This window comes from Brachycentrus maculatus, unplaced genomic scaffold (assembly GCF_059751285.1).
Source record: "Brachycentrus maculatus isolate JH-2025_06_01 unplaced genomic scaffold, ASM5975128v1 h1tg000055l, whole genome shotgun sequence".
Classification (NCBI taxonomy): domain Eukaryota; kingdom Metazoa; phylum Arthropoda; class Insecta; order Trichoptera; family Brachycentridae; genus Brachycentrus; species Brachycentrus maculatus.
This window is the reverse complement of record NW_028280809.1, coordinates 447,590-591,768: the sequence shown is the minus strand read 5'-3', so window position 1 is coordinate 591,768 and position 144,179 is coordinate 447,590. Positions and strand designations below refer to the sequence as shown.

General features: G+C 31.3%; 3 protein-coding genes across 5 annotated transcripts; 2 read left to right on the top strand and 1 right to left on the bottom strand.

The window, feature by feature from the left end:
- Positions 1–33,992: 33,992 nt before the first annotated feature.
- shd (cytochrome P450 family 24 subfamily A member shade) lies at positions 33,993–112,534 on the top strand. 2 transcript variants are annotated; one of them, XM_088278046.1, is made up of 9 exons: positions 33,993–34,195; positions 92,744–93,029; positions 102,667–102,865; positions 104,802–104,992; positions 105,901–106,090; positions 107,415–107,571; positions 108,365–108,610; positions 109,670–109,885; positions 112,164–112,534. In XM_088278046.1, exons 2-9 carry the CDS (start codon positions 92,801–92,803, stop codon positions 112,269–112,271), a joined length of 1,536 nt encoding a protein of 511 aa, XP_088134172.1. In that variant the 5' UTR covers positions 33,993–34,195; positions 92,744–92,800; the 3' UTR covers positions 112,272–112,534. The 2 variants fall into 2 exon arrangements, with proteins under 2 accessions (XP_088134172.1, XP_088134170.1); XM_088278044.1 differs by lacking the exon at positions 33,993–34,195 and adding an exon at positions 83,454–83,680 and having other exon boundaries at positions 112,164–112,529.
- Positions 112,535–113,705: 1,171 nt separating this feature from the next.
- Gip (hydroxypyruvate isomerase-like protein Gip) lies at positions 113,706–123,402 on the top strand. The gene is made up of 4 exons (XM_088278043.1): positions 113,706–114,272; positions 115,437–115,724; positions 116,164–116,294; positions 122,959–123,402. The coding sequence occupies exons 1-4, from the start codon at positions 114,017–114,019 to the stop codon at positions 123,136–123,138; spliced, it is 855 nt and encodes a 284-aa protein (XP_088134169.1). The 5' UTR covers positions 113,706–114,016; the 3' UTR covers positions 123,139–123,402.
- A 1,112-nt stretch (positions 123,403–124,514) lies between these two features.
- Positions 124,515–133,137, bottom strand: aurB (aurora kinase B). Of its 2 annotated transcripts, XM_088278041.1 has the most exons (7): positions 133,001–133,137; positions 132,787–132,927; positions 132,520–132,711; positions 129,909–130,065; positions 128,029–128,165; positions 127,687–127,918; positions 124,515–124,856 (listed from the first exon to the last, which is right to left on the bottom strand). In XM_088278041.1, the coding sequence occupies exons 2-7, from the start codon at positions 132,912–132,914 to the stop codon at positions 124,764–124,766; spliced, it is 939 nt and encodes a 312-aa protein (XP_088134167.1). In that variant the 5' UTR covers positions 132,915–132,927; positions 133,001–133,137; the 3' UTR covers positions 124,515–124,763. The 2 variants fall into 2 exon arrangements, with proteins under 2 accessions (XP_088134167.1, XP_088134168.1); XM_088278042.1 differs by having other exon boundaries at positions 132,787–133,133.
- Between the last annotated feature and the right edge of the window lie 11,042 nt (positions 133,138–144,179).

The window sequence follows — 144,179 nt, the reverse complement described above, 5'->3', positions numbered from 1 at the left end:
CATTCTACCAACCTATGAGATCACAAATACAATGCTTCAAACAATGTTTAAAACTACTCACAGCAATAACAAACCGATTTTTAACAAAGAAATTCATTATCATAATACACGAGGACATAATAAAATACATGTGATGCTGATAAACACAACCATGTTTGGAGTAAAGTCCTTGCAATATATTGTTTATACCCAAATTAAACAGCTGTCTGACCCGAAATAGAACCCAGTCAGAGATCCAAAATGAATGAACTGAAAAAATACTTTATGGGAAGATATTGGTGTTAGCGATTAGTTATTTTTTCTCATCTGTTTCATTTAAACATGCTTCTTACCTTCTTTTTTTATATGCCTACTAATTATACCCGTTTATTGTTATATATTTTTCATTTTCCCCTGTGTTAGTTTCGTTTAATTTTTACCTTTTTTTACATTCTGATTTGTGTTTCAGTCTTGTTAACCTTAATCCCAAAATGAGTAATGGAAATTGCTTATCAGGAATATTATATATATGACGTTTGTATGTAATGTGTTTTTAAAGTAAATAATTATTTATGGCTATTACTAAGTGAAGAGTCTGTTATAGATGTTATGAGGTCTGACCAATGTATGGGAGATGTTCTTCGTCCTCTTCTTCCCTCCATGTTACCAAGCACACCAACCTTCTCTAGGCAATATTATTCTATCCTTGCGAGATGACCAAAATATCAAACAATCGGCCTTAGGCACAAACTTGAGAGATTGTCCTTGAACTTAAGTTCTTTGATACTGAAGGCGTGGGTGTTATACAGGGCATTCTCAGCGTGTGCCTTCAATACCATTATTTAAAAAATATATTAAACAAATTTATTTACTTACATCTCCTTGAATATTGTAAATAATCTGGTCAAATTATAAGCTAAAATAATAAAACGGAAAGGATATTTTTTGGCCTTTCTCATGCATGTGCTTATAATCCAGGATTCGGACCTCACATGTTTATAAAAGTGTTTCTGCTCAATCAAAAAAAGCTTATTCATCTCTCCAATGGATGTGTCTAGTGAAAATTGTAGTAATTCAAGTACAATGATTCTAAATTGGATGATATAAATAGAATTTCCAAGAATTTGAGTAGTGTGGTTGTCAGTCATGGGTAGAATTGGTTAATATTTCACGTATGAAAGTGATCACTAAAACCAGCCTATGACGGTCGTAAGATGGCTGAGTCGTGAAAAATTTTAAAGGCTTTTTTTAAGTTACGGGGGAAAAAATCTGACCGAGGAGAATATGCCAATTCTCGAATTAAGAAATGAAGACTGGTTGCAAGACTTATGTTTCTTGACAGACATTACAGAAAAGTTGAATCAGTTAAATATTCAATTCAATTTAATTTAATTTAAATTCAATTTAAATTTCACATTACAAATTATAATAAAACTAATTCGAATACATTAAAAATACTTTAAAATAAAATATATGCAAGAACTATTGTTAAAGGTGTAGAAGAATCCCGCTTCGGAAAACTCCTTCAAACACATGGAACAGATCAATATCCAATGAGATATTGTTCAACATAGCGGTAGCTCTTCTGACAGACATAACCATTGGCAGGTTGGTCCTGTATAAAGGAATGTAAAACAATATATGCCGACTGTGTCTTCGGTAACTATCGGGAATATACAGACCAATGCTCCGGATAATTTCGGGATTATCTATCATACCGCGCAACAATCGATAAAAATGCATGATCAAATACTCTTTGTGTATAGGAATGTGAAACAATCTATGTCGACTCTGTCTTAGGTAACTATCGGTAAATTAGGTAAATATGCAGTTGCTATAAAAAATACTAATATCTGTATGCAGCCCTTGGGAAAATTTTAGGTCATCGATGTAGCCCGGAGTGCAATTTCGGTTGGCCCGGCCTGATGTAGAGGGTGAAACCATTGGCTGTAAATTATTGTTTTATAAGTAATCATAGTTTGCAATCTCACTGTCCATAATTTCTCTACACCAAACTTAAGCGCACAAGCGGAGAATAAACATATTTGAGATATTTACGTCACTCAATATTTTTATCTATCGTCGTCAATGAGAAGGCGCAAATTGTAATCGCATCAATTGACCCTGAAAACCATATCAATCAATGAGTATCAGATAAGTCAATTTAAGTAAAATCGTTAATTTCATTAATTGATTCGTCTAGATAAGACCACATTTTAAATTTAATTATGTAAACAACACGACTAGTTTTGGAGGACTATGGATGTTCTAATGAACATGTCATAATAATAAAATAGAAATTATGTTTGCATTTTCACCTGTTGATCAGAACATTTTTAGTTTTTGAAACTAGTCTTGTTTTCATTAAGAAGCTCCAAAATTTGTCTTAAATGAGTATTTTATTTTTTATATTCTAATCATCACGTTATTCTACAAAGCCAATGCCAAATCAATTAAAAATATAATTAATAAATTTATATTATCCACTGACACTTCGTGATGGAATTGCATTTTTAATATATTATTAGATTAAAACCAATATTTTTAGCTTTTCCACTTTATTTTTATTTGACCAGCGACCGGGTTTCATCGTTACCGACATCATCAGACTAGTAGGAGGCTATACAAATTGTTATGTTATATATAAAAGAAGGCATATTAAAAACATTTTTTTTTTTAAATCATACAATACTTAAATTCACTCAAATTAAATTAATTTCTCAATAAAATTATATCAAATCATGGTTATCAACTCCTGCCTTCTTTTATATATAACATAACAATTTGTATAGCCTCCTACCAGTCTGATGATGTCGGTAACGACAAAACCCGGTCGCTGGTCAAATAAAAATAAAGTGGAAAAGCTAAAAATATTGGTTTTAATCTAATAATATATTAAAAATATAATGAATTCATCGGTCACTTTTAAGTTATTAATATCTATCAATATTTTGATTAAATTTTACTTGGTATCAGTATTTCTTAAAAACTATTGTGATCGGAATACGCGTGGTAAAATAGTTTTTAAGTAAATGTAGTATTTACCAAGTAAAATTTGATATAAAAATCATTCCTTTTACTGACCATCTCCGAGTTACTTATCACTATGCCTAGTCTTAAATACTCCGTGATATAAATAGCCGAGGTAATTTGAAAAAAATATTTCTTAATTAAAGCATAACAATTTCAAAATACTGACGATTCTCATCTGGGTTGGAATAATAAAGAATATATCAATCTAAACTTTTTAAGCTGATGCTTTTATTCAGGAGAAATCGAATACCCGTTCTACCTTATGGGTAACGTTGACTTCCTGTAACAGCTAAATACTTTTCGTTTCATTTGGTCTGAAATTGAAATGAAGTTAACATAACTAGCCATGGATGTTCAAACACGAGAGGAATGGCTAATGTCACTCGGTTGTATTACACAGTTCACTCACTCCTTTCAAGAACGTCATAAATCAAAATACTTGATTTTTCAGGAGAACGATTTAAATGTTTAAAAATATAACACAATGTATTAAAAATAAATATCAAACCACTTATTGAACTTTTTACTGTGCAGCAGATCTTTTTAGGTAAAACCTGAAGGTTTTTTCTACATTTGAAAAATATTTAATTTATTTATAAAAATAATTAAACTATACATTTTCTTCAAAATGCAAAAACAACATTTTCTGCCCTGTAGCGGGTAAATATTGAGTTAAAAATATGCCTCTTTTGCTGGGATGTAGTACATTTTTTGGGCATTCCGAAAACATGCACAACTGAAAATTAACGATTTTTGATTTATGACGTTCTTGAAAGGAGTGAGCGAGTTGTGTTACGCAAGGTTCACAACATTGAATGAAATTCTAGTTAAATATAGGAGACGCTGGATAAACAACGTATAATTTTGCATTTATATACATATTTTATTGGAAATATAATGAGCAATTACACGTGCAAATGAAAATATATTATAAACATACTTCATGGCAAGATAACTTATCTACATACGTCAAATATTTCAAATACTTAATTAAATTATTTACATTGCGCTGTATACAATTTTCCTCCTCCATAATATATGTAGTATTAATTTCTGGCTCCTTGGTGTAGTGGTTAACGCGTTAATCTACCGTATTACAGGTCCCAGGTTCGATTCCCAGGAGGTTTTAATTATATATTTGTAATTTTTCCACTCTAACATTTATTCATATTGCCTTGGGCTTATACCTGAACCGCAGGACTGATCGCCTTACTTGCATGTCATTAACGATCAAGATAACACTTTATCGAGAAGATTCTGTGGCTTATGTATCATCGGGTGCGGATAAGAGTAAGAAGAAGAAGAAGAAGAAGTAATTTTTTTTTCTATGATCCTTTGATCTGTAGAATTTGATTTAAATGATACAAAGTATGCACGAGTTAGAAACCACATATTAATTTGAAACGAAACCGGTCCGCATATCTGTATCTTTTAAAATACATATGGCATAAATAACTTAAGAAGATTTAATATTTTGAATAAACTTTACATTTCAGTTTATATGAATTATATTAATTATTATAAAATCATAATCATTATTAATAAAGTAGCCTCCGTAGTGCAATAGTTAGCGTATTTGGGTGTCGTTCTGGAGGTCCCGGGTTGGATTCTTATAGGAGGCAGGATCAAAATAAACATAACTGATTTTCATTGTAAAACTTACTAATATTACTACTACGGTAACTGTTCGAAACAGTGTCCTTATGCACCATTGGGTGCGGACACAGGTATTAGAAGAAGAAGAAGATGACGAATATTCTCACAAATTTCTATAATATGTGTTCATATAAAGAGATAGAGAGAAGTAGTTATGTATGTGTGTAAAAGTACCATAGTATGAACGCAGACAAACGCTCGAATTATACTCATATGAAATGTTTTTTAGCACTGGCTTTTGTATTTGAATAAACAGAATTTTGAATGCATCTCGGAGACATGAATAGGGTGAATCCGCAGACAGGAGCAGGAGACAGTCACCCGAGAGGCAACTTTTAGGGTCCGAATATATTTTTTATTCCCTTGAGGTCGCGATTAGAAGGTCGTAGCGGCACGTAGGATACAAAGGTCTACATATGACCGATTTAAAAATGTAAAGGTATGATATAAAGGTATTTTATACCATATAAGTAGAAAAAGGAATTGATTAATTTAATCATGCTATATTTTAAATACTAACTACGTGGATTTTCCATTTTAATGACGTACCTTTTTTCATACAATAATGATTAATTTTTTTTGGAAAAAAAATTCGTAGGTCGTTATTTTTTAAATATTTTTTGACATCTCATCAAGGATGAAGAATAATATGTAGGTCTGGGCATTTACGAAGCTGACGACCGTCAAAGGCTGGTTTTAGTGATCAATTTACACACGTGTAACATTCACCAATTCTACCCATGATTGACAATTACACTACTCAAACTCTTGGAAGTTCTATATATATATATATATATATATATATATATATATATATATATATATATATATATATATATATATATATATATATATATTAAATATATATATATATATATATATATATATATATATATATATATATATATATATATATATATATATATATATATATATATATATATATATATATATATATATATATATATATATATATATATATATAAATATATAAATATATATATACATATATATATATATATATATATATATATATATATATATATATATATATATATATATATATATATATATATATATATATATATATATATATATATATATATATGATCCAAGTACTTAAATCACTAGAATTTTCACTAGAGACATCATGGATTAAGCTTTATTTGAAGTATTAACAGGGTGGATTTATCTTTTAATGATGTAACTTATTTCATAAAATTAAAATAAAAATCATTTTCTGAAAAAAAAACGTTGGTATTTTTTTATAATTTTTATTTGATTTATTGAATACAGTTACAATATTTTTAAAAATGATTTTATTAATTTGCTAGACATTTTTGCTTTTGGTAATCTTATAATAAGTTACGCTGTTCTATCCAATAAAAAGACCAAGCTCTTCTGGTATGCTTTATAAATTTATAAATATTCTTTATTGTAAATTTGCTCAAAATCTAGAATCTCCAGTTCTAGTCCAGTCTAGGTCACAATATTTTGAGTGTGTCCAAATCTGTGTTTACAAATGTGGGGTTTGTTCACTAAGGTATTGTTGTTGTATTGATATCTCAACAAAGATGAATAAGAATATGGATATCTGAGTATTTACAGGGCTTACGACCTATCACAGACTGGTTAAAGCGATCACTTTAAACACGTGTATTTTTCACTATTCTACCCGTGATTGACAAGTACACTACTCAAATGTTGTATTTACATATGTTTCAATTAACGCCAAGTTATTTCGAATACTGCACAAAAGGCGCAAAGTAAGCTTGTTTATTAAACTGGTTAAATATGCATGTTGTGTATTAAAATCATTGTTAACATTGTTGTATGGTCATATAACTCGCTCCTTATCATTTGTCGTTTACTTTGTGTAATAACACTTAAAAGTGGTATTACACAAAGTGAACGATGAATGATAAGCAGTGCGTTATATATCGCTCACTCCTTTCAAGAACGTCATAAATCAAAAATGGTCAATTTTCAGTTGTGCATGTTTTCGGAAGGCCCAGAAAATGTACTGTATCCCAGCAAAAGCGGCATATTTTTAACTTAATATTTACCCGCCACAGGGTAGAAAGTGTTGTTTTTGCATTTTGAAGAAAAGGTATTGTTTAATTGTTTTTACAAAAATACTAAATATTTTTCAAATGGAGAAAAAACCTTCAGGTTTTACCAAAAAGATCTGTTGCACAGTAAAAAGTTCAATAAGTTGCTTGATATTTATTTTTAATACATTGTGTTATAATATTAAACATTAAAAACGCTCTCCTGAAAAATCAAGTTTTTTGATTTATGTCGTTCTTGAAAGGAGTGAGCGATATGTTGTAATTAACCCATTTCCACCTGAGTACTTTTTGTGTGCCCAATGCTATTCTTTATACTTAAAAATATAGGTTTATTTAAGTATTTATAAAATGTCTGTACTGTTTCTAACCTAAAAACCGATTGACAATAACAATCAAAATGGCATAAAATACCAAACAGTTTACATAACAATAAGCATTGTAGCTAACAAATAATAAGTTCAACAAACTCGTAAAATATTATCATGTTTAAAAAACATCATATAACTGAATCAAAATATTAAAATTGGAAGTAAATGAAATACTGTAGAATATTGTGTAATTCGAGACATTAATTTAATGTTTTACCCTTTTTTAATTTAAACGGATTTTTCTGAAAAGAAAAATATGTTCATTGTTATATTAATATTGATAACTAGTTTTTGTTTATATTTTTTTTGTACAAGATAAACTATTCTAGTATAATGTAAGAAATAGTATATATTTTCGTGATTTCAATGAAACAGTATCAATATTTTATGTCTTTCTATTAAATTTAAAGTCTTTCTATGAGAGACCATTTCCAACATTTTTTTTCTTTTTTCAAAAATTATTATTGACATAAATTGTATACATTTATTTAAATCATAATTTATACCGCATTAAAAAAAATAGTTTGCCAAAACCCACCAAGCCACTTTGTGTGTCTTGTCGGTGGAGTTCTTTTTTAATAAATTTTTATTGTTTTTTATCATTTTAACCATATACACACAAACAGAGAAAAATTAAGAATATAAACATTTTACAATTTTCATAAAATTAACTTTTGATCATTTACCCATTCCTTTATTACACAATAGACAACAATAATACAAAGGTAGAAATTTATTGTAAAATGATCTCTAAACTTTTTGACTGCGTTCCCACATATAACATGTTATATGTTTGAATATTTTTAATATATTTGTTTTCACTACTTTTTTTGCATTTTTACGTTAGACTGATTTTATAAATTCACTCAAACGAAAACAAATATGCCACTATCTAAAATTAAAACTGGTGCATAGTGCTCAACGTGAGATAATTAGTAGGCATAAGAGGCTCATGGTAGCAATTTAAATTACATTAAATTGAAATAAGGATATAATTATTTTGTGCCAATTCCTATTAGCTATAAATAAATGTAAATTTATCAGAATGTACCCAGTGCATTATCTATCAGGTTTCTAAACTCGTTATTTTGTCTTGTACAAGTACTATGCATCCGAAGAAAATACAAAGTTTACGTACATATATTTAAATGAAATAATATGGATTATCAGGTTAGATATAAAATAAAATAGTGTATGTTACGAAAAATGTTTATAATTAAAATAAAAGCTTTGTTTAAAAATCACTTTTAATATTTTATTATAACTTTATTATAATGTCTACCGGTTTCGAAGCTAACTGCTTCTTTATTTAGACTGATTAATACTAATCATTAAGTAATAATCAGTTTTGATAAAGAAGCGGTTAGCTTCGAAACCGGTAGATATTATAATTAAGTTTTAATTAAATATTAATAGTGAATTTAAAACTAAGTTACATTTTAATTATAAAATGGAAAATCACAAAGTTAGTATTATAAATTTTTTTTTTATAAAACAGTCTAAATTTTGTTTATATCTACTAATATGTGCCAAATATTGAAAATACTTCTACAATAGTTGGTAAAAAATTACATACTCCTGAAAGTTCGCACGCTAATAATAATTAAACTTATGGGAAATTTAATTCTCTATAACATCGGCTCTCAAAATGTGCTCCGCAAAGTCTCACGATGAATCTAAATAATGCTACGGTAAAAACTGGAAATAGAACAATATAACTCTCTTTCTTTACGTCTGAAATTAAACATTTGGCCCAAAATATAAAAAAAAAAATAAAACAAATTCATACATTTCATCTAAAAGAGTGATAATTTATATCAATAAAGTCTGAATATTTAAATTTTGGATAATTTACGTAGCGCCATTTTCGCAAAATACATACTACCTCCACGGCGCTTTTTTGTGTATTGTGTTATTGTGGATTGTTTTATTTTCTGTTATAGAATTTAGTATTAAAAAAAGTACTTATTTTCTACACTTTTCATTAAAGGAATATAATGCACATAAAACCATGTTTTGTGTTCATTATATTAATTGGATGGATGTAAGGACTCTGTTAAATATTTAGTATTTCAATAGGTTTCGGTTGCCAAAAAACAAGGTTTGAAAATCCTTGCTCTACAAATTAAGTCGTCATGTTTTTTCTATTGGAACGATATGTTCTTACAATATTTTGAGTGTGTTCACATACAAATGAAAGAGCTTCTGCTCAATAAAAGCGTTCCTCATCCCAACATATGTCTTTAGTGACTCTCGCAGTGTTTCAAATTTGATCAATATATCTAGAAGTTTCAAGATTTGAGTAGTGTGGTTGTCAATCATGCGTAGAATTCGTGAATTCGACACGTGTGTAAAGTGATCACTTAAATCAGACTTTGACTGTAGTAATCCCTATAAATATCCAGACTTCCATATTCTTCTTCTTCTATGTTGAGATGTCGAAAAAAAAGTAAGACATGCTCCTAATTTAGCTTGATGTAGGTATAATTTTCGATAATGCTCAGGCTTGGAGTCCCGATAATCCAGATTTAGACTCGTGTTAAATTAATGCAATTTCAAATGCACATAGCGATTTTCGTGATTGTGAACTTTTAAACAAGTGATAACACAATTGGTTATTAATTATCGATTCTTTATTAAAATTAGCTGAAAAAGTAATTGACGAATGATTATTCCACAATAAATCTCACCGAAATTGCGACATTAATACTGATAAATTTCACAGATAATATTCCTGGTAAAGACGAGTATTGTACAATACTATTTTGATATAAGAGTTAATTACGTTCTAAAAGTGAAACTTTACTGTTGACGTAAATCTTTCAATATCACGATGACTCAATATTATCTAAAAAGCTGTATTATGTGGATGAATGCAAAAATTTTCCACTGTCAACAAGTTTCGTAAATAATTATTAATAATATTAAAAATGTGCTTGCCATCAATATTTTTTCTAAACAAAAATATCAATATCCATGCACTTATGTGCATATCAAAAAGGTTAATAGTTTTCAGATAGTAAATAACAACACACGTTATACATTATGCATGCGTCTTTTGTTTTATCAATGTTGCATTAGTCGTTTTATTGTAATGATTAATTTTTAATGCGCGTGCATAATGTCATCTTCATATTTTTAAATCGAACAACCATTTTCACATTATATGTATATATATATATATATATATATATATATATATATATATATATATATATATATATACACATATATATATATATATATATATATATATATATATATATATATATATATATATATATATATATATATATATATATATGTGTGTGTTTATATATATACATACGATTTTTACATAATGTTTCATTAATTAGAGCAAATTTTTAGTGAGATCGATGGTTTTTGTGTACGTGGGTGTATATTGCTTTTTGGATTTGGTTTGAAGTGTGGAAATTACTAATTCAGATTATTTTTACATATTTCATAAGACTTTCTCATAAAATGTTTTTTTAATTTTATTTTTAAATTATAAAACATAATTTATTATTTATTTTCTCGAAATAAACATGCCTTTTTGACCTCGAAACGGCATCATATCCCTGAAAAAAATTATGACTGTACAGAGCCTATCTACATATACGGATTAGTTAGAGAGTCGAAAAATATATATTTAGTAAATTTTATAAATCTTTATAACTTCGATTGAAATAAGCATAAATGTACGTATTAAAATATTTATTCATTTGTTGTATATGAATGATGTGACAAAGCAGTGATATTTGATTTTGATGGTATCTCATATATCGGTGAAATATGAATACGTTCTTCGCAGAATTTATTGCTTAACTGATAAAAAGTAGGTAAGTATGTGTTTTCATAACGGTTCATTTTAAATTTGCGTAATAAGCATTTACCACTGAAAAGTTTTTTGAAATCTGATTATTTTACTGATTGATGTTTCAAAACACTATTAAATGTTCTTTAAAAAAATTCAGTGTTATCAAAAACATACCGCTCACTCCTTTCAAGAACGTCATAAATCAAAAAACTTGATTTTTCAGGAGAACGTTTTTCAAGTTTAAAAATATAGTATAATGTATCAAAAATAAATATCAAGCCATTTACTGAACTTTTTACTGTGCAACAGATCTTTTTAGGTAAAACCTGAAGGTTTTTTCTCCATTTGAAAAATATTTTCTATATTTAAAAAAATATTATACAATACCTTTTCTTCAAAATGCAAAAACCACACTTTCTGCCCTGTAGCGGGTAAATGTTAAGTTAAAAATTTGCCTCTTTTGCTGGGATATAGAACATTCTCTGGGCATTCCGAAAACATGCACAACTGAAAATTGTAAATTTTTGATTTATGACGTTCTTGAAAGGAGTGAGCGATATGTGAGATATGCAAAATTCATTTTACTTTAAATAGATTAAAATAAAAGATTTTTTTTAGCTAGAAGAAACAATAATCCACTTAATGATCTATAAACCTTGTGCATAATAAGCAAAGTAAATAATAAATGCAAATCACATCTATTTTTTGTTAATCCACGTATAAAAATTTAATTGCATGTTGCGTATTTCAAGCTTAAAATATTTATGATAATTTGACTTTAAAAACACAAACTGCAAAGTAACAAATACCATCACAATCGCGTAACCAAGAAGGTAACAAATACCTACCAATTAGTAAGAACTCTACTCTTAAATACTTGTATTTAACACTCACCTTATCATTCATCGTTCACATTGCGTAATATGTACTACTTAAAAGTGGTATTACACAAAGTGAACGATGAATGATAAGCAGACTGTTACATTACCATACCACAAAGTTAACAAAGCTTTTAATGTACAATAGTTAATATCAAAAATCGTCAATTTTCAGTTGCGCATGTTTTCGGAATGTCGAGAAAATAAACTATATCCCAGAAAAAGCGGAAAATTTTTAACTGAATATTTACCCGCTACAGGGCAAAAGTATTGTTTTTGCATTTTGAAAAAAAGGTATTGTTTAATTTTTTTTTTTAAATAACCTAAATATTTTTCAAATGGAGAATAAACCTTCAGGTTTTTCCTAAAAAGATGTGTTGTACAGTAAAAAGTTCAATAAGTGTCTTGATATTTATTTTAATACATTTTATTATATTTTTAAACTTTAAAAACGATCTCCTGAAAAATCAAGTTTTTTGATATATGACGTTGTTGAAAGGAGTGAGCGATATATAGCTTATATCTGAAGACCATAATTTTAATAAATTAACGGGTATAGAAACTTTACAAGTAAATAAAACTGGTCTTTGTTTAGATAATCTAGAAAAATTAGAAATAAGTAAAGCAATCAATAAAGACTTACCCATAGTAAATAACCAACTAAATTTAACTTCGTGTCCACTTTTGAAAATATTCCCATTGTGATTCATTTGTCGTCTTTCTCTCTTTCAAAAATTTCATTTTTGTACAAATGTCAAATCGTAATAATTTTAGTTTAATTTTAATAATTTTAATGTAATAACTTTATTTAAATTTTAATGACCTGATGGTGGAATGATTTTCCGAAACCGGTAGTCACAAATAAGTGTTTAAAAAAGTGGTATTATATAAAGTAAATAATGGATGGTAAGGAGAGTGTTTTACATACATAGTATTTAAGTTCCCTTATTATTTTTTAACCGTTTAGTGATCACTTTTTACATACGTGTAACATTCACCAATTCTACCCATTATGACAACCACACTTTTCAAATTCTTGGAAGTTCTATAAATATGAACCAATTTTGAAACATTGTTCTTGAATCACTAGAACTTCACTAGAAACATCTATTGGTGAGATGAAAAGAAGCTTTTTACTGAGCAGAAATTCTTTTATTAGTATGTGACGTCCGAATCCTAGATTATAATCACACACATGAGAAACTCCAGAAAATATCATTTTCATTTTTATTATTTAAGCTTATAATTTGACCAGATAATGTTAATAATAATATAATAATAAAACCCTTATCCGCACCCCAATGGTGCATAGGGCACTGCGTCATATAAACGCAGTGATATCTTGATCGTATACACATGAAGGAAAGGTGATCAGCCCTCCGCTTCTGGTACCAGTCCAGGGTAATATTGAATAAATATTACAGTGAAAAAATCACTTATATTTATTTTACCCCCCTTGGGAATCGAACCCGGGACCTCCAGAACGGTAGCCGTGCGTTCTAACCATTACACTACGGAGGCGGACAAGATAATATTGAGATAATATTAGATATACTTATATAATTTCTAGGTTAGGTGATCGGATGATGACGGAATTGTACGATTGGGAACCGAGTACCTACCAAATTCCTTTTTTAAAATCCTATTTAATGCGTATGCAAATCAAGACGTTTAACAGGTTTACTTTTGATCTGGCAACATCCTGGTGCCAAGAACATAACTTGATTTCCTGGTTTCCTTTTGCTGTCTATCCTATCGCATCCCTAAATCTTTTGGACTTCGCGCCTAGCAACCAGGGCTGCGACGAAATCGTGTGATCATATCGGGATCACAAAAATGTGAAAAAGTTTAATATTTTCATCAATTGATTCGGCAGTCACTTTGTGGTACTTATATATTACTTATATAATTTCTAGGTTAGGTGATCGGATGATGACGGAATTGTACGATTGGGAACCGAGTACCTACCAAATTCCTTTTTTAAAATCCTATTTAATGCGTATGCAAATCAAGACGTTTAACAGGTTTACTTTTGATCTGGCAACATCCTGGTGCCAAGAACATAACTTGATTTCCTGGTTTCCTTTTGCTGTCTATCCTATCGCATCCCTAAATCTTTTGGACTTCGCGCCTAGCAACCAGGGCTGCGACGAAATCGTGTGATCATATCGGGATCACAAAAATGTGAAAAAGTTTAATATTTTCATCAATTGATTCGGCAGTCACTTTGTGGTAAAATCTATCCAATTTTAATTTAAGGTTGACTTAGTAATACCATTATTTCTTAAAATCTACTGTGACACGCCGGCTGTCCAAACTTAAAACTCAGTAAGGGACATTTTTTTGTAGTGCGTTTTTTTTTAAATTTTTGGACTAAGTAGAATGTTTAAAAAGTCCAAAAATGCAAAGAAAAGTACAACAAAAAAGTCCCTTACTGTGTTTTGAGTTTGGACAGCCGACGTGTTTCGATACATTTCGCATCATTTTCATTCCGCATCATCGATACGGTGTTTGAAAATGATGCGGAATGCATCGAAACACGTGTCACAATAGATTTGAAGAAAAAGTGGTATTTACCAAGGATGTTCTTTTTACCCATATCCTCACCTTTGAATTTCTTGATAAGTTTAACTTTCTTGAATTTTCAACGTTATTCTTGTAGATAGAATAAAAAAACAAGTAATTATTTTTTTCCAAATGAATTTTGTATTTTTAATGTCACATCAGTCTGATGATGTCGGTTACGACGAATCCCGGTTTCTGGTCAAATAAAATTCATGTGGTAAATAAAACATAGTTGTTAATTTATTTTATATAGTGCAGTTCCACCAAGAAATGTCAGTGCAAAACTTCAATCTTATAATCAATCTTGCAGCTTAGTTTAATTTCGCTTTAATTTAGTTTAATTTCGCTTTACCTCTTATTTTTATAATTTTACTCCGTTTTTTAGACTACATTTCTATTATTTCTTTATACATGTATTTAACCTATACTTTTACTTGTTTCCGTAAGTTTGCAGTGTTCTCATCTAATTGATGAAAAAAAAATCCGCGATTTGTATTGCACTGTATTTCATTTCGCTTTATGGATTTTTCATTGTTTGCGAACCACAAATAAATAAATAAGTAACATTTTTGACATTTCAACATAGACGAAGAAGAGTATGAAAGTCTAGGTTTACAGGGCTTATGATTTATCACAGGCTGGTGGAGTGACCACTTTTACCATTTTGACCATTCATCATTCTACTCAAGATTGACAACTACATTCAATTTTTTGGAAGTCCTACATTTATAATTAATATCATAACACTGCGCATGTGAGTTCACTAGAGCCATCTATGGTTCGATTGTGAAAGCTTGTATTTATCAGAAACTCTTTATTATTATCCAGTAATCCAAGTGATCAATTTACCAGCCTATGAGAGATCATAAGCCCTGTGAATACTCAGACTTTTATATTTTTCGAAATACATATAAAAAAAATAATATATATATATATATTTATATATATATATATTTATATATATATATATATATTTATATATATATATATATATATATATATATATATATATATATATATATATATATATATATATATATATATATATATATATATATAAATATATATATATATATATAAATATATATATAAATATATATATATATATATATATATATATATATATATATATATATATATATATATATATATATGTATATATATATATACATATATATATATATATATATATATATATATATATATATATATATATATATATATATATATATATATATATATATATATATATATATATATATATATATATATATATATATATATATATATATATATATATATATATATATATATATATTGAGATGTCAAAAACGTAAAAAGTATCTCTATTCTATCTAAATGAAGAAAGCCGAGAATTGTGTACGAGTATTTGAACATACTCAAAATGTTGTGAAAGTTCATAAGGTTAAGTATAGTTTAAACCTTTGATAAGGTCAGTCAGTAATTATAATTTTGATTTGATAACGATCATAAAAAATCATGTTTATGTTATTTTACATAAATGCATAATTAATTGAATAAATTAACCCGGACAATCGTTACCATCACATCTTTAACATCCATTGCATTTATTAATTTTCCTCTTCACCACCGAACATTTTAATAAATAAGGAAGGAATGCAAAGCTGAGATAAGCATTATCGATAAAATTAAGAAAGGTGTGTTGAGATGGTTTGGACATGTGGAACGAATGAGTGACGAAAAAACGGTAAAACAAATTTATGAGGCGAATGTTAGTGGGAAAAGAAGCAGAGGAAGACCGAGAAAAACATGGCACGATCAGGTATGCCAAATACTTGAAAGTGGTCAGGTTAGGAGTCGTAACAATCGGCGGGTACGTATGAGGAGATGCATGAACGTGGAAGAGGCGAAGAATGTTTGCAAGGACAAGTGCAAGGAGTGGTGTGGCGCTCTATTCTCTCTGCCTACCCCTGCGGGGAAGCAGCGTGATGGTTAGTTAGTTAGTTTTTTTTATATTTTCTATTGCGATGTTACCTAATTTTTATTGTTTCATACGTTATTAAATTTTATATATCAATATGTATTTAAATATATACTTAGTATGTAACATATGTACGATACATTATCATTATTATTTTATTTTGTACACTGTGAATAATAAATTTTAAGTTATGTCGTTTTAAATGTTAAAATTACTGTAAATTATAAAGGTGATTTCTCACGAAAAGGGCGCTACATAAATTGACCAATAAATAAAACATATATTGGCCGTATTCTGTATCTTCAAGTCAGAAAATATGTTTAAAACGTTAAAAATATCGAATTTTACTGTCCAATATTTGAAATGGAGGCAAAGGATCAACAGGTGAAAAACATCTTGAGATGTCTCATCATCGCACGTACAGCTGTCGATCTCGGAGATCTTGAATCGATACAGATAGCTCATTGAATGGTAGGGCTGATCACCAGCCTTTAAGTAATTAACTATCCATTTAATACTGTGTCCATGTGACGCAGTGTTCTATGCACCATTTGGTGAGGATAAAAAGAAAATCAGAAGAATGTAAAAAGAAAAACATAAGAAAATACCACTTTTTCTTAAAACCTATTGTGACACGTGTTTCGATGCATTCCGCATCCTTTTTAAACTCCGTACGTTGTTTGAAAATGATGTCACAATAGATTTTAAGACATAGTGGTATTTACTAATTAAAACTTAAATTAAAAATAGAAAGATTCTACCACAAAGTGACTGCCGAATCAATTAATGAAATAGAAGAACATTACTTTGACCCTGTGAAAATCGAACCCGGGACCTTAAAAAAAGGCGAAATAAAACATTTACCGTTGTGTTTTAGTTTTGTATAATTTATCTATACTATAAAAACATTTATATTAGAGCCTTTGTTTACTTTTGATCGAATATAAACGCCCTTAATACATTAAGTAGGTACTACGTTTATTCAAATATAAACGAAAATACTATTTTATTTTCGCGCATTTCAATATAATTATAGTATTTCGGAAGGTAGGTACATTTCGAAGGAATTTATCCTCTTCAACTCTTTGTTTTCATAAAACAACACTGGGTCACTGAATCCAGTAGGTACGTAATAAAATGAGACCTTTTTGAGGGATACCACACTAATGGATTGCAATTAGCATTTTTATTTCACTCTGATAGGAAGCAATCATAATAAAATTGTTTCTCGCGTGGAATTGTGAAAAAATAAAACGAAACTTTGAATACAAATTTCGCGACAGGTCACTTTTAAAACCTGTCTTGTAGTTTTTTTTTGTATATCACGAGGATTATTTGGTATTTTTGGTCCTTTTATATGTCTGAAAATGTTACATATGTGCCATAGGGCAGCGGTCCCCTTGGAGGATTTGCTAAGAACGTCATTTATATACATATGTTAATATAGAGCTGAACTCACGTACATAGATTTCTTTAAAAGTAAATGTGATCTTACCATTGGCGTCCCTTTCAACTCATTCATTCAATGAACTCCCAAAATGATAACATTTAAAGAAAGTAAAAACGTGTTCCTCGGTAATTTTTACTTTCCCTTAGTATTTACGCATAAATGATAAAGCAATATTTTTTGTTTTGTTTCTAGCATCCCTTTTTACAGTTATTAAAGTATTCGGCTGTCATAAATTGCCTATTTTCTTTTTGTTACGGTTAAACGATCGTTTTAACATCCTAGAATCGACGAAGAAGATTATGGAAATCAGGGTATTACCACCTGCCATAGGCTGCTTTAAATGATCACGTTATGCACGTCTAATATTCACTATTCCACCGATGAATTTTTGGAACTCGTAAATTTATCGTAAAATTCTCTGCAATGAGCAGCAATTAGGCTGCATAAAAATAGAAAATCATGTTTTCAGGCGTACCCAGTTTATAAAATAATTGGGTGAGGATCTTGTATACATTTAATAAAAGGGTCTCTTCTGAATAAAAACTAAGTCAAATAAACCATAGATACTGCCGCAAACTCACACGTGAGAATTATATGTATGAGATCCAAATGTTTTTGTAGTGTATTCGTAATCATTAGTAGAATACATTAGTAGAAAATAGTAACGGGTTATAAGCCCTGTGAATACCCAGACAACCATATTCTTCTTCATCTATGTTGAGATATAAAAAAAGTTAAAATAACTCATAAATGGAGAAACCCCAGATTTGGACACACTCAACATGTTGTAAAATTTAATGAGATAGGTTTTGTATAGCTAGAGCCTTTATTAAAATCAGACATCAATCAGTTATTATAATTTTAGTTTAATATCCATGCATGGAATCTCTGTATGAATGTTATTTTAAGTGCGTAGATAATTGAATAATTTAACCAAACCAATAACTGTCATTTTTGAAAATGACAATTATTCACACTCAAAATGTTTTTAATAATAATAAAAGTGATTAAATGGCATATTAAAGTGTTTTTTTTTGTCTTAAAAATAACCTCTCCTTTTTTGGCCAGCAATGCCGTCACTGGATCGAACTGGGATTTCCAGGGGCCAAGGTTAAATTTGTCGGAGTTCATTTTCAATACATAACTAGGAGCTTTTATGTACTACACGATATACGTGTAGTAAATATAAGTATATATACAACAATATGATTAGCAACAAAAAGTATCGATTCTATTGACCTCCATTTTCAAAGACAAACCACTTACAGGCGTCACAGAAAATACCATTGAATTGATAGTATATATCATAAGAAACTGGGAATAATATAACTAATTTCACTTTTTGGACATCCGTAATATTACGGTTCCACAAATCGCTCACTCCTTTCAAGAACGTAATAAATAAAAAATTGTAAATTTTCCGTTGTGTATGTTTTCATAATGCCTAGAAAATGTACTATATCCCAGCAAAAAAGGCATTTTTTTAACTTAATATTTACCCGCTACAGAGCAGAAAGTGTTGTTTTTGCATTTCGAAGAAAAGGTATTGTTCAATATTTTTTTTCAAATGAACTAAATATTTTTCAAATGGCGAAAAACCTTCAGGTTTTACCTAAAAAGATCTCTTGCAGTAAGAAGTTCGATTAGTGGCTTGATATTTATTTTTAATACATTGTATTTTATTTTGTAAACTTTAAAAACGTTCTCCTGAAAATCAAGTTTTTTTTATTTATGACGTTCTTGAAAGGAGTGAGAGAAATATCGTTTCATATGGCAGTACAAGTGCCATTTAAGATAAACAGTAACCTCCCTATAACGTTGAGATAGGAACCACGTTATCGGAGGGGACGTTATAGGGAAGTAATGTTTTAAAATTGTATTTAAATTTTAAATGTCGTGACTCATTACAGTCATTTCCACTAGATAAAATGTAAAAATACAATTTAAAACATTAACTCCTTATAAAATTTCCTCAGATAAAGAAGTACCCATATCAACCTGCTGATGGTTATGCCTGTAGGAAGGGCTACCGTTATGTTAAACAATATCTCATTGGATATTGATCTGTTCCATGTGTCTGAAGGAGTATTCCGAAGCGGGATTCATCTACACCTTTAGCAAAAGTTCTTGCATATTTTAGATTTTTGTATGTATTTAATGTATACGCTTAATTTTTTTTAGTTCGTAATGTATATGTTGATTGAAAATAAATAAGTTGAAACTGAAATCAACGTTATGAAGTAACTCAACTAAGTTAACCCCCCTAGGTTAACTGTAAATGCTATACTCCTTTGAGGACAGTTTGATATGGGCGTACATGTACGTCCATATTCCTGGACAGGTTATTCCGGATAACTGAGGTTCTCCTGTCTGTAAGATTGTATTACAATGCTTGTGTGGTACAAAGAGTATTATAAACTTTTATGACTTCTGAGAAAATCGTCTTAATTTACGCCTAACCAACTGTGGAGTCAATTCATTATTTCCTAGAATTGGGTCAGAAGGCTCGAGGAATATATATGCAAGAAAAAAATATCAAAACGTGTTTAATTGATTGCGATGTTAAAAGCTCTCATTCGCATCGGGCATAATTAATTAGTTATTTTCTTAGAATATCAAACCAGTTCTTAGATCAATTTAATCTATATTTGCGTGTTGATTTTTTTTTAAACGCAGAGGCGATTTTTTGTATGTTTGACGGAGGTAGATTTATTAGCCTAGATACCAGATGGTTAAAAATCAGGGTCTAGAAGCGTAGAGTTACTTTTATTTGTTGGGATGGCATTTGCAACTTTTTAAGTGAAATTTCTTTCGATAATCGATAATTGGACAAGTATTGAGAATGAAATATTTTAATGAAAATTTCAAGGACGTAACATGTTTATCAGGCACATTTCGATTATTATATATAAAAAAAAAACATTTGTATAATACCACTCATTGAGTTTTATTTTATTTATTACACACGACTAGTTTCGAAAACTACATTTGTTTTTATCAACGGATGATAAGGGCAAAAAAACTGCAGTTGTTTTTTTAGTTGTTATTATTTTAATAAATTGTTGATGAAAACAGCTTAAGTTTTCGAAACTAGTCGTGTGTAATGAAATAAAACTCAGTAAGTGGTATTTTACAAGTGTTTAATATTTTAAATATATTACATGCCATTTAACACACAAATTATTGCCGAATCAATAAATAATACATTTCGTTACATGAGAGAGAAGAAATATATAACGTAGAGAGAAGGAGGAAGATTACATTCCAAAATCACGGGAGTAGAACAAAAGAGAGCGACGTACACTAAAAAGTAGAAAGCGGTAGAAAAGATGGTGACATTCATACACGTCAGAAGCTATATTTAAATATGAGGTTCCACGCGTTGCGTAAGTAATATTTATCATTGTTGTTTTATGATTTATCATCGTGTTTTCTCAGTATCTCGAAAATATCGAATCACGGACAAATATCTCATATTTTATTTATCAGTAACAATTAATATCAATCTGTATTACCAATTATAGCTCCAATCAATAAAAGCGTAAATGTTGAATAAACACAATATTTTTTATGCAAATTTTGTATTTTTGTGTGTCTATCTTTTGAGATTCTCTCTCTCTCTCTGTGTCTCTCACATTAAATCTCTATTATTCTTTTATTTTCCAATTTATTTCCAGCTTAAGTATTTTTTATGTCAACTTTTCATGTATATTAGGAGCTGGAAACAGGCGTAAAATTGTGCACCGATAAGCTTTATTAGCTTTAAGTGATCGAATCGAAAAACCGAATAATGACTTCTTTCAAATAAGTCATTATTCAATTCGATCAACTATATCGTTGTCGACGAGAAATTTAAAAATACATCTATCTTGAAATGAAATAAAAAAATAGAAAATGAAATAATCAACCTAGCCTGGGTTTTTGCGATTTAGGGAAGACCAAAACGCAAGGGATGTGATTTTAATGTTTTAACCCTACAAATATTAAAGTCTTTTCATGTTTTCATGTTTTTTCATGTTTTTTCCAAATCTGTCAAAAATCATATTTTTGTTTCTTATCTTGTAGCAAAGTTAAGCTAATTTAATGCACCATACACTTCCACCGACACATCGTACTAATGACATGCGTTAAAAGTCTATCGCGCATGATTTGTATAATATGTAAGTGTTAGTGTGTGTATAGTGGTGTTATGGCAGTGGCGTAAAGTACTATTTTCTTGATGTAGATTTAACCTGACGAAGGGACGGGTACGTCTCGAAACCGGTAGACTACTTTGCGAGTGGGTTATAAATTTTGTTAAAATGTCCGACCATAGTAATAATGCTTTAAATATTTATGTAAACAATTTATTATATGTTGTTTAGTAATGGCATTGACTTTAATTTTTAGGTTTTTATACGGTAAAATTTAATGTTTTTTATTTAATTTCGGTTCTCTATTAGCTAGTATCAATATCCACAGTATTAAATTAAATATAAAGTTTTTGAATGAAGGTTATTAGATATTCGAATATCTTAATTGGTGGAAATACCTATTAATACAATCTCATTTTTTTAAAGCACGGCATTTAATAGTTCATAATATTAATATCATTATTTATCAATTATTAAATTAAAACAATACTTAATTAGTGACCTTGGATCGATCGTCTCAAAGTGCACGGGTTTTTTCCAGATTACGCTTTAGCAGATTCACTAATACGAAACTACAGTGATGCCTCGCATAACGACTCCCACAACGAACGCTGCGCACAACGAACTTTCTATTCGTCCATTATGGGAATCACACAACGAACCTCGCTTCATACAACATACTGTACCGTATTTCATCTTTCCGCTCAAACGCTCTAAAGTCGCACGCAGCCAATGCAATATACGAAATCGTATGAAGAATCGATCATCAGGGAGAATATTTTGTAAAATACTTTATAAAAAAACCGCAATTTTTCAAATACTAAAGGGTAACAATTATTTGAATTGAAAAAAGTTTTTCTTCGAGATTCTTAAATGATTTTTCAACTCCTAAATGCAATACTAAGCAATTTTAACAAAACTTTAAATATTTGGGAAGTAAATATATCAATAAACTCCCTAAAGAAATTAAAAAAATAGAGAATTAAAAAAAGATAAAAATTAATACTCATTACATATAAATCTTGAAAAAATATATTAAAAAAATACTTTTATACCATTAATTATATAAAACATTAAACCATGAGTGTAAGTCTCTCTCTCCAAGTACAAGAGCGCAGTCTCTTTTTCGGAGAGGCACAATGAATCTAAAACTAAAAGTTTGCCATATGTATAAATGTTTAGAAAATGTATTATGTTGTACTTAAAAATGTAACTATATTAAATAGATAACAAAAAATATAATAACTTCTTAAACTAAACATTTGTTCTAGTTCTTCTGTTCGTGTCATGTCAGGTCCCCCTGACGTCGACTATTACTTGAGAGTAATTATCCTTGTCATGGGCAGCTCTAAACAGCGCCTTGACGGTCCAGATCCCCGTCCAATCTCGTATATTCCGAAGCCAGGAGATCTGTCTTCTGCCCACACCTCATCGACAATAGGTGCAATATCTCTCATTTCTCTCCTCTTAGCAGACGCCCCAGATAGGACACCTTCCAGACCTTGATATACGTCAGCAACTGTCTCCCTGCTCTCGCTCTTTGGATAACATTTGCGTTGTTGAACATATCGATCATTATAGCCACATTTGTTTTTGTTAGTTTGTAGCAATACGAATCAGCAACCTACGTGAAGGCAGGTACATGGTGTTAATTTAGTAATTAATAAACATTGTAAGGGCGTGAATTATTGATGGTACGTTCTCACCACTCCTTGCGTTCCGTGAACACCTAACTGTAGTATACCTTCTTACAATATGTTAAGAAGTTAAGCCACATTCCTAAACGACTCTCGGTAGAATGTTATTCCTAACTTGCAGGCAATTACACGCGTACCTCGAGTTACGACAGTAATACGTGCCGCTCAAAAGTAATCGTACGCGAGTGCACGTTTCGTGGTAAACATACTCATTTCCTTTAATGTTTTATTTTTCACAATTATCATTTTTACGGCGTGTGTATGGACAATGTAATATATATGTATGTGAAGAATGCACGATAAGGTAAAATACGATATTTGTGTTTTTAAATACAATAATGAATATTTTATTTCGTAGAAATAAATAAAGTTTTAATGCAAGTATAGATATGATATCTAAAAGTATTATTTATGCATGTAAATAAAATATGTTGAAAGTTTCCACTCTTACCCTGATTTGATTTAAAGGCTTTTGGTGTTTCAACGACATTTTACTCATTTTAAAAACTTAAACTCATTTTTACATACGTGTGAGGAAAAATAGCCGTTTTTACCTTTATACATTCTTTTTCACAATATCGCATAACTTTTATTAGTATAATAAGGTTTTTCAGTTAGTATATCCCAAAACAGCACCCTGCTGGGAGGCCTGAACATAAGTTCCAAGAGGTTCTTGTTGTCCCGTTAATAGATGCGAGTCAAAACTCCTTTTGCCCTATACATGCAACTCAATAACCACAACAATCCTATCAGAATCCCAAACATACCAAAATACAACTCAAAATAGTCGAAACACAATCTTTTACACACTATCAGAATTGTAACCATTTCAGACATCAAATACTAGACTAGACTTCTTGTATAAAAAACGATACTCTGTTAATACCAGATTTTGCTTTTGTTATTTTTCTGACATTTCACCCCACGCGTTAAAAAACCGACTGATTTATTAAGATTATTTCTATCAACAAAGAAATCTACAATCCATGTTGGACTTATCACCTCAATATAGATTTCCAACCCTAGCTTCTTTCAGCACTGGACAACGCCAAAGCATGTTACATACCTTCCCCAAGCGATACGTTATATCTATTTATTTAAACCTTAATTTTACATTGGCAGACAGAAGTTTAATAGTATGTAGATATATCTATCACAATTCTCTTTTCCTCAAAATAACATTGTTTATTATGCAATAAAATTGTACAAACTGCTTCCACTATCTATAAAATCATTAAAAAATATAAACTAAATATAAAAAAGCTATTCATAAGTGTATAACAGAAGCGGATAAATCTGAAATAGATCGCGTCATTAAGCAATGTCGTATTTGATTGCAGATACAATTTTCTTACATATTATTTTTTGACATCTCATCAAAGATGAAGAAGAATATGGAAGTCTGGGCATTTACGGGGCTGACGACCGTCATAGGCTGGTTTAAGTGATCACTTTACACACGTATAACATTCACCAATTCTACCCATTATTAACAACCACAATACTCATATTCTTGGAAGTTCTATATATGAACCAATTTTGAAACATTATTCTTGAATCACTAGAACTTCACTAGAGACATCTATTGGTGAGATGAAAAGAAGCTTTTTATTGAGCAGAAACTCTTTTATTAGTATGTGAGGTTCGAATCCTGGATTATAATCAAACACATGAGAAACGCCAGAAAATATCATTTTCATTTTTATTATTTAAGCTTATTATTTGACCAGATAATTTATTTACAACATTGTGAGTGTGTCCAAATACTTGCTCACAAAATCTAGATTATCTCCAATTACAGGAGTTATTTTCATATTATTATTATATATATTAATAAATCATATGAAAATAACTCATGTAATTGGAGATAATCCAGATTTTGTGAACAAGTATTTGGACACACTCAAAATTTTGTAAATTTTCTTACATTATAATTTAATAAATAAACTTAAAAAAATATGCCCTGGGCAGAGGGAAAAAACTCAATGAGGGAGCATTATTGTTATATCTTTTTTTGTGATTATGCATACGATAAAATAAATATAGTAAAACGTATAATGCATGCTACGATATATGACCAAATATTGTCGTATCTTTAAGGATAATACGAGTTGCCAGCCAGTAGTAATTCAACCAAATATGCCGTATTCTGGGGTAGTTTTATCGCGAGGTATTCATAAGGCGAGATGTGATTGTAGGTTTATCATTTTACGATATCAGTTTATAAAATTATTACGTAACCTATGGAATGCATTCATAGAAAAAAAATTATCATTTAAGTTTTACTTGGTAAACACCACTTGTAAATAGTGATATTTACCAAGCAAAAATTTAATTAAAAATGGATAGATATTACTACAAAGTGATTGCCGAATCAAATTATGAAATTTAAAAGAAATATGATATTACTAATAATAATAATAATAAAAACCTTATCCGCACCCCAATGGTGCATAGGGCACTGTGTCATATAAACGCAGTGTTATCTTGATCGTTTACACATGAAGGAAAGGTGATCAGCCCTCCGCTTCAGGTACCAGTCCAGGGTAATATTGAATAAATATTACAGTGAAAAAACCACTTATATTTTATTTTACCCCCCTTGGGAATCGAACCCGGGACCTCCAGAACGGTAGCCGAGCGTGCTGACCATTACACTACGGAGGCGGACAAATGATATTACTATTTGTAAGAAACTTTTGTAGAAAACATGTTTCACCTTAAATTTACCAATTGAGTTCTTATAATTTATGTTAGTATTGCCGCCTCCGTAGTGTAGTGGTTAGTATGTTTGGCTGCCATGCTGAAGGTCCCGCTGTCGATTCTCAGGGGGGTCAAAATAATTATAAGTGATTTATTAAGCATTACATGAAATTAACCATGAACTTTACAGTGCATCTTTTTTATTCAGTGCCCTATGCACTATTGCATCCTATGCATGGCAGGCGCCGTGGGTTAACGTTCGACTGCAAAAGGGTTCGATTCCCGCGAAGTGCAAAATAAATTTCAAGAAATATTAATTTTCAATTGGTCTGGGTGTTTGTGATGGATTTTTCACATTTAACTTTCCTATCCTTACTATCCTACCTGTAGGCAAGTCTCTAAAAGTAGAGGCTTTGCGGGTTATTATTTTTTTTAATAAGTGGATATGAAGTAAGAAGGAGAAATTATTACTTTATAATTATAATTTTCAAAATATTTTGAAATTGAGAACAGGTCAATGAGTTAAGCTGTTGTTAACTTGATGTATATTTTAAAACGCAAATCAATTAGGTTTTTATTTAAAATATTATTTACAATGATTAAAGAAAACACTTGTTTTTTACCACTTGAGTTTTATTTTAGACTACATGTTTCAGAATTTAAACTTCCATCATTCAGGTCTGTATAATAATGTCTGAATGATGGAAGTTTAACTTCTGAAACATGTCGTCTTTAATAAAACTCAAGTGATAAAAAACAAGTGTTTTCTTTAATCATTGTAACATGTCTTACCACAAAGTTAATGCTGAAACAATAAATAAAATATTATTTAATTGAATTTTTTTTTTATAAGAATATAAAGTTCATGCCCAAATCAATAAATATTACATTAATATAAGATTACGCTTTCAAAACTTTTAACCACCATAGCTAAACGCATTGGTTTTAAAAGTTTTATGTCTTATTGTATTTGAAGAGTATAATATATTTGGGTGAAATTATTTAAAAAAAAATATTCCAATTGAATGTTAAAAATATTTTTGACAAAAAAAAAAAAACTTTAACAGGTTATCGAGACAAAATACCTTTCAAAGTGTACACTTATTATTTTCCATTAATTTTTTGTTCGTAAATAGACTGTAATAGAAAGTAGACTGAATGCAGTCGAAATGCGATAGACTGTAATAGAAAGTAGACTGAATGTAGTCATGAAATAGAAAGTAGACTGAATGCAGTCGAAATGCGATAGACTGTAATAGAAAGTAGACTGAATGCAGTCATGAAATAGAAAGTAGACTGAATGCAGTCATGAAATAGAAAGTAAACTGAATGCAGTCGAAATGTGATCTCTCAGAAAAATGTGCGACAAAACGATGTATGATAGATGTGCGAATAGTGAAATAAGGAAGGAATGCAAAGCTGAGATAAGCATTATCGATAAAATTAAGAAAGGTGTGTTGAGATGGTTTGGACATGTAGAACGAATGAGTGAAGAAAGAACGGTAACACAAATTTATTAGTGGGAAAAGAACAGAGGAAGACCGAGAAAAACATGGCACGATCAGGTATGCCAAATACTTGAAAGTGGTCAGGTTAGGAGTCGTAACAATCGGCGGGTATGTATGAGGAGATGCACGAACGTGGAAGAGGCGAAGAATGTTTGCAAGGACAGAGTGGTGTGGCGCTCTATTCTCTCTGCCTACTCCTGCGGGGAAGCAGCGTGATGGTTAGTTAGTTAGTTAGTTAGTAAATAAAAATAATCTTGACACTGGCAGAAACATCCTTTCACTGGGTGACCAAATAAAAAAATAAAAAAATATTTATTTTCTGATGAAAATATAGCTGTTAATTGTGTAAAATAGGACAAAAGTGGAATAAAGCAGGGAACCCTTTCATATTTCACTACAATAATATTGACTATAGATTAATTCATGTTTTTGTTATCTGTATTTAGTACAAATAGCGAGTGAACTTTATCAGGTAACGAGGCGCAATAAGATTGTTTCATAGAATCAGGGTTGGCGTGTGAAAAACAGTCTTATACTCGTACTCGTAACACGCGCGTTAATTGAGAATGAAGCACGATTTTGAACCCGTTTAAAACATGTGCTTAAATTTCATTAATTGATTCGTCAGTCACTTTTTTTAAATTACCTAACGTCCAAGTGACTCTGATATCTAGCTACGGCTTATGAAACACCGCTTATCATGACCTTACTCGGGCTTCAACTTTAAAAGTTTTATAGACTAGTGAGTGTATAGTTAGGTGAGTGGATTTACTCTTTATGTTTAAAGTTACTATAATTTCATGTAATTCATTTGTGAAATTCTAGGCAAAAACAGTCACTTTGAGGTAATGTCTGTCCATTTTTAATTAATGTTTCACTACAAAAATACCTTTATTTCTTAAAATCTATTGTGACACATCGCTCACTCCTTTCAAGAACGTCATAAATCAAAATTCGTAAATTTTCAGTTGTGCATGTTTTCGGAATACCCAGAAAATGTACTATATACCAGCAAAAGCGGCATATTTTTAACTTAATATTTACCCGCTACAGGGCAGAAAGTGTTATTTTTGAATATTGAGGAAAAGGTATTGTTTAATTATTTATTGAAATATACTAATTATTTTTCAAATGGAGAAAAAACCTTCAGGTTTTACCTAAAAAGATCTGCTGCACAGTAAAAAGTTCAGTAAGTGGCTTTATATTTATTTTTAATACATTGTATTATAATTTTAAACTTTAAAAACGTTGTCCTGAAAAATCAAGTTTTTTGATATATGACGTTCTTGAAAGGAGTGAGCGACATGTTTCGTTGGATTCCGCATCATATTGCTCATTTGGTACAACAATGACGTGATTACACTTAAAAAAACAAGTTGAATTTGTAATATTTTCGTCCAAACCATATTTTTTAACCTAGAACAAACAAAAATCCACTTAACGATCTATAAACCTTGTGCATTATAAGCAAGGTACAAAATAAGTGCAACTCCTATCTGAAAAAAAAAACAAAAAAACACCGTCAACTCATGAGCTTGGACTACATTTCATGATAAACTATCTATTCGTTCAAATTAAAAAATTAAATTGTATTTATATATTTATAAATTAATTTTCCAATTCTCCTACAAAAAAATAAGAATCTAAAAATAATACAGATGTGGTCACTTTACACACGAAACTTTACTTAACCAGCCTATGACAAGTCGTAAGGCCTGTAAATGCCCAGACATTCGTATTTTTCTTCATCTACATGAGATGTAAAAAAAAATATTCAAGTGGAGATAATACAAATTTAACAAGTATTTGGACATGCTCAAAATGTGGCAAGTTATTTTTTTTTATATGTTATTTTTTGATATCTCATCAAAGATGAAGAAGAATATGGAAGTCTGGGCATTTACGGGGCTTACGACCGTCATAGGCTGGTTTAAGTCATCACTTTACACACGTGTAACATTCACCAATTCTACCCATTATTGACAACCACACTACTCAAATTCTTGGAAGTTCTATATATATGAACCAATTTAGAAACCTTGTTCATGAATCACTAGAACTTCACTAGAGATATCTATTGGTGAGATGTAAAGAAGCTTTTTATTAAGCAGAAACTCTTATATTATAATTTTTTATATGTGTTTATAACCGTCCCTGGATACAGTGCATATAATACTATCATATTATATGCATTTATATATGTAATATAAATGATTAAAAAAACACATGATGTACAGTCAAACGTCAGAAGGAACATTAGAACTATCCATTCGCAAATGATAACATTGAGTAAACATTTTTTTGTGATAAACGAGCCGCTATTTGATTTATTGTCATCATAAGACAGTGTTTATAACTGCTCTAATCAAACGTGACAACTTATGAAGTAATAATTTATAATTTACTCACAGCGAGATAACATTTCTAGATAAATTAAGTATATACACACAACGCATGATTATAAGCTGGCTAATTTTACCGGTAAACCAATAAAATTAGGAAGTTGGTACTAGTTTTCTGTCAAATTCCTCTTAATTGAAGAACTTGAACATATTGGTTTACAATATCGCTCACTCCATTCAAGAACGTCACAAATCAAAAAACTTGATTTTTCAGGAGATCGTTTTGAAAGTTTAAAAATATAACACATGTATTAAAAATAAATATCGAGCCACTTATTGAACTTTTTACTGTGCAACAGATCTTTTTAGGTAAAACCTGAAGGTTTTTTCTCCATTTGAAAAATATTTAGTACATTTAAAAAAATTATTATACAATACCTTTTCTTCAAAATGCAAAAACAATACTTTCTGCCCTGTAGCGGGTAAATATTAAGTTAAAAATATGCCGCTTTTGCTGGAATATAGTAATTTTCTGGGCATTCTGAAAACATGCACAACTGAAAATTGACCTTTTTTGATTTATGACGTTCTTGAAAGGAGTGATCGATATGTTCGAATTCTCTGCGTCATATGTGCCCATATGATCTCAATGGTCTTTCCTCAACCTTACTATTGATGTCAGTTACATCCAGGCTTCCTGAGCTCTTTATCTTGTCTCCAAGGGGCACTTATAGGCACTTATAGGTGTTTTACACCGTCCTGCATTCGGAGCCATAGAAGAGTGCGTGTCTGACAATAGTTTGGTAGACTTTCCTTTTTAAGCTTGACTGACATTTTTGGGTCACAAAGGACTTCCGTCAAGGATCGGAACTTCATTATGAACTAATCCGTGCAAAATGCCAACAAGAGCAAGGAAATGTTCCTTTTGCCCCTTAAATTTGTGATCGATCATACCTAAAAGGAATAATCATTGAACACTGCAATGTTACAGTGAAGTTATTTTTCGCCTCGTAATATATTTTTGTTGCAACAGATAACACATGTCTTGCTTCAATAAATTATTCGCAATTTTACTTATCCGCGTTTAGACTATACAAAGAAAATGTAATTAAGACGGTATTTGCATTAAAAAATATCAGATTTAATGTAATCATCACATAAATGCGTGTTTTTTTTTAAATTCTCTTTATATTTATAAAATTTCATAAAATGTGGCGATGTATTGCATCGTCATTCGCGCATATATTTAAATATGATATCTCGTTTACTTATTCGCATTGTTCAATCATTTGCGCCGTTGTTAATACGGATTGCAAGGTTCACGCGAGGAAACCCGGGAATTTGGACAAGTGGTGACGTCACATCTAGAGACGTCACAATCTGTTTTCATTTGCGCCATTTGAAATGTATACAGTTTAAATTTAAACCTTCATATTTCGCTTATTTCTTCATGTATTTTAATGAGATTTGTACGGATCGTCTGGAGATTTTTTGCCTAGTTTTATTAAGTCGCTTATTTTTAAAAAGTGACAAAACCCTATTATGTGCATTATCTTTCTTCTTTCCTTTTTTCTCGATCATCGACGAATCCTCTTCAAATTCCTCTGAAATGCAGAATTGATATTAGCAAATGATGGTAAGCTTATCTGTGGAATTTGTGGAATTCAGTTGACCAAGCTTATCACGATTCCTGTCAATCTTCTAAGAAAACCATATCGAGATAACTTACTAGTATCATCTGTGGAAACTGATTCTAAAAAATGGCTTTTAAAGTCTAAAAGTTTTGGAACCACTGTTTTGATCGTTGTCGTCTTTAGGAAGGAACTAATGTGTTTTATTTTAAATTCAAATAAAGAATGATCTAAAACTTATAATTTGACCAGTTAGTTAATTTACAATGATCTATATTTTTTTTAACACCCTAAATTTTGATAAAATATAGCATCTTATTCTTCCTGGCTCCATCCCAACTTATCATCATTGTAGACTGTTGGGGTCAGCTCTCCTCATCCTCGGGTTGTAGGTACTTCTGTCATGGACATGCCAAGGCTATGCCTTCGAATTATTTATTTCCCTCTGCAGCATCCACGAATTCTTTGGTCTTCCTCTAAATGTCTTTCAAGACGAAGATCCGTGGCGATTGCCTGGTTTATAATATGATCAAACATAGCATAATTCTTGTTAAATCCAATTTTAAACATTGAAAATGGTTTAACTATACGTAGATTGATAGTGTACATTTTATTGTATTTGTAAACATATTCGTTTGTAAACTTTGTTATAAAATAAAACAACTTTGTTTTAACCACATTTTATTGGTACACTTTTTCCAACCGGTTTCGCAAGGGAAGGGTAATTAACTATAACCTAACTATGAGTTTTTTAATGTTTTAGAATTAGTACATAAACCCTGATGATGACAAGGTTCTTGTCGAAACCGGTTGGAAAAAGTATACCAATAAAAAGTGGTTAAAATAAAATTGTTTAATTTTGTAAAGTTTATAAAATGTGCCACAAAGTATCTGCGAAAAACATTCAAGAAATATTTATTTGTATTTTTCATATAAATTATTAGTTTTTGTATGAATGACAGGCAATGTGGTGCATTTGGGTAGACTATTTAGTCCTGTCTTCTTCTTGCCAGTTAAAAATAAATTTAAAAAAATACAATGAGATTTTTAATAAAAATATTTTCTTTCCCCATTCTTTTTTTTTTACAATAAATTGCACCGTATCCAAGATATAAGGGGTAAATTAGGATCTAGCTCCCAAGGCGGGAAAAGAAGGGATGATAAAAGAAGATAAGAATTAATACTGTTTCGTACACTAAAACTTGCTTTAATAGGGATTTCTCATGATTTTTGTTTAATTAGCTAATAAATCAATTTCCCTAATAAAAATCACAAGATTTATCGGTACGATTTTAATTGAAATATGTGGATAAATAAGGGAGATATGAAGTTTTAAACTTTAAATATTTTAATAAAACGAAAAACGGACACCGCTATACATACGTCATCAAATTGTACGTTATCGGATGTGTTATGGCCCATAACACAGTAGTTTGTAGTATAGCCGTTTCATGTAACTTTGCTGAACAAATCCTAGCTTGATTTCGGTGCATATGGCGCCCGTAGAAAGAGTCTTTTCACAGATGAATAAGTTGTACACGACAGAAAAAACACAATTACAAGTCGGTGTACTTAAAACGATGTTGTTAGTTAAGATAAATTTTAAAAAATCCTGCCAAGAATTCCATTCTTAAGCAAACCCACTTATACGTTCATCAGAAAAATATAAAACAACATAATTTTTTCATAATTATGTATATTATTTATTCCTCTTATTTTTTTTATCAACATTCCTTTCTTTTTATTAATACATAAAAACTATGATAAAATACGTGTTTTCTTGAATATCCATACTATTACGTAAAAATTGGGACGTGTCCCGTTTTGAGGACAAAAATAAATGGTCAGTTTAGTTATGGGGCGTATCCCTTTATGTATCTGCTTTATAGAGCTGTAATAGTAGTAGTGTGGATTATTTCTGCAACTTACAAGGACGAATTTTGCAAAAGAAAACGATGAATGAAAATATTGATTACACCGGCTGTTGTAAACATAAAACGAGTCTTACGCAATCCTTCAGGGTTTAGTATGTTTAATTAGATATTCCTCCCGAATGATAATACCGTATTGAAACATTACTATCTCAGTATCCCTTAGGAATTTCTAGAGCACAATATAATAATGCACGTAATCTCCGCGTATACTCCGTTTGGTGGAGAAATGAACACGCATTACACAGTACCGAGACGCACTTACCACTCAACATCTGACCATACTGGTATACGGACGTGTGTTCGTTCTGTGGTTGCTTAGGGTCGCATTTCCGCGATCGCAGTCACTTAGTTTTACATTAGCTTTATTTATTTATTTTCATTGTATCTTTTCAAAGGATTACAAAAGTCATTAAAAAAACGTGGTTTAACCTAGAGGTATTTTAAAAGTGTATAAATACACCAGGTGAGTTTATTTGTTGATTACTCATTTCCATCATATTTCTTTCTAGAATTTTCTTTTATTTTTTTTTCTGTTCACATTCAGTTTTCAGCAAATTATTTTTCAAATGTAAAATGTGTAAATATCATTATAATAGCTAAAAACAATTGAACAAACAAAACAAAAATATATTCACAAAAAGGTTCTTTGAAAAGCTTGTTTTTAAAGTTATAACATCAAATATAACGTTTATAATATATATATATATATATATATATATATATATATATATATATATATATATATATATATATATATATATATATATATATGTATATATATATATATATGTATATTCTACATACTTGACATTATAAAACCTTCTAAAATAATAATATACTTCATAAATGCGTCAAATTCATGTTGGTATAATACACGTAAATAACGATTAATTGAACCGGCATTAAATTGACTATGTAGTGTAAGATAAAATATTAAAATGCCCTTACTTGTCACAAGGCGAAACAACTTTCAAAGACTTAGAATTCTAGGTCGGTTTTATCATAATTTGTAGGTATTTTCGTTTTAGTTGTAAGAAACATACGATTTAACGTTAAATTATTTAAAATGCAGGTTTTTTTGTTGATCAAAGTGGGGAAATCGATGACAGTTATCTTCTATATAAATATTTAATGTACATGAAGTGTAATGTACATGTAAAATTCATTATTTTGTCTCTTTTCGTTACATAAAATTTACATATTGATATCTTGTTTTTATTTTACATAAAAAAAATTCAATAACAAGCATTGTAATAATATTTTGCCATTCATTATTTGTGATTATTTTGATTGATTAATATTTATATTTCTTGATAAAACTTTATTTTTAATTGATATTTTGTTTAATTATGATAACAGTATGTAATACTTTATCTGATTATTTTTTAAAGAGTTGCCAATATAGGTGAAGGTAGACAATATTCTACTGTCCTTGACATTGGAAATGAAATAATTAGTCCAATATTTAGATATTTCATCAAAAACATCATTTTTTTTCTACGACGCTTTTATTTTCTTAAATAGTAAATTCATCACAGTAATGAAAATATCTATTAATAGCTGATGGGAAAATTCGAAATAATGTATGAATCAATGATTAAAGAAAATACTTCGTTTTTTACCACTTGAGTTTTATTATAGACTACATGTTTCAGAAGTTAAACTTCCATCATTCAGGTCTGTATAGTAACTAAAATATAAAATATAAAATTGTTCTATAAATAAGGAAAAAAAAAACCTGAGTTCTAATAATGATTTATTAAATAATATATTGTTTCAAAATTCTTCACCATTGCTTTCCATTTTTCCTTTGTTTTCAAACTCCGTCCCTTGACTAACCCCTTCCTCTTACTTTCCGCTCTCCTTATTTATAGAACAATTTTATATTCTAGTTATTATACAGACCTGAATGATGGAAGTTTAACTTCTGAAACATGTAGTCTATAATAAAACTCAAGTGGTAAAAAACGAAGTGTTTTCTTTAATCATTGTAACATGTCTTACCACAAAGTTAATGCCGAAACAATAAATAAAATGTATGAATCTTTTATAAAAAAATATTTTCCTTCGTTATCAATAACTAATTTGAATAAATTTTCGGACATAAAAATATTAGCTGCAAAAATCGTGGCAATGAATGTACTATACACATCGCGCCGACTTGAACGTATTCACGAATTTTTAGCAATCGCTGAATCTAATAAATCACTAAAACGACTTTTACAATCGAATAATCATTCACATAAATGGTTAATCAAATATCTCGATTACTTTCATTCGATTCATCCCTAAGAAATCAACATGTTATAATTTTATATGCAATCTGCAATATTTTTAGTTATTTAAGTTGACCATTAGTTGTACAACGAGAAAATCCTTGTTTAATTCAACTATCCCCTTTTTTAATCAAGTACCCTTGAATTAAATAATCGAATAAGTTATCAGGAAGGGCTGGATCAAACTGGAATTTCGCCTTAGTTCGCTAGTCTGATAAATACAAACATAAATTGGGTAGTCCAATCGCAAATCACGTTATGTCAAAAAAGTTTTTAGTTGAGAAAACTGATAAAAATGTTTATCTTATAGTTAATATATAAAGGTGCATTAATTTAATTAAGTCTAGGATCATATCAAATTCATTTATGTTAAGAAATGAAATCACTGTTTATCAATAATCATTGAATTTGCATTTTAAAATTACAGTTTTGCAGAAGAACTTTAAACAAAGATAGTTTTTCAACTGCAATACAATTCAATCAACATACAAAGTTTTTAAACAGTTTTATATTTTAAACTTCTATCCTATCTGCTCTTAAAAAATTAAAATTTAAATATACATATTTTTACACTCTTATGTCTATTTATATGCATAATATGGGTATAATAATGAGTAGAATTGGTGAATGTTACACGTGTGTAAAGTGATCACTTAAACCAGCCTATGACGGTCGTCAGCCCCGTAAATGCCCAGACTTCCATATTCTTCTTCATCTTTGATGAGACGTCAAAAAATAATATGCATAATATGCATTAAAGTCTCTTTATTGTCAAATCTTCTACAGTATTTTCATTTAGTTCTTGAAAAAAATAATCTTTTAGAGGCATTAAATTTTAAGTGCCATGATCCAGGTAACTTTGGTACGTTTTTTCGCATGAGCTACTACGCAACTTAGCAAGTTTACAGTAACTTGAAAATTTTTGAGTGTTAACTGTCGAGCGGCATAGCGAGTTTTGCAAAAGTATTGATTTTTCTATTTAATTTAATTCCGTATTTAATTAATTTTGGTAGATTATGTTAAAAAAGACGTCAATATTTTAAATCTTCTACCGATTGCCATTATCTAAAAACTGATTTTTTAAACGTAAAGTGGTTTGGAAGTGGATGCATTGAATCAATTTTTTACGGGTCATGGAACATTTCGAGAATACCTCTTCCGTTTAAAAATCAGACATAATTCTATTTGTGAATGTGATGAGACGTCATCACAAGATGTCATTTTTAGTGTGGGTATGTCCAATTAAAAAAAGGCTCAAATTGGAAACAGAACGCGTAAAAGAAGCTATGCAGTTGAGAAAAATTGATGAGGCAATAGGACATAAAGATCTATCAGATTTAGTGATGTCTTATTTAGAAAATATGACGAGACGAATAAATGAGCTATGTAACAAATCTTGATTGATATAAGATATTGAATCCATTGTGTCTATTGTATTGTTGTATCTATTGTATCGGTTTTAGGGATCAATATTATTTAACATTTTTCAAATCAGTGTTTGACTTTAACATTAAATATGTAAATGTAATTTCTAATATAATTTTTACAAATTAAACGCCAAATCTATAATTAAATCAATATTATACATTTATTATTAAGTACACATATTCATTGTGTAATGGTCAGCGTGTTTACCTACCGTGCTGGAGGTCCCGGGTTCGATTCCCAGGGGGGGTGAAAATAAATATTAGTGATTTTACACTGTACTATTTAATATATTATTAGATTAAAACCAATATTTTTAGCTTTTCCACTTTATTTTTATTTGATTAAAAATAAAGTGGAAAAGCTAAACGTATTGGTTTTAATCTAATAATATATTAAAAATGCAATTCCATCACGAAGTGTCAGTGGATAATATAAAATATAAAACTGTACTATTTATTAAATATTACCCTGGACTGGTTCCTGAAGCGCAAGAGTGATCACCTTGCCTTCGTGTAAGTAGTGATCAAGATAACACTGCGTCAATTCGATGCAGTGCCCTATGCACCATTGCGTGCGGATAAGGGTTATTAGTAAGTAAGTATGTAATACATATTCATTATAATTTTTAAGACATATAAACTACATATCCCATAAATTCTTGTACGTAATAGGCAAGGAAAATTTTCTAAAGCAACTAATAAATATTATTTAAAAAGTCTGACAAATATACTCCGTTTCTTCGAAATTGTGTAGAGCAATGTAAAACATTGAACTGGGAACCGGAGCGGTCCCTATAATGCCGGATGCCCACTTGATTGTAAACATGAATCACTCCTGTAACTGCATAAATGCAACTTCTCCAAAGAGATGCATTCGGCCGGAGCAATTCCCTCTAGACAGAGCTCGAATCTTGTACTTGAACGGTCTGGTTCGTGTTTCGTATTAAATGGGAACGCAGCTTTATTTGTATTTATTTTATTTGGGAATTTTTCAGTCATTCACATAAAATAAACACGAAGTACTTGTACTATTCCAGTTACAAAATTCCACAATTTTAAATTTGAGAAAATACCTGAAAGATGCCCTGTGCACCATTGGGTCGGCATAAGGGTGTACCATAGACATCAACAAATAGAGCCGCCAATAATTTAGCAATGTTACCATTATTAAATAACTCCATCGTTTCCATGAAGGCGAATTTTTCAAAAAAAAAGTTTAATGAAAATATTAATTATATTGGCTGTTATAAACACAAAACGAGTCTTATACAATCCTTTATAGGTTGAGTATGTTAAGTTAGATATTCCTCCCGTCTGACAAAGATCCACTCTCGGGGATTCGCTCACTGATTCACTGGTCCATTACAAGTATGTTACATACTTATGGGCTCAGGGTCGCGTCACTTTAAGTGTTCGTATCTTTGTCATGTGATATTTCTGAGGGTAGTAAAATTTACATGAGACACTTATTATGAACACTGATAAAATAAACATGAGTGCAAAGCCATTATTTAATCGTTACGATATACAAATATGCATATAGGTACGATGAAAAGTCTTACTCGATATATTTTTAAAAAAATGTATTCTCCACACCGTTTTTTTTTTTTAATTTTAATAATGTGTGGAATTTTAAGGCAAAATCTGTGTAGAAATATATTAATCAATTGAATTGCCATTTTACATACCATATAATGGAATCAATTTTGAAATTATTTTGCCAGTATTTTTTGAAGCCGACGAACAGTTTTTCGATGTTTGATTTTTTTTTAAATATATTTTTCATGTTGTTTTTTTACATTTTGAGTGTGTCCAAATACTTGTTCACAAAATCTGGATTATCTCCAATTACAGGAGTTATTTTCATATTATTTTTTGACATTTAATCGAAGACGAAGAAGAATATGGAAGTCTGGGCATTTACGGGGTTGACGACCGTCATAGGCTGGTTTAACTGATCGCTTTACATAGTCTAAAATTCACCAATTCTACCCATTGTTGACAACCACACTACTCAAGTTCTTGGAAGTTCCATATTTATGAACCAATTTTGAAACATTATTCTTAAATCATATTGGTGAGATGAAATGAAGCTTTTTGAAAAAACATTGTAATAATGCGTCAAATTTTTAGGCAAAACCTGTGATGAAATACCTTAATTAATACAATTGTTTCTTTACGTATTATGTTATAATTTTTTACATTATTTTGCCCGTATTTTGTGAAGCCAACGAACAGTTTTTTGATATTTGATGTAAAAATAATTTTACAGTCCATTTTTATGAGTATTTTTTTTGCACTAATTTAAATTTAATAGTTCTAAATAAAACACACTCAAGATACTGCAAATAGTGGAAGAAACTATTGTTTTATAACTTTTATAAGTATCGAAACTTTTTGAAAACGACCTAAAAGTATTACTGAAGCATTATTATGTCACCACATATAATATTATATAATTTCTTTTAAGCATTAAGTTTAACATATTGCTCACTCCTTTCAAGAACGTCATAAATCAAAAAACTTGATTTTTCAGGAGAACGTCTTTAAAGTTTAAAAACATAATACAATGTATTAAAAATAAATATCAAGACACTTATTGAACTTTTTACTGTGCAACAGATCTTTTTAGGTAACACCTGAAGGTTTTTTCTCCATTTGAAAAATATTTAGTATTCTTAAAAAAATAATTTAACAATACCTTTTCTTCGAAATGCAAAAACAACACTTTCTACCCTGTAGCGGGTAAATATTGAGTTAAAAATATGCCGCTTTTGCTGGAATATAGTATATTTTCTGGGCATTCCGAAAACATGCAAAACTGAAAATTGACGATTTTTGATTTATGACGTTCTTGAAAGGAGTGAGCGATATGTCTCTTAATGGCTGATATTGCCGACCTTGACAATGAAACCATTTTATTTGAGTATTCATTAGTCTTTATCTCGAAAAAATTCTTTATCTGAAATAGCGAACCTCTTAACAATGTGTTGAATAAATCTTGATATACATATATAATGAAACAGATATCAAAAAAGTACCGTTAAGTATTTTAATTAATCATTTACGTATTGTATTGTAATACATATTTATTTAGGGTTTTATGATTTTAACATATATAATATATATATATATATATATATATATATATATATATATATATATATATATATATATATATATATATATATATATATATATACACACACACATACACACACACATACGCACATACATATGTATGTATATTAAATATGTTAACAAAATGAATAATAATATGATAATGCGATGGATTTTTTTTATCAATAAGCTAAATATAGATATGACAAGAAGAATATGGATGTCTGGGTATTAACAGGGCTTATTACCTGTCAAAGGCTGATTAAGTGATCACTTTACACACGTGTAACATTCAGCATCATTGACAACCAGACTGCTGAAAATTTTCGAGCTCATACATTAGTCATCAATCACATGACGCTTCACCATTGAGTTGACACCATTGACAACAGCCATCTTTGGTTGGATTGAAAAACCTTTTATTTCGCACAGACCTTTTTATTTATATGTATACAAGATCCGAACCCCTGATTACTGGGAGATTACATACTGGGAGACGACTGAAAATATGCTTAATATTTTTTTATGAAGCTTATAATTTTACCAGTAACTATATTTTATTCACAACATGAGTGTGTCTAAATACTTATTCACAACATTAAACGTTCAAAATTATAGAATTTAAATCAAAGCACCGAATATCAATCAGTTAAGGTAAGTTAACTACATAGGAAAGATAGCATAAACTGTTTTTTTTTATTAAAAAGATAAATAATTGTGTTTTTATTTTTTAGAAAAATACTTCAATTTCATACTTTTTCTGTGAGCCTAAGCGGCTCATTATCAGAAATAGGGTTCGAATTTAGAAATTCAAGAGACTCAAGAGTCCGCGACACTAACCACGGGACCACAACCCGACACAATTCTATATATAATATATACACAAATCTGTAGACCGTAATAGTTTCAAAATACCAGAGTCGTTAGAAATAAAAGTCAAAAAATGGACCAAAGTTATCTACACTACATCGATCATAATCGATTGTAAATGAACATTTTTTTTGAAGAAAATCTCTTTTCGTAATTTCGCAAACAATCAATAACGGAAAGCACAACTCTAAACCCAAGTAATTGGTATGTAATGAGTATTTGTATGTGGGTAGACGAGCCCACCACATCTCATTACAGACTGCGCTTACCACTCTTCTTGGAGAATATGTAAAATGTTCGCGACCGCACAATTCTTGCGTACAATATGTTATTTCTCCCCACACATATCGCTCACTCCTTTCAACAACGTCATATATATAAAAAAAAATTCGTAGATCGTTTTTTTAAGTTTACAAATATAATCAAAATAAATATCAAGCCACTTACAGAACTTTTTACTGTGCAACAGATCTTTTTAGGTAAAACCTGAATGTTTTTTCTCCATTTGAAAAATATTAAGTTTATTTAAAAAAATAATTAAACAATACATTTTCTTTAAAATGCAAAAACACACTTTTTGCTCTGTAGCGGGTAAATATCAAGTGATAAATATGCCGCTTTTGCTGGGATATACTACATTTTTTGGGCATTTCGAAAACATGCACAACTGAAAATTGACGATTTTTAATGTATGACTTTGTTGAAAGGAGTGAGCGATATGTGTATTTACATCTTCTCGTATGAATTCTTACATAACTCTTGACCGAGACGCCCTCAATTATGAGAGACTATTTACTATCCAGCAAAACCATAAACAGAAAAGAGGTAACTAACTAACTACAAAATTTACTTTTTTTCTTGTTCTTACGAATCACTTGCGGCTACTGGAGCACACAGACGCATAACATATTCGCGTATGTTTTAGTAATTCTTCCTCGGAGTGTGATAACTAGACCATTACTAATCAGGATATATACTCAGATATAGAACAAAGGAGGTTTATATTTATTTTTTACTAGCCGTTGGCGTCCGCCTCCGTGGTGTAATGGTCAGCACGCTCGGCTACCGTACTGCAGATCCTGGGTTCGATTCCCAGGGGGGGAGGGTCAAACTAACTAACCAACTAACCATCACGCCGCTTCTCCGAAGGAGAAGCAGAGAGAATAGAACTCCACTCCACTCTGTCTTTGCAAACATTCTTCACCTCTTTCGCGTTTATGCATCTCGTCATACATTTTTTTTAAAACCCTCATCCGCACCCCAATGGTGCATAGGGCACTGCATCATACAAACGCAGTGTTATCTTGATCGTTAACACATGAAGGAAAGGTGATCAGCCCTCCGCTTCAGGTACCAGTCCAGGGTAATATTGAATAAATATTACAGTGAAAAATCACTTATATTTATTTGACCCCCCCCTGGGAATCGAACCCGGGACCTCCAGAACGGTAGCCGAGCGTGCTGACCATTACACTACGGAGGCGGACCCGCCGATTATTTCGACTCCTAACCTGACCGCTTTCAAGTGTTTGGCGTTCCTGATCGTGCCAAGTTTTTCTCGGTCTTCCTCTGCTTCTTTTCCAATTACATTCGGCTCATAAATTTGTTTTACCGTTCTTTCCACTCATACATTCTATATGTCCAAACCATCTCTGCACACCTTTCTTAATTTTAACGATAATGTATTGTATTCCTTCCTTATTTCACTATTCGAACATCTATCATACATCGTTTTGTCGCACATTCTTTTGAGAGATCGCATTTCGACTGTAAATAGTCTACTTTCATCTATATATCATCGTTTGAACTTATATAAGTGGAAAAATAAGAAGAAGAAGTTTTTTTTGTAATTATGGATAAAATTGTGAATGTTATACCTGTATAAAGTGATCACGTAAGTTGTAAGCCCTGTAAATACTAAGCTTTCCTTATTCTTCTTCATCTATGTTGAGATGTCAAAATGTTTCAATAATATGTATGTAGATTTACAAATTATTTTGAGTGTGCAAATAAAGTAAATATTTAAGATAACGAAGTCCAGTCTACGGATAATAATTATGTCCTACAAGGACATTAAAAAAATATTTGATAAATATTAAGATAAATATTATTACAATAACGATTAAATAAATAACCATAGTTTTTTTAGGCTTCTTATGCAGTAGTGCTTAACTTTTGGGCTGTGGACCGGTACCGGTCCATGAATCGAAAGGTGCCGGACCGTCCAAGACCCTGCGTAAAAATTATGTAAAAAAATCAAACATACTCAAATTAAAATTAAATAAGTATCGAAAAAAAAATCAGTTGTGAACTCTTTCCCGGCAAGTTACCGCCGACACAGTACCTTCGAAGTAAAAAAAAACTTCATATTGATCCACCAAATTAACTTGTCAAATCACAAGTTACGTAAAAAAATAAAAATAAAAATTTTAAATAAAAAAAAAATCATGTTTTAGGCGGTTTCAAGCACAAATGTGAATTTAATCATGGATTTGGACCTTGCACGCAAATAAAAATAATCTCTACTTTTTAAAAGCTTTCCCTTTTCCAACATACATATTTGGCTGTTGTGAACTCGCACGTACTATGTCACAAGTTTGATCGATATATCTAGGAGTTCCAAAAAAATAGTAGCTTAATTGTCAATCATTGGTAGAACTGGTGTATGTTACACGTGTGTAGAGCGATCACTTAACCAAGCTTATGACAGTCGTAAGCCCTGTAAAACAGCCTTCCAAATTCTTGTTTATCTTTGTTGAGATGTCAAAAAAATGTAATCAATAAGCGCGGTAAAATTTTCAAATCTTGACATGTCCGCAGGTATAAAAAGGTGTAGGACCACTGGTCTAATGTATGGGATAAAATGCTAGTATATTCAAATTACCGTTTAGACCGAGATTACATGTAATTATTTACGTTTTGTATGTAATGTTACTATCTAACTTAATAATTAAGCGCACGTTGGAGATCAATGGGAGATTTTTTTTGAGCAAACGTAAATTTGATAGCTATTAAATAATAGTCGTTTACGAACGATAAAATAAAAGTAAAAATACGAAGACGCTGAATATCAATCACTCATCCTGTTTGCTTTTATTGTTAGTTGTTTGAAGGCCAAATAAAAATATTTTAAATGCGATCAAAGCGTCTTGATATTTTTTTCATATAAAATATAGACTCATGACAAAAGAATCCTTTTCATTGCTTTTCATATCATGATGTTATACGTTTATTGACTTTTATGTAATTAATTAGCCTTCGTTAACAAATCTAATTAATTATTATTGTTCTTCCTAGCTTCATCCCAAATTATCGTCTTTGTAAACTGTTATCACTTTGTTAGCTCTCCTAGTCATCAGGTTGTAGGTCCTTCTGTCATGGACAGCGTCACCATGCCTTCGAATTATGTTATCCTTCTGTAGCATCCAAGATTTTTTTGGTCTTTCGAGGAAGATCCATGGCGATTGGGTTCACAATATCGTAGTCATACGGGAGAATGTGACCAATTGCATTTTTTACAAAAACGTGATCATTGACTATTCGATATCTCACTAGCTTAATATTGCCCTGAAAAAATCCCATAGGATTTTAATCTTGGAAGTATAATATATTGAGTTAAAACTGACTTACTGCATTGATGTTTATTTTCTTGCCAAGCAAAAGTGACTTAAATGGCCCTACTGAACATTTAACATGTTGTTAGTTGGTCACTTTCTCCTGTACGACTACGATATGTTCAAGTTCTCTACATCCTATGGGGCCATACCATCTCAATGACCTTCTACCTTTCAATTAATGTCTGTTACATCTAGTCTTCCGCGAATGCGTGAACTCTTTATTTTGCATCTAAGGGAAAATCCAGCTGACCATCTAAGCATTCATATTTCAGTAGTTTCTAGTTGCCTAGAGTAGGTAGGTGTCAAACATCGTTCAGCATTTGAAGCCACAGAGAAGTGACGGTCTGACAATTATTTGGTAGACTTTTCTCTTAAGCTTGGCTGGCATTTTTGGGTCACAAAAGAAATCTAATTCATCAATTGATTTTAATGTTTAATTTTTTTTTTATAATTTTAAATAGTTAATTAAACATTATTTCCGTAAAAAGTACCTGAAGGCGTTAAAGTAAAATTCTACTAGTAATACTATTTATACAAATCTAGATTTTCGAAACTCTTACTAGATATGTTAGACGCCATTTTCATAAGATAAATGATGAAATTTTACGTCCAGTATCATTGTTTCCTTTAATTCAAAGATAACAAATATATTTCATTATAGACTCCAAAGTGAAAACGATAACAATTAAAATAGTCAAATTAAATTAAATTTAGTAGACGAAATTTTAATTCCTGATTACGCAATGAAAAGTCAAAGCCCTCGAAAAAATGGCACGTGTAGTGTATTGAGGATAAAGTGCCCCGAGAACGGTCTGTAAGATTGTTATAGTTTCTAAAAATATTGCTCGTTGGTGACTGACTTCTACGATTTCTCATTGTCGAAAAACTAGGTGAATTTTGATATTTCACTCACTCCTTTCAAGAACGTCATAAATAAATAAAAAACTCGATTTTTCAGTAGAACGTTTTTAAAGTTTAAAAATATAATACAATGTATTAAAAATAAATATCAAGCCACTTTTTGAACTTTTTACTGTGCAACAGATCTTTTTAGGTAAAACCTGAAGGTTTTTTCTCCATTTGAAAAATATTAAGTATATTTAAAAAAATAATTAAACAACACCTTTTATTCAAAATGTAAAAGCAACACTTTTTGCCCTGTAGCGGGTAAATATTAAGTTAAAAATATGCCTCTTTTGCTGGGATGAAGTACATTTTCTGGGCATTCCGAAAACATGCACAACTGAAAATTGACGATTTTTGATTTATGACGTTCTTGAAAGGAGTGAGCGATTTGAATTAAGTCTTTTTGAGGCGATTTTTTTCCAATCTTGCTTTTTTACGTTGAATGCAATGCCGGTGTAAAACACAAGAAAACATACACCCCAGTCAAGATATTTTTATTTTTAATCATATTGGAGTCAATATTATACCTTATTATATTTTATTAAATATTCTCAAAATCAAACATATTTTTTTTTTAATCGTTCCAATAAATTCGACTCCATTTTTCGGACATTACGAATAACATTACAGCATCCATCATAATATTGTAAATACAAGTGTGTTAATGTTGGTGAAATCTTGTTTAAATGAACTTAATTTAATTATAATTACTGTTTGTCATAGTAATTATATTTTGCTTATTAAATATGTTGATAATTGACAATTATTAGATGGCTTTTAATAACAATAGGATTTTGAACTCTAAATATTTTAGCTAATTAATGAAATTTTTACTTAAACATTTTATAAGGATTAGTTAATTTCACTTTTTAACAAAAAGCAGCATATGTGTTACTCTATTTTAATATTGTAACCGTGTAAAGCCCCTATAAAATTAATAGCTTAAGGGTTATTGTTTGTAAGCAATAAAAGACTATTCGTGCATATTATTTTTATTTTTAAGGACACCTGGTAGTAGCATCAAGGTCAGTCGATCCATTTAAAAATACTTTGGCTTTTTTCTATGCTTAGAGAAAATGTTGTGGGCATGCAGGACCGCCACGTCAGTATTTTCAATGTATCATATGTAGGCTTTTATACGAAAGGGTTTCGGAAATTCGTAGATGGAAAAATGTATTTTTTTTAAAGAGTTCTTTATTGGATTTTCACAAATATATAAGCCCATAACGTCGCATGGTTTTTACATCAGGTACAGTGGATTTAAATTTTTTAACCACCAACTAATGTGTTCATCTTTAACTTCGTTTCTTCTATGTACATTAAAGCCCAATTTACGATAAATTGCAGCTTAATTTTCTTCAAACCCAAGTAACACTTGACGAAAGTATTGAAGAAATAAGTATTTCTTTGAAATAAATTAATTTTCCCTAGAGGGAACAAAATGAACTGTTTAAAACAGTTCATTTTGTTATTGTAGTATAGACGATAACTGATTAGTTTTTAGATTTCTCGTCGTCTTGATTCTTTACGTCATCACTACACACACACACACTCATATTTATGCAACATACACATGCATGTATAAAATTTTGTATTTCTACATATTTCACATGAATTTTACGAACTGATTTGGAATGTTATATACATTTTAGTTTTTACTTATTCGGGAATTGTACAGCTTTGCATTAAAACAATATATGTAATAAAAAATTGTTATATTATTTCGAGAAATAAAAAAACTTTTGTGTTCTGATCCACTCACATTTTTATTAACCAACTAGTTTCGGCAACAACCTGTTGCCCTCTTCAGGGTTTAATTTATTACTTAGTAATGTGAGTGGATCAGATCACAAAGTATTTTTATTTCTCGAAATAATATATCAATATGATCCACAAAGTTAATCCTTTCAATATTCAAAACAAAAAATAGTTACACAAACAAAAATAAACATTACATTACATCAACAAAAAAAGTAACATTAATAATAATAAAGCCATTTAAGCAATTCCACATTTATGTTAAAATTACTATTAAAACATAAAGAAATAAAAAAGGAAAAAAAGTGAAGAGTGGGAGTATGTGTGTGAGGAAGGGAGAAAAAGGGTAACCTAACCCTTATCTGCACCCCAATGGTGCATAGGGCACTGCATCATATAAACGCAGTGTTATCTTGATCGTAAACACATGGAGGATAGGTGATCAGCCCTCAGCTTCAGGTACCAGTCCAGGGTAAAATTGAATAAATATAAGAGTGAAAAAATCACTCATATTTATTTGACCCTCCCTGGGAATCGAACCCGGGACCTCCAGAACGGTAGCCGAGCGTACTGACCATTACACTATGGAGGTGAACAGGGTAAGGGTATGGTATAAAATGGAATATGCAGGAAGGAAAAGGAATGGAGAGGAATTAATGAGAGTGGTTAAAGGAAATATATGTGGATAAAGAAACGGTAGTCATTAAAAAGTAAGTTCAAAAACAACATTTACAATATAATATTTGAAATAATAGTAAGAGAAAAATAATAAATAGAGACGCGTCAAGTTAAGGCGGATTTACCGGAAATCGTGAGAACCGGACAAATCATTTGTTCTATCTGAAAGTCATTTCCTTGGTAGGATAATATAACTCTTTAATAACTTATCATCAAAGCTGTTATGTTTTATAATAAAACTTATATTTTATACTTTTTTAAGAAATTTTATTTGGCACTCGTATTAATATTGATTAAGGTAGAATAAATAAATCATAACATTAAACAAGTTTTCATTCTAAAATAGTGAGTTGTAAATTTCTTTGTTATTATTTTTTGACATCTCATCAAAGATGAAGAAGAATATGGAAGTCTGGGCATTTACGGGGCTGACGACCGTCATCGGCTGGTTTAAGTGATCACTTTACACACGTGTAACATTCACCAATTCTACCCATTATTGACAACCACACTACTCAAATTCTTGGAAGTTCTTTATATATGAACCAATTTAGAAACCTTGTTCTTGAATCACTAGAACTTCACTAGAGACATCTATTGGTGAGATGTAAAGAAGCTTTTTATTAAGCAGAAACTCTTATATTAGTATGTGAGGTCCAAATCTTGGATTATAATCACACACATGAGAAACGCCAGAAAATACCATTTTCATTTTTATTATTTAAGCTTATAATCTTGTGATTATAATCCAGGATTTGGACCTCACATACTAATATAAGAGTTTCTGCTTAATAAAAAGCTTCTTTACATCTCACCAATAGATGTCTCTAGTGAAGTTCTAGTGATTCAAGAACAAGGTTTCTAAATTGGTTCATATATAAAGAACTTCCAAGAATTTGAGTAGTGTGGTTGTCAATAATGGGTAGAATTGGTGAATGTTACACGTGTGTAAAGTGATCACTTAAACCAGCCGATGACGGTCGTCAGCCCCGTAAATGCCCAGACTTCCATATTCTTCTTCATCTTTGATGAGATGTCAAAAAATAATATGAAAATAACTCCTGTAATTGGAGATAATCCAGATTTTGTGAACAAGTATTTGGACACACTCAAAATGTTGTAAATTTCTTTGTTGTATCAGTTATCAAGTTTTCATAAAAAATTCGCAATGGTGCCTATATTTTTATTAGATTTATGTTTTGTACTGACATTTCTTGGTGGAACTGCATTTTATAGAATAAAATAACAAGTACTTATGTACCTTTTTCCACATGAATTTTATTGGACCAGCAAACCCGGTTGCTGGTCAAATAAAATTCATGTGGAAAAAGTTACATTTTTGATATTTTATTATTATATTTTTAATTAAAGTTTTAATAGGTAAATATCACTATTTCTAAAAATCTATTGTGACACGTGTTTCGATGCATTAATTTTTTAATCATTTTCATGCACCAATGTGAAGCTTAGTCTTTATTATTTGTTATAATATTTTATATGTTATATGTGCTTATATTATGTATCTGTAATACACAAGAGTTTCCGATTTCTTTATAACGCAATCTTTCGTTTTCTGACATCGGTGGCAATATCACCCATGGCGGCCCTGCTGATAGATAGATAAGGTGTATGAATTAATTATTTTATGGAGAAGCTTTATAATTTAAACAAATATCAGTCACAGTGCTATGCAAAACATGAATTTTGTCGGTTCATCAGTAATAACGTTCAAAATCAAATAAAACAGGCTCCAACTGATGCCAAGAATGCTATAAATTTGACATTTATTTTAAATTTAAACAACTGAAATTAAAATGAGTTTTTTCGGGTTTTAGTAAATATTATACAATATATTTAAAATTACGGAGACGGTCCGTCTCCGTAGTATAATGGTCAGAACGCTTGACTACCGAACTGGAAGTCCCGTGTTTGATTTCTAGGTGAGGTAAAATAAATATAAGTGATTTTTTCGATATCTAGATCCTTGCTTATCCTAACTACCCTCATTTTTATATTTTAATTGTCTTCTTCTTCTTCTTCTTCTTCTTCCTCTTTCTCTTTATTTAGGACTATGTCCTGTCATTCTCCGGTCTGCTCCTGGAAGGTGGAAGACCAGCTATCTCTCCATCTTTTAGGTGGTCTGCTACCTCTTATGCTGCTGTCTGCTGCTATCCTCACCACTCGATCGCTCTTCCCACATGATTTCTCCAGAAACGTCTTCTTTCTCTTCCTTATCGCACAATATCTTCAACATCACTGACTTTTCTTATTTCTGAGTTTCTTACTCTGTCGCGAAGTGTTAGGCCTGCAATGGGTCGTAGAGTCTTCATTTCCATTTATTAAAAAAAAAATATATAATTCTATTTTTACAATATTTATTAATTTGACATTTTCACATATAAAATATCTCATTGAAGTTAAGTTGTGACTCTCCAATAACGAGACTAAGCTATGTTTTCGGAGTGGGACTAGTGGCTTGATTTATTGTATTTAATAAATAATACAATACGAGCTATTTTGTTTTTATTTATTTTATTTTTATTTTAATGCATACATATATATATAAATATATATATATATATATATATATATATATATATATATATATATATATATATATATATATATATATATATATATATATATATATATTTATATATATATTTATATATATATATATATATATAATATATATATATATATATATATATATATATATATATATATATATATATATATATATATATATATATATATATATATATATATATATATATATATATATATATATATATATATATATATATATATGTGTGTGTATATATATTTTTTGTAAATTAAGAATTTCTATTTTTTCATATCCGTAGGAAGGCTATTCAAATATTTAATTCCTTAATATTGATAATTTTGTTGAAATCGCAAGGTGTTGTTGCAATTTGTGTTTAAAAATCGTAACGATGTACTTTTTTTAGTTTTATATTTTTATCATTTTTTAATATTTGAAGTATTACCCTTTTTTTAAATATGGCGACCAAAATATCCATTGGGGGTTAAATTAAATTCTAAAAATAATATATTTGTAGAAAATATTACCTTTTTTTTAGGAATAACTTATTAATTCATTAATTAATTTTAACATAAAAATGTTACAATCTCGTACTATGCTCCCTCTAATACAAATAAGCTTCATATAAGGCCTTTCCGAAAATTAAAAAAAAACTAAATGTACGTATAAAAACACATTTTAGTTTTTTTTGGTCATTGACAGGATGATTTAAGCTCAAAAATCTGTATACAGTAGAACCTCGACTTAATAAATTCAAGAGACATTTAAGGTACATACCTATCGATAATATAACCCTCTCGTAAGTATTTCTTTCAAAATTAGTATATATATATATATGTATATATATATATATATATATATATATATATATATATATATATATATATATATATATATATATATATATATATATATATATATATATATATATATATATATATATATATATATATATATATATATATATATATATATATATATATATATATATATATATATATATGTATTGTACATGTATATATACACACACATATTTATGCACTCGACATATCCCATATATTTTTCTCCAGCCTATTAGGACACCATTTGGAAATGTGCCAATAAACTGGGGGGCCCGTCTTTCGCACATTGTTAAGACAATATTCTCGTGCATCTCAATAAAAATTGCATTCAAGACTTTTATTGTATTTGACGTTGAAGGGACAGAAACTTCTGTGCGAGTTTATTGAACTCCCACTTTTGTATGCTCCAAATAGATTAGGAAAATATCTTTGTTTTAACGTTATTATGTAATTTTAATCATATTTTAGAGTTATCAGAACGTAATAGTCAAATAACTGCTCGAAAATGTCAAATATTGATAAAACTAGTAATTTACGTGAAAATTAATTATATTATTTTATTTCTTTAATTAATCGCTTTTTGATTGTGTCTTTCTTTCGTTTTCTAATGCTTCCGTTGCCATGTGCTTTAGTATTTTATAATTATTGATAACATAATTAATAGCTTTACGAATCAAGGTTTTTTTTATAATTGTGTGATAACGGTTTAATATAATATATTTATAAATATACGTCAGTAAAATTATTCCCCAGTCCAAACTGGTTTCACACTTAAAATTTAATAAAAAATATATATTTATGCATATATATCGCGGGGTAATTACTACAATTAGGTAGCTCTTAAGTAAACTTTGATAGGAAATTGAAATATAAGATTATGAGCAGTTATCTTTTTTTTTTTAAACATACGATTATTTAATTTTTTTAAGTACGAAATATTAATGATTTCAGAGCGTCATTGTATTTGACGCATACACAGATCAGAAAATAAAGTTGCCTTTCATTGTGGGTAGCTCGAAAACATGGATATTGAATTGACCTTTTTCTAACCCTTATCCGCACACAATGGTGCATAGGGCACTGTATCATATTGACGCAGTGTTATTTTGATGATTAATTGCATAAATGCAAGTACATTGCATAAATGCAAGTTCTTGAAAGTGGTCTGCCTACCCCTGCGGGGAAGCGGCGTGATGGTTAGTTAGTTAGTTATGCAAGTTCATAAGTCCTGCGGTGTTGTACCAGTTCAGGATTAATAATAAATAAAAGTGTAAATGACTTTTTTTTGACCCCCCCTGAAAATCGAACCCGGCGCCAAACGTAGCCAAACACCTTACCACTACACTACAGAAATGGATAAAAGTCGAAATCACCTAGTTTCAGTAATTACCCCACGATTTAATTTACACAAATAGATTTATAAAAAAAACAACGTGATATTATTAAACCGCTCTTTAAAATTCTTACCCACTTTTCATTAAGCTCAATTTTCCTATGCACCAATCATATGCTATCATTATACCATCATATGCCTTCAACATGCCATGAAATGGCATCATTATACCACCATATATCATCACTATATCATCATATGCACTCATTGTAACATCATATACAATTATTTTACCATCAAATGCTATCATTATACATACATATCCCATCATTATACTATCATATGCAATCATTATATCACAATATGCCGTCATTATACCAACATATGCAATTATTATACCATCATTTGCTATCATATGTCATCATTTTGTCATCATAAGCTATCATATGCTATATTTTTGACTGCATCTCAAGAATATTTACATTTTCGTTGATATATTGTATAAATAAAAAGTGAATAATAATAAAAAAAACTTTGTAATGAGAATAATTCTGAACAATGTAATTTATATTTGAAGCATTATCTTTGTGATTTTCTGTTTTTTAATTAAAATGTAGCTTTGTTTTAAAATCACTAAAAATATTATATTATAACTTAATTAAAATGTCTACCGGTTTCGATGCTAACCGCTTCTTAGTTAATCAGTCTTGATAAAGAATCGGTTAGCTTCGAAACTTGTAGACATTATAATTAAGTTATAATAAAATATTTATAGTGATTTTAAAACAAAGTTACATTTTATGTATATTGAATGTATCTATGTATTATGAAAATAAATAAATAAATAAAAATAAAAAGTAAAATTAAAAATAAAATTATATTATTCTGTAGAAGTTGTGCGTACTTTTCTCGAACCTCAATTCGTATATAACATAACGTAGGTTCTGATTCGTGTGTAGAAATCGTTATTCGTTGAACACGTATGCCTGTTTGTTAATAATAAAATCACGGTTTAACAGTATAACCAGTTGATTGCGGGGAAAATGTAGTACAAACTTTAAATACTCGTACAAGGATAAAGGTTTATGTTTATAAACAAAGCAAATATTGCTATCATTGATAAGATGTGCCGTCTTACTGCAAAGACCTTGCGGTGTGATAAGGATTTATGTAGGTCTAAATACAGATCTTTTTTCATATACATACTTGTGGTACCCTGCCATGCGTTGCTGTGGTTCAGTCTGGATAAAAGAAAGGAAAGAGAAGCACGCCTGTCTAATATGTTTAAATTCACAACACTTGTGGGTATAAAATATACAAGTATCCATCAAGAAGTACGCTGTCCGCCATGAGTAATGTTTGGTATTGGGTGTATTACTGTTACGCTTAAGGGTATACTCTTAAATATACGATTCAGTGCGCGACCGCCTGCACAAGAAGCCACTCCTGTATTACGCGCACATTTTTATTTAGGAATATATCGTAGTCGTACAGGAGAAAGTGACCAACTAACAAAACGTAATATAGTCAGGAAGGCTATTTAACCATTTTTAAACTTTTGTCATCAATGCATTTAGTCATTTTTAACAAGTCAATATATTATACTCCTATGTTTAAAACCGCTTTGAGATTTTTTCCAGATCAATATTAAGCTAGTAAGTTGTCAAATAGTCAATAATCACGTTTTTGTAAAAAAAATGCACTTGGTCATTTTCTCCTGTATGAGGGCGATATATTGGAATTAGATTTTGTTAGAATACATATTGAAATTTTTTTTAATTCCTTACCTTTGAATAACTATCTTCTTCTAAAAAACATTTATTTATTTCCAAGAAAATTTTATTTTGTTCAGTACAAAAACGGCGTTTTAAGCAAATAATTCAATTACGCTGTAAATGTTTTCTGGATTTAAAGATAATTAAGTTACGGGCTATCGATTATGCGGGTGCGGATGAAGTTAAGAAGAAGAAGAAGATTTCAGCGTACGCTTGAAAATAACTGTAATTTATAATCAGAGTTATAAAAAATCTTTGTAGTTATGTAGTGTAATTTTATGTCCATGTTTGTCATTTTTCGAATGACTCTTTTAGTAATTTCGAAATACAACTTGCTATTTTTAGTTTAATTACTGAACTAGCATAAAATGACATCGCCTAAGAATAATAAAATGCTGATACCATAATATTTTTCCTAAATCATATGTGTTGCTCGTTTGAGTGTAAAAAAATCCTTTCACAACATTTTGAGTATATCCAAATACTTGTACACAAATCTGGATGATCTCCAATTATAGGAGTTATTTAACATATCATTTTTTGAAATCTCAACAAAGATGAAGAAGAACATGGAAATCTAAGCATTAATGTGATTATATTCTAGGATTCGTACCTCACATACAAATATGTATAAGAGTTTCTGCTCAATAAAAAAGCTTTTTTCATCTCACCAATAGATGTCTTTAGTGAAATTCTAGTGATTCAAGTACAAAGTTTCAAAATTAAATCATATATTTATTTAGAACTTCCAAGAATTTGAGTAGTGTGGTTGTCAATCATGGCTAGAATCGGTGAATGTTATACGTGTGCAAAGTGAACACTTAAACCAGGTTATGACGGTCGTAAGCCCCGTAAATGCTCAGACTTCCATGTTCTTCATCTATATTGAGATGTCAAAAAATTATATTTTTTTTTTTTTAAATCCATTCGTTTTAAAGAGTATGCAAATTGCCATTGAAATAAAATCGTCCATTTTAAAATCAAACATGTTTTTAACCTTGAGTGGAAGGGACCGAGTTACATAGAACACGGTCAAGGACCCATGAACTTTTTTATTGGAGGTAGGTCTTTATTGGCGATACTTATTATTTAAGTACCTACCTCTGAACCAGTGGTGTAGTGGTATAATGGTACATTCTTGCCATAAAAAAATACGTATGCAAAAATATGTTCAATGTACAGCAACACCCTCCTTATTATTCAGCGTTCACTTTGTGTAATACCACTTAAAGAGAGTTTTATATTATTATACCACAAAGTTAACAATGCTTTTAACATACAAAATATATTACACAGCAAGTTTACATTGTTAGAACTTCGACATGTCAACATTTCTTATTTAAAACCATAAATTATCTTTAAAAATCGTTTTGTTTGTAGAATACATTTGTCAAAATATACCTTATATTCCATCACACCATTTCTCCGTAGGGGTAGACAGAGGGATTAGAACAGCACACCACTCGGCACTTGCAAACATTCTTCGCCTCTTTCACATTTATGAATCTCCTCAAACATGCCCACAGATTATTTCGACTATGCTTCTTTTTCCAACTATATTATTCATGTCTCACTTATTCGTTCCACATGTCCAAACCATCTCAATATACCCCTTTTATTACGCTTATCTCAGCCTTGGATTTTTCCATATTTTTGCATTCAAACATGCATCATTCATCGTTTTGCCGCACATTCATCTGAGTGAACGCATGTCGACTGCATTGAGTCAACTTTAATTTTTTTATCAAATCCATGCTTCATTTTACTACATATATGTAAATTAATAGTTAATTTCCCCTCTAGGTTATCTTATCACTAAAGTTATATGTCTAATGAGGAAATAGATAATATCATAAAAAAATGTTTCATTAATTGATTCGGCAGTCACTTTGTGTTAATATCTGGTCATTTTTTTATTTCAGTTTTATTTGGTAAATACCACTATTTCTTAAAATCTATTGTATGCATCGAATGCATACCATATATTTTAAGAAACAGTAGTTTTTATCAGGTAAAACTTAAATAAATAGAAAATAATAAAGGAATTTGAAGTATTGTTGAATGGATTTTAAAGATTCTGTTTTTTTTTTTAAGAATAAAATAATAAGTATGTAGTTTTTTCCACGTGAATTTTATTTGACCAGCAACCGGGTTTCGTCGTAACCAACATCATTGGTCTGATGCTGGTGGAAAAACAACTACATAGTTGTTATTTTAATCTACAAAATGCAGAGTCACCAAGAAATATCAGTACAAAGCTTGTTATGTTTTTTCTTGTAAACAATAATCTAAAAAATCATATATTTTTATTATTTTAATTATAAAATGTTTTAAGGCAACTAATTCACCTTTAAATATCACAAATCCCTTACCGCACCCCAATGGTGCATAAGGCACTGCTTCATATAAACGCAGTGTTATCTCGATCGTTTACACATGAAGGAAAGGTGATCAGCCCTCCACTTCAGGGATCAGTCCAGTGTTATATTGAATAAATATTAGAGTGAAAAAATCACCTACCCATTATTGACAACCACACTACTCAAATTCTTGGAAGTTCTATATATATATATGAACCAATTTAGAAACAAAAATGTTGTAAATTATGGTAACTCTTAAATTATGTGGATATCTTTGTAAATTTTCTCAAAATAAATCAATTTGTGAGTATTCTTCAACAATATCTCATAAAAAAACACATTTTTAATACACTGGAAAAAACACCGGAACTCCGTGACTCTTTGCCTTCGCTGCACCCCTGAAACAATCATTGTATTCTGATGATATTGTCAAGTTCAATAATAATTAATAGTGGCAATAATATAAGTTAAAATGCCGTCTTGAGCAAGTCGAATTATTGACATAAAGGAAGTGATTTATGAAATAAAAATGTACCATAGAACGGGGCTACTTGAACTTTGATGTGTTACTTGAGCCCAGTACAAAAAAAATGTATTCGGTCTACAATAATGAATGTATCGACATGATTCATTGTTTCCCTGACAGGTGACACTTATTGTCACGATACTTCCATCGATACCACGATCAATTTTTTTTTGTACTGGGCTCAAGTAACATCAAAGTTCAAGTAGCCCCGTTCTACGGTACCTACTTTCTTTTGCTTGTTCTTTCCCTTATCTGTACCTTATGCTGATTTGATGCACTTAAATTAATAGGGCAGCGTTCGGAATAGTCCGGAGGAAACCTGAGTATGAAATTCTTGCGAATACGACTCCAGTATATGAGATTATCTTAAATATAGCTTGGGGAGTGAAACCGGAGCGGTTCGTAATTATTTCATTTCAATTTCAATCAACCTCTGATTCTTTATAAAATAAAAACAACTTTGTTTTAACCACTTTTTATTGGTACACTTTTTCCAACCGGTTTCAACAAGAACCTTGTCATCCTCAGGGTTTGTGAACTAATTCTAAAACATTTAATTAATTATCAGTTAAATAAATACATATGTCTACATATGTAGATTAAAAAATCTGAGGTGTAGGACTATGATACGCACATTTTACACATTATTGAATGCCACGCTACACAAATTTCACATGCTATATTTATGCTTCAATTGAAAAGATCAACTGTATGCTACTTTGTCGGCCTGTATAAAGTGATCACTTCAAACGCCCAATGAAAAATCGCAATCCCTGTAAATACCGAGACATCCATATTCTTATATATCTATGTTGAGATATAACATTAAAAAATATATATAATATGTATATGCGTGTAAAAAATTATCTTAGTAATAAAATAAATTTAAATATCTTAAAAAAAAACATTAACGTACAACATATTCGAATGAAAATTATTTCAGTTTCCTAGTACCGTAAAAAATAATAAAACATTTATTTAATTACAATTAATATCCTTTAATATTTATTTTAATAAATATACATATAATTTTTTTTTATTATTTAAATCTTACGTCACGTATTACGTAATTCGAATTTTTTAGTAAGTATATGTCAATCTCTTTATTTTAATTTTAAAATACATTTTACATGCATATATATATATATATATATATATATATATATATATATATATATATATATATATATATATATATATATATATATATATACATATATATATATACATATATATATATATATATATATATATATATATATATATATATATATATATATATATATATATATATATATATATAAACATATATATCGTAGTCATACAGGAGACAGTGACCAAGTGCATTTTTTACAAAAACGTGATTTTTGACTATTTGATATCTTACTAGCTTAATATTGCCATGAAAAAAATGCCCCAAGGATTTTTAATTTGGGAGTATAATAAGTGTATTGAATTGTTAAAAATGACTAACTGCATTGATGCTTATGTTCTTGCCAAGCTAATGTGACTTTTATAGGCCCAATATAATAGAAGGAATTGACAAGCCTACTATCTTACGTTTGGGGGTCAAAACGCAGGAGTTAATTATTTGACTTATGCGTTCTTGATATATGTTCAAACCAGTCTCGTCTATGATAAAACTCATGCTGAAGGCCTAAAAATACATGCATGATCAAGTTATTAAAATAAAAAAAAAAAATTATCGCATTGTCGGGTACTTTGTTCAAATCTATAATATATTATCATATTTACAACATTTTGAGTGTGTCCAAATACTATTTAGTATTTTAGTATTTGGACACTTTCAAAATGTTGTAAATAAATTATCTGGTCAAATTATAAGCTTAAATAATAAAAATGAAAATGGTAATTTCTGGCGTTTTTCATGTGTAATGTATAATCCAGGATTCGGACCTCACATACTAATATAAGAGTTTCTGCTTAGTAAAAAGCTTCTTTACATCTCACCAATAGATGTCTCTAGTGAAGTTCTAGTGATTCAAGAACAAGGTTTCTAAATTGGTTCATATATATAGAACTTCCAAGAATTTGAATAGTGTGGTTGTCAATAATGGGTAGAATTGGTGAATGTTGCACGTGTGTAAAGTGATCACTTAAACCAGCCTATGACGGTCGTCAGCCCCGCAAATGCCCAGACTTCTGTATTCTTCTTCATCTTTGATGAGATGTCAAAAAATAATATTATCATATTCATTAAATTGAAACAAGATTTGGCAATGCTAACGCAAGGGCAAACGAGTATCACTGAAAAAAATTGAAATATTAAAAGAAAAACAGTTTTTACTAATATCCTTGTTTTTGACAAATAGTAACTCTAATTGAAAAAATACTCATTAGACATTACATTTTTCATCTTACGAATGATAAGTTGTATTCTTAGTGTCTCAAGTTGAGACGATGCGATCATTTTTATACGACTGTAATTTAAAATAATACTTCGCTTCAATTTGATTTAGTGCCCTGTGCATTATTCGGTTGCGAATTTATATAATTTTTTTATTATTTAAATAAACTTTTATATTTCTTGCATTTCTCTTTGAAAAGATAGTGCCAAGAACTCGCATGTAAAAGGTGTCGATTGAAGGTTAAAAACAACTTCCGAAATGTGAGTAGTGTCTATAGACCGGTTTGATTGATCACTTTATACACCTGTATAAAGTGATCAATCAAACCAGTATATAACAGGTCGTAAGCCCTATAAATGCCCAGACCTCCATATTATTTTTTACCTGTCAAAAAATAAATACATCATTAAAATTATAATCTAAAAATAAAACAAAATGAAAAGGATATTTTCTAGCGTTTCTTGAGTATGTGAATATAATCCAAGATTCCAATATAATCAAAGAGTTTGTGCTTAATAAAAAGCTTCTCTCATCTCATCATAGATGTCTCTAGTGAAATTTTAGTGAATTCAAACACTATGTTTCGAAATTGATGTATATATATATATATATATATATATATATATATATATATATATATATATATATATATATATATATATATATATATATATATATATATATATATATATATATATATATATATATATATATATATATATATATATATATATATATATATATATATATATATATATATGTTACACAAAATTTATTATAATTTAAAGTATCAGTATAATTATAATTACTTAATCATAATTATCATTTTTTAATTCACGGATATATTTTTGTAAAAAATACAAGACAATCGTTATTACATATTCTTATTGGTATGCGTTATGATGCAATACGTCACCAACCAAGTAATAAAGGCCGTTTTATTACGCGATAAGAAAAATTAGCAAATTAAAATTAAATGATTAGTGAAATTATTCATATTTCTATCAATTGATAGAGAATATTCTGACTGTTGTTAACCTGATATTCATCTAGTTTGAAAATAGCCCATTATTAGATGCAGAGGCGTGCATTTTACAAAGGCAGAAAATCAGTGGCTACCCTAGATTACTCGCGTTCCATATAGAAACACGACCAGTGCCTACTATGCCTTATCCTTAGCCAACCCTACTGCCTACTCTGATTTAAAAAAACTCTGTGCACGCCACTGATTAGATCATTGTTCCCCAAAGTGTGTGTGCAGCGGCACGGGGCTTCTTGGAACTTTGATGTGTTACTTGAGCCCAGTACAAAAAAGAGATTTAAATCTGTATTTGGTCTACAATAACGAATGTATCGTGACAATAGTGTCACCTGTCAGGGAAACAGTGAATCCTTTCGATAAGTTCATTATGGTACACCAAATACAGATCTAAATATTTTTTTGTACTGGGCTCAAGTAACACATTAAAGTTCAAGAAGCCCCGTTCTACGGTACCGTGGTAATTAGTAGGTGTGCCGCGGAAAAAGTCTACTTTTGTGAAAATAACACAATTGCTCAAAATTTTAATTGCCTGTGCAAATTTTGATTGCCTGGTTCACATTTCGCATTAAACATAATATGTGAAATATGTTACCATAATATGGTAAATATACACCTCTGATTTCTTTATTTGGTAAGTGTACCTTGAATAGAAAAAGTTTGCGGAACACTGTACTATATGATGCTCTCGGATTATATAATTATTTTATTAAATATGGGTTCAAATATCTGGGTTTTTCCTTTTTATTTTCCAGGATTAAATTGACCATGCATTAATGTTCGTATGCATATGCAAAACGAGTACATGGTATGAAACAGTCCTTGTGAAATTAAGATCTGCGGGCCGAATGCGGTCCGTCACGTATTCCGCTTTTACACAATGAGAATAAAATATTTAATTTTATTTATTTATTTATTTATTTAAACTTCATGTACAGAAAATAAAAAGTACATTGGCGGGCTTATTGCTAAAAAGCAATATCTTCCAACCGACCAAAGACGGACTAGTGATATTGATCAAAACGTTTGATACCATATATAGCCGTTTGCAATCAGTGGGCAGATAGTACTTGAACATTTAAAAAAAACAAATTACAAATTGACATTTAAAAAGAAACATAAATTAACAAAAGACGATAATAAGGAGGGCAAAGGAAGAAGGGAGATTAGGGAAGGAGGTAGAGGGAGGAGGTTTGATCGACAGTTAGGATTCTAATGACAGATAGTAATGTCTCAGACGTTTTTAAAAGTTAATACATATTATTGTCTGATGTAATAGATTTTATCAAAAAACTAAGAAACAATTAATTAACAATTAGACAAAAAAGTATTCTAGGATTCTAATGATAAATAGGTAGAATTCGGTAGCAAGTTTAAGAAAGAGAGGAGGGGTCAGGGGAGGAGGAGATGGACAGTTAGGGTTCCAAGGTAAGATAATGATGTTTCAGGCGTTTTTTGAAGGTTAAGATAGAAGGTGCATTTTTTACATGTAGAGGTATTTATTGTCATTGCGTTTCTCGTCATACATGAATTAATATACCAAATTCATACAAAAATTCATATACCAAATAAATTTTCAGTAGTTATGTCAATAATGGGTAGAATGGTAAAAGGTACACATTGCAAAAAGTCATCACTTAAACCAGCCAGCATGTAGCAAGTCCTGTAAATGCCCAGACTTTGACATTCTTCATTGTCTTTGTTATTTTTTTTAAAAGCAATGACCCGCAAAGCCTCTATTTTAAGAGGCTTGTCTGCAGGTAGGATAGTAAGGATGTGGAAGGTAAATGTACAAAATACATCACAAACACCCAGACCAATTAAAAATAAATCTTTCTTGAATTTATTTTGCAATTGGTGGGAATCGAACCCGCAACGCCAGATTAAATACATAAATGTACCTACATTAATGTTTATATATTGAATATACATCATTCCTTAGAATCTCAACTGGGCATTGTGACTGTGACATACTTTATAAGCCTTTTTATGTGTGGACATATTTTGTGAGTTGTATTATCGTCATTACCCAGACATCCATATTCTTCTTCGTTGAGACGTCAAACATGATTTTTATTAACCTGTTTTCGATTTTTGATTGACATTTTTTTATAATAATAATAATAATAATAAAACCCTTATCCGCACCCCAACGGTGCATAGGGCACTGCTTCATATAAACGCAGTGTTATCTCAATCGTTTACACATGAAGGAAAGGTGATCAGCCTTCCGCTTCAGGTACCAGTCCAGGGTAATATTGAATAAATATAACAGTGATTGACAATATAAATATAAATATAACAATGATTGACAATTTTTTTTAAATTATTTAAATTTTGCCATCGTTTAAATCGTATAAAATAACTACCTGTACCGATAAATAACTTGTAAATAAGTAAAATATGATTGCTGAATGAATGATTCAAAAAAGTATTTTTCCTAAGAATTCATTGTAATGATAATTTAGAAACCGTACGATAACTTACTTTAACCCAGATAACTTTTATGGAGAAACATAGATTAAAATAAATCTTCAGAAATAAAAGATTTTATTAAGTTTGGTGACATAATGACTAAGTCGACAGCTTTGTTAACATTTAATAGTTACTTTTATTATTTTTATTTTATTACTAAGTCTCCACTCATTTTTGAGTGATTTAAGTTATTTTTATTATTTTACATATTTTTTTATTTACATAAATTTTGTACGTTTATTTGAATCAAAATTTTCAACACATTGAAAAAAAAATTGCAAAACCCACCAAGCCACCTTGTGTGTCTTGTCGGTGGAGTTCTTTTTTAATACATTTTTTGTTGTTTTCAACCATTTTAACCTAATATACACAAAAAAGAGAGAAAAATTAAGATTTTTTCAAGAAGAAGAACATTTTACATATTCATAAAATTACGAGTAACTCTTGATCATTTGTCCATTCCTTTATTTTGCCTTTGTTCCATATTTTATTTTGACCTCTAACATCCGTCGGCATCACTTACTTATTAGTTATTTTTTAACATCTCATCAAAGATGAAGAAGAATACGAAAGTCTGGGCATTAACGGGGCTGACGACCGTCATAGGCTGGTTTAAGTGATCACTCTACGCACATGTAACATTCACCAATTCTACCCATTATTGACAACCACACTACTCAAACTCTTGGAAGTTCTATATATATGAACCAATTTAGAAACCTTGTTCTTGAATCACTAGAACTTCACTAGAGACATCTATTGGTGAATACTTATATCTAGTGGTATTATTTACTTATTAGTTACTTATTATTATGTTTATATTATTGTCCTTGCGGTCCTGAAGTTAAAAAAATTGGTCGGCCCTGGTACAGGAAGTAAATGCTTACAGGACGATGAAAAAACCAGCTCGACTGGTAAGAGTACGACTACAACAAATTGAATAAATAATATTTACAGATACTTTGCATGCTTAAATTGAGCTTATCAAATAATAAACCTGTTTATCCATTTGTCCAGTAGAATCGCTCTTAACCCCTTAGTTACTTCTGTGGGAACCTAATAACAGGAACTTGATATAAGCCACAGATCCTCCGGACCCTTTTAAACTACTTAATTTTGTTTTGACAGATTTTCATATCATTTTTTATTAAATTGTAAAATTATATAAATTATATAATAATACATCTCCGTAGTGTGATTGTCACCATGCTCGGCTACTTTACTGGAGGTCCCGAGTTCGATTCCCAGGGTTATCAATATTTTTCAGTCATGGGTTGATTGGTGAATGTTGCACCCGTGTAAAGTGAATTAATTAAAGTCCAGGTGTAATTATCTTATTGAAAAACCCTTATACTGTAAATTATTTTTGTATCTCCTGTATGTTATGTTTATAATCTAATAATTTAAAAAATAAATATTTTTTATTTAAAAAAAAAAAAAAAAAAAAATGTATTAACATGTTAGTATTCGGCTCAACACAGGCCATGCCTATACATATAATAAATGTATATATGAAATGAATATGTATATTTGAATGTATCTATGTAAAAAAAAGTGATAAAGATCATAAGCCCTATAAATATCCAGATTTCCATATTCTTCTTCATCTATGACGAAATGTCAAAAATAAAAATATTTTCCTGTTTTTTGATTCTTGATCGGAAAAAGTTTTTTTTTTAAATGTATAAAATTTTGCCATCGTTAGAATAACCTGTGCCGATAAATGAATAACTTGCACATATATATGTATAATACGATTGCTAAATTAATGATTCAATGAAGTCTAATTCCAAGAATTAAATAAGTATTTTTCTGAGAATTCATTTAAAAAAAAAGATAATTCAGAAACCGTACGATAACTTGTTTTAACCCAGATAACTTTTATGGAGAAACGAAAATTAAAATATATCTTCAGAAAGAAAAGATTTTGTATGACGTAATAACTGAGACGACAGATTTGTTGATATTCAATAGTTACTCTTATTTTTTATCAAGCCTCCACTCATTTCCGACTTAGGGCGTTTGTGCACTATACGGAATTTTACCGGCACTTCAGTTAGCGTTTTAAAACGACGATTGGCTTGGATTGGCTTGTGCTTTTGTCCATCTTTCTTCGGATCGGTGCGTGAATACGTTGCGCGTAAATTCGATTACGCTAAACAACTGTCTTAGTCGCTTTTATTTTTCATAACCGGACTGCTGGACGGTAAAATTCCGTGTAGTGCACAAGCTGCCATAGGGCGCTTGTTCTTTTCCGTGTAGTGGACAAACGCCCTTACTCTTACTATTTTAGTTACTTTTTATTATAGCTATTTTATTGAGCACTTTATATCAATATATAATCAAATAATATGATTATCAAGACAGGCGCCGTGGCGTAGTTGGGTAGACTCTCGACTGCGAATCTGGCGTTGCGGGTTCGATTCCCACCAATGGTAAAATAATTTCAAGCAAGATTTATTTTCAATTGATCTGGGTGTTTGTGATGTATTTTGTACATTTACCTTCCATATCCTTACTATCCTACCTGCAGAGAAGCCTCTAAAAATAGAGGCTTTGCGGGTTATTCCTTAAAAAAAATTAACAAAGACAATGAAGAATATGAAAGTCTGGGCATTTAAAGGAATTGCTACTTGTTGGCTGGTTTAAGTGATGACTTTTTGCACTGTGTACCTTTTACCATTCTACCCATGATTGGCATAACTACTGAAAAATTTTATGTAAAATATTTTGCGAAGCATCTTTCTTACAAATATCTCATAAAGCTTTATGATAATAAAAACTTAAATTACTCACCGTGGATCTTTTCATTAAAAAGCTTCGTATAAATATAAAAAATTCTCAAACAAAAGATTTTTTCAATTAAAGCATCAATAACCCTTAATAAAATTTCCTTGCCAATTTCACACTATTTATTATTTATTATTTATAATTTATCATTATCATATCAGACATTAGTAAAGTTAAGGTTAAGAAATTTGTGTTGAGATGGTTTGGGCATATGAATCTAATGAGTAAAAAAAAATCGTAAAACAGATGTAGTTGGAAATATACCCAGAGGAAAACCGAAGAAAATTAGACATGAACAAATATTTCAAATACTTGAAAGTGTCAGGTCGTGTATTGGAATAATCAGCGGGTTATGAGGAGACGCATGAATATGGAAGAGACAAAGATTTTGCAATGACAGGAGTGGTATGGCGTTCTATTCTCTCTGCCTACCCCCGTAATTTTTTGTATGAAATATTGCGTTGTAATTTAATATTTTTATCTTCTTCTTCTTATTATTCTTCTTCTTCTTCTTCTTGGTGTAGGCCTTGTGGCTTGTTTTTCAGAGGGATAAGCCTCCTGCGATGTCGATTCCCAGCTATCGATTTGAAAAAGTAATATGTTTATATACCAAATAATTTAATACACAGGTGATCTTAAACAAGTTATAAACAAAGCGTGTGGATATGCTAGTACAATATATTAATAGTAAAATTACATTTATTTATAGGCATATTACAGGATTTCCATAAAATTCTCGATCCGGTAAAAAAAATCCACGTTTATTAGGCATTCTTTATTAGAAAATTTCTTTAAAAAAAGAGTTTTGCATAATATTGTATTATTTTACATAATATCGCCCGCCTAAAGGATGAACACACTTAAATTGTGGTGTAATATATCCAAAATTAAACACGGTTATAGGATAGAATTCTACTTTTATTTACATATATATGATAATATGTGACGCGTTTCGTCTTATTAAGACATTTTCAAACACTCCAATTAAGACGTTATGTAACACTCCAACCAATAACCGTGTTTCATTTTGGATTTTATTACCCAAAAATTCAATATGGAATTCTACCAACTGTCTGCGGTTACAATAAAGAACACACTTAGTCAATATAAGTTAAATATTGTAATAGACGCTTATACTCGTATCTATACTTTTATTTTAACAGAAATTATATTAAAATAAATTGTGTTTAAGAAAATGCCTTTTGTATATTCATTGGTTGTGTCTATAAAATTTACATAAGAATTTAGATTACACTTAATTTTTTCTTCTCGAAAATACAACTTTTTGAACTTGAATCCGCCTTATCAATTATCTAGATTTTAACAAAATTTATAATTCAATTGATTTCAGAATTATCTCAGGTTGCGAACATAATTTATTCCTTAAAACTATGCACATCATTGAACGTGCTGTTTAGGTATTTATAAATGCAGTAAAACCGCGATATAATAGACTAATTGTGGGGTAGGTGTCCGCTAAAGCCTAAATAAAGTCCGTTTAAAAAAAAAGTTATATATATATATATATATATATATATATATATATATATATATATATATATATATATATATATATATATATATACATATACATATATATATATATATATATATATATATATATATATTTATATATATATATATATATATATATATATATATATATATATATATATATATATATATATATATATATATATATATATATATATATATATATATATATATATATATATATATATATATATATATATATATATATATATATATAATTTTGGTTGAATCCTATAACTAAACATATATTGCAATAAAATAAATTATTTATCAAAATACTCGAAGGTATTTCATTATCAATGATATCATCGTCGTCTAGATTTATGTAATAAATTGTTAGAGATTCACTACTCCAGATAAAGACATTTTTTCCAGATAAAGACTTATGAATACTCAAATAAAATGGTTTCATTGTCAAGGTCAGCAATATCAGCCACTAAGAAACATTAATTCAAACGTGTCATTTTAAAACGATAAAACAATTTAATTCCATGGATACTATTTTTTTGAAAATGTAATCAAAAGGTAATTAATGTGTATTTTTCTTACATTATTGAATTCATTTGTGTGCCTCTATACTAAAGTGATAAGCGGCTACACTATGTAGGCGGTCCCGGGTTCGATTCCCAAGAGTGGTAAATAAAAAAGTAGTGAGTTTTCAATCCAATATTTATTATTTATTATGACCCTGGACTGGTACTTAAAACGGAAGGCTGATGACCTTTTCTCCGTGTATTGAACTATCAAGATAACACTACTTCTATACGATGCAGTGCCCTATGCACCATTAGGTACGAATAAGGGTTAGAATATAATAAAAAATCATAAGTAATCTACATAGTGAATGTCGACATCATTTGTCATATTTGAAATTGATTTTTTCACTGATTTTTTTTACAATCGCAAGAATTGATTTTTGCCGTGTATTTTATCTCACCCTGTCTTCGTATCAAGTCAACGCCTTATCGATTTGATTTGATTCCCTATGCACCAATTCGTTGCGAATAGTGGCCGGTAGTAGTAACAGTATTTCACCTCTAAGCCGAAGCCAACATTTCTTCTCCTTCTTCTGTACGTGTCATGTCAGGTATCCCTGAAATGGACTATCACTTGAGAATAATTGTGGAGGTTCTCACCAAAAAGTTACATGTACAATATTGCGCAAAAGATCCTTTGAATGCAAATCTGTTCTGTTTACTGTATTCTATCAAAATCTTAATTAAAGCTGCGACAAAATGTTACCAATGCTGTGTTATCATTATTTTTATTATTATTTATTAATTGAACGGCTAAAGCCTTTAACATAATACATAAATACATAAATATTTAATGTAAAAAATAAACTAATGAATACAACTATTGAATAAAGAGAAACAAAAAGTCTTATAACAAATAGTCTTAAAACATAAAATAATAATAAAATAGTTAGCACTGGTAAATACACGTCTCCTTCACACACTATCACCGAGCAGAAAGAGAGAGTGAAACACAACGTTTAAATTTACCCATTATAACATGGAGAAGAAATGCTGAGAAAGTACAGATTTCAAGGTGGATAACAATATATTTAATAAATCTCTACTTTCAAAAGCATTAACTAACATTAAAATTTCATATTGTTAAACCGTTTGTTTGTCCGCCTCCGTAGTGTAATGGTCACCACGCTCGGCTACCGTTCTAGAGGTCCCGGGTTCAATTTCCAAGGTGGGTAAAATAAATATAAGTGATTTTTTCACTGTAATATTTATTCTATATTACCCTGGACTGGTACCTGAAGCGGAGGGCTGATCACCTTTCCTTCATGTGTAAAACGATCAATGTAAACTGCGTTTATATGACGCAGTGCCCTATGCACCATTGGGGTACGGATAAGGATTTTATTATTATTATTATTGTTAAACCAATATGAAATCATTAAACCCCACCAAAACGTAACAATTTTACAAGTTAGAATTCCTGATTATTTAAAATCGTTTACAATGGAAATGTAACATTTTGGTGAAGACTTCCACATTTGTCCTTGTCTTGGGCAGCTCAAAACAGCGTCTCGATGGTCCTGATCCGTTTGATCTCGTATATTCCGTTTAACATTCCTGGCAGCAATGATTCGTCACTCGGCCACTAGTTCGATGGCCATTTCCCAAGCATTTTATTATGTAATTTATTACCACTTTTTAAACGTTTCAGGAATTCATAATTCATGTATTGTAAATTCGAGTTTACAAAAGACAACCGTTATTTTTCAATTCAGTGTTAAATATTTTAATGGTGCTTTAGCATATTATATTGCGTTTTTCACGGGTAAAAGCAATGAATTATCGATAAAGACGGTGAATTTCTTATGTTAAGCAATCCGGTTTTGTTTGTTAAAAAAATATATAGGTAGATTCTCCGTTGATTTATTTTCACTGTGAAATAAACAACATTACGTTTTTTTAGTAATATTTAAAGCGATAGAAATTTATCACTTTTATAATATAAAAGGTAAAAATTTCTATCTCGCTTTAAATATTAGTAAAAAACATTACATATCCCTGTTTTACACCTTTAGAAGTGTCATAATTTTATTTATTGTTTCAGCATATACTTTGTGGTAAGACATAATGATATTATAAAAGAAAACACTTGTTTTTTACCACTTGAGTAAAAAAACGTGGTAAAATTCTTTAAAAGTGCCATAATTGATACAATTTATTATATATATTATATATAATCAATTTGATCAATTATGGCATTACTAAAGGTGTAAAACAGGGATGTGTAATGTCACCATGATTGTTTAATGTTACAATGGATAATTGCATAAAAGAACTCAAAGCTTTAAATATTGAAGCTAGAATAAACAATCTGGCTTTTGCCTTTTGTATACTCTAATAATCCAGTGCTTCAAATCAAGAAAGTTGTGTTGAGATAGTTTGGAGATGTGGAATGAATGAATGAGGAAAGAACGGCAAAACAAATTCATGAAGCTAATGTTATTGAAAATAGAAGCAGAAGAAACCGAGGAAAACTTTCTATGCTCAAGTACTTCAAATACTTCAAAGTGTACCTGTCAGGAGTCGAAATATGTATGAGACAGAGGCGTGCATTCCTTGTATCCAAAAAAGCAGTGCCTACCCTGGATTACTCGCGTTCCATATAGAAACACATCAGTGCCTACTTTGCCTTATTCTCACCCAACCCTACTGCCAACCCTGATTAAAAACCTATCCACGCCACTGGTATGAGGAGATGCGTGCATTTGGAAGAGTCGAAGAATGTTTGCAAAGACAGCGTGATAGTTGGTTAGTTAGTTTTGTAGTTATATTCCTGAAACATAAAAAAGTGATAGTAGAATGCTCGAGAAACATATTACTCAATATGTATTTGTACAAGACTTGTGTTTAACTAACTATGTGTATTATAACAGAATACATAAAATTTTATGGCATAATGTGTATTTTACTTTGCAAAAATAACAGCGATAAAAAAACTTCTGCCAATACCAGTTTCAAGATAAAATCCAGGTTATAAAAGGCGGTAGCAAATACAGATATAATAGTTATACAAGTATAACTCATAAAAAAATAAATATGAGAAAACACAAAAAAAATCTAGGGGTCTCAAGAAATATTTAGTTGTATATACAAAATCATTTTTAATTAACTGTACACATATCGTAGTCGTACAGGAGAAAGTGACCAACTACCAAAACGTAAAATGTTCAGGAGGGCCATTTAAGTCACTTTTGCTTGGCAAGAAAATAAACACCAATGCAGTTAGTCATTTTTAACTAGTCAATATATTATACTTCCAAGTTTAAAATCCTTGGGGATTTTTTCAGGTCAATATTAAGCTAGTAAGATATCAAATAGTCAATGATCACGTTTTTGTAAAACAATGCACTTGGTCACTTTCTCCTGTATGACTACGATATATATATATATATATATATATATATATATATATATATATATATATATATATATATATATATATATATATATATATATATATATATATATATAAACATTTGCAGTGCTATCATTATGTATTGTTCTCTAACCTGATAATACCTCGTCATGTTTTGGTTATTTAGTCTAAAAATTTCAGATAAAATTGTTGTTTTTAATTTTCATACATGACAACGAATAACTAAAAATACACTTATCATTTTTTATTTAAAATTAATGATAAACCTTCAATGACACTTATTTTGCGACGCAGTTGAGTACGTGCCTGACTACTAAACTAGAATATGAAAGAGATATTGAAATTTTATTTACAAAATATAGTTTTATTTTTATTTTTATAGGAGTTCTTCATTTGCCCACTATCAATTTTATTAAAATTGTTGACTATTAAATGCGTTTTTTTATAAAAAGGAAAAAGCAAATTGGAGAACGTGCTCAAAAGATAATAGTAAGTAAAAAAAACTCGTGTAATAAGGTATGGAACTAAAGTATTCATTGAACGGCTTAACCAATATGAATAAGTAATTATCCAGTATTTTTAAAAAATTAAATTTTATTTTTACTTTTGTATTTTTTTACAACTTTTTTAATAATATAAGTATATAATCTGAAATATGTGAGTGGTTATATACTCATATTATTGACATTTTTGTATAAAAATAAATAAGTAATAATTAATAACCACAAAGTAAATGCTTTAAATATAATTAAAATTGAGAATATAAATTTTAATATTAATTTAATGAATTTTCTCTCTGATTTTTAGTTGAAAGTAATGGTACATTAAGCAATTCATTTATACTTATATTGGAATTTAGAAAAAATACTAAGATTGATTGATATTATGGCACAGTGAAAATCGTAAAACTATTTAGAAATCGAAAAAAAACATCTTTGGAAAGAGTACTTAGAGAGATTAGTAAAAATACCGTTTTAAAGAACTTTAAAACGGTATTAAAAAACTTTACTTTTATGTTTACAAAGCTTAAGGACGAATATATTCGTGAATTCAATTAATATTTTTTTTACAAAAATTATTACTTCACATATAATGTGACTCAAAATAAAATATGCGAGTAACTAACCTTACCTAACTCGACAGAAAACATTGATTTCATGAATTGATTCGGAAGACACTTTGTGGTATAATCTGTCTATTTTAAATTAATGTTTTACATAGTAAATATCACTATTTCTTAAAATCTACTGTGATACGTGTTTCGATGCATTCCGCATCATTTTCAAATACATTATTTGAACCAAATTCTAAATTTTAGAGTTGGGTCCTTGGGACGTTGAAGGTTGAAAATAAAACTTAAATAAATAAATAAAAATAAGAAACAGCTCCTAACTCCTCGACCTTCAACGTTGATGTTAGAAGAAAATATTGATGTTAATAAGGTCTGATTTATAGAAATTACTACTCTGGGGAAGATTTTTAAATCTTCATTTATAAGGAAGGATAAAAGCTATATTTAAAATAATTGATTGTGATATTTATTTTTATATTCCACCTTGACATTCAACCATTCAGTAACGTTATCATATTAGTTGACAAAAATTATATAAATAGATCACGAAACGGATTGGGCAAAAATATTTATGGCAAAAATAAGGCGTTCTTTCAAGAAATATCTGCGATATTTCATATTAATGTTCAGTGTATGTACCTTATTATCATTGAATTACATGTTACACATTAATTTATTCACAATCTGATGTTTTTCCACGCACTTATCCGATCGATTTAAACCACAAGAACAACAATAAAACAAATTAATGGTGTACTTATACTCATAAAATAAAGCAGTTACTGTGAAGTTCATTCATATTTTATCAAGCAAAAAAAATCAACAGAAATTAATTTTAAATTCGTCCGAAGAATTTCAAAAGCAATGACAATTTTTATAATAATTAATCCCTCTTAAAAACAGGCCACAAGGCTAACACCAAGAAGAAGAAGAAGAAGAAGATTCACATCACTGGAATAAAGATCTTGATTCGGATTTTTTTTAAATTTCCATTAATTGATTCGGTAGTCACTTTTTGGTAATATCTAGCCATTTTTAATTTACGTTTGACTAGGTAAATAGCAGTTTTTCTTGAAATCTATTGTGACACGTGTTTCAATGCATTCCGCGTCATTTTTAAACACCGTAAAAACGGATTTTTATGTCGGTTTGCAGCAGTATATAAACCCAAATTATATTCAATGTCATATTCATATTCATAGATTCATTGTTTTGAATAAATGTTTATAATAAGTATAAAGATACAACATTTTGAGTGTGTTCAAATACTTGTTCATAAAATCTGGATTCTCTCCAATTACAGGAGTTATTTTAATATTATTTTTGGACATCTCATCAAAGATGAAGAAGAATATGGAAGTCTGGGCATTTACGGGGCTGACGACCGTCATAGGCTGGTTTAAGTGATCACTTTACACATGTGTAACATTCACCAATTCTACCCATTATTGACAACCACACTACTCAAATTCTTGGAAGTTTTGTATATATGAACCAATTTAGAAACTTTGTTCTTATTCCTTACATCTCACCAATAAATGTTTCTCATGAAGTTCTAGTGATTCAAGAACAAGGTTTCTAAATTGGTTCATATATACAGAACTTCTAAGAATTTGAGTAGTGTGGTTGTCAATAATGGGTAGAACTGGTGAATGCTACACGTGTGTTAATTGATTACTTAAACCAGCCTATGACGGTCGTCAGCCCCGTAAATGCCCAGACTTCCATATTCTTCTTCATCTTTGATGAGATGTCAAAAATAAGTATAAAGATGTTCTTATTCCTATTTTATTTAGAATCTAATATTATTATGTAAATAATTTTTAAGTTTTTTTAATTTTTGATAAAGGTAGTGTTATCTCAGGATCACGATCAATCGTTAAAACATGAAGGAAAGGTGATCAACCAGAGTACCATACCAGTCCAGAGTAATATTGAACAAATATCACAGTGAAAAAATCACTTACAATTGAGCCCCAGCCCTGGGAATCGAACCCGGGACCTCCAGTACGGTAGCCAAACGTGCTGACCATTACAATAGGGAGGCTGGTGAAATTGGTCATGGTAATTGTATTAATATAAGTGATTTTTTCACTCTACTATGAATTCAATATCAACCTTGACTGGTACCTGAAGCGGAGGGCTGATCACCTTTCCTTCATCTGTTAACAATTAAGATAACACTGCGTTTATATGATACAGTGCCTTATGCACCATTGGGGTGCGGATAAGGGTTTTAAGAAAAAATGTTGGTAGATTTGATGGACGAATCTGTTAATAGTCTGTTTTTAAATAAAAAGATTAGCCGGGTTTAACGAAAATTAGTTATTATTAGGCCTTAATGGCCCACACTGCCGATTTTCTAAATCCGCCTCTGAACCAACTAAACAAAAAAGTGTTTCTATATCATCAAAAGAAACACTTTTTTGTAGTATAATTTTCTCGTCGCGCTTTTACTTTAAACTAGAAAATTGGTATGCCATATTAAATGTTCGCTCAAAATTAGTGTAAAAAAACTGTTAACATTTTTGGTCGTATTTTTTGTAATACAGTATAATAATTTGTGCTGTAGTACTTTTTTTTTTTTTTTTCATATGTTGTAGGAATATTTCAAACAGTAAAATGCTGAAATTTTTTAAGCAAAAGATTAAAAAAAACCTGTTAACTTAACTACGCGTATTAAATTCAATATGGGAATACTTGAAGACTAGACGTGAATGATCTAAGATTTATGTGAAACTATTGACTACGTACGTGACGATAGCCACGTCACATCTCCGACAATTTTAAAGTTTTTTTTCTTCCTCGCAACAGTAAATACCAGGGGTCGGCAACCTCTTGGACCAAGTGAGCCAAACGTGAGTAACAAAACGGTTTGGAAATTTTTTGGTAGCCAATTTTTAATTTTCTATTATTTAATTTAATGTTGAAAGGAACGTACAAGTATTTTTTGGGTAACAGATTTTTAATCAGAGATACTTTTTGCTCAAATTTATACATCTAGTATATATATATATATATATATATATATATATATATATATATATATATATATATATATATATATATATATATATATATATATATATATATATATATATATATATATATATATATTATGTATAAATCAACGCAAACAATTGTGATTGAACGCCTTTTTTATTAAAATAAATAGTTTTTTTCGAATATCTCAAATATATACTCAAAAAATGTTTCAAGGTATTTACCATTTAACGTTCAATGATTTATGTATTTTACTTTGAATTTAATTTAATAACTAAAGAAGACAGCATAAAACTTAAGAAGATTTTTTATAATTTATTTTATGCACGGAATAATTATAAAAATAGTCATTTTGAATTTGAGTCACATGTGGCTCGCGAGCCACACGTTGCCGATCCCTGGCATATACCATAATAATGACTTAACAAACTTATATAACTAGTTTTTAGAGATTTAATTGTAATAAACTGAAGTAAATAAACAGAACCGTTTTCCATTATACAAAACTCTAGAGCGATTTTACTGGTAAAGGTTTGAGAATTTCGGTAAAATTAAATAAGTCTTCTCTTTGGGATAATTCATTTAGAGAATAAAATAATGTCATATTAGTCCGATGCCATTTCATTTAACATATTTATAATATTTTACATTTTTATCAAGTCAATTTATTGACAAAAAAAAATATTATATTTTTCATACGTAGTCGGTTAAATTAAAAATGCTAGATTGATACAGACGCACAGATATAAATTTAATAATAATTCCACACATATACAGCTCTAATATGGTTTAATATGTATAATGAACTCTGTCAAAATAGTACAGAGAACAATTGTAAAAGTGATAAACATTAAGTTAAATTAAATTAAATTCATGTGAAAAAATTAAAGTCTCCAATGTTATTAAAAAGTTATTACAAAAAATGCTATTCATCAGGCTTTAAAAAAAAACGATAAAAGTGTAAATATTCACATTTAGGATTTAAGAATTTTAATAGTCTACCTACGGATATTTAAAAAAAAAGAAGAGGATAGAATATGTAAAAAATATAATATAAAAAAATTCTTTTCTCATGTATAAAAATATATTTTACATGAGGAATAAAAAAACAAATATATAATATCCTTTATATTAATAATGTCCTTTATATTAATAATATCCTTTATATTAAAAATAATATCCTTTATATAATAATGTCCAAGGACAAAACATAAATTATTAGTTGAGTCCCTCTCCAAGCACAAGAGTCTCTTTCCGGAGAGGCAAAGCGTTAATAGAATACAATGTTTTTAAAAGTAATTAGAAATGTCCAATTAATAAATTAAAGTGAATAATTTTTGCCATAGTTAAAAAAATATAGATTGTTCGTATTAAAGGTATTTTGATAGAAATTTAAACAACACACGGCTAACACTGAATTAAAAATCAACATAAAACAATAAATAATAAAAATAAAACCCTTATCCGCACCCCAATGGTGCATAGGGCACTGCGTCATATAAACGCATCGTTATCTTGATCGTTTACACATGAAGGAAAGGTGATCAGCCCTCCGCTTCATGTACCAGTCCAGGGTAATATTGAATAAATATTACAGTGAAAAAATCACTCGTATTTATTCTTACCCCCCCCCTGGGAATCGAACCCGGGTCCTCCAGAACGGTAGCCGAGCGTGCTGACCATTACACTACGGAGGCGGACAATAAGTTAATAGTAAGTAATAGAATAAAAGTTTACCAAAATTAAAATACTTTTATAAACAAAATATTTTTTCATTTAAAGTATTTGTTAAATGAAATCCTGTAAAAAAATTAATACCGAGTAATTTTTTAACGACCTTAATTTTTTGTGATCTTAATTAATATAAGAAACTAATTGATGATCACAAAAAAATTGTGATATGAATTAACATAAGGATCTGATTGATTATCACAGCAATTTTTGTTTTCACATTTTTCTTCGGTTTTTTCTTAAAATCACTGTCTTAGAAAAATATTTTATGAAAACGAAGTCAGCTGTGGAAGTAGCCGAAGAGTTCGCAAATTTCTTCGAGGAGGGGGTTAATAGTCTAACTCATCAATGTGTAATTAAAACTAGCAAGATGGAACTCGATCATAGACCACACTCCATGTACTTGCCGAGAGCCAAGGTGCCCGAAATCGCAATTATTATAAAATCAATGAAAAACACAAAAACAACAGGTATAGATAACATTAGGATATACGACATTAAAAAATATAATTTATTTCTAGCTCCTATTATAACTCACCTTATTAATTTAATAATGGACAGTGGTCAAATTCCAGACGAACTAAAATATAGTATAATAAGACCTATACATAAAGGAGGAGACCACTCATGCGTAAATAATTATAGACCAATTTCATTACTATCGTCAATTGAAAAAATTTTGGAGAAGTATGTATCGATTCATCTAGACGTATATTTGGAAAAAATTGAAATAATAGACAAGTATCAATTTGGATTTCAGAAGAAAAACAGTTGTGATGACCTGCTGCAAAAATTCTCCGATAAAATTAATTGTAGTTTAAATAACTTAAAGCACATTATTGTTATTTTCATAGATTTTACTAAAGCATTCGACACTATATGTCACGCAAAACTGGTCAGTATATTAGAATCAATAGGCATAAGGGGAAAATTGCTAAACTTCTTTAAAAATTATCTTACGGGGAGAAAAATGAAAATCAGAATCAAAAATGTTCTCAGTAAAGACAAAAAATATTTATCTGGAGTTCCACAAGGTTCGATTTTAGGACCAAAACTGTACATAATATATGTCTCACTGATGAAAAAAATATTTAAATATGTAAATAGATTTGTGTTCGCCGATGACACAGCTTTAGTCATAGAAAGTGAAAATCCATTAGAAGCTAAAGAAAAATTACAATATGATTTTAATCAGCTTTTAAAATGGGCGCATGATTTTGGACTCTTAATCAATTCAAAGAAAACTAAATGTATGTTTATTAGTTCACCTCACTTTGCAAACAAATTTGCACAGATAGGTAATATTATTGCACACAATTTTGACTGTTTGCACAATAAAAAGCAACAAAATTGTAGTTGCGATAGGATTGAATTTGTGGGCGAATTTAAATATTTAGGTTTATGTATAGATAATAAGTTCAAATGGGATGCGCATATTATAAAACTCTGTGATCGTCTGCGGGCTCTAGGGAGCACTTTTTATAAGTTGTACTTTATCCTGCCTAAACCAACCTTAAAGATTATATACTGTTCTTTAGTAGAATCCTTAATAAGATATGGAATTAAGTCTTGGGGACATTCGACGAAAACAAATTTAAAAATGGTTCAAAATCTGCAATATTCCATAATCAAAAAAATTGTACCCAGTCATATATATAATCAAAGGGACAATCCAATCTTGTTATACAAACATTTAAAATTACTGCCGGTACGTGGAATATTGTGGATGAGTATCATCGTTGAGCAACAAACTAGACAAAAATATCGAAATCTTCTAGTACACAACCATGATACACGATTTACACAAAACGAAGGTCTGATAGTCCCAAGAATCAACAATAAATATGGAAGTCGAACACTGCAATATATCGTTCCGAACATTTTTAATTTGTTGCCGACGGATGTTAGAGGTCAAAATAAAAGATGGAACAAAGGCAAAATAAAGGAATGGGTAAATGATCAAGAGTTAATTTTATGAACATTGTAAAAAAGATTATATTGTTAATTTTTCTCCTTTTTTGTGTGTATATATTAGGTTAAAATAGTTAAAAAACAATAAAAAAATGTATGCAAAAAGAACTCCACCGACAAGACACACAAGGTGGCTTGGTGGGTCTCTGCAAAATAACTTTTTATTTTTATTTTTAATATATGTTAAAAATTGTTATTTATAAAAATAAAATAAATAAATAAAAAAAAAAAAAAAAAAAAAAAAAAAAAATTTTTTACGAAGTTATGTTCTCATCATCAGATCGTAACCAAAACATAATAATCATGTAATTAAAACCAGATGGATATATGTAACTGTACTTTTAATCGTAAACGTTACTAAGAATAGCTGTAAAGTACGTAGCTACTATTTTTAAAAACGATAATCGTAAAGTGCCGTTGAAAATTGTATTTGATTTTTTGTATCATGGTTTTATATTTTGAAATTGTCTTTTGGTGGTGATTTTCCAGTGAAATATGGAAGAATTAAATGAATGCATTTGGGCGCAGTTCGCGCTGTTGCAGCTGCCCAAAACGAGAAGGTTTTAGTGCATAATGAAGCGTGATATTTATTATCTCGTTGCATGAATGTCTGGCACCACTATTTCGGGTTACGAAAACAAAATATTAAGTATATAAACATATTTAGTTTGTATTTTATCTCGGCAGTAACGAATCATTGCATTGTAAATTATTATTACTTAGAAAATCTTATAGCTCTCTCAATTTGAGATGACACATCTATCGTTTTTTATGCGAAAGCAGATGGATGTCTGAGAATCCTAGGGCTTACGACTTGGCATTTGGCTGGCTTTATATATAAATATATATATATATATATATATATATATATATATATATATATATATATATATATATATATATATATATATATATATATATATATATATATATATATATATATATATATATATATATATATATATATATAAATATATATATATATATAAATACATATATATACATATATATATATATATATATATATATATTTGACTCGAAAAGGAATGTTAATTGATATCTTTAAAATGTCAAATTTTTTGTGTTTTCTCTCCAGTTGAGAGTAATATTACATTTTTAAGTATATGAACACACTCAAAATGCTATGAATAAAATAAGTAGTCAAAGTATTAACTGCATATAAATACAATCAGGTTTTCAAGCGTTTCCCAGTATGCAAAATAATCCGGGTTCGAATCTTGCATACACACAGAAGGTTCACTGCTATATAAAAGCTTTCTAAATCCAATTATAAATGGCTGCTGTGAACTCATACATGAGTAATTAAAAAATAATTAGTAGTGTGGTTGTCAATCATGAGTAGAATGGTGAATGTTACACTCGTATAAAGTGATCACTTAACCAGCCTATGACATCCCTGAAACTATCCAGCCTTCCATATTCTTATTTAAGTTGAAATGTCAAAAATTTAAAGGCTTGTCAAACTTAACGTTTTAACATTTTTGTCAAAAATCTAGTTTAAATATTAATTCCATGTCATGTGGTTTTCCTTGAATTTTATTCACTTTAATTACAATTTAAAAAATACTGCATGTGTACAAATATAAAAAAGAGGTCTTTATTTAATTTCCGTGTCGGTCTCTTGAGGTGATCGAATCGAGCCCCAGATGAATTATACCCAACGAAAAAAAACCGAGCCCTCAACCTTGAACTGTGTATGACTTCCAAATATAAATGTAATGAATATGTAAATTTACCACCGGGCAAATATTTTTTGCATTCCCTCGTGTATTACCCACCAAATCGCCGCTGCATGTAATGAATATAAAAATAAACGTAAATTAACTATAATAAATAAAAAACAAACAAAACGAATATCCGTTTGAACCTGCAAAAAAAAGTTACTTATGTGAATATATGGATAAGATGTTTTTTGTAACAATAGATAAAATTTATAAGAAAAGATACGATAAATATGTCTGTGGCTTTCACAAAGAAATAATAATAATTTATTAATTTTGTATAAACATTTACACAGATCATGAGTTTGGATGAAATTATCCGCCTCCGTAGTGTAATGGTCAGCACGCTCGGCTACCGTTCTGGAGGTCCCGGGTTCGATTCCCAAGGGGGGTAAAATAAATATAAGTGATTTTTTCACAGTCATATTTATTCAATATTACCCTGGACTGGTACCTGAAGCGGAGGGCTGATCACCTTTCCTTCATGTGTAAACGATCAAGATAACACTGCGTTTATATGACACAGTGCCCTATGCACCATTGGGGTGCGGATAAGAGTTTTATTATTATTATTATGATGATGTCATTATGGATGATTTTATTTCAAATATATTGTTTCTTAAAAATATATAGATTTAATTTTAAAAAAGTCTTAAAATCGATTTCGAAATTAACAGCTTTTAACCCTCTATAAGTCTGAACTCTGGAAAACAGGATATTTTAATATCTGTATATTTTCCGAGATATAATTAAAAACCACGTGTTCAACCAATGGTAGAAGGATAATATTTTATTTTATTTAAGTTTTACTTGGTAAATACCACTCTTTCTTAAAATCAATAGTGACACATGTTTCGATGCATTTCTTATAATTTTCAAACACATCATTGGTGTTTAAGAATGACGCGGAATGCATCAAAACACGTGTCACGATAGATTTAAAGAAGTAGTGGTATTCAACAAGTAAAACTTTAATTTAAAGTATAATCACCGTTGAGAAATTTTAGAAAAATGACGTTTCAAAAATTATTATGATAGTATTACTAATACAAAAAAATTACAACCCACTCTTTGTAGAACAAAAACCGTAAAAAAATCAACGATATAGATTAATTCTCTATAAATCAATATAAATATAAAATGCAATTTATATAATCATATATATATATGTATATATATATATATATATATATGTATATATATATATGTATATATATATATATATATATATATATATATTATATATATATATATGTATATATATATATATATATATATATATATATATATATATATATATATATATATATATATATATATATATATATATATATATATATATATATATATATATATATATATATATATATATATATATATATATATATATATATATATATATATATATATATATATATATATATATATATATATTTATATATATATATTCTTCTTCAAACTCTTATCCACACCCCGATAGTGCATAGGGCATTGCATCATATAAATGCAGTGTTATCTTGATCGTTAACACATGAATGAGAGGTGATTATTAGCCTTTCACTTCAGATACCTACCAGTCTAGGGTAATGTTGAATAAATATTAGAGTGAAAAATATCACCTATATTTATTTCACCCCCCCTCCTGCAACCGGACCCAGGACCTCCAGAACGGGATATATATATATATATATATATTATATATATATATATATATATATATATATATATATATATATATATATATATATATATATATATATATATTTAAAGCACTTTCGTCTACTGTTCCTGTATTAGTATAAAGTATTTTTGCTAAAAGTACTGTGAAATGCGAGATGGCTTCGTATTCACAAAACGCGATGCCGTAATCTCCAAAATGCAGTAATGCGGCTCTGTGTAAACCGACACTGAAACAGAATAATTTTCGAGGTCAAGTTCACGCTTAATATCATACAACCGGAGTCTTTTACGGCTGAAAATAAATAAAACGGTTGCTGCGGATGTGCGGAGGTCTCAGTTCGCTCTGGTTCCCCGCAGCGAGAGGAGCAATTCGCGCGCGAAGTCGCATACTGGACCGCCACCCACGGCATTCGGTCTAATATTCGACAAGTTAAGTGAAACCAAGTGCCGTCGTCAAATATCATCGATTGACTTCACCGGCACCTGCTCGCTTAGGGACACCTTACCTTGAATATTGGCGGAGCTGCGAATTGCACTTTCGCGCGCTTATTGCAAGGTATGTAAAAGTACTTGACCGTACCTACGTAAAAAAAAAACTATCTTAATACGTAAGTGATTCCCTCATTATTTAAGCCTTTTTTAATTCAATCATTTTTGTCTTCTCCCAGAAGCATTCCTATACCCTATAGTTCTCATTTTAATGCAAATTCTATATTTTTCATTTTAAAATTACTACTTAAAAAGGTCTCCTATCTGTAGTACGTTAGTTATTCCTACATAATTTGTTTTTTTTTTTAAATTATTTTTAAATTATTAATTTTCTGCTCTCCCAAAAGTTTTTCCATTATTTATATTTCTCATTTTAATGGTAGTTAGTACGTTAGTTATTCTTACATAATTTGTTTATTTTATATTTTTTATTTAATAATTTTCTCCTCTCCCAGCTTTTGCTTTCCTTTAACTTATATTTCTCATTTTAATGGTAGTTATATTTTCATTTTCATGCAAGTTATATTTTACATTTTAATGTAAGTGTTAATACTCATTATAAACGCATTTAAAAAAATCAAACTTTCTTAATTCCCACACAATTTGGGTTTTTGCTAATTAAATATTTTTTCTCCTCTCCAAAAGTTTTTGTATACCTTCCCTTTGAAGACTTTTTTGCAAGTTATTTTTCTCATTGTAAAAATACTTAACCGTACCAAAGTAAAAAATCCAACTGTCTTAGTACGTAAGTTATTCCTACATAATTTTATCTTTTTCAAATTAAATAATTTTTCTCCCTTTCCCAAAAGTTTTCCTTTACCTCTATTTTAATTATTTATTTATTTAAACTTCATGTACAGAAAATAAATAAGTACATTGGCGGGTCTATTGCTAAAAAGCAATATTTTCCGACCAACCATATATTTCTTATTTTAATGCAAGTAATATTTCTCATATAAAATCAAATTATATTACTCATTGAAAAAGTACATACTTACGTAAAAAAATCCGACTACGTAAATTTTTCCCACATAATCTGGGCTTTTTTTGATTGAATATTTTTTCCTTAACCTTCCCTTTGAAAGCTGGTTGCAGCCTATATTTCTCATTTTAATGCTATTTTTTTGTTGATATATTTTAATTATTATTTTATTTCAATTTTATTATTTTGTGGACTTATTTTATATTTTTATTTACTGTCCGTTTTTATTTTTATTTTTAATATTTGCTTGCATACAATACTTTAAGAGTTTGCAATAGCAATTTACAGTTCGTTTATTAAAACTGACAGAAAAACGTGTCAGACACTCGGTTGATGTTAAAAAGGGTCTTCAGAATAAAAAATAATAAAAAAATAACATTCCTGAACATACTCTTTACTCATGAGTATTTGAATATTTTTTATACTTGTTGTAAAATGCAGACGTTAAAATATTTATCACCATATAAGTATTTAAAGCATAACACCATAACTTACATGCAATATAAAATTACACAAAATTTCTCAATTAAAATTCTGTAAAATAAATTAAATACCTCATAAACATATTAATTGAAAAACAAACACAAACTAAAAAAAATACCAAAAAATGAAACAAAAATCATATCACTCAAAAGCATAACAATAAACATTAAGTTTAAGTCCCTCTCCAAGCACAAGAGCTTAGTCTCTTTATTGGAAGCGTAAGGTCTAGGAAATTAATTTAATTATTTAAAAAAAATCGTTTTTAATGTAAATGTGATCGCTGAACTAATCTTCGATACTACTGAACCTTACTCGCACCCAATGGTGCATAGGGCACTGCATCATATTGACGTAATATTTATTCCATAGTTTATCATATGAAGGTATGTTAAAATGAGTAGTCCCACGCATCAGGTACTAGCCCAGGTATCTTATCTCTTTATATATCTTCTTACAGTAAACATAACATTTATTTTTTAATTCTTTCAGACTCTTTTCATTCTTCATACATTCAGGCATCTCATCATACATTTTCTAACCCTTATACATTAAACAATTTTGTGACTAGGTTTTAGTCTTATTTTATCCTTATTTCTAGTAATATGTTCATGAAATTTTGTTGTTTAACACTATTTCATCCTTAAAATATTTGTGTAATTTATCGTTAAAAAAATTATATAGAAGATCAGCATATTAAAATTTAGTATTTTTTTAAAAATAACTAGTTAAGTTTTTCTCTATTTTTTTTCTATATTATTATATCTATTTTTCTTGAGTACTATTCTCATCGCTTTATTTTGTATAATTTCAATTTTTATTAAATTTCCTTCATTTGCCAAAAATAATATTTTTGAGATGTCTATATGTGGAATAATGATTGTTTAATAAATGAAAATGGAGAGGGAACCGCGTGTCCGAAATCCAAGAACGCTTATCTATTGCCGATATCTAAGAAAATAAGTGCCCAAAAAAAATATTATCAGATTCTGCGTAAGCAAAAAAAAGTTTATGTAATCATCAATAGCGCTTGTCAAAAACAAAGTTCAATGAAATGTAATCAAAATTAACCTAATTATATTTCGTTCGCCTTGCAATAAACAATAATAAATAAGATGTGAAATAATAACAAACTGATATCAAGATACAATTGATGACGAACAATGTTATTCGCTTACATTATTTGCGTAGGCGAGCCTTTTTAAGGCGTTTTTATGTTATACATATATCAGCGACCATTCTCTATGAAAGCTCTTTTTTAGGATTAATTCATTTTTGTTAAAGTGTTTTTAATTGTTAATGATTTTTCGTTTCATTTTTGAGATTTTGAATATTTATTTTTTCCCTTAATTACATTACTAGATATGTACACATACACAAACACGCACACACACACACACACACACACATACACAAACAGGCGCACGTGCACACACGCGCACACACATACACACACACACATATGCACACACGCATATATATATATATATATATATATATACATACATATTCATTTTTCAAACCATGGTGCATAGAGCACTGCATTATAAATACTGTGTTATCTTGATCATTAACACATGAAGGAAAGATGATGGGCTCTCCGCTTCAGGAAACAGTCCAGGGTAATATTGAATAAATATTATTTTGAAAAAAAAAATATATGTATTTTACCCCCCCCCCCCTGGGAATCAAACCCGGAACTTTCAGTATGGTAGTCAAGCATCACACTATGGGGGGCGGACCTATATATGCACATGTATAAAACCCAAGTTTTCATACATGAAGAATAATGTTCAGGTCTTGAAAGCATTTCTTTCCTCGAATCAAAATAAACAAATAAACATTGATTAACTGAAAAAGGAGAATTTATTTACAACATTTTGAGTGTGTCCAAATACTTGTTCACAAAATCCAGATTTTGTGAACAAGTATTTGGACACACTCAAAATGTTGTAAATAAATTGTCTGGTCAAATTATAAGCTTAATAATAAAAATGAAAATGGTATTTTCTGGCGTTTCTCATGTGTGTGATTGAAATCCAGAATTTGGACCTCACATACTAATATAAGAGTTTCTGCTTAATAAAGAGCTTCTTTACATCTCACCAATAGATGTCTCTAGTGAAGTTGTGATTCAAGAACAAGGTTTCTAAATTGGTTCATATATATAGAACTTCCAAGAATTTGAGTAGTGTGGTTGTCAATAATGGGTAGAGTTGGTGAATGTTACACGTGTGTAATCGCTTAAACCAGTCTATGACGGTCGTCAGCCCTGTAAATGCCCAGACTTCCATATTCTTCTTCATCTTTGATGAGATGTCAAAAAATAGTATGAAAAGGGAGTTTTTTTCTCTGTTTATCATTACTTAAGTGATATAACATCGATAATTTATAATAATTATCAAAGTTAACACCGCAAAGTGATTTCCAAATAATATGAATAAGTGTGAACTCTTTTTCGGTGTTAACGCGAAATAATTGATTGAAAGTAAATATCGTGAAAAATAATTCCCAGGAAATGAAAGAAATGTTTGAATAATATTGATTCTCGTTTCCATGTTTTTTTTGCTGAATAAGGTGTAGGTACGTGTTAACGACTTATACATATTTATGTTAATTTTTTATTAATTGTATTCTCAGTGGTTTTGACTATTTCTATTACGAAATTTGTGTGAAAATTATCATGAGTGTAAATATTGCTAGAATCTAGAATTTACGTTGTAAAGAATCGGAAAATTTTGAGAATTCTCGTGATGTAGGGGGGAAATATTGTATAGCAAAACCTCGATATAACAGACTAATCGGGGGAAGGTGTGTCCGTTAAAGCCGAAAGTGCGTTATAAAAAAGAAGTTTAAAATAAATCAAAAAAACTTTTTTTTTGAGACTGTGAATACTGTATTTAGACATGAATAAACAATTCAAAACACAGACTAATATTAATTGACTTTGGACACTAGTCGTGAAATGACGTCGCTGTTTGATATCGACGCGCTTGCTTTCGGTAATCCTGATCTGAATAAGGAAGAAAGGATTTTAGATGTTTTTTTTTATGATCAACTCTTTAAAATTACAAAAATGTTTGCATTAAATATAGAGACGTACGACGTGATTATCATATTCTTCTTACCATTATCTGCTCCCAATGGAGCATAGAGCACTGCATTGTATAAAAGCAGTGCTATCGTGATCGTTAAATACGCGAAGGAAAGGTGATAACCCTTACGCTGCTGATATGAGTCCAGGGTGATTTGCCATCAATATTTGAGTGAAAAATTACTAACATTTATTTTGACCCTCTTGGGAATGGTGACCAGCATGGTAGCCCAGTACACTATGGAAGCGGACAGATTATCATGGCCGCTAAAAATTGTTTACATGCTACGACACTTGATTTTAAGCACGTATTATTAAGGCCCTACATACGTAAAATAGCAACTTAACTTTCTTCGAACCCAGGTAACATTTGACGTAATTGAATTTTATTCTTAAAACATTGGAAAAAAGTTTTTCTTCGAAATAAATACATGGTTTTGAAAAGAAAAATGTTATTTATTGAAATGTAAGGAGTTAAAAAATAAATTACGAAAATATTTTTTCATGTACAATATATTCTAAAAAGCAAATAATTTCCAATTTATATATATTTTTTTAAAATCGAGCGTGAAATCGGCTGTCCAAACTTAAAACACAGTAAGGGACATTTTTTTAGTACGTTTTTTTTTGCTTTTTCGGACTGAGTGGAATCTACTTAGTCCAAAAATGCAAAAAAAAACGTACTGCAAAAAAATGTCCCTTACTGTGTTTTGAGTTTGGACAGCCGAAATGACGTGCGGCTTCTGGAGATGCCGAATGCTCAATGAGATATGTTATGCGAGTATCCCCTTAATATAACAGTTTATTTTTATTTTTATATTTGATCGAATTTATTGTCCATTAAATCCGATGTTCGTTAAATAGAGGTCCGTCATATCGAGATTTTACTGCACTGTGCTACTCTTATTAATATCGCGCAGATTGCGGGAATAATTAGATGCCTTTATGTTGATTAATTAGCAAAACCGCCTGCGATGGCATAGGATCGGTGCCTAATGTCCGATGTAATAGCATGATATCTACAGAGTCTTCATCCTATTTATGGCCACGTTCACGGAACAATGATAACAATGAACTCGTTCAATTCGGAATGATACTGCATTTCCTGATTGTGAACAGGGAATCTGTTCTATCTACATTATACGTTAAGAGACCATATCGAAACTCTGATATCAGATTGTGAAATTGTGATCCAATGATTGCCTCATTCATCACTTGGATTTATTGTCTATTTTTTTTGTTGATATTTCAACATAGATGAAGAAGATTACTCGGTATTTACGGGGCTAAATATTTTAAAAAATAATAAAACCCTTATCCGCACCCCAATGGTGCATAGGGCACTGCGTCATATAAACGCAGTGTTATCTTGATCGTTTACACAAGAAGGAAAGGTGATCAGCCCTCCGCTTCAGGTACCAGTCCAGGGTAATATTGAATAAATATTACAGTGAAAAAATCACTTATATTTATTTTACCCCACTTGGGAATCGAACCCGGGACCTCCAGAACGGTAGCCGAGCGTGCTGACCATTACACTACGGAGGCGGACTATTTTTTAGGTGTTTTATTTTATAATCAATATTTAACTTTGTTTCAAAATCAATATAAAATTTTTATTTTAACTTAATTATAATGTGTACCGGTCTCGAAGCTAACCGCTTCTTTTTCAAGACTGATTAATACTTGAAAAAGAAGCGGTTACCTTTGAAATCGGTAGACATTATGATTGTGTTAAAATAAAATATTTATAGTGATTTTAAAACAAAGTTATATTTTAATTGAGTATACAATGGAAAATCACAGAGTTAGTGGTTCAAAAATAAATTGTGTGTATTATTTTAGTTTGACTAATATTTTGTTATCTTATATAGATGAATAACCATATAAAAGTCTGAGTATTTACACGTGCAAAATTCACCATTCTCCCCACGATTGACAACCATACTACTCAAAATTTTGGAATTCCTAGGTATATGATCAATCCCATGAGATAAGTAAAAACACATTGTTAGTGTTGCATCGCTGAATCATTGAATCATCTTTGAATCCTATCTGACCCCATATGGGGTCAGATAGGATTCAAAGATGTAAAAATGTTTTGAATATAAACGTAATTTATACGAATTAAAAAACATTATAATATTTTTAGATTTAAATTCACCCGGATACAGGAAGTTAAAAATTATTCCGGAATAACTATAGTTTGAATTCTGATAAAAATAGTTGTCGATTTGTGAATTTACCTAGAATTATTTTGAATTAAATTTGAAGAGTTTATATTAGATTCGTATGTATTATTTAGATTTGCGAATTTATCTATGTATATATATATATATGTGTGTATATATATATATATATATATATATATATATATATATATATATATATATATATATATATATATATATATATATATATATATATATATATATATATATATATATATATATATATATATATATATATATATATATATATATATATATATATATATATAAGGGATAATCTAGTATGGGCTAATCAGGAACTTCTCAACATTTGCTTATTGCTGGAAAACTCCTCAGAAGAAGGCGGAATGTTGACTGTCATCAGCAGACCTTCCGTTCCACTAGAAGAGGGTTCGGCGTTTGTGTCCTAGCTTGGTGTAAGTTACCAATGTCCTTCACTATTTTGATCATGTATGATACCACCTCTCATGACAGTTCCTTTTGAACTATCACGGATAGGTCCTCACCCAGGCTCCTGCAACGCGCCTCCAGCTGTTGTCTTTGAATACTGAAAAGGGAGCAAAGCATCACAAGGTGAGGGACCTCTTGAGGTGTCTCATCATCACACATCAGTTAGGCGCTATTCACAAATAAGCCTTAAATGATGTTATCTCATTTTCGTATAAAGTTACAATAATGGACTCACCTCTTAGGTTCGTCATTCTATGTGCCTTCTATACTCTTCTAAGAAATACAAAAAATGGAAGGTTAATGACATCGGCATGAAAATCTGACCAAGCGCTTTCGCGACTTTTATCTACTGTTAATTATTATTATTGATGGTATTATTCCAACATTCACCGCCCAAGGCACTGCCTTACTGTCGACATGATACATAGCTTTTGAGACTCCACTGGTAAAAGTTCTTATTTTTTGCCGCATAATTTATTCGGCAAAATGCGGTCATAGAGCTTTTGAAAAAAAAACTGGTTTAGTACGTTACCGTAGCGTCTTTTTATATAGAAATAAATAGTTGGGTATTTGCATATCGTTGGCTAAATTTATTTGGGTGTCGTCATTTGAAGATTTTTTTTTTCTTTTACTCAAATGAGACACAATGGTGACGTCATTTAAGGGTGTACTGTCAAATATACAATACAATTTCAGTACGCGACCGGCAGTGCGAAGAACCGCACATGTTTTATACGCACATTTTTTTTAGAATACATATTACAATTTGGCAAATAAATATTTTTGATAATTTTTTAACTCCCTATCTTTAAATGACTTTTCTTTTTAAAACCATTATTTATTTCAAAGAAAACTTATTTTTTAAAAAACCAATTAAGTTAAATGTTAATTAATAATAATCCCTTATCGCACCCCAATGGTGCATAGGGCACTGCTTCGTATAAACGCAGTGTTATCTCGATCGATTACACATGAAGGAAAGGTGATCAGCCCTCCACTTCAGGTACCAGTCCAGTGTAATATTGAATAAATATTAAAGTGAAAAAAATCACTTATATTTATTAAACCCCCCTGGGAATCGAACCCGGGACCTCCAGCACGGTGGGCGAGCATGCTGACCATTACCCTACGGAGGCGGAGAAGTTAAATGTTACCTGGGTTTAAAGAAAATTAAGTTGTGGGCTATCGATTATCCCGCTTAACCATATCCGTTCCCTATGTGGAGCATATGGAATCCACAAACGGCCTCCAGGCTCTTCTGTTTTTCACACCTTTCTTAATTTTATCGATAATGCTTATCTCAGCTTTACATTCCTTCCTTATTTCACCATTCGAACATCTGTCATACATCGTTTTGCGGCTCATTCGTCTGAGAGATCGCATGTCAATTGCATTCAGTCTATGTACTTTCATTCTTCTTTTGCCAACTCCGTCGTGTTCTTTCCTCATTGTAAACTAGTACAAAACATATTTTATATAATTCATATTATTTTTTGACATCTCATCAAAGATGAAGAAGAATATGGAAGTCTGGGCATTTACGGGGCTGACGACCGTCATAGGCTGGTTTAAGTGATCACTTTTCACACGTGTAACATTCACCAATTCTACCCATTATTGACAACCACACTACTCAAATTCTTGGTTCTATATATATGAACCAATTTAGAAACCTTTTTCTTGAATCACTAGAGACATTTATTGGTGTCAATCAGCCTATGACGGTCGTCAACCCCTTAAATGCCCAGACATCCATATTCTTCTTCATCTTTGATGAGATGTCAAAAAATGATATGAAAATAACTCCCGTAATTGGAGATAATCCAGATTTTGTGAACAAGTATTTAGATACACTCAAAACGTTTTATTAAAAATTTTTTTTGTTTGTTTCAGATCTCAAAAAACGTTTTTAAAACATAAAGTCAATAAATATCTTTAAGCCAATCCACGATGATGCTGTCAGGGTTTATTGACAACTTCGTGGTGTGGATGATGTTCGGCGGAATCACATTCCTGGTGCAGGTCTACAGAAAGCTGCTGCTGAAGAAGTCGGAGGACACAGGACGAAGGAAGAACGAACTGTCCAAGGTCCCTGGACCCTTCCAACTACCGTACGTTGGCACCACTTGGATATACCTCATCAAGTACAGCACCTCCAAGCTGCACGAGGCATACCGAGGTAAGTTCAGTACGGCTATTATCCTTTGCTCTACCCGACCGAGTTTCTCCAGGGTATGCTTGGCTACAATAGTTTAGAGACTAGAAGGAATGTGTATTTGATTACGCATTTTTATCGATTGTTGCGCGGTATGAACGATAATCCTGAAATTATCCGGAACATTGGTCTGTATGTTCCCGATAGTTACCTAAGACAGCACCGACATAGATTGTTTCACATTCCTATACACAGGACCAACCTGCCTGTAGGATGAGCTACCGCTATGTTGAACAATATCACATTGGATATTGATCTGTTCCATGTGTCGGAAGCAGTTTTCCGAAGCGGGATTCTTCTTCAGCTTTAAGTCTTCTTGCTTACTTTTAATATATACGCCTTGAATATTGTTTGTTATGCATATATTAATTTTTTGTTGTTGAATAAATTGTAAAAAAAGTCATATTTATGAAAATTTTATAATTTTCCTACGAAACAACATCAAATTTTAAATTGTAAAATTCGACTCAAAAAATATTTTTTGGTAAAAAATGAAGTATTAGTGTTTATTTAATATTTTTTATTATTATTTATAAAAATACTTCAATTTCTTACTATGTTTGTGAGCCTGGCATACCGAGGTAGGTCATATTTATGAAAATATTCAAATTTTCCCACAAAAAAACATCGAATTTCGAGTTACAAAATTCAACTTTTTTTTTGTTATGGAGAGATATATGTGTTTAAAAAAATATTATTTACAAAAATACTTCAATTTTATACTATTTCTATGAACCTCAGCATCTCATTATTAAGAATAGGTAGGGCTTTTTTAAAACAAAAAAGGTCCCGAAACTCACATAATAAATATTTAACATCATTAAAATATTCATTACGATACCATATTTTATCATTTTTACGAATTATATTAATAGCGATTATAATTAAGTAAGCGCAAACATTTTTGCGTCTAATTGATTTTGAAAATTAAAAAACGTCTACCCAACTACGCCATCGCGATTGTCATTTTATACAAGTAATATATTCATATTATTAGTTTTAATATTAAATTATCATTAATATTATTTACTGTTTTGCATATGTAATACAAATTAACAACTTTATAAAACTATTTTAAATACAAATTTACTTATTAAGTATTTTATATACAATTCTGCAAGGGGGAGGATGTAGATGTTGATGTGGGGAGTACAGTTAAGATATAAGTAGATATTGGAATGTAGGCAAGGAGCTAGGATAGTCGTCAACAATCGCACACCCAAAGAACGTGTGATCCAAGCCTATAAATTCACATAACAAATGACTCGTACCTGTCTTATTTACATTGCTAAATTATTGTAAATAGGTATCTACTTATACGGACTCATGAAAAAAAAACTCACAAAGAATGAATAAACTCGTTCTAACAGTAAATCGAATTACTTCGCAGTAAACAACTCCGTTAAAACCGTTACATCCTTAAATTAAATTCTATTCGAAATAAATTACCTTTCCCCGACGTGTTGTGAGACATATATCTGCATTTTACATTCACCGATACAGTTTTAATCGATTATTCCTATTTAAAAGAAAATGATTAGCCATACGTACGGAAAGGTACATTGAGAAATATTGGCTTTACGCACAACTTGGGTAACTTTCAACGAGCTTTTTTTACAACATTTTGAGTGTGTCCAAATACTTGTTCACAAAATCTGGATTATCTCCAATTACAGGAGTTATTTTCATATTATTTTTTGACATCTCATCAAAGATGAGCTTTTTTTGTTGACATCTCTACATAGATGAAGAAAAATATGGAATTTCAAATTTAAGTTTTACTTAGTAAATACCACCATTTCTTAAAATCTTTTATGACATGTGTTTTGATGCATTCCGCATCATTTTCAAACACCGGTCACAATGATGCGGAATGCATCGAAACACGTGTCACAATAGATTTTAAGAAATAGTGGTACTTTCAAGTAAAACTTTTAACGAATCAACTAATGAAAGAATATGGAAGTCTCTTGGCCTATCATAGGCTGGAAAACTGATCACTTTACACACGTGCAACATTCACCATTCTACTCACGATTGACAACCATACTACTCAAAATTGATATATGATCAATCCCATGAGATAAGTAAAATCACATTGTCAGAGTTGCATCGCTGAATCATTGAATTACTTTTGAATCACCTTTGAATCCTATCTGACCCCGTATGGGGTCAGATAGGATTCAAAGATGTAAAGATGTTATGAATATAAATGTAATTTATACGAATTAAAATAAAATTATAATATTTTTATATTGAAATTCACCCGGATACAGGATGCTATCATTGTACCATAAATTTAAAGAAAATTATTCCGGAATAACTATAGTTTGAATTCTGATAAAAATAGTAGATTTGTGAATTTATCTAGAATTATTTTGAATGAAATTTTAAAAGTTTATATTACATTCGTATGTATTATTTAGATTTGCGAATTAATCTATGATTATTTTGAATTTAATTTTAAAAAATTATAATATATTTGAATTTATTATTTAGATTTGTGAGTTCATATACGAGTAGAATTATTTTGAATTTAATTTAAAGCATTTATACTATATTTGATTCTATTATTTAGATTTGCGAATTTATCTAGATTTATTTTGAATTCAATTTTAAGCAATTATTCCTAAACCATTTCCGTATACAATCTGGATAATTCTGGAATATAAAATGACTTGGTTATTTATAACTAAATTTTTATTTGGCTCAAAAGTAAGAACATATAGGATAACATTATTTGCAGACGAAAAGCCCAAATAAACACCGTTTATTTGGGCTAAATTTTATCTTTTAAATTTATTATACATCAACTAGTTTGACTCTTATCTATATTTAAATCATTCAACAGGCATAATACTAACTAATTGACCTACCATTACGCCGCTTTTCCGCAGGGGTAGGCAGAGAAAATAAAACCCCATACCACTCTTTTATTGCAAACTTCTTCGGCTCTTCCGCATTCATGCATCTCCTCATACATACCCGCCAATTACTTCAAATCCTGACTTGGTCACTTTCTCCTGTATGACTACGATATGTATATAATTTTTTTTTTAGCATTTTAATGTTTTCATTTTTATTATATCTGTAGGAAAGTTATTGAAGTACTTGTTTCCCAAATATTCTTTAAGTTCTGTTGGAATTGTTTGATTTTTTATTATTTTGGTATAGTAAAGTCATGTTGGTATCTCGAACATGAATTTTTTATATATATCTCATACTTATAAGAAAACTAAAAAAAGAAAAATGAAATTTTTCACCATAGAAAAAATGAAGTACTGTCAATAATAGAACTAAATAATAGAATAATAGGAGTGTATTGTATCACGTCTTAACTTTCACATCTGTTTTATCATGTTTACAGTTATCCAGTTACAGTCTGGAAGTTTCTTAAACGAGACACAACGGAACAAGACACGCTTTTTTTATTTGGCTTTTAAATCTACAACATCCGCCATTCATAATTCATTTGCTACTTTTTTGCATCAAGTTATGTAACTGTAAAAAATTGTATTTAATACCGTTGCAAGCGTTTTGCTCGGACAGATATAAATGAACAATTGAAGTCGATATGATCGATTTAAACTTTCCAATATGACAATAATAACTTTTTTTCTTATATTTTTTTAAAAACCGATTTACGAAACAAACAACTGAATTAAAAAGGTTCTGGTTTCACCGTTTGAATCAAGATGGATAAATCGGCTATGGCCGATTAATGAATTAGTGAAAGACTTATAAAAAAGTTCTCGAGATTTCTTTTTCGATTAAAAAAACGAAGCAAACACATAAATGAAAGATGTAATTTTGACGGATATCAATAGATCTTCTATTGAGACTTCTTTATTTAGGAGTTGTTATATCAAGATTCCTTTAATTAATATCTTTGCATGGATGAAAAAAAATAAAGAAGTGTCGGGTGGTGGACTTGTGAGTCAGATTTTCTGGGTTCGAACCCAATTCACCACAATTTGATACCTATTTTTGATGAGCCGCTTAGGCTCACAGAAATAGTAGATATGGCTAATTGATTATTTTTGTAAATAATGAAAACACAAATATGTCTCTTTCAAAAAAAAGTCTAGATATTTACAGGGCTTACGCCACATGGGCTTACATGGGCTGATTTTCGTTATCACACACACACACACACACACACACATACCATATATATATATATATATATATATATATATATATATATATATATATATATATATATATATATATATATATATATATATATATATATATATATATATATATATATATATATATATATATATATATATATATATATATATATATATATATATATATATATATATATATATATATATATATATATATATATATATATATATATATATATATATATATATATATATATATATATATATATATATATATATGTATATATAAATATATATATATATATATATATACATATAAATATATATATAAATATATATATAAATATATATATATATATATATATATATATATATATATATATATATATATATATATATATATATATATATATATATATATATATATATATATATATATATATATATGGGTGTGTGTGTGTGTGTATATATAAGTAAAACACCTCTATACAGTATTTTTCAACAATGCTGTGGTGGTATAGTTTTGAATGGTTAAGTTAATAAAACATGATTCATTTGGGTACTCAAAAATGCATCGTTTGCATTTTTTTTAATATTATTGTTATTTTTACAAAGTAAGCAGTTTTCGGGACTCGTTTGAATATTTATGGACAGTAACAATAACAAGTAATGTCGAACAATCGGGTGCATTCCTTCTTCGGGAAAGGTCAACGAGCGCGTATGTGGATGAAGTACTTTCAATCGGGAAATAATGTTCTCATGTACGCATACAATACATTATCGCACGAATTTGACGTAACAATACACGTCATAAATTGTCTTACATTGTAGTAGATGCATTCACATCCATACGCACTCCAGGGACGGACTAACTTGGATCGTTTTATATTTTAAATTTGTATTTGACTTATTTTGAAGCGTTTATCTTATCACATATTTAAATATATTGTCTTGTCATATCACTGGCATGATTAATATGATATTTTATTAATCTCTCTCTAACCCTTACCCACACCCCAATGGTGCATAGGGCACTGCATCATATAAACGCAGTGTTATCTTGATCGTCAACACATGAAGGAAAGGTGATCAGCTCTCCGCTTCAGGTACCAGTCAAGGGTAATATTGAATAAATATTAGTGTGAAAAGATCACTTATATTTATAACCCGGGACCTCCAGAACGGTAGCCGATCGTGCTGACCATTACACTACGGAGGTGGACATACATGTGTTTTATTAATACAGGGTGATATTCAATAAATATGAAAGTGAAAATCACCCATATTTACCCGGGACCAGGTACGATTCCCAGGGGGGTTAAATAAATATAAGTGATTTTTTCACTCTAATATTTATTCAATATTACCCTGGACTGGTACCTGAAGCAGAGGGCTGATCACCTTTCCTTCATGTGTTAACAACGATCATATAACACTTTAACAGTTTTTATAGTTTTATAAATTAGTAGGTGATATTCTCCTTAACTACCTAAAGTCGACTACAAACGACTGTAGTCGGCTTTTCGCTGCCGTCCGTAAACGACCAAACACCGATAAATCGGTTTTTCTACCCTATTACGTAAATCACTACATCAATTCCAAATGCTCATTTAAAAATAGTATTAAGTACGAACTAAATATTACTAGAGACATCTATTGGTGAGATGAAAAGAAGCCTTTTTTTACTGAGCATAAACTCTTTTATTAGTATGTGAAGTCCGAATCCTGGATTATAATCACATACATGAGAAACGCCAGAAAATATAATTTTCATTTTTATTATTTAAGCTTATAATTTGACCAGTTATTTTATTTACAACATGACAGCAAAAAAGCTTCATTTCGTCTCACCAATAGATGTCTCTTGTGATGTTCTAATGATTCAAGAACAACGTTTCGAAATTGGTTCATATATAAGTAAATACTTTATACATATATATATATATATATATATATATATATATATATATATATATATATATATATATATATATATATATATTTATATATATTTATATATATATATATATATATATATATATATATATATATATATATATATATATATATATATATATATATATATATATATATATATATATATATATTTATACATATATATAAGTTTGATATAGAAGAAACATCCTTTCATTGGGTGACTGCCAAATAAATAATATTAACAAAAAGTTTTATTATTATTCACATCTTACACATTATTATATTTTGTAATTATGTGTAAGGTGTAATATAAATAAATAATGTAAGATAATTTTATTTTTTCTTTAACGATAAATGATTATTATTAATTATAAAAAAACTGTAATAAGTATTTAATAACAGTATCCCATTCATATCTGCTAAATATGAGTAATAGCTATTAACTCACCCTGTTCTAGAGTATGCGGTTATTATCAATGTGTACATACACAGTGCAGTGGTGTAGCGCTAAATTACATAATGACAGAGAGCTGACTGACTATTATTATTTACATTCACTCATTCATTTCTAAAAAAAGAACAAAGATTCTACTTAATTTGGTGAAACAAAATTTAAATTTAATGTATTAATTTTCCATTAAATTTAATTAAATTAAATGAAAAATCATATTTTGACATCTCAACAAAGATTAAAAATATTTTAGTGTATTTCGAAGTGCAGCGCTGATCACCTTTCAAGATCAAGATCAAGATAACACTGCGTTAATATGATACAGTGCCCTATGCACCATTGGGTGTGGATAAGGGGTCAGACAAAATAGATGAAGAAGTCGCTTAATTTAACTTCATATGTATTTACATCTTCTTACAATAAACATAACAATTCTTTTAAAATTAATTCAAGCTATTTTTATTCTTCATACATTCAGGCATCTCATCATACATTTTTAAACCTTTAAACATGATGCAATTATGCGTTTCTCTTTTTTTAATAGCATCTTATAACAGTCTTTTCTATCCTTATTTTTAGTTACGTGCTTATGATTTTTTTACTATTTAAAACTACCTTATTTATAAAATATTTGGGTATTCTATGTAATGTTAAAAAATATATATATATAAAAAAAGACATTTTATATACCGGTCTCTTTTTTTATTGGCATCCAATTAAGTTCTTAAAAATATTAAAGACACTACGCCACTGGTACTATGAGACGATTCGCATAATTTGAAATTATGGAATTTGCATAGTAAAATTATTCGTACGCTTAATTCAGCGTTCGTATATTAATAGCTTGGATATATGTTAGCTAATTGTTCATATATTCATAGCTAGAATATATGTTAGCGTAATTCTATGTTTATTTTTAGCTTGAAATGCATCTTGCGTGGGTTACATTCTATAAATACAGTGAAATGTCCATATTACGTGTTACAATATTGTTTTACTCACATAATAATATACGACGAGTTTCTTTGAAGCTATTAAAGAGGCTTTAAGAGGGGAAACCGCAAAATATTGCATTTATGTTGCTGTGTTGTTTTTTTTCATTTTAATTCTGATTTTTTAAAGCTTTTTATTGAAAATTAGTATATTAATGATTCTGGTGAATAATATTCAAAATGTTCTTCAACATTTTGAGTGTGTCCAAATACTTGTTCACAAATCTGGATTATCTCCAGTTATAGGAGTTATTTTCATATTATTTTTTGACATCTCATCAAAGATGAAGAAGATTTTTTCATCTTTGATGAGATGTCAAAAAATAATATCCAAAATGTTTATTCATATTTCTACCTTCTATTATAATTTTGTTAACGTTTTTCTGTATTTAAAAAAAAAAGTACGAGATAAGAGCATATTCGCAAACACAGAATTCATTCCACCGGAGAGGTCTGTTCACACCCGATTTTTTAAAGAATAGAATATAGGATTGGTTTTGTTTTTTAGAATATATAGAAAACGTATTTCATATTTTTTTAAACTCCTTACCTTTCAATTACTCTTTTCGTTTCATAACCATATAATTATTTCGAAGAAAAACTTACTTTTTCAATGCAAAAACGGTGTTCAATTATCAATTATGTAAAATGTTACCTGGATTTAGAGAAAATTAATATGCGACTTAATTTTCTTTTAAGTAGAACTTACTTTTCCTAGTTAAACCTACAAAAGATCTGTCAAAGCTAGTTTTCACTAGGAAAAACAGGGTCTTAACTGCACCCAGACATGCAATAACAGTATAAGTTTTTATTTCTCAAAAAAAAATCTGAAATCATAATAAAATGTTTATAACCAAGTCCAGCTCTGTTTCTAAATCTATTTAAGTATAATTGAAATTTATGGATTGATAATTGTACTTTTGCTATTCATACATTTGTAATGAATAGTATTTGACAAACAGTTATTTGATTCAATTTATAAATTTCTAGGAAAATATAACAATTCGAGTACTTACTTAGGGATGAATGGACAGTTATTGGCCACTCCAAGTTATTGGGCCCTACTTATTCATATGCTAATATTATCTGATATAAAACACATATTAAAATAATAAGTTTTCGATTTTTCACTACTCTGGACTGCTTATTGAGTTAATACACCCTTCTTTGTTTTTAGGGAGTGACTTCATGTTTTTTGGGATATTTTTTCCAAATTACTTTTTTTTTAAATGGACTTAATTTCACTCGTAAGTTTTTTTGCATTATGCGTACCGCCAATTTCGATTTCGAAAATTTATTATTGTTTAATTTTACTAATATGATTAAATTTTACTAATATGAAAAATGCTGACAAGTTCCTGATTAGCCCACACTAGATTATCCATCCCTACAGATGAACACAACAGATCCACAGATTAAAATAAAACATATTTTTTTTAGTTAAAAGAAACCAAGATCCACTTAGTGATCTATAAAACTTGTACGTAATAAGCAAAGTAATAAATAAATGCAACTCACATCTACAAAAAAATGTATACTCGTATATAAACATATTTGCATTTGACTGCATGATTTGAACTGAATGATTTAATTGTATTTTTTTTATTTATTTCTTTAATTAGCTTTTATTACAATAATATAAACTATTATTTACACTTAATTTACCTGATTTATATATAGATTTTAAAAAATATATAAAAAAAATATATATATAAATATATATAAATATATATATTTTTTTTTACATCTTCTTACAGCAAACAAAACATTAATTTTAAAATATATTTTTTTAAGACTCTTTTCATTCTTCATACATTCAGGCATCTCATTATACATTTTCAAACCCTTATACATAAAACAATTTTGTGACTCGGTTATTTTATCCTTATTTCTAGTAATATGTTCATGAAAATTTTTTCTTAGCGTTATTTTATCCTAAAGATAAATATATCTTTATACATAAATTTTTATGTAAATATAAAAATTGTATCAATTTTTCTAAATTTATATCAATTTTTACAAATATAAAAATGCCTTCTTAATTGTTGATGTTTTTCACATAATGGTAAATAATTTGATTTCAGTGATGCTGATAAAGTACGGTGGAATAGTGAGAGAAGTGATGTCCTCCGGGGCTAGTATAGTCAGCGTTTCCAGCCGAGAAGACATTGAAAAAGTCCTGCGGTACCCTAGTCGGTACCCCTTCCGTCCTCCATCTAAGATCATCTTGGACTACAGACGGCTGAGACCAGAGAGATTTGCAAGTGCCGGGATATCCAATGAGTAATTATTACTTACATTCATTTTAAACAGAAAAAAACTTATATATTATGATGAGAAATAAAAAGACATTGTTTTTTTAATCCACTCACATTTTTATTAACAACCAACTAGTTTCGTCAGCAACCTGTTGCCCTCTTCAGGGTTTAATTTATGACTGAACACAAAGTCTTTTTATTTCTCAAAATAATATATCAATATGATCCACAAAGTTAATGCTTTCAATATTCAAAACAGAAAAAAAACTTACTGTATGTGAGTATACATTTATCCTATGCTCATTTCATTTCCTAGTATGCTAGGCGCCATGCACAAATCTCGCATCTCGGGTTAGATTCCCACCAATTGTCTTTTTAATTTTCTTCTTAAAATAAAATGTTTATCCATACACAGGCCATGCCGTTGTGGGATATTTTTTGTATTAATATAATATAGTCTTTTTGTACTTGTAACCATATTATATTGTGAAATGCAAAAAAATCCAGTAATAAAATTGGAAAATAAATTCCATATATATTTATTTCCATTTGGTCTGGATGTTTGTAGAACTGGGAGCGCATTTAAGACTTGCAGGTATCACATTCAACAGTAAGTAGGGTATCTGAAGATTGGATTTGCACTCGGTGAAGACCAAATGACACTCCCGAGAGCCTTAATCAAGCTTGCCACTTTTGCAAAGCATTAGGTTTCTGCCACTTAGGATGTGCACTGATGCAATTAGTTCCCATCTGAACTTCAGGATATGGATGAATGGGTGTTTGTGATCTATTTTTTATATTAACACATTGTTTGCGGGAAACGCTTAAAAGCGTCTTTTATGTACTGTTGGTAGAGAGCAGGAGAAGCTTATAAGCATTCTGTTTGCTTACTTTCGGTAGAACGCGAGACGTCACAAAAATATTGTACAGATTGGAATTGGATTTGCAGTTACTTGTGATCAGTATACGACCCAAATTAGTATACTAATTAGCGTCAGGGTTGATGAACAAACCGCAAAACAATGTGCTAACCTTCCCTATCCCTACTATCCTATATGCAGACAGTTCTCTAAAAATAAAGGCTAGTTGGTTGGGTTATTCCTGCCTTTTAAATGTGCATTTGACAACTACCATACTTTACTAATAAATGTTGCAAAAACCCATGTGTTGTGCAACAGCTCATGCCTAGATGCCCAATAACCCTTGATGTTGAGTAATCAGCGCATCGAAAGGGTCGAGAGTTTCAAGTTCTTGGGAGTGTACGCGACTGAAAATGGCAGCTTTGAAAAGGAACTGGGAGTGCGATTAGGACTCGCAGGGTCCGCATTTAACAGTATGAAGGCTGTCTGGAGATCGGATTTATACTCGGTGAAGACCAAATGCCGCCTATACAATGCGTGCATTGCTCCTGTTCTCTTATACGGCTGTGAAACATGGCTTACAAGGGCCCAGAGCAGCCGTGTACTGAGCTTCGAGAATAGGTGTTTGCGGAGAATTTCAGGCGTGCGGTGGTTTGACTTTGTGAGGAATGAAGAGATAAGGCGTAGGACGCAGCAAATCTTGGTCACAACTGTCGTCAAGAAAAGGCGATTCAGTTGGCTTGGCCATGTACTCCGCATGCCTCCTGAGAGCCTTAATCAAGCTTGCCTCTTTTACAAGGCATCAGGTTTGCGCCGCCCAAGACGACCACTGCTGACAATTCGTCGTCAGTTCTCGTCAGAACTTCGGGACGCGAATCTGACTTGGGATGATGCAAGGGAGCTGGCAGCTGAGAGAAAAGCCTGGAGACAGTTTGTGGACTCCATATGTTGCACCTAGGGAGCGGATATGGTTTAATTAATTAATTTGACAACTACATTACTGAAATTTTCCACGTTTTTCAGTAACAATTTAGAGTTTTTTTAAAATAACCTTCATATTAAATGTATTATTTTAATAAAACAATATTATTTTCCTTCTAGACAAGGGGAGACATGGCATAACCTTCGTAGCAAATTGACACCTGAACTGAGCAGCAAAAAGACAATGTTGGCATTTCTACCAGAACTCAACCAGATTGCCGATGACTTCATGCAACTCCTGAGAGCCAACCGAGACAAGAAGGATAATGTACTTAAATTTGAAACTTTATCTTGCAGATACGGTTTAGAAAGTAAGTGTGTACTTATTTTGTAATACTATAAGCAAATTGAAAACAGTCAATCTATGTATATACTTTACATTATGCTATAAACGAACAATTTCAAGACTCATTCCCCTCCCTACAATTATAAAAGACCTTTTATTTACATTATTAAAAATTTGACAGAATCAATCTTTAGTAAAATAATAAGTTTGACGTGATTTATAATTTAATAATTTTATTTAACTTGACATTGGCAAAAGTATTAAATTCTATATGCAACGCCATTCTGTATAAAAAAAGAAGAAAAAAAGGTGTATATCCAACAATTACAGGTAGAGTATATTTTTTCCTAGCTTTCTTCATATCCATACATTTAGTCATACATACCCTCCGATTACGTAGACTTTTAACCCCACCAGATTTTAGTTTCTGATTGATCTGGTCGTGCCAAGTCTTTTTTGGCTGTCCTCATTCTGTTCTACCATTCACATTTGCTAAATATACTTTCTTAGTCATTCTCTCGTTATCTATTCGATCCACATGTCCTACCTTCTTAAAGGACTTTATTGAATATTTTCCACTATCCTCAATTCAGCCTTACATTTCTCTCTAATATCTTCATTTTTAATTCTGTGACACAACAATTTTCCACATATTCACTTATATTATTTAATATTCATATATTAAAAAAATAAATAAAAAAATGTTACAATCTTATTTACAACATTTTGAGTGTGTCCAAATACTTGTTCAAAAATCTGGATTGCCTCCATTTGTGAGTTTTTTTTTACAAATGGAAGTCTGGGCATTTACAGGGCTTACAAATGCTCAGACTTCCATATTTGTCTTCATCTATGTTGAGATGTCAAAAAAATGTTCATCTGATGTAGTATGTTATCCAATTGTACATAATTGTTTTTATTTTGATTTTTTAGTGACTTGTACTTTAGTGCTGGGTGAGAGAATGACTTTCATGGAAAATGTAATATCGGATACAGCCGCCAGGCTGAGTAAGGCCATGTTGCAGAGGTTCAAGTCGGAGAGAGACGAGATGTACTACTGGAGAGACTATACTAAGACTGCAGGGTATGCCAGGTTCTTGGAAGGGGAAGAGGAGCTCTATAGGTAAATATAAATGGTAAATAAATCCAATTCTCAGCATCATTACCAACAATAACTTCCAGCATCATTGTTGACATAACGGCGAAATAGGCGTGATACCCCAATCACCACATATCAGTTGTGACATTCACACCATACACCCTAATCATGACATATTAAAATTATTACTTTCAACACAAATTTTTTTGAGAACCATTCTTTTCAATACATTAACACTTTTTTTACGGGAAACGCTTAAATGCATCTTTTACATACTGTTGGTAGAGAGCGGGAGACGCTTATAAGCGTTTTATTTGCTTACTTTTGGCAGAGCGCGAGAGATGCCAAAAAACATTGCACAGATCGGCATTGGGTTTGCGGTTACTTGTGATTAGTATACTGAGGGTCGGGCGGCAGACTATCAGAGTATAATTAGTGTCGGGGTTGATGAAAAAACCGCCCGATAATAATGTGTTAATAGACAAGTTATAAACCATTTAAATGACAAAATTGATATATTATTATTACAAAATAAACATTTTTACTGTGCGTCTCTTTTGCTCTCGAAAACAAACGCTCAAGTTATAATTGTGATAAGCGTATGTATGTATATTTTTAGACCTTTTAATTTTTTTATCAACTCCACATATACATATATAAATATATATATATATATATATATATATATATATATATATATATATATATATATATATATACATATATATATATATATATATATATATATATATATATATATATATATGTATATATATATATATATATATATATATATATATATATATATATATATATATATATATATATATATATATATGTAATTGTTAACTAAAAAGAAAAAGAAGTATATCACAGGTATGCACATTTAATTTTTTTATACCCCACCACACACAATTTTTTGTTCATATATCTTAAATAAATATATGTATTTATGTACTTGGATTTGTAATAATAAAAAAATCACAATGTAATATGAACAAAAAAATTAGAGGTAGATTATCAGGGTTCAAATCGGAGGTCTCAGGGTTTAATCCCGCGCTCAGTTCCAAAATGATCACTATTTTAAAAGTCCATACAAGATTTGTAACTAGAACGGACAAAAAATACTTTCCCCTGCAAAAACAATTCCACATGGACACACTAAAACCTAAATACCATCTCCTTTACCTTATCTGTATTTATGTTATATGTATCCGAAAGGAAGGCAAGGTTTTGCCAAAAGTGGTTGGTTACGTACTGAAAATAAAGTGAATTAATGTGTCACAACATTACTGTCATAAAACACGAAATACATAAAACAATAATTATTTTTAAATTCTTCTTTCAGAATCGTTTCAGATATAATTGAAGGCGCAAGAAACTCAAAAGAAAATTCTCATAGTGATGTAAAATGTATACTTATGTCGATCGTAGAAAGAAGCGATATTGACGAAAGGGAGAAAAAATCGGCATTAATTGATTTTGTAGCGGCCGGAATACTGACGGTAAATATTTCTCATTAATTCAGCAATAAAAAGTGTTATCAAAAAACAAATCCCATTCATCTACACTGTTTTAATTATAATTTCAATAAAGCGTTGGGTTCATTTATTCTTATATACAGTAGAACCTTGAGTTATGAACTTAATTCGTTTTGTAAAACTGTTCATAACCCAAATTGTCCACAATTAGAAACCAATTTTCCCATGAGAATAATCTCAAATGGAGATATTTTTTCCGGACCCCTAGAAATTGAACTTTTATAAAAATCCTTTACTAAATATTATATATTTACTACTAATAATAATAAAACCCTTATCCGCACCCCAATCTTGTTATCTTGATCGTTTACACATGAAGGAAAGGTGATCAGCCCTCCGCTTCAGGTACCAGTCCAGGGTAATATTGAATAAATATGACAGTGAAAAAATCACTTATATTTATTTTACCCCCCTTGGGAATCGAACCCGGGACCTCCAGAACGGTAGCCGAGCGTGCTGACCATTACACTACGGAGGCGGACAAATATATTTACTAATAAGGAATAATTTTACGTAAGAAAACAAACTCAAAAAAATAAAAATATTTTAACTATGCATTGCATGGAAAATAAATGTATATTCTCTTACATGAAAACATCAGAAGATTGAAGATACTGTTTTTATAATAATGCGTATTAAAGATAGATGAAATATCATTGATATGTAATGCGATGGAAAAGCTTTAAAAGCGATTTTTTCCATAAATCTTTATACCTCACACTTCTAACATTTTAAATATATGTACTTTTTGTTTCAGTTAAGTAACAGTTTAAACTTTCTTCTGTATCTGGTGGCTAAGAATCCTGGAATTCAGGAAAAAATATATGAGGAACTAGAAGAAATAGCACCTAACTCAAATCACATGACTAGTGATGATCTCTTAAGGATGCCATTTACGAAGGCTTGTTTGATGGAAGCATTCCGGGTTATTCCAGTAGCATTCGGCCTGGGGAGAATCCTGGAAGAAGATACAGTTTTAAATGGATACAACATCGGAGCAGGTGTAAGTATATTGGTTGATTATATTTAAATCTTTCAAGTAGGTGCAGGGAATAACTATATCAATTATAAAGTTGGCTTTGACATACACAATACATCATTTATGGACTGTTTACGTTCATATTTTATATTATATAAGTTTATACTCAAACCTATAGATGGAAGCATTTGTACCTTCCGAAACTAGTCCTTCAATTATAATACTAATGATATAAGTGGTAAAAAACAAGTCTTCTTCTTCTTTAAACCCTTATCCGCACCCCAATGGTGCATAGGGCACTGCATATAAATGCAGTGTTATCTTGATCGTTAACACATAAAGGAAAGGTGGTCAGCCCTCCGCTTCAGGTACCAGTCCACGGTGATATTGAATAAATATTAGAGTGAAAAAATCACTTATATTTATTTAACCCCCCCCCCTGGGAATCGAACCCGGGACCTCCAGAATGATAGTCGAGCGTGCTGACCACTATGGAGGCGGACAAAAAAACAAGTAGTTATTTAAAATTTAATTTTATGGATAATTTTGATACCTGGTGTAAATATTTTTTTATTCAAGAAAATATGTTGCTTATAGCATTAAATGACTATGAAAACTATCAAAATTAAAAAAAAAAACTTATAAAAAAATCACTCCCTGGATACAGTTTTGTCCGCAGAAACGCACTCCCATACAAGTTTTAGTAATGTGGAAAATACTATTGTTAAATTAACTTTTACTTAGTAAATATGTACCGCTATTTCTTAAAATCTATTGTGACAAGTCTAAATTTTAGAGTTGTTTCCTTGGGATGTAAAAGGGTGAAAAAGGGACGGAAGCTGTTTCTTATTTTTATTTATTTATTATTTTTTTAATTCTCATCAGTGCGAACATAGACAATAGGGAGGCTTTTGTCATTGTCATGGGTTTATTATTATTTATATTTTTATGAATTCAAAATGTTTCTATGTAAAATATAGATTAAAAATTGATAAATTTTCCACTAAGTGACTGCCGAATCAATTCATGAAATTGGAAAATACTAGTTTCACTCTATAAAGTAATTTGATGACCTGCTTGCAGACTTTCGTGCTGTGCCACACGATGGTGGCCTGCCACAACGAGAAGAACTTCACAAGGGCGAGCGAGTACCTGCCCGAGCGGTGGCTGGAGGGCAACCCGCTGCACAAGGAGAGCCAGTCCGCCGCCACGTGCATATACTCCCCCTTCGGCGTCGGCAAGCGGATGTGCCCGGGCAAGCGGCAAACGGAACAAGGGCTACTAGTCACATTTGCTAAGGTAAGAAATCAACTAATTATCTGACTGCTTTACTATGGAGATAGAACGCAACACCGCTGAATTCTTCTTCTCCGTCTCAGTCCTCATTACTGAGGATTGTGACCCTTGTCGAACCCTCGTGCTGCTGCCTTAACTTGACCGATCCATCCTATGGGACATCTTCCTCTCCAGGCTACCAATCACAATCAGTTGTTCCAGGCTATCTTCTTTGCCACGCGCAACGTGTCCAAGGTAGATGGAACTGAAAAATGTGTCATATCAGACATTGGCCAGAGTAAATGTCTGATATTCATCCAAGTGTAACTCCTGACGAATGGACTCGTTGGTGCTTCTAGCTGTCCGTGGAATTCGGAGCATGCGCTTCCAACACCACATTTCGAAAGCGTCAATTATTCTCCTTACTGCTGCGTTTCAGCAGCATAGGGAAAAATGGAGTGGACTAAACTCTTGACAAGATTTTTCTTGGTGTTGTTACACCCTGGTCTTTCCAGATTTTTGTCTAGCTTAGAAATGGCACTTTTGGCAATGGTCACCAAGAGTACCAAAGTTCTTAGATTGATCTATGAATATTCTTCACCTTTTCTACATTCATGCTTCTCCCCATGTATACCCACCGATCATCACTACTCCGACATGTCCACTTTTAAGCATTTGTACTTGATCACGCACAGTTTTCTCTGCACCTTAATAGGTAATAATTAACTTAATTGATAATTCAAACACTTCATTTGTCTCTTAGATTTGATTTACCGTCCTTTTCTTACTCATTCATTCCACATGCCCAAACATATCAACACCTTTCTCAATTTTATCAATAATTACTTTCTCTGATTTACATTTTCTTTATTTCACCATTCAAACATCTATCAATTATTATCTTGTCGCACATCAGAGAAATTATTGAAACCTATCTCCATTAGCAGGATTTTGTTATACTTAAAATATATGTAAAGATTTTATTAAAATTATCAACAACAACAAAAAACTTGTTTTCATCACTTGAGTATTACATTCTTACGACTAGTTTCAAAAGCTACAGATGCTTCCATCTACTTACCCCCCCCCCTCACTTATATCCCACCCACCTCTATAATAATAATAATAAAACCCTTATCCGCACCCCAATGGTGCATAGGGCACAGTGTCATATAAACGAAGTGTTATCTTGATCGTATACACATGAAGGAAAGGTGATCAGCCCTCCGCTTCAGGTACCAGTCCATGGTAATATTGAATAAATATTACAGTGAAAAAATCACTCATATTTATTTTACCCCCCTTGGGAATCGAACCCGGGACCTCCAGAACGGTAGTTGAGGGTGCTGACCATTACACTATGGAGGCGGACACCTCTATAAGTACAGATAATTATTTATCCTTATTAATGGTTTAGTTTATATTCGAACACGTAGATGGAAGCATCTGTAGCTTCAGAAACTAGTTGTAGCAATATAATGTGGTAAAAAACAAGTGTTTTATTTGTAATTTAATCATGTCTTACCACAAACTAAATGCCGAAACAATAAATAATGTAAAAATTTTATAATGTAAAAAAAATAAGGATGTATATCCCAGGCAATTAGTTTGATAGTAAGCGATGAAACATAAACTAATTAATTATTTTTAATAAATTACACCACCTAGTAATTCTCTAACCCAACCATGTCAAACTCGATTGTTTATTTTGCGGCCCGCGGGTACCCGCGGTTATATTTTTCATTTATTTTAATTCTTCATTGAAATCATTTTTTTGTACTCCCGTACATATCATATTCTTTTACTTTTGTAAATTAAGTTGGATCTACTGTACCTAGTGTCCGCCTCCGTAGTGTAATGGTCAGCACGCTCGGCTACCGTTCTGGAGATCCCGGGTTCGATTCCCAAGGGGGGTAAAATAAATATAAGTGATTTTTTCAGTCATATTTATTCAATATTACCCTGGACTGGTACCCGAAGCGGAGGGCTGATCACCTTTCCTTCATGTGTAAACGATCAAGATAACACTGCGTTTATATGACGCAGTGCCCTATGCACCATTGAGGTGCAGATAAGGATTTACTATTATTATTATTACTGTACCTAGAGTAACTCTCTTTGATAATAGATTATTCACTTAAGTTTTATAAAAATGAAAATGAGATTATTGAGTTTTTTGTTGCCCGCCGGCGTACCAAAAAAACTTTATTGCGAAGTTTAATAGCGGGTATTTTATTCAGGCTAAAAGCTTGGTGCCCTTGGTGCCTTTTGAGTCTAACCAATCTGAATGTTTTGTTTCCAGATAATCCGTGAGTTCCACATAGAGTACGATGGGGAGTTGGACGTCCAATTTGAGTTTGTTCTCTCTCCGAAGACACCGGTGACATTTAGGTTAAGAGATCGTTGCTAGTTACGGAGTCATTAATTAATTATATTGTTTAGTTGATACTGCTTCAAGTATTTTATTTTATTGTGACTCTATTTGTTATTCATGGGACGTTGATTTTATGTTTAAATTAGTTATGAATAATTATGTTTTTATATCCTAGCTATTGTTAAATTGTACATATTTATTATAGAAAATAAAGTGATATGTTAAATATTGTAAGAAGACATAAATGTGGGTTGTGAAGCTCATCTCGTACTGAAATAAACATACTTATACGAACACATTTGTTTACTTACCCTACCTTATAGTGAAGATATTATATACTGATATTTGCCATTTCTTGCTTCTTTTCATATGTATTTTTGCGCATAAATCATGAAAATATTCTGAATGCTATTCCTATTAACTATTTTACCTGATAAAAAACCTTTATATTTATTTGTTTCACGATGTGCGATAAACATAAAAATGCACAAAATAATGTTGTAAAAAAAACTATAAATTTTTATTTATTAAACTTCTTGTACTGGCAAAAAACGTTTACTCGAAAGTATGCAATTTTGACTTAATTTTTATTATTTTGTATTTTACAAAGTTTTTTTGTTATTTTTTTTTATTTGGAAGTCACCCAGTGAAAGGATGTTTCTGCCAGTTATTGTTATTTTTATTTACAAACAAAATAATAATAGAAAATGAAAGTAATAATTAATACAAAATTTCATAGTTTTTCAACATTCTATAAACTGGCAAAACACACTAAGTAGTTTGAAATATCATATACTCGTATAAGTGGTTTTACAAGTCAATTCAACTTTAAATTTAATAGCGGGTATTTTATTCAGGCTAAAAGCTTTAAATAACAGGGATTATTCAAACAGTGATTTTAGAGTTATTGTTTTTTGCATTGGCAAACTTATTGCTAAGAAGCAATGTCTTCCAACCAACCAAATACAGACTATTGATTCTGGTCGAAGTTTGAAGCTTAACCATCCATTTGAAATGAGAGGGCAGATAGTACTTGTATAGGCGAAAAAAGCATAAATTACAAATAATTGCTGTATGAATGAAAAAATAATGACATTATTGTTTAATTACATTTTGTGAAAACAAGGAAGGCAAAGCAATAACGATCAGGTAAGAAGTTGAAGGAGCAGAGGTACAGGAAACAAGCAAGAATGATACAATTGAGAGTTAGAGATTCGAGAGAGAAAGTTTTCAGAGATATTTTAAGATATATATATATAATCATGAGTGTTACATAAAAAAGTCTTTTTATAGAGTAATCAAAATGATATCACGTTTTATTTTATAATTTTCTGGAAACTAAAAAATAAAAATTATTATAAAATTAAAATAAAATAAGCTGCAAGTAGGTACTTTAAAGGTATCCACAAGAAAATTCAAGCTTCTGTTTTTTAAGATTTCCACCTTATAAAATGGCAACACTGTAATAATCACAATAACATGATCAAATGATAAGATAAAAATAAGAAAGTGACAGCTGTCAAAGTTTCTACAGGTGTAAGAAGGTTAACTGAGAAAACCTTGGTTATGAAAACATTGTAATATTGTTTACACTGATATTAAACGTAAAGATAAATATCTTTAGGATACAAAGAGCAAAGGAAAAGAGTGTTATCTCTAACTGTACAGATATACCTTCTAGTAAATAATATAATATTTTTCTTGCGTTGGCGGTTAACCAGATAAAAACACATTTTATCTACGAGTGTTTGATTTGAAATATCTCGTATTTAAAAACACTCATGCAAGTAGCTAATAAACTGTTTGGTAACAATGTCATTCCTTTAGTCTGTACAAAAAGATCCACCATGAAGTTCTGCGCTAATTTAAGTTTCATGTTCAATGAAAGTGCCTCTTTCACCGGGAGATATCAGTTGGCTAGCGAGGCTGGTTTCATAGCTGTTGAATCAGGATTTCCTTTCGGTTGTTCCGTAGAAGAAGTCACGGAGGCCAAAGAAAGAGCTGGATTAAAACAAGTCTTGATAAATCTTTGCACAGGTGAGTTGTCACATCTAAAGGTGGAGACTGACTGGAGCATCTCGTCGTAACGTGTTACGTTGCGATGCGAGAATTCAGGCAGTCAGTACACAGAGCCGAGCGCTCCATCCACAGTTTCGGATCCTCAGTGATGCTGCCATAAGCGATGTTAAGACGTTATGTTACGACGAAATGCTCCGGTCAGTCTCCACCTTAATATCAACAAATTGTTGACAGGCAGTTTTTTCATCAATCCCGACCCTAATTAGTATACTAATTAAGGTGATATACTAATCACAAGTAATCATAAACCAAAATCTGTTTTGTACGATGTTTTTTGGTATCTCTCGGTGTACCATAAGTAAGCAAATAGAACGCTTATGAGCGTCTTCCGCTCTCTACCAACAGTATGTAAGACGCTTTTAAACGTTTTCCGCAAACAATGTGTTAAAACAATTAGTAGAGCGCAAGATGCCAAAAATATTGTATAGATCGGAATTGGGTTTGGTGTTACTTGTGATCAGTATACGACCCTAATTAGTATACTAATTAGGGCCGGGGTTGACGAAAAAACTTCCCGACCACAATATGTTAAGACAGATTTGGAGATATATACTCGATTTATGAAAATTAAACTGGACGATTGAAAACAAGAAAACACATAATGAAGTAAATGAGTTGAGTTAGGTTAAGTTTTTTGAATATTGTTTTAGTTCTAGCAGTGTTTATTTTATTTTAATTTATATGTTTATTGTTAAATCAAAGACGCCTTTTTTTAGTTTTTTATCCGCCTCCGTAGTGTAATAGTCAGCATGCTCGGCTACCGTTCTGGAGGTCCCGGGTTCGATTCCCAAGGGGGGTAAAATAAATATAAGTGATTTTTTCACTGTCATATTTATTCAATATTACCCTGGACTGTTACCTGAAGCGGAGGGCTGATCACCTTTCCTTCATGTGTAAACGATGAAGATAACACTGCGTTTATGACACAGTGCCCTATGCACCATTGGGGTGCGGATAAGGGTTTTACTAAATCAAAGACAGATTTTTTGAGACTTTTTTCTTAATTAATTAAAATGGAGTTCTACAAATTAAACTCCAAATCAACAAATAAATCTACCAGTGTTATTATGATAATGATAAAACCAAGGTTATTCTGTAAATGATATTACCATTTGATTCTAGGTGACGTCAAGAAGGGGGAGCTCGGTGTCACTTTTCAACCGGGGAAAGAAGATGAATTCCGTCAAAACTTAGCTAAAACTATTGAATATGCAAAAGCTTTAAAGTGTTCTAAGGTGCATGTTATGGCGGGCAATATAGACGAGGAACGCAGTGAAGTGCATTGGAAAACTTATGAAAACAATCTCAAGTATGCCTCGGAACAACTGAAGAATGCAGAAATCATTGGTCTGATAGAGCCAATCAATAAATATTCTGTGCCTAAATATTTCATGAATTCATTTGACAAAGGTAAGAATTAAATATTAGTGATTTTTCAGTCTAATATTTATTTAATATGACCCTGAACTGGTACCTGAAGCGGAAGGCTGATCACCTTTTCTTCGTGTATTTAATGATCCAGATAACACTGCTTCTATACGATGCAGTGTCCTATGCACCATTGGGTGCGGATAAGGGTTAAAGAAGGAAGAATTAAATAGAATTGATGTATTTTTACTTTTGTAAATAGATTTATCCAGCTCAGTCCGGCTATCCAAACTTAAAACACAGTAAGGGACATTTTTTGTAGTAGGTTTTTTTTTGCATTTTTGGACTAAGTAGAATCTACTTAGTCCAAAAATGGAAATAAACCTACTACAATAAAAAGGCCCTTACTGTGTTTTGAGTTTGGACAGCCGAGTAGCCCATCTGTGATATTGTAATATTATTTAGTATTGTGAATTTACAGCACTCGAGATTATCAAAAAGATTGATAGCTCCAATCTACGCCTGATGCTCGACGTATTTCACTTGCAACAAATAAAAGGAGACATATCTCACAGCATACAGGAACTTATGCCCTACGTTGGCCATGTTCAGGTAATAGTGATTACAAACATTTTAATTAACGTGCCTAAAAATAATGCACATTCCTAAAAAATGAGATTTCATAAAAGAATGATGAAAAATGAGATTTGATAAAAGAATGAAAAGATTAAATCATTCATAAAAGGTGAGATTTGAAAGACTCACTTACTTAAATTAAAAATAGATTTTACCACAAAGTGACTGCCGAATCAATTAATGAAATTATTGAAAGACTAGCTCTATTCATAGAAATATTGGTATGTTATATGTAGTAAAAATAATAATACAGAATGTACTGTAATACGTGAATGATCGCAAGAATACAGTTCATAATTGCTGTCTCCTTTCCACACAGATGTGTCGCGCAGTACTTAAAGTGAAATAAATAAAATGTTACGAGTAAACGTAAATTACTCACAGTGAGGTGGACTGTTGGACTGTTGAATCACATATTGATCGCGTGGTTTTGACTGTAAATCGCGCGAACATTTGAAAAAAAACAGAATTGTATCATGTATAAGGGTTAAAAAATGAATGATGAGATTCCTGAATATATGAAGAATGAAAAGAGTCTGAAAGAATTCAAAAATAAATGTTTTGTGTGCTGTAAGAAGATGTAAATATACATATATGTATGATGTAAATTAAATGAAAATAATAGTTTGTATTAAACGTAATATAAGCTCATTGAAGAAATAAAAACAAAAAATATCGGAGTTTTACCTACCATTAAAACTCTTATTATGTTTCTATTGATTTCTGGAGTCCATCATGAGAGAAGCGTTCATTTTCTTTTCCGTTATCGCGGTTTCTACTGTCTATTCCTGGGTCAGTGTCCTACTCTATGGTCGCTTTGTCCGTTTCCGCTGATTTGGTATCCGGTCATCCATGGATTTGGGTTGTTCATAAAGCTCATGATGCACCAGGTAGGTCTTACCTGGACTCCAGAAATCAATAGAAACATAATAAGAGTTTTAATGGTAGGTAAAACTCCGATATTATGTGTTCTGAATTGATTTCTGGAGTCCATCATGAGAGATCTGTCTGTTATCTCCTGGTGACCGGGTGATGCCTTTATTTGATGTTAACTGGTTGAAACAGGCTTGCTAGAGAGGAGTCTTTTGAGACGGTGTGATTAAGCAACTCTCTTTGGTAATATTTCCTGAAGGTATTTTCACTTTTCCAATTTCCTCTCTCTAAGATATTATCAATTGGGTAGTTTTCTAACCAATTGAGGGATGCGACCGCTGAGCGTGTACTGCCGGGGGTAGCTTCCACTCCTGCCATTTTCAGCGTGCTCTTTACCCATCCTCCTATTATGGTTCTTGTAGCCGCTTTTACGGGGCCCCTCGTACTTATAAATAGGTTATTAAGGTTATCCACTTCCGACCTTCGATCCTTGGACAATTCTACTAGTTTTCTTGTCCAAAAGACTGGGTTTATATTAAGCTCCGGTGATTCTAAAAGTTTCCAGCTGGATTGCTGGTGTAACCGGGTGTCAGTCTTTGATCCAAAAGACGGATGTAATATAATAGAAGTGCCTTCATCCTGCAGGTTTCCATCCGAGATGTTTAGTAACGTCAGGTCGTGTACTCTTCGTCCTGACGAGAGCAGCAATAGTGTTGCCACTCTACACGATATCTCGTATAAGGAGTTTAGTTTAGGGCTATTTTTACAGAGCCAATCTTTAACAATCTGTGGATTCCAGATTGGAGATTTTGGAAGAGTAGGCTTTGCCATGGCTATTGCTTTAAGGGTATGTTTTACCAAAAAATTAGAGCTGAGACTTTCCTCAGCTGTTGGGTTACAGAATGTTGCTATCGCTGACTTATGTACTAGTATAGTATTGTATGACAATTTCTCTTCGATAAACAACTGCGCCAGGTATCTGGCCACCTGGTTTGCAGACGGTTTGTTAGGATGGAAATTGTTATTTGATGCACAGCGGCACCATCTATCCCAAGCTGGCTTGTAGGTATTTAGCGTCGAAGCTCGCCACCCTGATAGAAGCAAATTCTTTTCCTCAGGATTCCATCTACTCAAAACGCCGTCCCACCCCCAATTTTCCAAACTTCTATTTCCAGTTCTTGGATTTTGGGCGGAGGTTTGCCGGTGGATGTGTCGATTAGTACCGATTCCAGGTTTGCTATTTTGAGTGGTGGCGCTAATGATCGGCGTATTAGGTCTGGTCGCCAGAACGCCCTCGGCCACCTTGGGACTGCGAGAAGGTATGTTCCGGTCGCCTTGTTCAGGTGTGCTAGGATTCTTGGTATTAAATTTGGCGGAGGAAATATCCAGGCCAGATTGAAGTCCCAACATTGACTGAAAGCGTTTTGAAAGATTGCGCACGAGTCCGTGCAATCTCTTGACACGTATGTCGAAGTCACGTGTGCCGTTACGGAAGCAAATAGGTCTATATCGGGTTGCCCGAAGAGATTGAAAATCGGTTGGGTTGCTGCCGGTAAAAGGTGCCACTCCGGAGGTGTTTTTCCCCGAGATAGGTGATCCGCGTCTCCGTTGTATTTTCCGGGAAGAAACTGAGCTGTCAACGAGATATCCCACTTGTCTGCAAGGATCAGGAGGTCTTGGGTCAGATTTAAAAGTGTTAAGGATCTGGTGCCCCCTTCCTTGGAGATATACGCAACCACTGATTTGTTGTCCGATTGCACTAAGACTTCTGAACCGGAGAGGTTGTGAGCTGAGTGTTGAAGGGTTGCAAGCACTGCGAACAACTCTTTTCGGTTTGAATGCCACTTTTTCTGTTGGACGGTCCACTGACCTGATAAGGTTAAATCGTCTAAAGTTGCTCCCCAAGCCAGGTCTGAGGCATCTGTTGTCAGGAAATGACTGAACATTTCCTTGTGAATGGTGCTTGACGAGTTCAAGTTCTCTAACCACCATTCCACCTCCTGCAAGCACTCCTCGGTCATTGGAACTAATCTTCTGGGTGGAAGTTGCTTCAGCGGTTTGCTCGCTATCTGCAATTGTCGGCAGTGCAGCCGTCCTCTTCTCACCACGAAGTTGGCAAAGTTTAACCTTCCCAGGAGACTTTCCGCTTGCTTTCGTGACCATCGGCGAGAAGACAGTATCGCTCGAAGTGATTGGTGGAATGCCGCACACTTCCGTTCTGACAGGGACTTGCGATTGTTGCGCATGTCCCATACGACCCCCAGGTATTCGCACTTTTGTGTTGGGGAGAGCACTGACTTTTGGAAATTTACATTCCATCCCAGATATTGTAGAGTGTTTACTGCTAGCCGCGTTTGTCGGCCTAGATCTTCCTTGGATTGGCTCGCAAGGAGGAAGTCGTCGAGATACACGATTGTCCGTATACCTTTCTGACGCAGTAACTCGGCTACCCAATTTGTAAGGGTCGCGAACATTCTGGGAGCAGATGAAAGGCCAAAGGGCAGACTTGTCATCTGAAGCAAGTTTCCTCGGTAGACCAAGCGCAAGAATCTCCGATGCTTTGATGCGATCGGGAGATGGTAGTATGCTTGTGAGAGGTCTATCTTTGTCAACCAATCGTTTGGTTGCAAAAATTCCGGAACCTTGCAGTGGCTTATGAGTTTGAATGGAGCAGGGTTTAAAAACAGGTTTAGGGACTTCAAGTTGAAGATTACCCGTGAGGAGCCGTCCGATTTTGGTGTTAGGAACATTTTTGATAAGAAGCTGGGAGTGAGATCCGCGGCTTCCAGAACACCGCTCTCGGTGAGTTCCTTTATTTGGGAGTCCATCTCGGCAGAAGGGGGTGTGCTGAAGTGATTTAAAGTATTCTTGTGTGGCATTATCAAAGGAGGTTTTGACACAAATGGTATTCGTGTCCCCCTTATCATTTTTAGCATAAATGCTGGTGCTCCCAGTGTCGCCCATGCTGCCTGGAATAACTTTAAGCATCCCCCGCGAAATGGATTCCTTCTGGCGTCAATTTCGAGTGTGCCTTCCTCTAAACTTTCCTTTTGAACTACCAGAAGTAGACTTGCCTCCCCCTTTTTTCTTGGTGGAAAATTTGCTGGGGCCAGCTTCTCCTCTGGGAGGACCGTTATTTTTGTTAGCGAGAGGCCTTCGCTGTTCACGAAAAAACTGGTTATCTGGCTTTTTTCTGGTAGGAACCTGGGGTCTTGATAAAGGATGGGTTGTTGCAGGTTTTATCGTAAGCTTGTCAGAGGTACCTACCCTAGAGAGGAAGGCCGTCAGATTCCCCTTTTCAAAGAGATATTCTGAGCAAGGAGGGATTTTGCAAAGTCCCTCTCTGACATGCTCGTCTCTGACTTCCCCGAGGATGGATTTTCTGCGGAATTGTACCGCCTCTGTGCGCCTGCCACATACCATCTGAAGAATATCTTCGGAAACCTTCTGGTATGCGGAGTCAGGAGCAAACAAAACTTTTACTTTATCGAATACGTTTCTTTTATTAAGAATTGTGTTCTTATCAGCGGCCCAATTGACCAGTTCTTGGAGCCCTGATTGAAACTCCTCTTTTTGTATGAGGAGGGCATGAGATAGAGCGGCGAAAGACCTTTCCAGCGAAGCCTGGGCAGGGGAGCTGACATCGCAGCGTCTGAGCTCGTCGTTGACTTTCAATTCAACAAACGATGGCTCTGCCAGAAATTTCTTCTAGACATCAGCATATCGCACGCCTGCCCAGTTTTCACTACCAAAGTGTTGCAGCTTTTCTAAGGCTCGAATCCTGATGGGATTTGCTGTTGGATGGATAGGTTCCTTGACTACTGTGCTGGGTTCCTGGAAATCCAGCTGCAGCTCTTCTTGGATATCCTGAGGATCCTCGTGTTCCTCTAGTCCAGGAGGCTGCTGTAGAAAACCGTCGTCGTCTTCTTGCGATCCCGAGTCTACGGGAGAAGTGTCGCCTGGCGCCGCGACCTTAGCCCCGGTTTGACTTTGGAACACGGCGTCAGTCAAAAGTCCTATCTGCTGAACTAGATAGTCTATCCGTGGGTCCATTAACACTTTAAGGCGCTTTTGCTGACGCGGTTCAGGAGACTCTGAATCTGACGATAAAACGGATGGATCGCGGGATCTTTTTCGAGATTCACTGCGCTGAGAAGGCCCAGCTACCGGCGATAATGGCGAAACATTTTCTGTATCACTCATTTTCTATAAAGATCGGTGTTTTCGGACAGATGTGAAAATTTATATGAAATTAGGCACAAAGCATAAAGTTCTATAAAAATTTAATTAACTATCCGTCGCCCTTGAAAATCTTGACTCGCACGATGTTTGTAAACAACAAACACGTGTTTCAAGATGGCGTCGTTTTGTTTATAAAATATTCGAAATGAAAAGTTTTTTCGGTAAATGCGCGACAATGCCGTTTGGATTGAAGCGAAAGTTTATAATACGAGCACTTCTTTAGTTTTGTTTTTATAGAAGACGAGACACTTAATAATAATAAGATTCACACACTTCTCACGGTGTTTGTAAACAATTACCGCGCACTCAAAATGGCGGCGGCGTCTCGCAATCAAAATAAACACGATAATTATCCGTTATACACAAGAACTTGACGTTTTAATGACGTAAATTAAAAGAACTAAATATGTTTTCAAAGTTTATAACACTATCTACGATATACTGCCCAGGAATGAATACGATTTTTTCGAATTGATCGGACAAAATCAACGAACGTCGTTACACGATGGGAAAATGACGCTTTATGAACAACCCAAATCCATGGATGACCGGATACCAAATCAGCGGAAACGGACAAAGCGACCATAGAGTAGGACACTGACCCAGGAATAGACAGTAGAAACCGCGATAACGGAAAAGAAAATGAACGCTTCTCTCATGATGGACTCCAGAAATCAATTCAGAACACATAATATGAATAAATTATCAAAAAAAAAATTTTAAATCACACATTTTGAATACATATCGCTCACTCCTTTCAAGAACGTCATAAATCAAAAAACTTGATTTTTCAGGAGAACGTTTTTAAAGTTTAAAAATATAATACAATATGTTAAAAATAAATATCAAGCCACTTATTGAACTTTTTACTGTGCAACAGATCTTTTTAGGTAAAACCTGAAGGTTTTTTCTCCATTCGAAAAATAATTAAACAATACCTTTTCTTCAAAATGTAAAAACAACACTTTCTGCCCTGTAGCGAGTAAATATTTAGTTAAAAATATGCCGCTTTTGCTGGGATATAGTACATTTTCTGGGCATTCCGAAAACATGCACAACTGAAAATTGACGATTCTTGATTTATGACGTTCTTGAAAGGAGTGAGCGATATTTTAAAACAAAAAATTTGAAGCATTCCAAAGTATCATAATCAAGATTACATCAAATATGGATCAAATTGCTTGAATAATTATCAAATTATTAAGTGAAATATTGTTTTAGGGGGATTTCGAATCCCTCAATGAAATCTGGGTAGGTTTACCGTTGAACTTTAATGTGTTACTTGAACCCAGTACAAAAAAATATTTAGATCTGTATTTGGTCTACAATAATGAACGTATCGACATGATTCATTGTTTCCCTGACAGGTGACACTAATTGTCACGATACGTTCATTATTGTAGGCCAAATACAGATAATTTTTTTTGTACTGGGCTCAAGTAACACATCAAAGTTCAAGTATCCTCGTTCTACGACGTATGATATTTTCTTTTATTCATTTCTACCAATCAATTTTCTTTCACAGATAGCTCAAGTTCCAAAACGAAATGAACCAAATACTCCCGGAGAAGTCAACTACAAGTATGTGTTGGATTTTCTGAACGAAAATGGCTACAGTGACTATATTGGTTTGGAATATTCACCTTTAAATGGTTCGAAGGAAGGTCTGAAATGGATTGAAGAATTTGGATATACAATTGAATGAAATATTTCATCCAATCCCATCAATTTTGGGATACATATTTTTTTTATGGTTTTGTACCTATATTGATATTTGTATCATCTACATAATTTAATTACTCAATAATAATTATTCAAACAGTAGTGGATATTCCAGCAATAGTTATACTGCAATACTATTGAATCATATTTATATTTTATACATAAAAATAAATGATTTTTAGTATTGAACAATTGACTTTCTTTTTGTAATAAATGAAGAAATAAAAGATTATATATTTTGTATGTTGTCGGGCGGTTTTTTTATCCACCTCGACCCTAATTAGCATACTAATCATAAGTAACCTAATCAAAAGTAAACGCAAACCCAACTCCGATCTGTACAATGTTTTTTGGTGTCACATGCTCTACCAAAAGTAAGCAAATAGAACGCTTATAAGCGTTTCCCGCTCTCTACCACAGTATGTAAAACATGCTTTTAAGCATTTACCGCAAACGTGTTAAAAGCCTTATTAACTTTGTGGCATGGTAATATAACACTGTATTTATCATTCATCATTTACTTTGTGTAATACCACTTAAAAACTCTGCTTCAGGACTACAGATTTCGGAATAACCTTTCCATCATCACTGCAAAAGTAGAGTTTTTGAGTGGTGTTTTCAAGATGAATGATAAATAATAAGGAGAGTGTTAACACATTGTGTACGGTGTGCACATATTTGTGCGTTTCAGAAACCTTGTGTGGTGGCGGGGTGCACATTTTTGTGCATTTCGGCTACCTTCAATTTAGTATACAAAAAACACGTCATAAACTTCTAATCTCTTGGCCTTTTTGCTTTTGTTGTGTAGTGGATAGATGTCGTTGTAATATAAAAAAATAATACTGATATTTGCTGGTTCAAAACATAGCTAATGGTCGTAATCTGTTTTGAAGGAAATGTTACAAATTAACTTTAAACAATGGATACAGACGATGCGTTTTTTTCTTTGTCCTAAAATGAAATAAAATACAAAGATCATTGTCCTTTACTTAAGTCGGCAGTTGGTACTTACAAAGCAATAAACGCGTGTGGGGAAAGCCCATAAATAATTTTTTATTCGCAGATTTTGAGTTTTCGGCGGTTGTTAAATTGTGTTGTTATTTTCTAATATTTTATTAGTGTTTTTAACATTTTTTTTACTTTTGTGATTTGTGGACTAACATGATTTTTTTTTGAGACGTTAGAGACCATTTAACCGTTTTTGTATTGTTTTCGAGTTCAACCTCAAGTTCAAAATATGAAGTTCACTGACATATTTTATATTTCCGGACAGCTGTCTAATGTCGCCCGCCTCAAGATACAGTTTTATCAAAACATTGCCGTAACTAATGTGTTAAAAGATTATATGAGTGAAACACATTTTTATAGTAAAATTTCTTAGATACATTATTATTTTTAACAATAAAATTAATAATAAATAGTCACAAAATGAAAACATGGCGTTTAACTAAATAACAAACTTTTTGTCTAAGGAAAATAAACTTCTTCAATAGCTTGCATCATATTTAAAACAATTCTCAATCCTAATTCATCCACGGTAAAAAATATTTACAACATTAAAAATTAATTAAAACTAACTTTTTATTTAATAACTAACCACTATTTACATTAACGAGATGATTGCTTCACAAATTCTAAAATCCACGGATGCCTCATAGCATTCACGAGAGACATTCTTTCGGAGCTGCGGAATCTCAGCAGCTGGAAATAAATTGAAAAAAATGTTAAAATGAAAAAATTCACAAATTACTGATCCAAACATGTATTCTGATAATTCGCTTACTCCTTTCAAGAACGTCATAAATCAAAAATCGTCAATTTCAGTTGTGCATGTTTTCGGAATGCCCAGAAAATGTACTATATCCCAGCAAAAGGCGCATATTTTCAACTTAATATTTACCCACTCCAGGGCAGAAAGTGTTGTTTTTGCATTTGAAGAAAAGGTATTCTTTAATAATTTTTTTAAATATACTGAATATTTTTTAAATGGAGAAAAAACAGTCAGGTTTTACCTAAAAAGATCTGTTGCACAGTAAAAAGTTCAATAAGTGGCTTGATATTTATTTTTAACACATTGTATTATATTTTTAAATGACAAAAACGTTCTCCTGAAAAATCATGTTTTTTTTATTTATGACGTTCTTGAAAGGAGTGAGCGAATTGTTTTCTCTTGTATTGTTGAGTCAATCAAACTTATGAGTAACAAATAGGGCCTATGAATACCTGAATACTAAAGGTCACATTTGTAAATACCCAGGTAGTCGATTACAGTTAACCCATTGCACCACTAATAAACTAACTAACTAACCATCACGCCGCTTCCCCGCAGGGGTAGGCAGAGAGAATCGAACGCCACACCACTCTGTCCTTGCAAATATTCTTTGCCTCTTCTACATTCATGCATCTCCTCATACATACCCGACGATTACGACTCCTGACGCGGCCGCTTTCAAGTATTTGACATACCTGATTGTGCCAAGTTTTCCTCGGTCGTCCTCTGCTTCTTTTTCCAACTACATTCGCCTCATAAATTTGTTTAACCGTTCTTTCTTCACTCATACGCTCCACATGTCCAAACCATCTCAACACACCTTTCTTAATTTTATCGATAATGCTTATCTCAGCCTTACATTCTTTCCTTATTTCATCATTCGAACATCTATCAAACATCGTTTTGCCACACATTCGTCTGAGGGATCGCACTTCGACTGCATTCAGTCTGCTTTCATCCTTCTTTTGCCAACTCCATGCTTCGCTTCCATACATAAGGGTTGGAACCAGAACTCCATTGTGTACTGCCAGTTTAGCTTCCGCTGATAGATTTTTATTTGCTAAAACTGATTTTAGTGCACCATTCACTCTGTTCCCAGCACTTATAAAAATGACATAATTTGTTCATACAACACATTATTTAATTTTGACACATTTTTGAATTAAAATAGCATTATTACACACAAAATAAAAAGTTGAACATAAAAGCATTTTTTTGTTTGTTCGTAAGTTAGGTATGCTTGTTTATGTCCGCCTCCGGTCAGCACGCTCGGCTACCGTACTGGAGGTCCCGGGTTCGATTCCCAGGGAGGGTCAATTAAATATAAGTGATTTTTTCACTCTAATATTTATTCAATATTACCCTGGACTGGTACCTGAAGCGGAGGGCTGATCACCTTTCCTTCATGTGTTAATGATCAAGATAATACTGCATTTATATGATGCAGTGCCCTATGCACCATTGAGGTGCGGATAAGGGTTTGAATGAAAAATTAAAAAAATCTATGTCATTTTTATGAATTAAGTTATTGTCATTCAGTTTTAATACTAAAAAAAATCACTTCAAAGACAAACCGGCGAATCGCCCGCTTTGTGAGTCAGTGACAAATTGACCTTGGCCAGCGATTGGCCGGCTTTGTGTTGCAATGGGTGAATAGATGACACACTAACATAGAATGTGGATACTTTTGACTACCTTTGGACTTTCTAAGGCATTATGAAAAAATTGTTAGTATTTGTTTTTATGTCCGCCTCCGTAGTGTAATGGTCAGCACGCTCGGCTACCGTTCTGGAGGTCCCGGGTTCGATTCCCAGGGGGAGTTAAATAAATATTTAAATAAAGTGATTTGTTCACTGTACTATTTATTTAATATTACCCTAGACTGGTGCCTGAAGCAGAGGGCTGATCACCTTTTCTTCATGTGTAAATGATCAAGATAACACTGCGTTTGTATTACGCAGTGCCCTATGCACCATTGGGGTGCGGATAAGGGTTTTATTATTATTTTATTATTATTATTTGTTTTTTACCAAATAAAAGTAATGTCAGAGTTATCTATACTAGGTAGGCGACACATTATCTATACATTTGAATCGATCACCAAGCAATAACTGTACTAGAGTAAGGTTAATTCAGAAGTAATAAAGTGCATCTCTAAACCATCTCCAAAGTGATGGTGGACTGACACCAAAGCCAATTCGGAATATGTTTGAACAATAATGTCAGGCCGTTAGCCCTGTGATGCTTAAGTCGTAACATAACGTCGTAACATCGCTCGCGGTGAGCATCAGCGAGCATCCGAAACTATGGATGGAGTGCTCGGCTCGGTGTACTGATTGCCTGAATGCTCGCATCGTAACGTGTTACGTTACGACGAAATGCTCCGGTCAGTCTCCACCTTTAGACTTCACCTTCTTTCATATAAAGAGGTTCAATAAATGTTTCATATCAAGTTAAGACAATTATAATAAATACTATTATAAGTTATGTCCGCATCCGTAGTGTAATGGTTAGCATGCTTGGCTACCATTCTGGAGGTACCGGGTTCGATTCCCAGGGGGGAGGGGTGTCACATAAATATAAGGGATTTTTTCACTGTAATATTAATTCAATATTACCCTGGACTGTTACCTGAACGGAGGGCTGATCACCTTTCCTTCATGTGTTTGATCAAGATAACACTGCGTTTATATGATGCAGTGCCCTATGCACTATCGGGTGCGGATGAGGGAAGGTAATATTGATGAAGAGTATAATTACCTTGGAAATAAAGTCTTTGGCGTTGGGAGTTATCCATGCCGGGTAATGGATGTCGATGGTTTTGATCCTCTGGTAAGTGGAGTGCTGACTCTCCGTCTCGAAGGGAGGGGACCCGACCAGGAACTCGTAACACAGCACCCCGAGACACCACACATCCACACTCACGTCGTACTTCTCCCCGTTCACCATTTCCGGGCATAGGTAGTCTAAAGTTCCACACATTGTTTTGCGCCTGCGAAAAACATTTAAATTTTGTTTGTTTATTTTTTATTTATTACTACTTTTTACAATAAATTTAATTAATTGCAAATCATTTTCATATGTATGTTTAAAACAACTTACTGTTTGGAGGGTGCGTGGACCGACCAACCAAAATCTGCCAATTTAAGTGTTCCGTCGGATGCAACTAATATGTTTTCTGGTTTCAAGTCTCTGTGAATAACGCTGTTACGGTGACAATATTCCAAAGCACTGGCAATCTAAAAACATTTAAAAAATATATCATTAAAGCAAAGTACAATACATATTTGCAAATTTGTCGTAATCTTCGGGACTTACATGTCGCTCACTCTTTTCAAGAACGTCATAAATCAAAAAACTTGATTTTTCAGGAGAACGTTTTTAAAGTTTAAAAATATAATAAAATGTATTAAAAATTAATATCAAGCCACTTATCGAACTTTTTACTGTGCAACAGATTTTTTTAGGTAAAACCTGAATGTTCTTTTTTCCATTTGAAAAACATTTAGTATATTTCAAAATAATGAAACAATACCTTTTCTTCAAAATGCAAAAACAACACTTTCAGCTCTGTAGCGGGTAAATATTAAGTTAAAAATATGCATCTTTTGCTGGGATATAGTACATTTTCTGGCCATTCCGAAAACATGCACTACTGAAAATTGTCAATTTTTTATTTATGACGTTCTTGAAAGGAGTGAGCGATGTATGGACGCAAATTACAATGTAACTTGCAAAATAACTTGGTTTAAAAATTATTATACATCTTATTATTAATTAACTTAATTAAAATGTCAACTGGTTTTGAAGGAAACAGCTTTTATTTTCTTTTGATGAAGCAACTTATCCAATTAAAACCGGTCAAAACTATAATCAAATGATTTTTAAACCAGTTTATCATTAATTGACTCGGCAGCCACTTTTTTGGTAAAAATCTATCCATTTTTTATTTAAGACAATGACTAAACCCTCCTCCCTGTTGTCTATGCTCCCACTGATAAAAGATAATCCATAATTCAATTAAAATAAGAAACCGCTTCTACCCTCTCTTTATTCATCATAAAAAGTATGTTGTAAATTATAAAAAGGAAAATAAAAATATTAGTGCTTCAAATATTGATCATACCTACATTTATGTTTAATAATAATAATAAGACCCTTATCCGCACCCCAATGGTGCATAGGGCACTGTGTCATATAAACGCAGTGTTATCTTGATCGTTTACACATGAAGGAAAGGTGATCAGCCCTCCGCTTCAGGTACCAGTCCATGGTAAAATTGAATAAATATTACAGTGAAAAAATCACTTATATTTATTTTACCCCCCTTGGGAATCGAACCTGGGACCTCCAGAACGGTAGCCGAGCATGCTGACCATTACACTACGGAGGCGGACATATTACATTTATGTTTACATCATACATTTTTTATTATCATTAAAACATCTCACATATTTGAGGCACACATCTCACATATTTTATTTAGATACATTTAAGATATGGACACCATATTTGGTTTATATTCATTACTTATTACTAATACAACAAACAGAAATTAAGTTAAACTCGTGACAAGACACAAGTTAATCCTAAACAACGTAATTGCTTGAGTTTTACATCAGTCATAAACATTTTTTCCATATGGAGTTTTGTTTTATTTTTTGACATCTCATCAAAGATGAAGAAGAATATGGAAGTCTGGGCATTTACGGGGCTTACGACCGTCATAGGCTGGTTTAAGTGATCACTTTACACACGTGTAACATTCACCAATTCTACCCATTATTGACAACCACACTACTCAAATTCTTGGAAGTTCTATATATATGAACCAATTTAGAAACCTTGTTCATGAATCACTAGAACTTCACTAGAGACATCTATTGGTGAGATGTAAAGAAGCTTTTTATTAAGCAGAAACTCTTATATTGGAGTTTTGTTTGGCTGATGGCCATAGTTGTCATTTAACAAATACTAATTACCTGATAAGTATATATAGCTGATTTCCTTTCCGAGAATCTGCCATTTTCAGCTTTCTTCAGGTATTTGTAGAGCTCTCCGCCATCAGCAAACTCCAGGACTAGGTATATCCTCCGGTCATCGTGGAACCATGTCAATAACCTCAGAATGTTGGGGTGCCTGCAAAGTCAGGTTAACATTAACAAACGCTTAAGAAAACTATAATTTAATATGGTCCACTTTTGGTGATCATAATAGCAATTATTTTTCATTCGATCTTAACATATTGTTTGCGGGAAACACTTATAACTGTATTTTACACACTATTAGTAGAGAGCGGGAGACGCTAATAAGCATTCTTTTTTCTTATTTTTGGTAGAGGGCGAGAGACGCCAAAAAACATTGTAGAGATCGGAGTTGGATTTGTGGTTACTCGTGATAAGTATACAACCCTAATAAGTAGACTAATTAGGGTCGGGGTTGATGAAAATACCGCCCGCCAACAAAGTGTTAACACATTGTTTACGGGAAACGCCTAAAAGTGTCTTTTACATACTGTTAGAAGAGAGCGGGAGACATTATTAAGCATTCTATTTGCTTACTTTTGGTAGAGCGCGAGTGACGCCAAAAAATATTGTACAGATGGGAATGGGTTTATAGTTACTTGAGATTAGTATACTGAGGGTCAGGAGGAAGACTGTCTGAGTATAGTTAGGGTTAGGGTTGATGAAAAAACTGCCCGACAACAATATGTTAATATCTTTCTGTGGTCTCAATCCTGTGGATTGGTTTGCAGCAAGAAATGACACATCCTTAGGCCATTCCGGTCTATAATGCGTCACCCTCTTCAGCTCCTCATATGTTGAACAGCCCATATCCTCGTACAAGTCACAAAGATATTTGCGGCGTGGGAGTCCGATGACGTTATCTGTTAATGTATCTGAATTCCTGGATCACGTGTCACTGGTATCATGGAATTACTAGACTGATTTACATGAAGTTTGTTATTCTAGGCTTTTACTCGACTGTCCTTAGGTCACAATCGGCAGTGCAATCATGTTTAACTAACACAAAAAAATTGATATCTTTGTATGGAGTTGATATGTAGACTAGGTACTAATTAAATAATGAAAAGAACTTCTGTACAAAGAACATCACATATTGAAGTTTTCTAATAAATATTTTTTTAACACACAACATTAAGACACCTGTATGTCTTCTACATGGGACGCACCTTATAGACAACATAATAAAAATATATGAGTAAACTATACACACAATTATTGTATTACACCATATATAAAGTTATGATGTAATTAGTCATGTGACCGTTATTGTTGTATGTATAAAAGAAACACTAATTTATATTTCGCAATACTGTGCACATGTTGCATAATTTTGCGACTTTCAGAAAGAAAAGTATTTCGTATTGTCAAAATTCAAACAAAGGTTTTTTTCTCTATCAAATATCTTACCCTGATGAAGATTCTGAAAAATTTAATAATCGTGATTATTTTATATGGTTATTAATAAATTTCCCTGCATCAAAATATCGTACATGGGCGGGCTATTACGCACAGAATAGAACACAAAGTACAGTGATGCCTTACATAACGAAAACTGCGAACAGCGAATCTTCTGTTCCTCCATTACGCGACTCATACAATGGACTGTACCATATTTCAACTTGCCGCCTAAACAATCTAAAGTTGCACGCAGCCAATGCAATTTTACTTGAACCACAAACATAGATCAACGCGCGACAGTCATCCTCCTCTGCTCCAAGCACTTCTAGTCCAGCAACATGATGAAGTTCAAAGGGAAGTTTCATCTGATAACGAAAGGACCAATCAAATCAACCAATCTCAACTGCTGCCATCCAGGACATCCTGCTCAAATGGGAAGAGGTACAGGTATTTACTAGGAACACTCACTATTCAAACTTAGCTGTTAACCTGTTAACTGTGCGGGACGCATAAATACGTCAAACATAAACAATATCGGGTACGGGTAGGACATATGAATACGTTCTTGAAATATATGTTGCGCCCTGGAACGGGCGGGACGTATATTTTTCCAACAACAAAGGTATTAGTCATCCATACATATCTCGACATAAATTTAAGACACAGAGTGAATCAGTATCATTTGGCTATTGATTAGTGAGCAGTACTGACACCTCCTAGTGTAAGAGTTCGCGCCCGTCACAAGTTGCGTAATTGGACAGCGGACCGCCCAGTTAACAGGTTAACAGGATCAATGATCTCTACAATGAAAACCTTGCCCGTTATTTCCGGCAGGTGTGGAAGAAGGAGAAGCAGACAACATTGGAAAGGTTTCCCAAGAAGCCAGCAGCCAAGAAGCAAAGGATGGAACAAGAGGATTTGACTCTGCAGCCTCGGTAGACTTAAAATTAAAAATGTGAGTAACTTTTTTATGTTACAGTACCATATTTTATGATACAGAATGATTTTTTAAACATGTATTGTTATGGGATAACGGGTTTCATATAACAAACTTTTCGCATAACAAACTTGCTCCTAGAACGAATTAAGTATGTTATGCAAGGCATCACTATATGCACAAATAACATAGTATAGTAGATGATGTTGTAAAAAACAAAATAATACTCACTTCAGTCTGGATTGAATCTCTATTTCTCTCAGGACTTGTCTCTCTACATTGGACTTGACTAACTCCGACTTAAAGAGGGTTTTGATGGCAACAAAATGTCCCGTCTTTTTTTCCCGCGCACAGTACACTCTCCCGAACTTTCCTTTTCCCATTCCGCAGCCTAACTCAAAATCACTGGGGCCCCATTGATAACTAAAAACATTAAAGAGTCAAAATTAACAATTCATGAGACACATCGTGTTATTCAGCATATTTAAAAATACTCACGGTCTTCCATAAGCCTCGTGTTCCATCATTTTACGCATGAGAAAATCAACTTCCTCCTTGTCATCATTCGGTAAACCAATCAAATATGGTGCAGTTTCAGATTTATTTACTTTTGACAACGCCATCATCAATGAATTAGTTCTATTAAGACTTTAAAGTTAATGAAAAATTACAATGTAATAAGTTATAATAAGTCACAATGATAAGTATCGACCTAAAACGCGTCAAACGCGTAAACAGATACGTGGTAGTGAATAGAATTATAAACGGTATAATAAAAAATAATCAAACATTCAACAGGAATAATTGTCAAACACCTCTACTCAAGATATTGGACAAAGGCCGTTAAAGTTTGAATTTTGTTTTGACGGCTTCGAAGAAGTTGCCAGTATAAAAAAAATATATTTGACTGCATTATTTGATATGATTAGATTTTCATTTGAATTCAGATTTATGACACGTATCAATTTATATTTTATTTTAACATTCCAAAAAAATATTAAAAATACGTGTTAACATAATATTTATGTAATATTTGTATAATATTAAAATAATGATTCGTCAACGTAGCGATGTTTTTATACATCAGGTAACCCTTCGAGTCATGGTTGTAAACTATCCCATGTTGAAGCAAGAAGACAACATAATAAAATTAATAATATATTTGTTCATGAGTAGATACCTACTCTTTTTATAAATATGAAGTACCTGTTTGAGTGTACCAAATTGACATAAAAAATGTTGTCAAATCCACTCTTTTTAGATTTTCGCGACTTGTAAAAAGAAGTCAACGAGAAAATTAATAAGTTGTTTAAATTTACTTCTTTTTTGGTGTGTAAAAATCCTTGTTCATAAATCTGGGTCTCCACTTAGGAGTATCAATCATGGGTAGAATGGTAAATGTTACATGCGTATAAAGTGATCACTTAAACCAGCCTATGACAGATCGTAAGCCTCGTTAACGCACCGGACTTCCATTGTCCTGATATACGTATTTTAAAGAAATTCGTATTTTTTTTGTCTAAGAGGGGTGGGGGGAGAGTGATTTTTCTCCAATTTATTTTAGGTTTTCTGTATTTCTTCTGAGTTAAATTTAAAAATATTATTTTGATGCCAAGTCCTAGTCGAACGCCTTATTAGCTAGGCCAGGGATCATGAGCCTTTTTCGCAAGTGGGTCGAATGTGTTTTTAAAAAAAAATCTATTTCGGTAATACATTAAGGCTGTGTTATTTGAATTATACCTGTGATAAAAGTCCAAGCTGTTACTTGCATTATATCTTTGAAGTTGGTTAGACATTTTATTTTGGTTTCCAAACGCTTTCATGACAACAGCATATAGTAAAAAGTACCGTTGACACCAGGCACTTTTTTTTTTTTTGCTTTTTACTTCGCAGCTTAGATTGATCAATTTTTTTGTAGATGTCGAGGCGAAACTTATCCAAGATGGCTTTTTTTTATCAAATGAAAGCTTTAAATACCCTATCAGCAAAAGATAAACTGGCAGTACCTACTGTAGTAATTGAGCCTTGGTTCCAACCTTAATGTATGGAAGTGAAGCATAGAGTTGGCAAAAGAAGGATGAAAGTAGACTGAATGCAGTCAAAATGCGTTCTCTCAGACGAATGTGCGGCTAAACGATGTTTGAAATATATTCGAATGGTGAAATAAGGAAAGAATGCAAACCTGAAATAAGCATTATCGATAAAATTATGAAAGATGTGTTGAGATGGTTTGGGCATGTGAATCGAATAAGTGAAGAAAGGATAGTTGAACAAATTTATCAGTCGAATGTGGTTGGTAATAGAAGCAGAGGAAGACCTAATAATACTTTACATGATCAACTATTTCGAATACTTGAAAGTGGTCAGGCCAGAAGTTGGAATAATCGGCGTGAATGTATAAATGTGAAAAAGGCGAAGATTGTAGGCAAATGCAGATTGGTGTGGCGTTCTATTATCTCTGCCTACTCCTGAGTTATTATACATTGGTACATACTAGATTGGTGTGTAGTATTTTTTAAAATATTTTACATGGAATTTTCAAAATACGTAAAACCAGTCTATAATATCTGGTGATTTACTAATACTACTACTACTTTCATCACGCCGTTTCTCCGCAGGCGTTAGGCGGAGAGGATGGAACGCCATACTCTGTTCCCCTGCTCACATTCGCCACATATATTTTCTTAGTCATTCTCTCTTTATCCATTCGCTCCACATGTCCACACCATCTTAAAGAACTCTTATTAATCTTTTCAACTATCCCTTGTTCAGCCTTACATTCTTCCCACTCTACCACAATTTGATACCTATTTCTAATAATGAACCGCTCAGGCTCACTGAAATAGTATGATATTGAAATATTTGTGTGTTTTATAAAAAAACACAAATATTTATCATTAATGATTTTTCCACACATTCGTCTGAGAGATCGCATTTCAAAGCGTTCACTCTGCTTTCATCCTTCATTTGCTAGTTTCCATGTTTCGCTTCCATACACCAAATAAAATATATCGTGGGAACGCACATAATAATCGCAAAATCAGTTTCATTTTCATGCCGTTTTCCATGAATATTAATTACGTCGGCATCAGACACCCATGAAGTTCTTGGCTGTTGGCCGTTACGGTGAGTGCCTACCCCTTAGGATTTTATACATAATTTAAACATTTGTTTTACCATATTATTATCTAATATTAGATGATATTAACAATAACAAAGGATCATGAATGTGGTAGTTTTCTCCTATTAAGGAAACCATTATTAAAACGCTATTAACGACGTCTGTATTTTTTATATGTAGTGTGTAAGTGAATGCATATAGGGGAAAAAATATTCGCTTGGTTTGATCATCAAAGAGCGCAGATTATGTCATTCCAGGGTATATGGTACTCGTATTATTAGGCGTGTAAGTATATAATATATATCTCTCAATATTATTAATATTTAAAGCATTTACTTTGTGGTTATAATATAGGGTTAAAACTAAATAATATGGAGATTTTTTATATTAGGAAAGCACTTAAAAATAATATTCCTCTAATTAACAACCAAATAAATTTTACATAAAGTCCATTGTTTGATTCGACATCGGTTAAACACGATTCGTCAATATCCAATTCGAACCCCCCCCACTCCTTTCATCCTACAAGTATATAAGTAGATTCGATTCCTAGTCTAATTTTAATGTACGTTTAACCTCGGCTCGTAACGCATGTCTGTATTGAAAACTATAGTGCATGTTGTTCTTCGGGTCGACCAAAAATCGCATGTGTTAGACATTTTGTGTAGTTTTGAGTGTGTAAATGGTGCTATGGTGGTGAAGGGTAGTATTGTTTGCATGCTGTGTTAGTGATTGTCCTGACGAAGAGACGGGTACGTCTCGAAACCGGTAGACGTAAAAATCTCGGTGAGTGGTTATATACTAATTTTATTAACATTTTTGTAAAAAAAATTAATAAGTAAATATATATCTAGTACATAAGTCACATCCTAAGTAAAATCATAAAACTAAAATCATTCACCTAAGTAAATTCACTAGTAACTTAGATTCAATTAAATGTATATACTCGTAACTTTAGCGAGATAGCGAATATTTTTGCCTAGAATTTTCACTCATGAATTACATGAAATTAAAGTAACTTTAAACATAAAGAGTAAATCCACTCACGAATAGGCATAGGTTATAAAACTTAAAAAGTTGAAGCCTGAGTAGGGTCATGATAAACGGTTTGCATTAGCCGTAGCTAGATTTCAGAGTTACTTGGACGTTAGGTTATTAAACAACAACAAAAAACTTGAATATTTTAAAAAATTCTAAGTACAGTAAGTACAATAAGTTGTAGGTAGGTAGGTGCCGATATGGCAGCAGAGTGCATTATTTTTCAGCTCGTCAAACACCAATATTGCTTCCCAACCCTACTTGGTCACTGTGTGTGGATATTTTTATTTTTATTTTAGGCGATTATTAAGATTTTTAACACATTAATAACAGAGTATTGGCAAAATTATTTGAATTATTATGGCTATCGTCACAAAGACTTGCGAAATAATATGGCCACGGTATTGTTGTCAAGTTAATATTATACATAAGTCGTTCATAAAAGATCTGATCCTTTGGATCTGTTCGTATACATTGAGTGAGTGACCGGATCCCAATATTAAGTGAATCTCACTCACGAACGATGACCCGTTCGCTGGCCCACAATCTCTCTGCCTACCCCTGCGGAGAAGCGGCTGAGCGCATCTTGAAGCCCCTGGCTTACACACAATTAAGAAAGAATAATGCTCTGTTTCAAAAATACTTTTATTTTATTTCTTTCTTAAATATTACCTACTTACTTACTTATAACCCTTATCCGCACCCAATGGTGCATAGGGCACTGCATCGAATTGACGCAGTGTTATCTTGATCATTACTTACATGAAGGCAAGGTGATCACTCTTGCGCTTCAGGAACCAGTCCAGGGTAATATTAAATAAATATTACAGTGCAAAATCACTAATATTTATTTTCACCCCCCTGGGAATCGAACCCGGGACCTCCAGCACGGTAGCTAAACACGCTGGCCATTACAGCGGACAGCCTCCGTGGTGTACATATTATTACATATTATTTATCTGCATTTTGGCTCTTTAGGCATAGCTAATGTGACCATACGTCCCGTTTTGAACGGGACCGTCCCGTTTTTAGACAGCCTGTCCTGTATAAAACAAAATATTTTTTTCAAATTTTTATTATTTATTCCTTTTATTTTCTTTATCAACATTCCTTTTCTTTTTATTAATACATAAAACTATGAAAAAATGTGTGTTTTCTTGAATATACATACTATTATGTAAACATTGGTAGATGTCCCGTTTTGAGGACAAAAATAAATGGTCACGTTAGGCATAGCCTGTGTTGAGCCGAAATACTTACATACTAAAGTACAACAAAAGTACAGTAGTGTTAACAATTTAAAACAATTTTAATGCTATATATTACATTATTTATGTAGAGGAGAATGTAGAGCTTAACTAAAAGCTCAATAGATACAACAAGCTCAATACAACTCAATCAATGTATGCGTCAGACAATATTCGTGATATGCCTGATAACAATACACCATATGTGGTTCTCTTTCTACACACAACATGTTACCAAGAGCTGACCCTCGGGCGACGCGAGTAGTAGTAAAAGGGAAACTACAAGTCTACAAGCAAAAAATGAGAAAGCTGCGTGACCGGAGGAAAGCAGACGAAACCGAGTGGCGATGTCAATAACATATTTTATGATCGTCATGTCTTCTTGAGTTCATTAACATACATAACTGTAGCTTCGGGCAATTTCAATGACAAAAATCCATAACTCGGTTGTTTGAACTCCGAGAATTTTTTTTCTAGAGTACTTCACGACAATACTTACTATAAATGACCGTAGGTAGTGTCCATAGAAAAATATCGCTCTATGGAATACACTACCATATTATCAACATAAAAGAAAATAAGAGAAAATGAAGATGAATATTACAACTATGAAATAACTCCTGCCCGCCTCCGTATTGTAGTGTTTTTTTAGATGGGAGTTGCATTTATTATTTACCTTGCTTATTACGTATAAGCTTTATAGATCATTAAGTGGATTTTTGTTACTCCTAGTTTTTAAAAAACCTGTTTTATTTCATCTGTGTTTGGAACAGAAGGGATAATTTAGTTTAGGTCGATCAGAAACTTCTCAGCATTTGATCATTACTGGAAGGAAACCACGTAAAGCTCCTAATGAGAAGCCAGACTGTTGACTGTCGTTACAGACATTTCGTTCCACTAGAAGAGGGTTCGGCATTTTGTGTCCTAGCTTGGTTATGGTACCAATATCCTTCACTATTTTTATCATATATGATACCACATTTCGTGAGAGTTCCTTATGAACTAACACAGATTCGATGTCGGATAAGTCCTCACCCAGGCTCCTGCAACCGCCTCCAGCTGTTGTCTTTGAAAGCTGAAATGGGTGCAAAGCATCAGCAGGTGAGGGACATCTTGAGGTGTCTCATCATTACACCCACAGCTGTCGAACTTGGAGATGTTGAAACGATGCAGGTAGCTTATGCACCCTCCGTGACCTACTGTCTACTTCTAACGAAAACTGCGGTGTTGATTTCTATTATATAAATGAAAATAATATTTTTAATGAATACGAATCCTTCTAGAATCCAGCCTGAAATATTAAATGACAAAAGCCACGCGGTTTCCTTTCATCCTGTACCATATTTCTAGAATAACTGGTTAGGTTAGGTCAGATGGGAAGAATGCCGACGACTTTACAGTACATACATGATATTTAAAAGGAAAGGACAGGTTGTTGTGTAGAAACTTGTTAGATATTACATATTATATTATATTATATTATAAAGTAAATACCAAAGAGGTTTTTCCATGATTTAAACCTTAGTCGTCTTATACAACCTAGCTTTATTACGAGTATGTTTATACATAGAATGAAAAGATATAACACATTTTAGGAATATAACTAATCTTAAGGGAATATTCGCAAAGATAGAACTCACATCTCACCAATAGATGTCTCTAGTAAAGTTCTAGTGATTCAAGAACAAGGTTTCTAAATTGGTTCATATATATAGAACTTCCAAGAATTTGAGTAGTGTGGTTGTCAATAATGGGTAGAATTGGTGAATGTTACACGTGTGTAAAGTGATCACTTAAACCAGCCTATGGCAGTCGTCAGCCCCGTAAATGCCCAGACTTCCATATTCTTCTTCATCTTTGATGAGATGTCAAAAAATAATATGAAAATAACTCCCGTAATTGGAGATAATCCAGATTTTGTGAACAAGTATTCGGACACACTCAAAATCTTGTAAGATAGAACTCATTTGCCGGCTAACCGCCGACGACGCAACATGTCTTTCCATGCGGCCATTCAATTACGTAAAATGTTACTTGGGTTTAGAAAAAATTAAATTACTGGGCCTTAAGGGAATTAAAATATCAACAAAAAAATGAATCCACAGGGTTTATGTGTTTTCGTGCCCTCTGTATTGCGCGCTTACCTTTTTACTATTTCTCTATTCGCTATTTAAATAATGTTCCTACAATTTATATTGAAATATATTTACAAATTGTTGGTACTTTTGCTGAATTGCAGGCCAATAAAACTGTCGTTCTGTCTTGGGGTGAACAGTTAGCAAAATCGATTTTGTGCATTCCCCTATCTTTTAACAAGAGATACTAAGGAAAGGGGATGGGATGAATATACGAGTAAACATAGGGTGAAGGAAGACACATCCCTTACAATCGATCTTTATAAGAACCCTTAGATATTATTGCTTGTCTATGATGTGTCTTCTGCATTAAACAAAACCTCATAATAATATATTTTTTAAATCTTACCAACATAAGTGTTGTATATAAATACAAAATACTTTTGCGTTTGATTAGTAAAACTCCATTTTAAATTATATGTCAAATATTGAAATTAAACACTGGTTTATAAAGTCCACGAAATGCATTTTACTATTCGTAATTATTTTTAGTTTTATGCATCCAGTTTTTTTTTATATATATAATAATAAATGTGTCGAAAAAGCCCAAACTAAACAAGTTTGGAAGTCATTAAAAGGCCTACATCCAGCAGTGGAGAGACTGATAAGGAAAAAGACGAAGATATTTTTAAAATGTGTCTTAATACAATAGTATAGTTGTCAATTCTAAAATATACCGTGGTGGAGAGCCCTAGTTCAGTTATCAGGAGCGCAGGAGTGATCACCTCTCCGTCATGAATTTATAATCTACTTAACACCATATCTATTCGATGCAGTCCCTATAGCCCTATTCCATGCACGATTGGATGCGAATGATTGTTAGAAATAAATACATATTCATGAAAGTTCGGTTAAGAATAACAACAAAAGTAGATTAATTTTTTTATACCCACATTTTTATTTATACCCAAGTATTAGGACACACTCAAAATGTTGTAAATTAGAAATTTAATTAAACTACTGTATTAGAAACCATCTCCGTAGCAATAAAATATATCTTTTTTTGAACTTATGGTAATGATACTTTCATCCCTCTAAGTATTCATTTGATCGGTACGCAGTCTATAAAAATGACATTTTAATTATATTTATTTTTATCGGAGTATTTAAAAAAATATATACTTTTATCTAAACTAAAATAAACTAAACAAAGGGTAAGCCTAGGGCTAGGAATTAATATCTTCCAACTGCTCAAAAACGCACTAGTGATACTGGCAAGACTTTGAATCTTATACAGCCATTTGAAATTAGCGGGCCTTTTGAAATTAGTGCTTATACCATACATAAGTTTAACGTTGAAACAATGTTGAGTTGAAGAAATATTTAAGCGAAATCGTAAAGTTTTTGTATTACTTTTATTATGATACAAATATTATAAGTTTTTGTGACATTATATTATCAGGATATTGTCTCCATTAAGGGTTATTACGTAATATCGTCATTAACATAAGGAAGTCGTGAGGTTTTTTTTTTATTATATACATTCATATATTTAATATTCATAACGAAATCGGGTGGAAAAACGGTCATTATCATTAGTTTCATTATATCATTCCAAGTTGAAGGTTCTTTTTGATAAAAATGACCTTAGATTTTTTTTATATTTCAACTTATATTAATAAATAATATTAACTAACTAACTTTCGAGAATAGAACGCCGCACCACTCTGTCTTGGCAAACAATCTTCGCCTTCCGAAATTTTTAAGTGTGTCCAAATACTTGTTCATAGATCTGGGTGTTCTCCACTTAGGAGTTGTTTTTACATTTTGACCTAGACTTCCATATTCTTCTTCATCTATGTTAAGATGTCAAAATGTAAATCTAAGCCTTTTCCGCATGCACGCATCTCTTCATTTATATCCGACGATTATTTCGATGATCTGACCACTTTCAAGTATTTGAAATACATGCCCAAGCCAAGTTTTCCTCGGTCTTTCTCTGCTCCTATTTTTAACTACATTTGCCTTATAAATTCGTTTATTCTTCTCTCCCCACTTATTCGTTCTACATATCCAAACAATCTCAAAATACCTTTCTTAATTTTATCGATGACGCTCATCTCAGCCTTCCATCCTTACCTCACCTTTCGAACATCTATCTTTTGCCGCACATTCGTCTTAGAGAACGCTTTTCAACTACATTCAGTCTACTTTCATCTTTCTTTTTGTCAACTCCATGCTTCATGTAAATCTTCAAAAGGTTGATTGGCTGCTTTAAAAGTTTTACACAGCGTTGGATTCAAATACGCGCGTGTTTTTATATTTGACCTGTGAACCGCACCATCTATTGAACATAACAGAAATACACGTTATACTTAACTTTACTCATGGCGGACAGCATACTACTCGAAAACTGCTAAAATATTGCAATATATACCCACAAGTATTATGAAATTAAATATATAATAAATACTTTTCTTTCTTTTTTACATAAGTAACGATTAGGATAACATTGCGTCAATGCGATGCAGTGCCCTATGCACCATTGGATGCGGATAAGGGTTAGAAGAAGAATTTGAGTAATGTATCAATTTTCATGATATTCTACAAGATATAGGTACTGATTACTTTTCCAGAAATATGGTAGATGTTTGATATTGGATACATAATAAATGGTAAGTGTAGGCCCTGCGTAATAATACATATATGATGTATACAATTCGCTCACTCCTTTCAAGAACGTCATAAATAAAAAAACTTGATTTTTCAGGAGAACGTTTTTAAAGTTTAAAAATATAACACAATGTATTAAAAATAAATATCAAGCCGCTTATTGAACTTTTTACTGTACAACAGATCTTTTTAGATAAAACCTGAATGTTTTTTCACCATTTGAAAAATATTTATTATTTAAAAAATTTTTTAAAATAAAACCTTTTCTTCAAAATGCAAAAACAACACGTTCTGCCCTGTAGCGGGTAAATATTAAGTTAAAAATATGCCGCTTTTGCTGGGATATAGTACATTTTCTAGGCATTCCGAAAACATGCACAACTAAAAACTTACGATTTTTGATTTATGACTTTCTTGAAAGGAGTGAGCGAATTGTGTATCGTTAGATTGCAAATCCATTATTCATAATACGTTTTCTAAATATGATAAATATATACCTAGTATTTTTTACATATTACATATAATCGGTACCAACTGTACTAACCTAGCTAGCTTCTATTCTTCGTGCAAAGTTTTCAAACGATTATCCATTTTCTTAGAAATTCAATGCAGAAAAGACCATTACTCTTGATGCACGCCCCGCATAGTAAATTTACTACAAATGATCCTTAAACTTTTTTGATGCCTAGCACATGTTTTATTTAAAATACCTGAATTAATATTACTTGATACAATGATTAAAGAAAACACTTCGTTTTTTACCACTTGAGTTTTATTATAGACTACATGTTTCAGAAGTTAAACTTCCGTCATTCAGGTCTGTATAATAACTTAAATATAAAATATAAAATTGTTCTATAAATAAGGAGAGGGGAAAGTAAGGGGAAGGGGTTAGTCAAGGGACGGAGTTTGAAAACAAAGGAAAAATGGAAAGCAATGGTGAAGAATTTTGAAACAATATATTATTTAATAAATTATTATTAGAATTTAGTTTTTTTTGGATTTCTAAATTTTCAAGATAATTCATAATTTGGCCTTTATATGGAACAAGGTGTAATAATTTTAATTTATGAGAGTAACATTCATTGTAACATGTCTTACCACAAAGTGAATGCCGAAACAATAAATATAATATTACTTGCATTATTTTTTGATATCTCAACATAGATGAAGAAGAACATGGAAGTCTGCGCTTACAGGGCTTACGACCGTCATAGGCGAGTTAAGTGATCACTTTACACACGAGTAACATTCATCAATTCTACCCATGATTGACAACCACACAACTCAAATTCTTAAAACTTTTAGATATACTGATCAAACTCGTAACACAACAAGCTTAAAGTTGACTAAATGCTAGTTGCTTTAATTTAAAAAACATCCCTTAAAAACATTTTTTTATAAACGTATTGGTACACTGTCTCGATAAAATTAAGGATTTAAAACTTCAAAAAATAATGACTATGAAAAAAGAGAAACATATTTTATTTTTGATGCAATGTTATTTAAAATACGTAATTAGGACATATTTTGTATATTAAAAGCATTGTTATTGTATTAATTGTATTAATGGTCAGCACGCTCGGCTACCGTTCTAGAGGTCCCGGGTTCAATTTCCAGGGGGGGTCAAATAAATATATGTGATTCTTTCACTGTAATATTTATTCAACATTACCCTGGACTGGTACCTGTAGCGGAGGGCTGATCACCTTTCCTTCATGTGTAAACGATCAAGAT

What these genes read in the sequence shown, in the direction of transcription:
- shd (XM_088278046.1), top strand. Translation starts at nt 92,801, where the DNA reads ATGATGCTGTCAGGGTTTATTGACAACTTCGTGGTGTGGATGATGTTC. An exon ending in GATACAACATCGGAGCAGGT is followed by an intron (nt 108,611 to 109,669) that starts GTAAGTATATTG and finishes ACCTGCTTGCAG; the next exon opens with ACTTTCGTGCTGTGCCACAC. An exon ending in TACTAGTCACATTTGCTAAG is followed by an intron (nt 109,886 to 112,163) that starts GTAAGAAATCAA and finishes TTTTGTTTCCAG; the next exon opens with ATAATCCGTGAGTTCCACAT.
- Gip (XM_088278043.1), top strand. Translation starts at nt 114,017, where the DNA reads ATGCAAGTAGCTAATAAACTGTTTGGTAACAATGTCATTCCTTTAGTC. An exon ending in CATGAATTCATTTGACAAAG is followed by an intron (nt 115,725 to 116,163) that starts GTAAGAATTAAA and finishes GTGAATTTACAG; the next exon opens with CACTCGAGATTATCAAAAAG. An exon ending in CCTACGTTGGCCATGTTCAG is followed by an intron (nt 116,295 to 122,958) that starts GTAATAGTGATT and finishes TTTCTTTCACAG; the next exon opens with ATAGCTCAAGTTCCAAAACG.
- aurB (XM_088278041.1), bottom strand. Translation starts at nt 132,914, where the DNA reads ATGATGGCGTTGTCAAAAGTAAATAAATCTGAAACTGCACCATATTTG. An exon ending in GTCCACGCACCCTCCAAACA is followed by an intron (nt 127,919 to 128,028) that starts GTAAGTTGTTTT and finishes TGTTTTTCGCAG; the next exon opens with GCGCAAAACAATGTGTGGAA. An exon ending in CCAAAGACTTTATTTCCAAG is followed by an intron (nt 124,857 to 127,686) that starts GTAATTATACTC and finishes ATTTATTTCCAG; the next exon opens with CTGCTGAGATTCCGCAGCTC.